Source organism: Gavia stellata, chromosome 20 (assembly GCF_030936135.1).
Source record: "Gavia stellata isolate bGavSte3 chromosome 20, bGavSte3.hap2, whole genome shotgun sequence".
Classification (NCBI taxonomy): domain Eukaryota; kingdom Metazoa; phylum Chordata; class Aves; order Gaviiformes; family Gaviidae; genus Gavia; species Gavia stellata.
In genome coordinates, this window is record NC_082613.1 from 9,545,821 (window position 1) to 9,667,716 (window position 121,896).

Below are 121,896 nucleotides of genomic sequence, written 5' to 3' on the forward strand. Positions count from 1 at the left end.
AGTTTCCACCCAGCATTGCATGTCACAGAGCAGAAGGGGGGTGGAAAAAGAGAAAAAAGAAAAAAAAAAAAAAGAAATAAAAAGAGTAGCTTTACTTTCTGCCCCCACGCTGGACCGACGCGAGGCGCAGGCTGGGCAGGCAGTGCCTATCCCCGCAGCTGGTCCCCCGAGAGCATCCCTGGCCCCAGCTCACCCACGCGTCCGGCTAGGTGAGGAGGGCTCACGTCCCCAGCTGCGGTCGCCCATGGTTTGACACCAACACTCTTGTTCCCTGGTTAACAGCCTGATTTCTGAGGTTGGTGAGAAGGGCCGGTGCTCTGCACCCCTGCACATCCCCGAGCTATGGAGGCGGGGTGCTGCTGCACCCATCTCGGTTCTAGGGTGGCAGGGGGGCTGCCCCGGCTGCGGCAGTGGGGTCGCTCCCCCCTGCCTGCCATGGGGCCACTCTCCAAACCCACTTTCTGCCTCTTCAGGAAAGCGGGAAAAGCGATCAATGGCTCCAGCCCTGTCTTTAGAAAGTGGATTAGGGCCAGTGAATAGGAACTGTCTCTCTAATGAAGTGCTATTACCAACAGGCTAATTGAGTAATGACATAATGCAGGCCCTTGAAGCTCTTTATAGCGGGCCATGACTCTGTGCCACGACACGCCGCCACTTCCTCGCCTTGCCCAGCTCTGCCTCCAGCGCATCGCCAGCAAAGGAGGCTTAATGTGCAGCACCGTCCTCCCCGGAGCAGCCACAGACAAAGTGTCGCCAGCATAACCCTGCGTGGAAAATGCGGAGGTGGAGGGGAACCCAGATTAATTAGCTCGGGAGACGCCAATCTCCTCGCATGTGAAATGTGAGCCTTTTTATTGAGAAAAGTAAAACAGGCCTCGCATTGCTTTCAGGGAGCCCAGTAAAACAGAAGGTGATCCATAAATATGTATGTTATGCTGGATTTAAAATACTTTCTGATGATTTTCTAGGCAGATCTCCAATAAGTTACAGCACAGCATTGCTATTGTAAAGCCGTCAGTGCAGGCTGGCAGCTCCTGCACTTCTTATTGTGGGGAGGACACGGGGCGCTGCTGTGCGTGCGCTTGTGTCCCTTGTGCCAAAGTGTTCATCCTCAGGTGAAGAAATTAAATATAACGGCTTTATGGCTTTCATTTTTAACCCACTGCCATTAACAGAGTGGGTTGTGAAGTGCTTGGGGCTCTGGCAAGGCTGTCTCTGCAGAGGGGCTCCGTGGCCGCTCTGGGCTGTTTGCTCAGTGTCACCCCTCTGCCTGCACCAGCCCCGGAACAGAGACCCGCTCCCACCCCACACGAGCTCGCACCCGCCAGGGGGGCAGTGGTGGCCCCCAAAGCTTTCCCCATCATTGGGACTGGCTGAGAGCAAAAGAGGAGAAACAACCATTTAACCCACAACGGCATTGGGCTTGTCCATCGCTCCGCGGTCTCCCAAACCCCCACAAGCGCAGCCGAGCGCTGCCTGCCCTCCCACCGGCCATGACATTTGTACAGGGGACGTAAGTAGTTGGGGGGTGAGACAGCCCCGGGAAGGCGTTTCTCAGCTCTGCGGGGGGAGCGGAGCTGCCCCGCGTGCTCGGGGCGAGGAGCTTGCGCTCGCTTCACCCGGGAGAAAGCCGGCCTCCGCCGGGAGGATTTACAGCCTGGATTTTGAGCCAGCAAGGCGCGCGCGTGCTTGTGTTGTTTTGGCAGGTGGCTGACGCTTTGCTGGGGCACGGCGCAGCCCTGGGGCGAGCATCGCCCCTCGGCAGGCTGGCACGGGGGCAGGCAGGGAGGGACTCGCAGGCTGCGTGGCTGGGGGGAGGCGATGCTTTCGGAAAGGCGAGCGCAGCCGGTGGCAAGCCCACAGTGATGATGCAAGCCAAACCACCTGCATCCACAGGGAGAAATCATCTTTATTTTAAGCCTCCAGCCTTGCATCCCTTCCCCAGATTTCCCTGTCTCCCTTTCTCCGCATTTGTCGTGCTCTTTGTCTCCATGGGAAGACTCGCACCTCCCCAGCCCCACGCTATCAGTTCATCATCCGATTAAAGATTAATTTGAGATTATTGCCCGTGTCAATAGCCCAGAGCCGGAAAAACAATAGCTACACCTGCAGCTTGTTTGTGAACCCTGCTCCTTATGGTGAGCTGTTAATGGACGGAGGCTTTCACCAGGACTGCCTGTTGACAGGGGCTCGCTGAGCCTGCGCCGGCACCTGCTGCCCTTCTTGTCCAGCTGAGGATAGGATAAACGCACACATCTTCCAAGGCCTTCCATAGTCCCAGGTATCTGGAGTGGAAAAGCCGTGGGCTGGTGTCTCCGCTCTCCCCACGAGCCGTCCCGGCTTCTGCCGTGAAGCTCCGGTCATTCCCTTCCCCAAATCAGAAACAGCCGACCAGCGACTGACTTTAATAATGGGCCTTTCCCTGGATCCTGCCTGGTTTCTGTTTGTTTATTCAGCTTTTTCTAGGTAAGGTAAGAGCCAAAAGAAGAATTAGGCAGCTACACTTTGTAGGGGCTGAGCTTTGGCTGCCTTCTCCCAGGGCTGCATGCTCAGATGCTGGAAACTCTCCTCCAGAGGCTGCGGGGGATCCGGGAGATCACGAAGAGAACATTTCTATCGGACAGTTTTGCAGTGACAGGGGAAGAAAGTGGAAATTTTTTTCCTTCCTACTGCCCTGGAGGTGGGGGGCGGCGTTTTGGGGGGCAGTGGCAGGGGCAGGGCTGTCCCCCACCCACTGCTGGCTCCCCACCTCTAGGTGATCTCTGCAGGGAGCCCCCAGCTCAGCTGAGCGTGAGATGAGCTCGTCGTGTTCCTTGTGTTTAAACACTTTCCAGCCCTTCTTCTTTTTCCCTCTTTCCTCTTCCCAGTGCCCAGATGCCCCATAGGGGCATTGCCAAGGACTTTGGGTGCAGAGCCGCCCAGGAGCTGCTATTTGCCCTCACTGCACCAGGGCCAGGTGTGCCTCATGCCTGTCCCCGGGAGAGATGGGGTCAGAAAGGGGTGAAAAAGGCAGTTCTGCCCCCAAATCACCAAGCAGAGGAAGCTTAGCCTTTGCAAAGGTGGCTGTAATCCACCCACTTCCCTTCTCGTTCCCTCTGGGAAGTTCCAGATGCCCGCAGAGACAGGATGATTTCAAACAGCGGCGTGGAAGCCTTGAAGTTCTTTTTAACCCGGTATCTCCACATGGGTCTGCCCCAGCTCTCTGCCCTGGGGGGTCCCATGGCAGGGTGGGTTTCCAAATACCCTTAATTCTGCATCGGGTCAGGGAGGGGGTAAAAAACTAGTCCTCTCTGGGAAGAAAAGGCACTTTGTGGTTTCCCTGGAGCCTTTGAAAGGGCTCCAGGAGCCGAGGGGACGTACGTGCTTGTTTAAAGGTCCTGTGGAGGTCCGTGGAAATTAAACGGCGGAGTTCAAACGCTCGACGCCATTGCCATGCCACCGCCCGGGGAGCGCGGCAGGCCGGAGCCGGCACAGCCCGCACCCCGGCACCACGGCCCCTGCCAGCGGGGCCCCCCCGCTACCTGCCGGGCGCTTGATTGAATCCCGGCTTTTACGAGCGCTGACACCGTAATCTGTTACAGATGGTCACACAAGGTGGTCACCAAATGGTTCCTCCCGTTAATCGCCGGCTGACCCCCCCTCCGCCACCCCCACCGCCAAAACTGCAGCCTGTGCTACCTGGATGAAACAGCTGGGCTGCGGGCAGTAGCTTTACGGTGTGTTTAGTTCCTGTGGCATTAAAACAGAGAGGGGGAAAAAACTGATGAGGTTTTGCCATGAACCCTCTGGCTTCACGGAGCAGCACTCGCCGCCTGGGTGAGCGCAGGGGACCAAGGGCAGGGGACCATGGCACTGCTGCCAGCTGCCCTTGCTGCCAGGGATGCTGTCCTGGCCGGGGTTCCTTCCAAAAATGAAATGAAAAAGCAATTGCAACTCATCCTCAGGCCACCTCCTGGGTGTAATTCTCCATCAGAGAGTCCAAAAGGTGTACGGGGGCAGAGAAAAGACAGAAGAGGAGCGATCTGGGCCACATCCATCACCCTGTGATGGGACAGCAGCTGGTCCAGACCTGGGCATAACCTGGGGAGGTCAGAGGCACTGCCCCAAGCTGCAGGACAGCGTCTGAGCAGCCGTGGGTCCCGGGACACAGGGTGCTCCCACCCGAGCAGCCGCAGGGTGCAGGGTGCTCGAGCAGGGCAGGGAAGGGAGCAGATGCAGCAGCAGCCCAAGTGCCAGTGGGCTGCTCTTTTGTGATTCAGAACAGGCAGCATTTCTTTTTTCCAGTGTTTTAAGGCTGCATTTGTGTTTGAATGCCAGCGGGATTTGTCAGCCGAGCCTAGGCTGTCCTCCACCCGTTTTATACCTTCTCTCTAAAAGCCTTGCGTCCCAGCCAGGCTCTGGACAAAGCCAGGAACACAACTGAGAGCAAGAAAGATTGCTAAGGAGGAGGTTTCTCACAACTCTCATCGCCTGCCTAACCAATATTAATCGAAGCCCATTGAGAGGGAGCTGGCAGGGTTCCCCAGTGGGTGCCAGTGCAGGGACGAAGTAACAGCCTGAACGACATGGGGAAGGGTCCCCATCCGAATGACTGACAGCCGTGAGACGCGTGGATGGGGGTAAGGCACAGCCTGTGCGGTCGGGTTGGATACACGCTGCAGGGCCCTAACGCTAAGCAGCAACCGAGGGCTTTTGCACGTCAGAGCGGCAAACCCAACACCGACCTGGGCCGGCGGGACAGCCTGCGCCGCCCCAGCGAGCGGGGCTCGGCGGGCTTCTGCTCCCTGCTTACCCACTGCTCGACACTCCTTTCCAGCTCCTGCAGGTGGTCCGTTCTCAGAATTGGTCTTTTTTTAACTATTTAGCTGCTTTTGCGGCTCCGGGATTTTATGGATGGAAAGCTGAAAGTAATTAGTGCCCCTCCCCCGCTTCCTGTTGGGAAAAGGAAGAAAAAAGCACACACAAGAGCAAACCCAAAACTTCCTGCCCTGCTTAATAATCAAGTAATGAGTCCAACTCGGCTGGGAAAGTCGGTTTATACTGGGCGAGCTCTTAATTAAAGAAGGGCCGAGCAGCAGCTCTGCTCCCTTTTACAGCCACACACATCTTCCTGCTCCCTAACAGGCCCTGGGAGAGGCGCAGGCAGCCGGACGCCAGCGGGCTGGAGGGGGGACGAGTGCTGGGGGGGCACACGCTTTTATTCCCCGGTTGAAAACAGTGTTCTGGAGATGGCATTGAGGAAATACTGGGGGAGAAGGACAAAATCCCAGCCCCTGGGGGAGGCAGGCAGCAAGACCGGCTGCACTGTCCCTGAAGCACCCCAAATTCAGAGGTGTCTGGGAAGGTGCAAGGCAGGTGCTTTGGGGCATTGGGAGAGTTTCATGATGGAAATCCTAGAGGCAGGTACCTGGGGTATCCCGGAGCACCTGCCCCTTGGTCCCCTGTGGGCATGCAGGGGACAGCCCCACCTGCGCTTGCTGAAGGGCTCTGCGGTGACAACAGGATGTGTCACCTCCACTGCCACACCACCCACGTCGGGTCACCCACCCAGAGGCTTAGGTCACTGAGGTGCCTGGTGCTTTATCCTTCCCCAGGGAGGCTCCAGGGCCTGCCAAGAGCCGGAGGCAGCGGGGCAGTCCCCCGTGCTGTGGCATGGACCTGCTCCCCAGAGCGGGCTGAGGGACACAGCCGGGATACAGGTGCTCTGCAGGGAAGCCAGCACCCACCCGGGCAGGCTGGGAAGGACAGGGCAAGCTCTTGCACTTTCCCACATGGAGCCAGGGAGATCCACTGCACCCCCAGCAGCTCGGTCCCCCCCAGCCTCCATCACCGCGCAGCTGCCCCTTCCCCAGGACTTCGGCAGGAACTGACTCAGCCTGCCTCTTCCTCCCCCGAGAGGCAACTGCCCTACAGTCCCCCCTCTGAGTGCCACTTGCCATTCACCTGCAGCCAGAGGCAGGAGTGCAGGGTGGGAGCAGGAGAGCCGAGCTCAGCACCCCCACCCCGCCCAGCACCCCGGTCCCCGCAGCACAGGAGGGAGCCGAAGCACTCCCCCCACTGCTGCATATTCACCCTAAGCAGTCACAAAACCCTATTATAAATTAACCATTTTATTGAATATCAATAAACTGTATATAATTATATAAAAAGTTTCATCAGTACAAAATTGTGGCACAAAAATATAAATACCAGTGTACCTTTGAAATGTAAACATCCTCTTTGTAATGATTCCATGAAAACAATGTCCAAAGAAAGATGCATTCAGTAGGCACCTGTCAATACCCATAAATAGGGCTTTTGGCACACACCTGTCGATGGGCAGCCCTGGGACAGGCCACCATTGTATCGGCTGACAAGTGCCTGCTATTAGTCACAGTTCTCTTGAAAAGCAGTTGTTAAGAGTCATATTAACAGGTGCTTGAGTGCATAGCTGCTCTGTAAACAGGGTTGGTGTTTGAAATGGCTACCCATGCCTTTTATGGACACTGTTAATCTCGCAGGCATTGCAAATTGTCATTGTGCTGGGGAGAAGCAGCTGCTTCACAACTACTGGGATACTGTATTATTGCATAGTTACACCTTCTACAGGCGGTGTATATACACTCGGGGCAGGGGGGGTTAACATTTTGTCCTTCATTAAAAAAATATTGGTTCTTAAAAGTTACCAAGTGGTTACAGTAAAAAAAAAAAACCCATAAAAAACCCCAACCCCCCCAAGCTACATGGTCACAATGTTTGACACCAGCGGTGGGGCCAGGGTGCAGGTCCAACCCTGGAAGGTGCCGAGTGCCTCCGGCAAGCGGGGGCACCTGTGAGGGGCTGCGGCAGCAGCGGGTCGGGCTCAGGGCTGCGCACCCCGAGTTTCACACGCTCGCTTTGCCACCCACACTTTGCACCGGAGTCCAACCCTGCACCCTCAGACGCCGGGGCGGGAGAAGGATCAGGCCTTCGCATTGCACAGGAGGCACCAAGCGAGGAGTGTGAGGGTCTCGAGCGCCGGAGTAGCTGCGTCCGGCCCAGTGCACACTGCGATGGCGACGGAGGAAACTAACTCCTACAGAAACTAGTTATAATATAGGTATTTGCGTGGTGAGAGGCCTGGGGGAGCGCAGTCCTCAGCGAGAGCCGGAGCAGCCCGTCTCCTCATGCTTGTGGAGCAGTGACATACGGGAGAAAGTCCGGGAGCAGGTTTTGCATTGGTACTTCTTTACATCTGAATGGGTCTGCAGGTGGGCTCGGAGATTAGAGCGGTCAGCAAAGGCCCGGTTGCAGTGTGTACAGGAAAAGGGCTTTTCACCTATGGGACAAAGAGAAACGCTCCCAATTAACCAATGCATCAACACATGGGGAATATCAAAGAAGGAGCCATTCATTAGCCAAAGTTTGTGAAGAGCACAGTGAAAAGAAGTGCTGGCTGTTATTGTTCGGAGGGCAAGCCTGGCGAGGTATGTACAGCATTCACACCGGGGAAAGCCGGGGACTTGGGAATTTCCTACTCCCAGAAAAACCTCTCCTATGAACCATGGAAAATTAATGCTGGAAACATCTGCAAGCAGCAAGGCAGTTGCACATACAAACTAAGACACGATATTCATCTCCTGCCTGGAGCCAAGCGAACGGTTTGCGGAGAGGCAGGAAAGCCAAGCGCTATGTGTTAATTATATCATAGCAGGCAGCGGCTGAAAGGCGCCAGCGCCAGGGCGAGTATAGCTATTTCCTCCGCCGAGCCCCGCGCTCCCCCTTCTCCCGCCCGGCTCGCATTGAAAAGCCTGGCCAGGGCGAATTCCTCCCAGAAAGACTCTTTTGGAGGAAACAAATGCGTATGCTCAATTTGGAAAGCACAATTAAGTCTTCCCGGCTTCCTCCAGCCATCATCTTTAGTACGTTAAGAGGGTGTGAAATCAGTGCCAAGTAACAATTACACTATATCCCCGCAGCCCCACAAAGGATGCTCGGGAGATGCATTGTACGGGCGGCCGCGGTGGCGGGGTGGGCTGCAGCTGCGGCCCCCAGACCCTCACCAACAGGTGCGGGGGGTGGCCGGCCCCGCGCCCCCCGCACCTGCCCGCAGGCCTCGCCCAGCCGGGCTGCGGTGCGTGTCGGCAGCGGGCATGCTTTGAGCCGAGCTCATCGCTGCCGAGTTGGAGGCCACGGTGGTGGGCAGCTGGGTGGGGAGCCTGGCCGGGAGCCCCTGGTGTGGGCAGGGAGGGATGCTTTGGGCATGGCGGTGCGCAGGGAGGGAGTGCTCCAGCGGTCTCAGAGCCCCAGTTTATGAAATTGGGCCGAAGCGTGCGCCGACACACTGCGGCCAACGGGCTGGCTGGCGGGCCAGCACGGCACTAACAGCAGCGGCACGGATTTGCTAGCCAAGCCTTGACCTAGTGCTCAGTTCCAGCCAAGAGGATATTTAAAGGACATTTTAGAGAGATGTGCCAAGGGGGTTCGGGAAGCCCTTATCTTCCCAGATAACACCCGGTCTGCCAATTCGCTGGGGGCCACGGAGCTGGGAAGTGGGAGGCGATAAGGGAGGGAGAGAGGGAGAGGGGCGAGAGCCGGCGTTACCGGTGTGCGTCCGGATGTGGCCCTGCAGCAGCCAGGGCCGGGAGAAGGCCTTGCCACACATCTTGCAGACGCAGGGCAGCGTGTGGCTCCGGATGTGCATCTTGAGAGCCCCCAGGCTCACGTACTCCTTCTCGCAGTACTTGCAGCTGAAGGATTTCCTGGCCTGGGCGTCGCAGTGCAATTGCTTGTGCTTGGAGAGCCCGGCGAAGGTGGAGTAAGCCTTGGCACACTGGGCACAGCGGAAGCGCTCGGCGGCGGCGGGGGCCGAGGCCGGGCTGGGGGGCCCCGAGCTCTTGCCTTCATCCTCCTCGCTGGAGAGTGCCGTCAGGTCCAGGGCGGGGGCCGCGCCGCCCGCCGCCTCGCTGCCCGGGCCGCCCGGGAAGAGGCTGGAGAGCAGCCCCGCGTCCCACACCAGCGGCGGGTAGTAGGCGCCGGGGCCGAGCACCTCGGGCGGGGGGATGACGGGCAGCGGGCACGTCTCGTACAGCAGCGGGGCGGCCAGCACTGCGGGAGGCAGCAGCGCTCAGCGGGGGCCCGATGCTCCCCGTGGGAACGGGGGCGAGGGGGCCCCGACCCACCCCCGCGGGGCTCCGCACCCAGGGGAGCGGGGTGCCCAGCCCACCCCCGGGGCGCTCCGCACCACCCCCGGGGCAACGGGACCCGACCATCCCGCGGGAGCCCCACGCCCCACGGCGGAGCCGGAGGGGCAAAGCGACCCCAGCCCACCCCACGGGGGCCCAGAGCCCCAGCCGACCCTGGGGCAAAGGAGACCCCACCCCACGGGGGCTCAGCGCCTCTGTCCGCCCTGCTGTGAGGGATGGGGCGAAGGGGACCCCGCGCCCCTGCCCACCCCGTCACGGGGAGCTCCCCGCGCACCCGTGCCCACCCCATGGGGGAACCGCCGGCGCCTCCGCCCACCCCGGTGTACCACGGGGCGGCTCCACATCCCGGGACACGGGGGACCCCGCGCCCCGTCCCACCCGAGATGCACGAAATTAAAAAAAAAAGACTCCCGCACCCCTGCAAAAAGTCAGTCACCCGCCCGCTCCCGTGTGGAGACATAAGGAGATCCCGCACCCGTACCGGAGCCCCGCACCACCCCGCGGAGCGCCCCACGTGCGTGGCCCGTCCCGCCGCGCCCCGTCCACGCACCGGCCTGGCTCTCCAGCTCGCTGTAGTTGGGCTTCTTGCTGGCCGAGAAGTGCTTCTTCACCAGGAAGGAGCGCGGCATCTTGCAGCCCCGGTGCCGCCGCCCGCTGCGGGGCCGCCGCGCCGCCGCGCCCGCTAATATGGGCCCGGGGCCGGGGGGGCGGCGCGGGGGCGGGGAGGGCGGTGCGGGGCCGCCCCCGGGCCCCGGAGCCAATGGGCCGGGCGGGGCGGGGGCCCGGCAGGTGTCGGCCCCGCGGCCGCCGGGGGCTGAGCCGGGCCGTGGGGATTGCCCACGGGGCTCCGCTGCCGTGGGGCGGCCGCGCTGCCTGCCCGGGTGCCGGCGCAGGAACCTCAGCTCCCGCTCCCGCTCCCGCTCCCGCTCCTCGTTCTGATGACGACGACGATGAACGAGCCATTCCTGGCTTCCCTCCGCAGCGTCTCCCTGTGCCGCGCTCCCCCCGGGGAGCAGCCGATGCTCCGGAGGGAAGCAGGGCAAGGAGCCAAGCGACGGACCCGCGGCCTCTGTGCCGGGAGACCTGCAGCAGCGGGGCTGGAGGAAGGCGCTGTGTCGAGAGGGTGGTCCACGGGCCCCCCCCACGCGTGGCTGTCCTTGTCCCTGCCCCACAGCTGGGGACTGCGGTGCCGATTGGGACAAGCCTCCGCCGTGCCTTGCTGCTGTGAAGCACTGCTGGGACACAGCCCAGCGCGGGGACCATGCTTTGCCGCAGGTTATGAATCCTCTGAGAAGAGACAATGACTTGCGGAGGAGCGCACAGCCCTTGCTGACTGCCTCACCCAAGCAGGGGTCAGGAGCACCTGCCCGGACATGCTTCTCCCTTCCGCTGGGCAGGTTTCAGGCAGCGCAGCCTCCCCTAGCAAGCTGCCCTCTGCTTTTCTTCCCTCCTGCCTTCCCCTGACTCCTTCCCCACAGGCATGGCAGCGTGGGTCAAACAGCCCAGTGAGGCACACGCTCCCTTTGGCTTTCCGCTCCCCAGGGGACACGTGCCCACAGGAAGGTGCCCAGGCCTTGCTGGTGGGTGCTGGGGGAGTGGTGAGCAGAGCCGGAGTGGTCCCCCCAGCCTGGCAGTTAAAAAGCCCAGCCTGGGCTTCCAGCTTGCCCCATCCCTCTGGCTCACGTGGGGATTTCCCCCTAGGAAGGGCTCAGGGCACGGTTCCAGCCACCTGCTGCAGGAGCCACGCTCAGCTCCAGGCCAAGACAGCTGCTGGCAGCAGGCGGCTGCGGGAGGAGATGGAACGGGACCTGCTGGGAATGTCTCCTTGTTCCCGGTCAGTGCCCAGCCCTGCCACTTGAAAAAGGGCCCGTGGTGCCGGGCCACTCGTGACTCAGCCGTCACACACCGCTCCGCCAGCCCCCGCTGACCACACGTTACTGTTTAGCCACAACCCGCATGAAATGCAGAAGTGGGGAGCAAAGCTTTCCACTGGCAGGGCTGCAGTGCAGGGGGCTGAGCTCACTGTCAGTCTTTCCTCAGGGCAAGAACAGCTTGGAAAGCTTGTCCTGCCAGCCACAGGCAGTCCTGCAGAGAACAGATGCGTTTGCAAACTCTTCCCCTGCAGCCATGTGCTCTGGAGCGGGATCCATCCCTCCTTTGCTGCAGAATTGCCCATGGCTTTCAGCAGGTGTTTATCTGCACAACTCATCCCTGCATCAGCCTGAAGTTCAGGGGAAAATGTGCCTCTGAAGGCCTTGGGGGATGCAAATCACAGAAGCCAGGTCCACCCCATTTCTCACGGGTGTCCAGAAGTGCAGCACCCCACGGTGCAGGGGGTAGCAGCCCGGGTGCTGCCGCAGGTGCCTCCCCCGGCTCCTCGCCGGTGCCCCCCTGTGCTCCTCCACCTGCCGCGGATGTGGTTACGCTGCGGACACTTGTACGAGGAACCCAGCTAGGTGGTTTTCTTTCAAGAAGCAAAGCCTGCTCCTCTGTTCTTTCTGAAATGTTAATAATCAGATCTGTTCCAACCACTGCGCATGGAAAAAACTTGCATGTGCTAGAGGAAAAATCGAGATCAAAGGAGAGAGTGACCTGACCTGCCTGTGCCCGTGAGCCAGCAAGCTACGAGACAGAGAGCAGGAGACCAGAAGGGAGGGGAAGCTCTGCAATGATTCACGGGCTGAAAAAGGCAGTGGTTTCTGAGCCGTCCCGCTCTTCACCAGAGCACGGGGCTCTGGCAGCTGCCGAGCCCTGGGGTGGTCAGAGCAGCCCTGCCAGCAGCCCATGGCACAGCTCCAGTCCCAGACCCACATGGACCAGCCCAAGGAGCTCACAGGCACATGCTAACCATCTCCAGAGTGGCAAGTCTGCTGCAAATTTTTCTTTTTACCTTCTTTGGCCCCATGGCTACATGAAGTATCTCAAATACCCTGCTGCAGCAAAGCAAAGCTCCTGCTGCCAAGGGAGACTGTGATGGGGCGAAGGGAAGTTCTGGCCATGAGGTGTGAGGATGAGGTGTGCACCCTCACTGCAAGTCCGCAGAAGCTCCGTGAAACTCACCGCAGGCCCCTGAGCCCGGTGGAGGAGGATGAGGAGGACAGGGATGAGCCCAGGGCCGGGAGGTGCGAGCCCCGTTCTCTCCAAAATGCAAGACCTCCCTCTGCTGTCGGCGCACGCCGTGCCGGCCACCGCTCCAGCTGCTGCAGCGACCGGGGTGGGTTTATTCCCCCTACACTCAGGTTATGGAAGGGAACCTCATTTCATGGGGGTACTAAAACAGCTCCCAGAAGCTCCACTGTATTCTTTTTTTAAAGCCCAGCGTCTGAATACTAGGTGAAGACAGAACAAATGTGAGAAGAACTAGAAGAGAGACCCAAGCCTGTAGCAACGACACTTACTATCACTAAGCGCTGAGTATCTTCCGGAGTTTCGGGGAAGGAAAAGGAAGTTTTCATAGTGGTTTCAACAGTCCTCGTTTATATCACCTGGAGGATAATGTAGTTTACTCATAAAAATGAGTTGCTTTTGAAGAATGAAGTACAGACTGTGGTATGAAGCTCTGCATTAGAAGAACAAACAAAAACCCACCCCCAAAACAGGCAAATGCCCCACTGTAATTTTTATTATATTTAAACCAAAGAAAAGCTTTAGGATTGCAAGCACATCCTTCATTTTCTTTACTGTGACTTAACATAGCCTTGGTATTGCGTAAGAGGTTAATCCTTCTTATGCTGGTCTTACCAGTGACCGTCCAGTATAGCTGGCCAAAGGTCTCAAAGCAAATTTGCTGGGCCTTTGTCAATCAGGTGACATGAGGACCCAGAATATACCATTAATGATTTATTATAGATGGGATCCTTTGCAAGATCTCATCCCCCCAGCGTAAGGAGACCAGGGGCATTTATTGCTGTAATTCCAGATGAAGCGATGCCTTTGTGTTAGGCAATTAATGCTGACAACAATTCATCAGACCTATTAAGGCCAGTCTTTGACTGGAGACAGATTCATTTAAAAAAAATAGCTCAACTGCAAGCTTGTCTCCTCCTATTCTGTCCCTCTCCCTCTGCACTAATTGTCCTCCTAAGGCTGACTCCCTGTGCCAGACATGGGGAATTTCACAGATCCGAGGTGGCCCGATTGCATTATCACCAACAATGGGCACTTGGGATTTGCTGCAGCTACAAGATCAGCTGCTGATGAGGCGAGAGTAGCTCTGGCAGGGTACTTCACTCTTCTGCAGTAATGCTCCACTGGATTTAGAAGCCCAAACTACCTTGTTCTACATGTAATAAGGCTTTTTTTCATCACAAGTTCCTGTGCACAAATGAGATGAATCAAGGCTATACACAGAACACAAGCGCCTCTCAATAGAATGTCTTTTTAAATCAAGCAGCAAGTATCAGTAAGACATACAACAGTGCATGTAAACACGTTTGTATTTGTTAAGTTGATGAAGTCAGCAGCATAGAGACACAAAGCTCTTCAGCAGCTGGAGTAAGTGGAAGTCTATAGCTAGGTTTACCTCCAAGTGGTTCTATGGATGCTCATCACAGCGGGGAAAGGAGTGCTGTGAATTCCTTGTTACGGAGCTAGCAGGTGCCAGGACGTTGCTTCTTACTCATACCCTAATGTAATCAAAGTTAAAGTACAATTAGCATGCATTTTCCAGTCAATATTTTTGGTCTGTACCTTCTGTGAAATAATTCCCAAGTAATAATAAATTGATGCAAATCAAACTGAAGTTGTATAGTCAAGGAATGGGTCTGCACGGACAGTTAGGGTACAATCACTCAGCACCAGCAATTTCTGGCCAGTCATTGCTGCAAGCCAGCCTTCTCCTCCTCATTTGGAGCTACCTAAACTGAGGACAACACAAGGATGCAAACATCACAAACTTGACAGCCAGAGGAGTTAAAGCTATGGGGGCTGTAAAGATTTCAACAGAAAAGTCCTGCCGGACAGTCACGCTTTCTCCATTTAACAGGAAATTCCAGGGGGTGTTTTTCTACGGCTTATGGGAGTATTCACATACATGACTGCACCCCCACTATTCTGGCTGGCTCTAGCAGAACTTTCTCTGAACTCGATCTGAACTATTTTCCATAACCTGCGTGATCCACTGTTTGAAAGATTATTTATGAAGTTGCAACTAATCAGCACAAAATATTTAATGGAAGCCAAAAGTTGAAGTCTCTGCATTTCTCAGTGTCTGTTATGCTGCCTGCAGCATTACACAGCTGGCAAGAAGTGTGTTTGAAATGAAACATATGGACCACGGGGAAGAAATGACAAGTTGTGACACGAAGATAGGATTTTATAAATTAAATGGCCTTTATTTGTAACTTGTCTTCAAAAGTCAAAAACATGACAAAGTAATTGCTCGGAAGCTTGTAACTGCTCCTTAAATATTTTATCAGAATTGCATGGAAGTGCACTTAGAATAGTAGCAGAAATCTAGATTCTGGTCAATGGGTATCACCCATTGTTCTAGCCAGAACCCAGAAATCCCCATCCAACTGCTAATACATTGTAATCTCTTTGCAGATCAAGCATTAAAAATAACCAACCCCAAACACAGCACTTTTTCCCACAGTAACATGAGATTTCCCGCCCCCAAGTCTGAGCTTCCAGTCACCAAGCAGATACTGAAGGATAAGTCTATAATAGCCCACCCCCAGCTGGGGAAAACATACTAAAACCAAGTTCAACATGTTAGAGGTCTGGCTGGACACAAAGTTTAATTAAGAGGTTTTAGCTGGGGTGTGTTTCATTGTTTTAAGGGTAAGGCTATGTTGCAGTCTGCGATGATACAAAGTTTACTGGTCAAATAAATTAATTGGTCCTCAATTCTGTGGTGGTACAGGTCCACTGCTCCAATTAAACAAGCTCAAATTATACTAGACAACACTACTGTGATTTACAAGTTCTGGTCAGGTGTCTTAGATCATTAGATCTCAGCATCTTGACTGTGCAGTTAATGAAAACACTGAACTAAAAAGGAACCTCTATAGTAAAAGTGTAGACTTGGATATAGAGTATCCATTTCCCATGTACTGGAATTGTCATCCTTCTTTCTGGGTTATATTTTACTTTTTCTTTGAAAGCTATACCTGCATACTATACGTATAATATTATATGGAAAACAATCTAAGTACCTCTTCAGGTACTTTAGCAACATTTAAATGAAGAACAGGAATTCAAAATACCTGTTAAAATCTGTAATGCAGGAAGGTAGTGCTATGCAAGTGCTATGAACTATTGGTAAGTTTTGCTATCAGCTTGCCTTGAGAGATGGAAAAACTAGGAATATATATGAATATTTTAGTTTAAATGGAAAGCAGAGGTATTGAAAAAAAACATTCTGAATTCCCCTATCAGCATAAGGCTTAAAATCACAGTTTCAGAACCACCAATTTAATCATAAAGCCAGCAAATATGATTAATATTTGCTAAGATAGTTAAAAAATGATGCATTTTATCAAAGACAAACATTAAAGTTTATTTTCCAGGCTAGAAATTATGGTCAAAGTATGGAAGTAATAATCATGCACAGAACTAAAATATTTTGAACTAGTTGTTTACACAGGTGCAAAGATTTGCCAAGAAAGTTTGTAGTTTGAAGACTCATACTGAAGACATGTTTTCCATATAGTTGAGAGGCTGCATGTAAGAATTTAAACACCGGGAAACATTATGAAATCACAGGCATCATAGGTCACTTTAAATGAGAGCTGGTCTGACAATTACAGTTAGCACCTAGAGGTCTCACTAAAGGAAAACAGAGCTACAAATAAACCTCTCATATTATCATTCAAGATATGTAAATAAGATGGGGAAGAGATATTTATTAACTAGTTCAGGCCATTCCATTTGGAATGGTTTTATTTTTAGACAGTCAAATGAACACAACTGCAAAAGAAACCAAGAAATAGGCATAGGGAGAGGAAAACAGATTTGTCTCCTTCATGTTGACCTACAATTAAGCTTTGAGTGAAGCAAGTGAGAAAATTAGGCTGACAGGGTTGAATGGTATAGACCATGTTAACAAAAGACTGAGTGGTACAGAAATACCAAACCAGGATTTGAAACTGAGATAGGGATTAAAAAGTCTTCCATATTTCTGGATGCCTGAGTTCATCTTGGGACATACAGGGAGAAGTGCGAGGATGCTGGGCATTTCCCCCTCATGGAAGCTTGGTTTTACAGTTAATCTTCTAGTTGGTTCATTTATCCCGCAAAGAACGCATCAAAACCTGTGCCATCATATCATCTTCATCAGCATCATAATCCTATGAACAAAGGGTACAGAAATTCTTTTACTGCAACAGCCATGCTGGTTAATACAACACCAAATAAGAACAGAAAAAAAAGCTGTCTCTTCCTTTGACTTGCCAATAATCCAATTTCTCTCATGATACCACCTGCATGGATGAGATTTCACAGCAGTGGCTACGTAAAAAAGCTGGGTTTTAAGAGTCATCAGGCTGCATTCCAAGGGTGAGGAAACACATACCACAAAAGTATCATACGAAAAGCGATGTCGTCTTTGAAGGTGCTCCATGAAGTTAGCACTCCTGTAATTTGGATCTCCCCATGGCATTGAGGCACAAATTGGGCAAACCTTCAAGAAAAACCCCAAAAAAGCCAATTAAGCCCCAATGGTTAAGTGTTTTAACATTTACAGCAGGAAGGGCAGGACAGAGACAGCATGGAAGACTGAAGTTTGAGGTTTGTGACAATCACTATTCTATACACAAGTGAAGTCAATTAGTTTGCTGGGACATTTAATACAATAGCCTCAGATAACCCCAAATAATTTTAATTCAAGTCTTAGACCTCTGGACTGGAATGGCTTACCCCAAATAATTTTAATTCAAGTCTTAAACCTCTGGACTGGAATGGCTTACCCCAAATAATTTTAATTCAAGTCTTAAACCTCTGGACTGGAATGGCTTACTCTTCCCTCTACATTCTGAAAAATCAGAATGTGAGAATTGACTACAGCTGCTTGCTTTAGAAGATTTCAGCCTTTATTTCTCAGTAACAGAAAAGTTGCCTTGATCTCCTTTGCAAAGATCACTTCTCTCCAAGGAAAAAAAGGAACGTTTTTCTAAATTTTTTTTGAATTCCAAAAAACTTTACAGAAAAATGAAAGTTTCAATTTCAGTTCATGTTTTGCAATTCCTTTTATGAGAGGGAGTATCAGCAGATAAAGATTACTAGAATGATGCACTATTTTTTGCAACCATTTTTCCCCAATGGTATGTAGTATCTTCTTGCTGAAAACAGCAGAGGGGAAAATTAAATGCCTGACATTTTTTTGAGATGATATCTTATTAATTTTATGTTTGTTACTGTGTCTAATTAAGTTTGAATGTCTGCCATTTTTCAAATATGAAAGGAGGATGTGACCTAGCTGCAACAGGATTAGAGACTAATCACCTCCAGAGAACGTACTGAAAACCAACATCAAAATTATGTAAAAGTTAAATGCATGAACAGCATACCCACATTTGACTTTAACAGGATTAATTGTAAATATGTACTTAACTTCAGGAGTAAGTCTCTAATTCACTGTTTCAAAGGGATTTAAGACTAGACTTCATTGCAATTCTTGCACCAAGACTTTTTATTACCACTTGTTTTGCATCCATGCTGTGCAATGTTTTGCAGTGTTCAACTAGTCCTTCTTGATCAAAGTTTTTCTCGCTGCAATATGGGCAAGGAAAGGTAAACCGATTTGGGAAGTTCCTGGTTGAGGGGAGAAAAAGAGGTTATTTATCTTTGTAAGAAAGTTAAAAGTGAAAACTTTAGGATTCAATATTCAAAAGTTGTCTCACCAGCTTTTAAGAATACAAATAATTTAAAGCAATAGCCTTATTCTATACAATTAAGATAAGCTAATTTTAAGAATCAGCTTTTTAATTCCCAACAATAGCTTAAAGAATTCTTAATATCATCCATATTTACACAGAATGAGAGCTCTTATACAAATGTTATAAATGTCATTTACCATCTGTATTTTATTTTTTTTTAAAATGCACGGGGTACCACCCAGTATGCTACAAGGCAGATGAGCACACTGCAATCAATTCCGACTTCCCTTCAGTATAAGTTACTACAATCAAGAGACAGAAAGATTAAGTTTTTATTTAAAAAATAGCTACTTTTACTGAGTACCCTGATCTTTAAGATGTCTAGGGCATGGACTATGTAGAAAGCAGAATAGCTTGCCTGTGCACAGTCAGATGCAGGATTAAGGCTTAGTTTTTAACAATGTGAAAGGATTAAAACAATTAATACCCAAACTGAGCAAAGACGTTAAGTCTGATTTTAGTCCAAAATTCTACAGTTTGCATGAAATCCCATAATGCAGTTAAATTTTTTTAAAGATAAAAGGACTTTTCTCAGAAGAATCAAAATTGAGACTTTATAATGACCAATCAGTAACAGCCCTGGTCTTGTGACAAAAAGAGACAAGTATTTCCAGAGAAGAGCTAGTTACCTGGTGTTGTGAAGTGGTTCTTTAGTTACAGCTTTCACACCTTCCATTATATAATTCTGGTACTTTGAACAAGAAGCTGCATGGCTACGCATCTTTGAGAGATACATCTGTGCAGGCAACAATTGCATAGCAATGTTAATTTCAACTATTTGCAATTACTTCTACACTTTTAAGCAGAAGTAGTAAACATGTAAAATAAAGCTTTCTGCAGACGGTGTTAAAGCAGGAAAACCCAAACACTTCAGCTGGCGAGGCAGAAAGCTTTGAGATTACAGATTAGTTAACCTGTAACTTTGCTGCCTGTAATATTTTACAAATACAACACTGTTCAGGACAGCTCACTCTTTTCAACCTATACTGTAGTATAAAAAAAATGCTTCCTATAAAGCCAGTTCACCTGGTTACTGAGGAGAAGAGACAGTGTATGGAATATATTTTTTTTTTAGTACAGATCTTGGTGTAGATTGATTGCTAATTGTTCAATCCCACTAAAGAAAATTCAAATTTACAATAAGGAAATCTGTAATTCAAGGCACTACAGTTTTCTACCAGCTGTAATGAAGACAGAACAAAGACACTACCCAGAAATAAAAAGTGAAATTAATTGAACTGTTACCCCCGCCTTAGTGTGTCTAATTATCCTTTTCTTGTTGTTTTGCCATCTGCTGAGATATTTTCTTATACATTCAATTAACACTAAGAAGCCTGACTTTACAAAGAGAAAGGAAGTGACAGGAAGGATGCCACGTAGTTATTCAACATGCAGGACACTAACAAACAATAAGTCTATGGAATACAGCACCCATAAGACAACTTTGACTCGTAACTATTTCAAATGAAGCAAATGAATTTCTGTTTAAGAGCCAAAGTGATCACTGTCTAAAACCCACATCCACTGTTTCATTACAATGTTCCTTCCACAGGGACATGCTCACAAAAGCAACTTCAGAAACAATATTTTACAATAATTTTGAAGTCAGTATCTTTCATTTGAAATTCACTTCCTGAAGAGGTAACAATAAAAAACTGTGGAAAGAATATCAACATTTGGATGCTGCCTATACAAAATATCTTTAGTGCTTATCAGAACAAACACTTTGACCTGATTCTGCAGAAAGCTGAAGAACAAGCACCCCCCTCTAAGCAGCATGGCCAAGCAGGCACACCTCATGCACTTAATTTCCAAATACTTTCATACTTTTTTATTGCAGCCATTGCAAGTGGTTTCTGTCGTTTCAATTTGCTTTTCCAAGTCCAGAGCCCTACTACCAGGTGACAGGGTACTGCGGCAGACACCACAAACTGGCTTTTTCGGCTTAAGACATTCCTGCAGGCACGGAGTGCAAAAGCTAGGGTGGGAGAAAAACAGTAGGTGGTGAGAACAGCCCTCCTGGACACACAGCATAAACATCCAGAGCCCTTCCATGTCTTCTGCCCTAAGTGATAACTGAGTCTCAAGAAATGGTATCTAATAAAACAGCAGCCTGTTGACATTTGTGCATGAAGGGAAGAGTAGGGTTCTACTTCACTGTGCTCAGTGTTACTAGCTTTTGGACAGTGCTTTCTTTGCTCCCTCGGTTTCCACACCTTTCAGGAGAGAAAGCAATCGAAAGTAAAAGAATATTAGCTTTTTTCCCCTGCTGGTTTCGTTTTTTCTTCTCCTTTCACGGAAGCCCCAGGCCACCCATAAGACACTGCTGAAGAGCGGAGCTGCCTGCGGAGTCCCCTTGTCCTCAGGCAGCGCCGCTTGACCCCATCTCCCCCCGACGGGATCGCGCCCCACCCGCGCAGGCGGCGGCCTTGCCCATCCCGGCCCGCCTGGGCCCGCCCCGCTCCCGAAGGAGCGAAAGGGGAGGGCCAGGGACAACCGAGCCGCGGCTCCCTCCCGAGGCCTCACAGCCCCCAGCCGAGGAAGGCGCCTGCGGGCCCAGCCCCAGCTCCCCTCCCGCCGAGGGCTGGGAGGGCCCCAAACCGCCACCGCCACCTCAGGCCCCCACACCGCGCCGCCGGCAGCCGCTCACACATGTCCGCAGGGCACGCGCACCGGGCTCTCATACACCTCCAGGCACACGGGGCAGGTGAAGCGCGACAGGGGGTCGTGCCGCTGCTCCGGGGAGCCGGAGGAGCCACCGCCACCGGCCACCGCCATCTTCCCGCCGCCGCGCCCCGCCCTGCCAGCCAACCGGGGAGCGGCCCGTGCGCAGGCGCAGCACCGCCCCTATCGCCGAGACACCGCCCCCAGAGGCGTGGTCACGCTTGATGGGCGTGACACAGGCGCAGCCACCCCGCCCCCGGGGCGGCGCTCGGCGGGGAGAGCGGGCAGCGCTTCTGCACCGCGCGTGGGAAACGAGCGGTTTCAACAGCAGCCCAGCGCCACGGCGGAAAAGCCGTGGAGAGCGGCAGGAGGGTGGGTGTCTCACCGCGGGCTCGCAGCTACGCCGAGCCCGTGTTTCTGTCCGCTGTTGTTGGCTGTGCACGGGTGCGTGCATCGCCGAGCAGCGGGGTGCGATGGTGCTGCCTCCCTCCGTTACCTTTAAGGCTGTTCTGGCTCTGGAACAACCCGCGGCCTCTCAAGGGAAGGGCAGCACAGCTCTCCTCTGCTATTCCCGAGCCAGGGCAATACAAAAACCACTTTCAAAAGAACGATGATTGAACAATCGATCTTTGTTACAGTTAGCGTGCAAACACGTCCTACAGAAATTAAACAGCCGCTTCATTTCCTGGTTACAGTCCTTCTCTCCGCCTGGGGAAAGCCCCACGGGCCGGGCGGGAGGCTGTCCACGCGTTTTGCTCCCAGACTGCAGCGGACAGCAGCGCCTTCCCGGCTCCGGGGCCGAGACCAGCTCCGTCCGCCCGGCCCAGGCCCCGGCCTCCTGGCTGCGCACTGCCAGCGGCCTGCACCGCGCAGGAGCCACCCGAGTTTCACACCACCCAAACTCATCACCAGGCCCGAGCGCACACAGCACCTCCACGCTCTCCAACAGATCGGCCGAAGCCGCGCGCCTTACGTACGGGCCGCCCGGCAGCCCGGGCGAGGGGCGAGAGGGGCCCCGGGCGCTGCCCGCCCTGGCTGCCCTCACCCCGGGCCGACCCTGGCGGCCGTGGCCTGCGCCTCCTCCCCGCCGGCCCCATCGGCCTCCGCCTCTACCTCGGCCCCGCGTCCCGTCCCCGGGGAACCCCAGCCCGGGGAGGGCCCCCCGGCCGGGCAGGCCCCGCACCCCCTCAGCCCCGCGGGCTGGCGAGCCCGGAGGAGGCCGCCCCGCCCGCTCGCACCCCGCCCCGTGACGTCACGCGGCGGAAGTGCTCCCGATGACAGGCGGCTGTGCCCCGCCCCCCGACATCCACTTCCGGGTCGCCGCTGTCAGCCGCCCCCTCCCGCTGGCCGCTGCAGCCCCTGGGCCGGTGGCGGGAGGCTGAGCCGTGAGGGCGGGTGTGCCCCGCCGCTGGCTAGCCGGTAGCCCTTCTAGGGCAGTGGCCTCTACTGGGACGTCGTGGGGGCGAGCGAGGGGCCGAGGGGTCCGCATCCGGGTCACCGGGCGCTTCCGGCTGAGTGGCGGCGGGTCCCGGGCGGCAGGCGCGGCCCGGCGCGGAGCGGTGAGGGACGGGCCTGGCCCGCGGGGTGGGAAGCTCTGCCTGCCCGGGCTGCGGGCCCTCGGCGCAGTGCTGGCTGCTGAGGGGAGGGGGCGGCGGGTTTGCCGGGGGCGCGGGCGGCGGGGTGCGCTGCGGCGGCGGGGCGGCTGGCGCTGCGCCCTTTCACCGGCGAGAGGCCGGAGGAAGCCCCTGTGGGGCCGGCCGGCTCGGCCGTCAGCGAGTGCCGCTTAAGCCGGGGAGGCGAAGGCGGTGTCCTGGGGCCGTGTCTGCGGCTCCTCGCACCGGCCGGCCCCGTGCCGCTCTCCCGGCCGGGCCGGGCGTCTCTGCAACAAGTGTCTTCATGAGAACCAAGGAGCGAAACGGCTTCAAGCGGCTGTTTATTTGTGTGTTTTCCCCTCCTTCTCCCGCGTTTTCTGTTCTGAAATTCCTCAGCGATGCGGTGTGCTCTTCTGCTATTAAATAGCCTTTGTATTCGGGTTAATCTTCTTTTCAAGTGTTTGGTGAAAGCCTGGTCTCCTTAGCGTGGGTTAGGAGAAGGTTGTGCCTGTCCTGTGTTTCTTCCCTGTTGCTGTAAAGGTTTTTGCGTGACTGTGCCCTGCCAAGCAGTCCAGGGTAGGCAGAGTGGTTGGTTCCCTCAGCTGAGGTTTTAACCTGGGAGATGGATAGAAACGTTTTCTTGTCTCACCAGCAGAAACTAGGCTCAGATCAGAACTTATTATTCATGCATCTCCATGAAATCTTGAGTTTTCAGTCAATAATTTGCAGCAAAATGCCCTTGTTACCTTATCTGTTCTGTCAGCTAGGGCGTTTCTTAAAACTATGTTTATCTCTGCCTGCTCACATATTGAGGTTGTTATCGAGCCTTGTAACCATGGTTGTTAGCTGTTCGGAGCCTGCCTGGCGCAGGGTGGGCTGCCTGGGATGGGGATGTTTTGCTTCTGGAAGCTGTGCCTGTGGAGGAGCAGCTCTGCGAAGGGTTGCTGGCGTGTTTGGTTTGTCGCGTTTTGCCTTTCAGCTGAGTGAACTCTGCCTTATGTACAAACCGCAAGTCCGATCAAAATCAGAGCTGGCAGTGGCTTCGAGTGTCACAGTCCTTAGGGCCTTGATGAAGGACTTTCATTTGGGGACTTTCCTAATCCTGACGTCTCGTACGTGTAACCAAGCGCTTTTGTTTAGTAGTTATTAACAGTGGAGGTGGAAGAACTGTAATACTTAATCCAGCTCCTTGTCAGCACAGGATCGTTCTGTGCCCCGGGGGTGTATTACTGATGTGCCAGACCAAGATCTCTCTGAAATTCTCTGGTGGAGCTGCTCTTGCTAAGGGACAGACGTTCTGTTGTCTTTGTCCACAGACTTCATCTTGCACAACTTAAGGAGGGAAGATCTGGGGAGAGAGAAGGGTTTACTCCTGTCCCTTATGCTCAGATGTTAATTTAGAACTCCACATTTCCTGTGATTCACAGCTTGTCTCTTGACATCAGTGCAATTTCTGATTGTGGAAAGACCGAGAGCAGTGTGCCTTTGAGCAGAAATGGAACTGCTAGTTAACTTTTCCCACATGGTGTTGTCATTAAGTGCAGCCTTTCATCAAGTAATATTAACTGCTAGGCTGTTGATTTTTTTGTTTGTTTGTTTTCCTGGCCTCTTGGTTTGTGGGTTGTTTCTCCCCCCCGCCATGTATTTTGTGTTATGGCTCCTTTCATTCAGTTAATTTTGCTTTTAACGGTGATTTTCATTTTAACAGGAGTGTGTGGGGGCATTGATCAGTATTCTTACAGCTGCAATTAATATTGGGTGGAAAGTATTTTCTCAAGTGCTGTTTCAGACTGACTGTAACCGAAACAGTGCATTGATTTCCCCCGCCTCCCCTCCCTTTGGTTCGCAGTTGGGAAGTCCATAAGGGCTAGATTGTGTTTTCATTTAAAAAACAAAGCCTGTGGTCTGCTTTTTGATAACAAGTTCCTCAGGCAGCTGAGATGGAGTCTGTTGGCTTGTTAATTACCTTGGTTTTGGTAAAGTAGCATTAGGAAGCTGTTTTTGTCATCAGTTTTTTCTGTGTAGTGTGCGAGCTCAGTGAGGTGAAAACGTAGATTGGTACATACATAAAAGCAACTATCCCAGCAAACAAAAATCTACATGTTGTAAAACCAGAATGATTTTGGTCTGTTCTAATAAGGCAGCTAAAAATGGCAGGTGTAGTTTTTTTGCTGAAAAGATTACAATCTTCTTTGCAGCTGCCAGCATTCAGCTGAAACTTTGGCTGTACGTTGCAGTATTCAGGGGACCTTCTTCTCTGTAGGACGGCTGCAGAGCGCTCCCAGCACAGTGATGGCCTGGGTTTGCCATCAAGTGGAATGTGAGTGGCAGTCAAAAGCCTAGAAAATGTTAGAAATAGAAAGGGAAAGTTAATTAATGTGCTCAGTCTATGGGCAGTCCTGTGCCACTAGAGGAAAAAAAAAAGTAGATGCTTTCCGAAGTTGAGCAAAATGAAACTTCTCTGTGGGATTTTTTTAATCGATGCAGGGCAAAAAAACCACCCAAACCAGTGACTGATTAAAATAATGTTTGTGTAAGTTATTTGAACTGAAAGGGCAAAATAAAACGCAGAGAAGAGGCCCTAAAAACTCATGCTTCTCCTTTCAGTTTTTTGCTGTGAGTTACTTTTGCCTACACCAGCTTTATTGTATCAAACTCTCAGTGCCTTGCTCAATGTAGGTTTGTTGTGCTGTTTTTAGGCGGATAACTGGAAGAGGAGTAGAGAATGACAGTGAAAAGCAGGACAACAGCATTTCTGTAGACTATTGCACTTTTTCAGAAACCTGAAGAGGCTGTTCCATTTTATAGAATTCTGTGAAGCAGATAGATGCTGTGGACATCTGGGATTTATGCAACTGTGATGACTTGTCTTTGTTTTCAATTTTTATTCCAGAAGAGTTGCCATTACTGAAGATTCTTAATGCCAGATAATCAACCTACTGCTGAATAACCATGAAAGAGACGAGGTAGCTGCCCAAGTCTGAGATAAAAACTGATTTCAATGGATACAAAATATAAAGACGATTTATTTAGGAAGTATGTACAGTTCCATGAATGCAAACTGAATGCCTCTGACAACAAGCAGCGTCCTATTAATGATGAGTATTTGCGAGTGGCAGCGGCAGCCTTACTTTGCCTTCCCAAAATTGATCCCTTTTATAGATTCCGGTTGATAAAATTTTACGAGATGGCTGAAAACTCACTGAGATCTGTGAAATCCTCAAGTTTACATTCTCTCCATAATGCATTCAGCATGCTCGAGACAGTTGGAATCAATCTCTTTCTTTACCCCTGGAAAAAGGAGTTCAAAAATATTAAGGTAAGGCATTTTATGTGTGGCCATAGTGAGAACATGATTTCTTTTTCTTTCTTTTAAGACATTTCATGCATTTCCTTTAAAGACTTATTTTTTTCCACCTATTAGCATGATGTATATATTTGTCTATATACAGTTGGTAAACAGAAGCCGTAGGAAAGTTTCTATGTAAAATAAGTGAAGTTTGTGCTGGTGAGAGTATCCTGAGAGCAGAAGTACAAGTACTATCTGCATTTATAATGTAACTATAAAATAGAGGAAGAGCTTATTTAAGGTTTTTGTTCAGCCTACCCTGCTACAGTGTCTTAATTTCTACTTGGAGATGCTTTCACTAGGGTGAGCAGTCAAGTTGTGTTTAAGCTCACTCAAAGTTTGATTTTTTGTCTTGCAACAGCTAATAATGGAGCACAAGTACTAACAACCAATGCATGCTTTCAAGTGGATGCTTTGCTGAGGTTCCCACAAGTTATATGATAATGGTAAAGGAACTTCTCTGAAAGAATTGTTTCCAGAATATCTTTTATCTGCTTGTCAGTTCTCACTTCATGAAGTTTTGATTTTAATGTACTTTCAAATTATTTACCTATGCCAGGATCTCAGAGGGAAAAGTAGGAACTTGTATATTGCTTGGCTTGGGTGCTGGAAGTCAGATAGTGAGTTCTCTGCTGTTGATTTTTCTATTTTATCTTTTACCTGTTGTTATATGCTTATTCAAAACTGCTGCAGCGTTTCAGTAATGAATGCTGCAGGTGACTTACAAGAACAGTTTTGAGACTTGAAAGCTGGATAAAAACACTGCTGGTATGGGTCTCTAAGGTCATTTCCATGTTGTGTGCACTAGTGGTGGGTAATTTTGTTTGTTTTTCTTAAAAAGACACTATTTCACTATTTAGCAGAGAATTTGAACATTATTAGAACATTTGAGTTCTCTGTTTCCCCAAGGGAAACTACCTTTCTTCAAGATCTCTCCATAAATCTTCTTTATCATTACGCTTAAGTTCCGGCCTTTGAAATGTTGGCTGATCCATCGAGGATATCTCTTGATGCACTGCTGATATTGACTTTGGTTGTGCACTGTGGATCCAGTACCTGTTCTATGCAAAGATGTGATGGGCAGGCTGCTCTTGCCTGCAATCCAAAACAGTTTGAACTGGGTTAAGACCATACCTCAGGTATGCCAGATACTAAGGACATTTCAACTCGCACAAACTCATATCTTTGTTTTTGGGGCTTTTTTAGTGGAAGTTCTGGATCTAATATAAAATTAAATAAACAGACATTTGGAATTGCGTAGTAATAGTACACAAAAAAGTGCACACCTCAAGTATATTTAAAGCTGAATTGAAGAGGGCTTTGGTACTCCCGCAGTAATTCCAAGTTCCTGTTACCTCTAGCTAGCCCCTGTCCAGGGGCAATACATGAAATCTCTGCCTTTTTACCTTTCAAGGTAGACTTGTTTGTAAATGCAAACATGTCTGGTACGCATAAAAGTTAATGTCAGGGTATAGCATAGTGATTTAAATCAACAAGGAGGACATTATGCTAATCAGGATTTCAATGTGAATGAAAACTCTCCTACTTTGAATTTGCCTCATGCGGAACTTCCATCTGCTGAACAGGAGGGATGCAGAAATGGAGTTCATCTTGGCATGGGAGTTGCATATGTTCACTGTCGTTATTATTCTATTTAATTATATAGTATCTGTCACTGAATTATCTGAACATCTAGTCCACCACTGAATTTGTAACCTAGTTTTCCTTTTATTCCCCCCCCACCCCCCTTAGACCTACACTGGACCCTTTGTTTATTATGTAAAGTCTGCTCTAACTGAAGATGATGTAAGGCAGATTTTGAACTACATGGGCTATGTCCAAGAACTGGGAACAATGTATAAACTCAAAGAGCAGGTTGATGCCATTCAAGTGAAAATGGTTTCATTTGAACTCTTTTTGGCCAAAGTGGAATGTGAGCAGCTTCTTGAAATTCACTTGCAAGTGAAGGATAAAGGTTATTCAGAGATTGATGTCATAAATGAACGAAAAAATAGCAGTGAAGATGTTAGAGGCTGCTCAGAAGCCATGAAACGGCGTGCAGAGTGCAAAGAAAACTTAAACACTTCCATGGCACGAATGGTTCTCCAGAAATCAGCGAGTGAACGGGCCTCTAAAGATTATTTCAAGCCAAAGGTGAGCAAGCCTTCTAAATCAGTGGACACATACGATAATTATTGGGAAAGTAAGAAACCACCTTTGATGAGCTCGCTGAGTCTCAGGAAAGAACCAATTTTAGTTGATGCGGAAGATGACATTAAAGATGAAATTATCCGTCCATCACCCTCTCTTCTGACAGTGTCAAGCTCCCCACACGGGTGTTCAGATGAATTCTTGCCAACTTCATCTCATCACAATGGCATGCTAAGATCAAATGTCCCTTACAGCTCCTATTTTTCTGCTCAAGAGGACTTAGATTTATATACTGATCCCGATTCTAGAAGTATGTTAAATTTTAAAAGACAAGAAGCTATTAAGCCTGATGTATGGGTGTTAAAAAATGATGCCAACCCTGTTTACCACAAACGCACCCACCTAGCCAAAGAGACAGCTTCCCTCAAGTGCCAAAACTGTGGCGTACCTTGTGGCACTTCTGTTTGCCAAAAGTGTGACAATCTGTTCAACTCTAGGCAGGAATATCCAGCAGTGAAACAGAGCACCTATTCAATCAAACCACTTCCAAATGATGGCTTGTCTCCTGCGTCTGCTTTAAGGGAGAAATCTCAGTACACGTCACAGACTCAGAGTCAAGAGAGAGCTGCTCAATTCAGTTCAAAATCCAAACCTTCAGGCACCTCGCGCTGCGGCTTTTGTAACCGGTCTGGAGCTGCAAACACTTGCACGTTTTGCTCAAAAGTCTCATGTGACACTTGCCTCAATGCTTACTATTACGATCCTTGCTGTAGAAAAAGTGAGCTTCACAGATTCATGCCTAACAATCAGTTAAACTATAAATCGTCCCAGCTGTCCCATGTAGTTTATAGATAGACTTGATTAGTCTGTTTTGGAGGGGAAGGAAAGGGGGAGGGGAAAGGGCTATCCTAACTAATGTACTGACTCCACTGATAAGAAAATACACTGACCTCTTACAAAAATGACATGTCCAAATATTTGGAACCATGGTTCAGTGATCAGGTGCCAGTTCTTGATTTTTGTGGCTTCACAGATGCTGCAGATACATTAGATTTCATGCTGCTATAATTTAGGTAACTCCTAAATGATCATTACTTTCCAATTTAAATAGGGGAGAAGAGCACATTTTTCTTTAAAACTTGGCAGCTGTCGCATTTTAGAAAAGTGATGTTGCACCTTTCTATTACATTGCAGTCATCTCCTTGCCCAAATAAAACCATGCAAGGCTTGAAAATAAAATCTAAAAATTAAGATTCTCATTTTCTGTGAGTGGTGAAGCTACTGCCGGTTTTTGATAAAGTATGACTTTAAAATGTGCAAGAAATATGTGAATGGCTTGTTTTGCCAACAAGGACTATTTTTGAAGTGTGTCTGCATTTCTTGATCTCCAGAATGCAAACACCACAGCATCTCTTCCTTTCGTCTTTATGTTTCTTCGTTCTCCCCTTATCTCCCGGTTGTTTATCTCAAGCTTATATAATCTGAATCTGGACAATACGTGCTTTATTTTCTGGTGTTGCCAATATCATCCTACTGGTTTTTACTGTATGCTATTTTAAAAAGGTGAACCTGTATTCATGTCACTTAAATTATGCCTAGAGTGTTGTCCTTACAGATAAGTACTAATTTTCTTTACTTTCTGTTGCACATGTATTAAGTACTGTTCTTTGTACTGTAAATAGGTAATTTGGAAACAGTTTATTTTTAATAAATATTTAATATGTTGAGTTCTTAAAAGTGGTAAAATCATTATAACTATGAAGTCTCTCTGGGTTATTTGTTCAGGTGGCTTTTTGTTTTTCCTTGTACTGTATTTCATAGCTTATTATAGTCACTGTGGCAGACTAATGTTCTTGGCTCTGATCAGTTTTTGGTTTTTAATCTGACATTTTTTTCCCCTCTGATAAGGCTACCACTAGTCTAAGTGGAGTCTTGTCTAAGAATTGCAGGATTTTGGTTCTCAGTGCACGCTTTTCCTTTGTGGTTATGGAAATTGTAAGTATAAATGTTATGCTTGCTTCCAAATTCACTGCGAAGTCTGTAGTCTAGTCCAGCAAGTAAAGCACTGGCCTGGTTAAAAATCAGAGCTCATTTGTGACTCCTGTTAAAGTAAACCCATCAGTTATGGATGTGAATCAGATAATAATATTTATCTGTATTACTGTAGCACATAGGAACCCTAGCCGAGAACCAGGACTCTGTTGTGCTAGGCTCTGTACAGTTTGACCCCCAAACACTACCTGATTATGAATAGGCTTTAGTTTTTTTATTAAAAGGAAACCCACAAGAATCCTTCTAACTTCCTTATTCCAACTAGCTAGTTAGAACAAAGTATCAGGCAACCTAATCTGATGTGCAGAATTAAATGTGTTTAAAATATCTGTAAAGAACTCTAGCTGAGATGTAAACCATGTAGTCCACTTTGCACTAAAATTATTCACTTAGGGGTTTTTTAACACTGTTAGAGTCTAGGCTTCTAAACTTAAATGTCCATTGATCCCTGTGTGACAGAAACATGCATGAATGATTGTTTGTCTTACATTTTTTGGGTGGGGGGAGGGCTTGAGGTAGGTAGAGGGGGAAACTATATAGGCTAACGTTGTAAAATAGCTAAAATAATTTTAGCCATAAATGGGTGTCAGAAGTATTATGGAAATAAGATGAAACCTGAGTCTTACAGAGGGCTGAGAACAATAAGTTACTGTACAGTTTGCACTAAGAAACAAAGTGAATGGCGTGTGTTTAGCAATCAGGGAAATTCTGAATCAAGTGACTGCAACTGAACATAATGTATTAGGCAAGTATTGCCTTGCTGACCCTGAAGGTTGGGGTGAATATTGTTTAGGTGAATGATTTTAAGGTTTTCAAAATCTTGTATGTTTTTTTATAAATATATATATATATATATAAATATGACACAAATGTAGATACATTATGTATATAGTGAAGAATTTAAAAACGATTTTACTATTAAAATATAGTCTAAGGGTGGTTTTCATTTCGGTGGTTATTTTGTTTTTGTTCATCTTCTGAAGTGTCATGCCTGTTTGGCTGCTATACAGTGTATCTTCTAGTTCACTAGTTCAATTTCCATATGGCTACTCACACTACAGTGAATAACTAAAACTGTGATGCCACGTAATTTTTACGGTGAACATAGCAGGGACTATACTTGCTTTGAAAAAGAAAAGTCCTGTGTATATATGTCATGGAATACTGTAGTACAAAACTGTGTTGAATTGAAGTGATACCATGCTCTATTTTTGTGTATCTTACTGTATGAGGTTGCTGTGATTGATACAGTAAAATATATGCTAATTTAAAATGCAGGTGTTTTGCATCTGATTTGTTTAAATTAATTTATGTTTTGAAGGAATTTAAAAATAAAGAGGCCTTTAAGAAAAGGCTTAACTTTTCTTAAAGTTGAGTGCATGTAGCTGTCTGTTTCACAACTGCGTTTTGCATGCAGAAATGAGTTGGTGCGCAAAGGTAATCTTGGGGGCAAAATGGACAAGTGTGTATGTATTATGAGCCTCAGCTTTGTGAAATTTGATGTACTGCCTGCAGAATGCAGAGCTTTTTCAAAAACATTTATTTTCAAGTCTTAGCAGCATGACTCAGTTTGTTCCATAAGAGCATGTAAGCCAGTATGTCAGCAATCTGCAGCAGACTATCGCGGGGTAGAGAGCAGGTTTCATGTGCGATGTGAAGCTAACCTACCTTGATTTCCAGCCTTGACTCCTGATGTGATACGCACTTTTTCTAACTAGCTTCCTGATGTAAGCTGCATCTTGCAGAAGATGTGTTATACTACTGATGTACTTTTTTGGCACTTGAGTTAGGCCTTCTGGCTCCTTTTTCATCTTGCTAGCTCTGGAGCAGGATAATTTCTCAAGTTCCAAACTAAATTACTTTTTTCGTTTGGTCTTTGTGTTAAAGCACGTCAGGTGAATGCTTAAATGCCTGAAGTGCAGTTTCTACAGGTTCTCTAATCTTACAATCTGTTGAGGTTGTTGGAAGTATCGGGGGATGATTTTTAAAATCAGGCTCAAGGTGACTAAAATGTTCTTGCAGGAAATCTTATCTTACAATGCTGTGCTTCTTGTGCTGATGTATTTCTGGTGCATATAAAAACAAGACTTTATGCTGTCTTACTGTCTGACACTTGTGATTACAGATCTATATGTGTGTGTGATGTGTCTTTTGCTCTCAACAGAAGTTTAAAGGTTCAATACACTGTCAAGTAGTTTAGATTGGACAGTTTGAACCGACAGCTCCTTAAATTTATTTTTTCTGGAAGATGACTGTGGATTACAAGCATTTAGTGCATGTTGCTAATTATGCTGCAGAATCTTTTTAGGGGAAAAGATTCACCTTTCCAGTATTTGTTTAGAAACAGGAGCTAATCTGAGTATTGTGATAACTAATATGTTGCCAGAGTGACTGAGAGAAAAGCGGGAGGTGACTACAAGTTAAGGTAACATGTTGATGTACCTGTTTTGGCTCTAATTTAGTTACTTCTCTGAAATCAGTAGGAGTTAATTAGGCCTTTTAGCATGGCCATTATTGTGGTATCCAAGCAGCAACTGACTTGGGCTATAAATGTTCCTGACTGTTATTTGTGAAGGATGTTCCATGCTTCCTTCTAAAAATCATGAAATGTGGTTGTGTTTGTCTGAAGATTTTAAGTATGTAAATGTCTTTAGAGCCCTTGTATAAAATTAAGTAAAACTGGACATTGCAGTTACTTCTAATTACTTTTTTTTCTACAGTTGATCATATTCCCCTAGAAAATATTTTCTATAACTTGTCTTGTCAGTTTGAAAATGTAGGGGCAGGGAATAAGTAATTAAGTAGCTTTCTGGTTTTGTACTCCTACACCCCTGCTGTGAAAAAACAAACTCCGAGGGCAACCTTTTGCATTGAGCCACCATATGAAGATGAACAGACTAGTGCATCAGATCTACTTGCGCAGTGCATAGAGGAAGGCAAAAGGTTAAAGTATGTGATGCGGCAGCAGCTCTCGGCAGGCATGCCACATAATTGAAGCTCTTCCATCTGAGGAGAGGTGTAGGAGAGCCAGAGAGCAGCTGCTTTGTTTGACAGGCTTGCTGTACAGATTTCAATGTGCTAATGTGTGGAAAGCAAGGCTGTTCCCTACAGCATTGAAAGCTCTCTGCATTGAAAATGTCTTAGCATATTTTATACTGTGTAATGGGTCCTTGGTTCAGACCGGAATCTAGAGCCCTGCGACAAGGTAACCCGTGTAGCACTAGAGGCAGACAGTGTGCTGATGGGCAGTTGCCTGCAGCCAGGCTCTGTGCCAAAGTCAGGAAAAGCGATTGTAATACCAGGCTGTCCATGTAGAGCTGTGGGGATGATTGACCTGCAACCAGGAATTTACAGCACATAGCAGTGCCCAAAGTGGAGCAATCCTTATCATTGCTTATTTTCCTCCTCCTGCACTGCTTTTGCTGCTTTCACAGTGTGAGACAGGCTCTGGGGGCTCTGGCATTGCTATGAGTTGGTTTTTTTTGGGAACAGCTTCTTTGCTGCCCTCACCTGCAAAAGAAAGGATCTCATCTCCTTAGGAGTCCCTGCAAGCAGGGGAGGCACTGCCTTGCTCAGGGACAGTGGGGTGCTGCCAGTTGGTTTCTGTCATTTGGTAAGGCAGAGTTGCTCCAAGTTTTTTCAAATGCAGGCAAAATGCTTCCCCCATCTGGGCCATGCTGCCACAGATGCCTTCCCAGAGAGCTGGGTTTGCTGTTTCCTCACCCTGAGGTACAGCAGGGTCAGAGGCTATGATTACTGCTGGTCCACCACTACAATCAGCTGCCCCTACTCATGGTCCTCTTCCAGCTAGCAGCAGCGGGTCTGGCTTTCCACTGCGGCAGCAAAGGGGCTATGGAAATCTTCCTGACACCTAGTAGCTTCCTATGTTGCCTGTGCTTAAAGCTGGGCATGGACTTCAACTGAACTTGGAAAGGCTTTGTGCAGAAAAGAGGTGGGCAGGTGGAAATGTTCCAGATAAAATTAAAACAACCTGCTCTGATTTTTTTTTTTTTTTCCCCTCCCCTTAGCATCAAGAAGAAATATCTCTTCCAGCATTCAGAATCTGGGAGGCATTGAAGTCACGTTGCAGGGAACTTCAGATGGGGTTAGAGATTGTTTTAATTACTGCTATTTCATATTGATGGGATCCTTTCTTAGTGCTGCAGATCCTGAGTGAAAGTGGTGGTGGTCCTGGTACTTCTGTTCAGGCTGGGCTCTATCATAGCAGTTCCTGCTTTCAGATGAGGATGTGAAATACCTTCTGACTTGGGTAATACCACCCATTTGTTTTTCCTCTCTTATACTGGGCTTTTAGTTAATTCTGCATTGTGCAGTTCACTGCATTGAAGACAATGTCAAAGCTCCAAGTACCTTTAAGTAATGCAGGATCAGACCTGCAGCGTGTGGCTGACAACTTGCATGTGGCAGCTGCTTCTGCTGTTGTGGGTGTGGGGCTGTCATGTTTCCTGCTTTAGAAATCATTCTCATGATAGTCATACTGTTCTGAGATTTTTTTTCATCATCAACCTGCTTTAAAAAAAGAAAAAGAAAAATCAACCCACAACTGCTCATCAATTCCTTAGTGAAAAACGTTTCTTTCCCCCAAGTAAGTAAAAGCTGTTTTGTAGCTTTGTGTGCAGCATGCTCTAATTTAACTGCCTTACCTGAATTTTTCACAGACCAGCTTTCTAAAGCATGGCCAGTGCTAGTGAACTGTCTTCACCTAAGCAGCGATCTCTGCACGTCTCTCCGTCACTGCACATGTGTAAACTCTGCTCTGCACTTTACCTTCCAGTTAGGCAAGACTGAGCTTCTGTAGTGACTCAGTTGTGGATCCTTGCCAGAGGCATGTGTAAACCCCAAACCCTAATAAATGAACTGTTAATCAAAATAGATGCTACCAACCAGCAAGTCGAAAAAGGAACAGCCTGTTTACATGTCTTAGTGCTCTTATGCTAACTAGTATATTCATGGTGAACCTTCCCACAGGGCAGCTCTGTGGTGGAAAGGAGAGGCTTCTTCCTCTCCTGTGTGGTCTGCTGTGTGTGTCCCAGGAGCGGTGGGTGTGCGTGTGGTCCCACAGCGGGGCCACAGAAGCTGGTAGAATCTCACTGACTAATAACAAGAATCTGTGTGGTCCCTTAAAGGGTACAGAGGAACCCTGTTGGACACCCACGTTAGCACAGGGTCAGAGCATCTTCTGAAGAGCTGAGTCCTGGCATGAAGATTCCCTCTATGTTCCTAGGTGGAGCATGGCTGGGTGGAAATGCTGAACGCAACCCTGGGAAAGAACTGTGTAACTGTTCCTTGGCAGTTCCTGACACTGGAAGCCAGCAGACACCTGACAGCGCTTTGCCGGCTTGGTCGGGACGTGTAGGCGGGGTTGTCTAACTCTGAAGTGATGGGGTTTTTGTTTGGCTATGTTTTTTGGACATATTCTCCATTACAGCTAAGCATGCAGTGGAGCCTGTAATTACTGACATGGAGAGGGACGGTGGAAGGAATCGGCAGAGTGCCATTGATGGCTCTCTCCATGCCTGGCAGCACCAGTGCTTGGGTGTGCCCAAGGAGGAGGGTGGCTGTACAGATTTACTGGCCGCAGCTAGCACAGGTTGACGGGGTGGCAGAAGCAGAAGGGGACGAGGATGCCATCTGCCACATCACCTGTTCAAAACCTGTTTCCTCAGACTGCATTGCTGGGGTTAGCCATAAGCCTTTCTGTCTGGAGGGGTCAGCTCAGCACCGCTGTGAAACACCTCCTCAGGAACTCCATTTCCCTTGGAAAGAGCTGGTAGAGGTGGCTCATTCATCGGTTCTGGGATGTGCACTGAGGGGAGAATGCCATTTCCATCTCTTTTTGCTTTATGCTTGGTTCCTGGCCCTAAAATTGCAAACCTGTTCTAGCATCTTTTCACACAGTATTAAATGAGAAGATGTATTCTCATGGCTGCAACAAGCCTGTTTTATAAGCTGGCTTTGGGCCACCTCAGCAGAAATCAGTGGGCTGTATGCATATGCTCTGCCTCTCCTTTTTAGGGGAGAGTAGGGAGAGGGGCTTTATTCCCCACGCTCTGCCTCTCACTCCAGGAGAAGTAAAGCCCCTCTTAGGGCAGCTACTCTTACATCTTTTGCTGTGATTAAATTGTCTTATTCTCCAGACCTTAATGACAGAAGTTTCTCTGAGAGGTATTCCTAATGCCAGGAAGGGGAACGAGCATGCGTGTGCTTTTTCTAGTCTGCTTTGCTGCGAAGTCATGTGAAATGGCTATAGATGGCACTCTGGTATTGGTTACCGCTTGTGCCTAGCCATTTTTTCGTGCTGAGAGAGGACAGAGCATCGTGAGACTCTGTCTTGGGAGAGTAAGATCAATTTCTCCAGCTTCTGAGAGAAGATTTATGTATAGCTTCTGCAGCAAACACACGATGTGAGCAAGGCTGTAGTTAAGGGTAGGAATGGTAGAAATTAAGTTTAAGGAATAAGGCAGAACAGCGTCATATTATAGGAATACTGTTTCCTGCTACAGAGATTTTTATAGACAGTGCTTCCATGTAGATGGTCTGGCATTTTGGGTTTTGTGTTGATAAGGATTTAAGGAAACTTTGTACCTCATTTAAGGGGATGTTTTATTCAGCGTCTGCCCAGGCTTTCCATGCCCTAAGAACTGGTGCTGGAGGCTGTGGTGCCCCACAGTACCAAAGGGATGGGCTGCAGCCTGTGCTGCTCAGGGGTTTGGCTGTCCTGGTGCTGCTCCAGGACAGAACTGGGGAGGTGTTAGCTGAGCAGAGGATGCCGTTAGGCTCTGTCTCCCACTCCTAGGTCTCCAGTGGAGAATTTCAGCCTGAGAGCACAAAACGTCTTAATGTAAATCAGTAATAGAAACAAGATTTAGAATGGGTGAGTCCTTGAGGGTAGAAGGGGGGGTTTGCTCTGTGTGTGGCCCTTGTTCTACTGGGGAGGGTCTTAAATCTTTGGAGTTTGTTCAAACTTGAAAGGTGCTTTATGTGCACAGTCAGTCTCAGGGATCCCTTTCTTTCCCTTTCTTATTCCTGCATTTCGATATTCAGGTAGAGAAGCACTGATGCATTTGAAATGCATCCTCTACTCCACAGATCACTGCCAGGCTCTGTGAAAAGTCTGCCATGTCTAGGTTTTCAAAACTGCCGTTTGCTCGGACTCTTCTAGGGACTTCTGCCTGTTTCAGGAATCAAAGTCTGATTCAGTTTCCATTGTGACTCGTAAAGTCTTGGACTATTTAGAGGCATATCAAAAATTAAAAGAATCTCTTCTGGCAGCATCGAAGCCTGTGGTGTTTGAATCTTTAGTATGAAGATTTCTCCTCCTTCAAGAATAGTTCATTTTAATGCTGTGAAATAGAGCATGATAACCATGCTGCTGTATATACTACAGTGAGCATTATGTGCTGCTTAATAAAATGATGCTCCTGTCCAAGATCTTGTTTCATAATGAAAGAAGGAAGGTGCAGTGTTCGGATACTAGTAACTCACACCTAAAACTTCTGGCACAAATCTGTCTTTAGTGTAGTTCTACTGCCTACAGCTGGAGTTAAATTCTTTCTTCCTGGTTCAGTGCTCACTGCTTAAAATACAGCCTGTTAAATGTTGCAATGGTCTAGATACCTTTGGAACCTAGTGTCTGTCTGGTCTTGCTCTGCAGGGAATTTGGTAAGCAGAAGCAGGGCTGAGACACGAAGACGTGGCGTGTAGCCATTGTTCTATTTGGGTTTAGCTGCAATACAATGGAAAGCTGAGGAAGAAAACCTGTTTTCCGTAAAGCCATTTTTGAGATGTGTTAAAACACTGTGAGGTTTATAAACACGATTTGGGGGAAAGAAAGATGAGAGATCCTAGAAGCAACATGTAGCTGCAGAAGTGCAAAACCTATGGGACTGCCACCAAGAGCTCTACCTGCTAGGAATGATCAAACCCAAATGTTGCTTGTTGTAGTACAAGCCTAGGGTGTAATCACTGTATTTTGCTTCTTGGCTGTTCCTGAGTTTGTAGTCTCAGGGCAGGTTGTGGGCATCTTCTGGTACTTTTCAGTGCTTGATTTAAAAATCCTCTTTTTCCTTTCATTGTACTTCTTACTTCTTTTCAACAGGCTCAAAGCCTGTTGGCAAAATGACTTTTACTGAGCTCAAGTAGGATGCTCACATGTCTTGAGAGTGAATGTAGGTTTGACACTGATTTGATTCTGCTTTTTCTGCTTGCAGCTTACCACTCACGCTCTCCAATGAAGGACTTTATTTCCTCAGTCAAATACTTTCCATATGACTAGATAATAGCTGGAGGCAGTGATTTTTCTGTCTGGCACTGTGGATTTTCTGTTCAGAAATTGTATGGCCATCTGAAAAGTAGTCTTAAAAACAAGCACCGTGTTTGTTCAGAGCGACAGGATAAAATGGAGTGATGGGGTATTTTTATTTCCACAGCACTTAAAATTTGTCTTTTTTTTCCTCAACAAAGCTTGAAGTCACAGGGAGGCTCATTCATTGTCAGCAGACACCTTCCCTGTCAAACTGAAAGTCATGTCCCAGTTTCTCCATTTGTACGCCCTGGAACGTGGTGCTTGTGAAAAGCACCAGCTCAGCTGCTGGGGATGTCCAGATTTCACCTACCTCCCTGATGGGCTGTAGCTGAGGAGTTTTTCCATGAGGCACTAACATCGTGACACCCAGCAGCTTTGCCCCAGAAGCAGCTTCCTGAAGGGGAGCCTGATTTCCAGTTCTGTTCAGTCAACAGCTCTCCCATCGCCAGCTAACAAAGAGATTTTTAAGTGGGTTTGTGATTAGGGAAAATTGTCTGCTAGAAACTTGATTGAGATGCCAAAGTAGCTTATGCACCAGTCACCGAGGCACTGTCTTTTAATCACGACTGACACAGTTTTATATTGAAAACAAAGCCTGGCACCATAATCTTTGTGCTGGTTTCATGCTAGTGGAGGACCACTGATTACAATGTGGTTAAACCTGACCTGTACAGCAGGGAGAGGAGCTGAGGGTACAAAATTAATACTAGATAAACCACAGGTGTGAAAGGCTCATTAAAAACTATCAAGCCATGGAATAAAGAAATGTGGGAAAGAAATCACAGCAGTGCCAAAGAGCGGTATCAGTAGGAAGATAAGGGGAGAAAGTTATTGGCCTGACAGTCCTTCAGAGAGGAGGAGGAAAAAATTGGTTTAAAATTTAGCCTGATAACAAAATGGTATCTAATGACTCTACATGCAAAAGTGACTTTTCCTTGAAATACTAGTTTTATATTCTAATGCAAAAAAGCTAGGTAGTAGCAAAGAAAGTTGATAGATTTCAAAGGGAATATTAATTAGGAACAATTTGAAAGTTCAGCCAAAGATCTATTTAAATTGGTGCATTTCTAATGGAAATTAATCTGCCATGTGTTTTCCTAAAATAAAATAACTTGATAAGATACTAAGTCTGCATGTGTTCAAAGTAGACTTTGAACATTAGAAAAGAATAAAACAAAAATTAAAGGAATTCACTCCAGAGTGTGAAATGGCTGGTCTACGCTGCTGCCTGGCATGGGGCTGGGTGGCCCCGAGGGCTCGGTGTGCAGGGCTGCTCTCAAGGCTAGGAGGTAGCGACCTTTCAGTTCTTGTGGGAGGAGCAGGTAGGGCTGAGAAGAACACAAGTATGTGGCTTTCAAAGAAGAGAGGAGATGGTATTTGGGGCATCTGTGTGTGATATGGGGCTGGGAGGGAAGGAGATTGAACAATAACCAGTTTTCTGGTTATGTGTTTGCCTCTCTCTTGGATTTCATGTTGCAACCCTTTGTCAGGCGCTATATATTGTTCCTTTGGTGTTGCTTAGAGCTGTGTTTGATTTATGCAAGTTGAGAATTTAGTCCATAATTCCTAAAATGAAGCCTTATTCACCACTACAGAGGTTATATTTCTTGTCAAGTCATTTCACACATGTGGAGCTTTTTACAAAGCCACAGATCTCCGTGCACTTCCATTTGCCTATGTTGGAACGTGCTTGATTTGTCATATGGCCATGTGGTGTTTGCAAACTGGAGCATGATATACAGCATCCTTGTGCAACTGAGACCCATGCTCCCTTGGTGACCTCTGGAAGAGCTGAAAGTGTTGAGAAAATCAGCCTTTGGAGTTGTTAATGAAGCAGAGAGCCTTGCAGAATAGTTTAGTGAAACGACAGACCTAAGAGGATTTTAAAATACTAAATTTTTCCTTTCCTGGACCAAACCCAAATTCTTGGCAACAATGCACCTTAATGCCAGTAGGATTCTGCTCCTGTGCGTGCGTGTGTTGAAGGCCATGAGGCATGCACTGGTCTGCCAGTGCTGGGTGCACCAGTTCCACTTTGCAATGCAAATGTGAGACATGGTGAATGTTAATGGATCTGTCTGCACACTTGCAGACATTTTGCAGAAAACAAGACTTACAGGTCTAATGTTCTCAATGTATCATAGGAGCCTAAAAGCGTGCCAGTCTTTTCAGTTTTGTTGGGAAAAGCAGGCAGGTACGTGGCATAAAGGAGACAGCACAGTCAAGGGACACAAGGAATGGCTGAGCTAGTAAGCGCTCTTTGATCTCAGCACATCTGTTCCCTTTGAGATAACTTCATGAAACACGTAGACCCTTTGCACCATCCCCACAGCGCAGCCATTATCATCGCTATGAAATAGCCATGAGCTGGAAGAGTTTCCTCTGTACTGATGTTTAAAGGTGACTGTCAGGTATCCCCCGTTGTGACCGGGATAGTTACAGTCTCTGAGGATGGTTCTTTGCTGGTCTGAGTGCTACTTACATTTGGGTTTTATGCCCTTTGCTTTCCAGGCTTTTGTCTGATCCTAGGAAAATAACCCCAAGGCATGTGCTAACCCTTGACTCCAGCATCAGAGCCTGCTCCAGGACCTTCAGCTTGTTGCTCCGCAGATGTTTGCCTGGCTCCCCCCTGCTTCGGTCTCTTCACTAAAGTTTGACTGCTGAGAAACTATGGCAAGGGGTGAGATGAGCTCTTCATGGCAGGGGACGGTGGACAGGGAGCACCCTGGTTACTGTGCCGGCTGTTTCCTCCTGCCCATGCTGACACCGGGTGGGATCCAGACCCCAGAGCTCCCAGGGATGCTTTGTAGTATCCTGCCCAGGGCTGCGGAGCTGAACAGGGCTGATTTAGAGAGAGCCTGGGAGGGGATCTTGACAGTTAAGGGTTAAACTCTGGCCAGCTGGCCTTTAAGTAGCAGGCAGCATTCAAAGCACATCGGACAAGTGGGATGTGAGAAGCCAGAATCTGCAGGCACTGGGAATTGTGGGTGGCATGGAAAAGCCAAATACAAGAACAGAAACATATATTTTAATATATATTTCCATTACAGTCACAAGAACAAATTGTGAGGGAGGGAAGTACATCTTAAGAGCAACATATGTGTTATCTCATGCCTTCATCTAGGTATACAAGCATGGGATTAATGTCTAGTTAACATAAAGCTGAAAGTTTGGTGTACAGATGGTAGGAAGTTGGGCAACAGCATGTGTAGCTTGTAGCATAGATCTGTCTTAAACGAATGCCATCACCTAGCATTGTTTCTCACAAAATGTTACTCTTCAAATCCGTCCCTAACCCACTTGCAAAGATGCTGAGCTGCCTCTTCAGCACAGGCGTACTCAGGAAATTATAGGCAAGTGAGTCTGACCTCAGTCAGGCTGGGTAAGAATTTAATGACGATAAAATGAGATGAGAACACAAAGCAGTGGGAGAAATACGAGTTGATAAAAATTAGCCAGTGTGGCTAAATCTTGTCAGACAAATGTAGTGGGGTTTGTCCTCCCCCTTTTAAGGGGCCGATGCAGTGAGCAGAGCTGCACACAGGAAGCAGCGGACACAGACATCTGTAAGACACTTGACACAGCAAGGCACAACAGACTGATGGGTAGGATTAGTAGGAACAAAATGTGCCTGGGAGATACCAAAGGAGAAAATGTGACTGGCATGCCGAAAAACCTGTTGCATGCAGATTTCAGAGCTGTGCACAGACAGGCAATAAGCAGAATCTCATACCATACTGTGTGTGAAATAAATACGATTAATGCTGTTTGCAGGTGGGAAAACAGAGGCCCAGTGAGATGACGTGATTCACCAAAAGGGAGAGCAACGGAACTGGAAGTAATGCTTTCCAGATTAATTTCAGTAGTATGATGTACTGTGACTGTTTTGGTACATCCCTGCTCTAGCCAAATAATGGTGGGGTACTGAGAGAGGGGATGAGGCTTTACAGAGAACCTCACTCTATGTTCAGGCAATTTTGCTTCAAAATTTTCTTCTGTGGTGATTTTCTTTGTCTTTATGAATCTGGCCAAGCCTATCTTGAATGAGAACTTATCTTTCAATCTGCTGTTATTGAGGTCAAATGTTAGGAGCATGCTTTTAGGGAAATATCTTTGACCTTGTTGATCATGTTGTAGCTCTGTCTTTTCTAAAGCTTAGGACACTGTCTGCTTTATGAACGCAACTGAAGTAAGCGCTTTTATTCTCTGCTCTCTGTTTGCTCTCTAAAATTAAATGCTCTTGTGGTCTGAGTGGAAGCCAAGTGTGGTAGTATGCAACACTTCAGCTGCAGCTGGCTGGCTTGGAGTCCTCTCAACTGGTCTTCACAAATTTTCTGCCAAGTGGGGACAATAATGCTTTGCTAAGACGCCCTGCTCATGCATGGCAGTGGAGCTGGGAAGTGACTTACAAAGTATCTGCTGTGTTTCGTCCCTTTGAGCCTCTCTGTAACGGGCATAAAACAACCACTTGAGCAGAATCCAAAGCCCTCTCTTCAGTTCCACGCTTTTTGTTTAGTGGATCAATTCTGTGTTTTCCATTGTATTTAAAATTAATCTACTTGTAGATCCCTGTTTTTAGCTGAAATAATCCCCAAGTTGTCCTTCATGGGTTCTGCTCCTTCACAAATGATCCTCTTAACTCATCACTGCTTATTTTTATAGATCTTTCCTTATAATATGCTTGATAAGTCTGCGAGATATTGGTCTATCACTTACTGGAGACTATAAATTTCTTTCAAAATCTTTGTGTTGACTGTCCTGAATGAATTTTGCCTGGCAGCTGCTGATATTCCTTTAAAATTTCCTGTGGCAAACCTGACTAAAACATCACTGTGCCAGTAGCTTTAGGGTTTCGTATTCCTGGGCCAGTCATGGACTGCAGGCAAGTCATGTCAGCGTTATCCATCCTGTTGAGTGCTTACCAGTAAATGGGTTTAATAGTAGGGTTTTCACAAGGGGTTAAATACCAGCTCTGTCAGTGAAAGGTTTTATCTCTAATCTAAGGAAGCACAAGTGAGGATTTGTACTGACCTAACTCTTCATCTCTGCTATGGCCACCAAAGCTTTGTATCACCCCAAGAGCTGCAAAAGGTGCAATGTCAGTGTTGCATGATGGAGGTAACAAGGCAGATTTTCAGTCACTTGCCTGAAGTTACAGAACAGTTCGGTAGCAGAGCTTGGGGCTGTTCCTGCGGATGTGTGTAGCGAGGTCTGTAGCTTGCCGTGCAATGGGCAGGACAATACAAAGGCTGAAAGGAGGTGGCTGGGAGAAGTGTCTTTGGGAAGAGGAGTTCCTAACACAGGCTGAGGAATGCTGGAGAAAGAGTTTATCCAATAGTTCTGTGAAAATTACAAATGTTAGCGGGAACCTGATGGAGTGCAACCTCTGACTCTGAGAATTATGAGGGAAATCAATGTCAAGACAATGTTTTCTGTGCTTGTATATCTTCAGAAATGAAGGCTCCACCTTGGCTTTGGCTGAGAGTTTGGCTTTGGCTGGTGGGCAGTGTTGCCCACCATCTGATTTCTGTGGACTTCTGTGCTTTGAAAAATAAACAACTTTTTACTACCCTTTGAGACAGGATGTTTTAAGGATACAATTTGTCTAGAGACTGGAAGAGGCATCTAGGAGCAGGGTCTTCCAGAGGTCTGAGCCAGCCGTCTCGCAGTGGGGAGGTCATTAGCCCACTGTCAGCCGCATTTTTTTTTGTGTTTGATCAGTACAGGCATTTACTTTGGTTGCACCACAGGAACAGTATGTGAGTAGGTAAATAATTGTTTAGAACAGCTTGTTTAGTCTCACATGGCCTTTTTTGCTCATACAAAGTGCCGACAAAGGAGCAAGTCCTCCTAAGGGTTCCTGTGTCCTTCAGCTCTCACCTGAAGCTTCTCTGTTAGCTCGAACAGATTTGGGCTGCAGTTATGCTGATGGCTGTGTACGGAAAACATCAAACAAGGGCAGAATTGAATCCCTAGCAAGGATGTTGTGCAAGATTCACCCTTTGGTTCTGATACTGCGCAGCATTGTGCTCTATACGTGACTGGCAAAGTGGGTAAGCGTGCCCACCTGCACATCAAGACCTTTCTACCCCACCTGTGGCCGTTTGGTTGCTGCCCCTCACACTCAAAACAGAGCTGTCTCTTAGGGAACTCCTCTTCCTCCAGCCGCTAGCGCTGGCCTGCACGGTGGAGATAGTGTTTGCATCTGGTACTGAGCCTTTTGCTGCCTGCAGATATCCTCAGTATCAGACACAGCTGTTTGGACAGTTCTCTGAGTCATTAATCCAGGCGAGTATTGAGATAGTTTCCACCCAATTGTCTCTGTGCTCCCTTCTCCCGTGAATACATCCATGGACTAATTTTTCATTTGACTGAAGTACGAGGCTCCTTTCAGCTCCCTGACAACGCAGGACGCAGCAGCATTTGGCTTGGGCAGTGCAGCGCAGCTGGCTGACTCGTATTCCTCGTGACCACCCCTGTCCCGGTGGTGAGACCCTTTCATGGGGCTGTGCTATTTCTAGTCGCTCTCAGATTTGTGACCATGTCCCCTTTCACACAGGAGTTTGAATTTCCGTCTCCTGCTGATGTGCTGTAGTGGCCTGCCTGGGCTGTGGGCTGCTGCTCATGTTCGCTCTGTCTCCCCAAGCCTCCTGCTTCACAGGTGAGCAACTGTGGGGCATAACAGCTCCAATTCCTCCTCTCCATCCCATTACCCTGCTGCTGACCTGCTTGGGAGATGATGGAAACAACTCATGTCTGAAACACCGTGAAGGGCAAGGCCACCGCCAGAGTCTCCATCTTCCCCGAGCAACACAAAGTGATTATTCAAGCCTCTCTCTCATGAATAGTTTTGATGATATGTTTTTTGAGCACAATATCCTCAGAGCTGTTTTGCCACTTGAGCCCTGAATCCCTGCTCCCTGTCACTTTATTTTTGCCTCTCCTGGCTTGATTATTGATGAGAGCAATTTGCAGTACATGCCGCTTTATTCAGCAGGAATAAACTAGGTGTACAAAAGAGAAAAGTATTCCCATCCTCTTTGTAGGAGATTGAGCAATGTGCTTCCAAATCTCTGCACACATGTACTGTCATTGATTCATGTTTCTGCGGACAACTCTGTCATCTGCATACAAACGACTGTGGTTCTTCCAGGCTTTGCTACGCCTCAGGCTGCAGCTGGGCTTCATGTTCATGCTATGGAACATGTTCCCAATCTGTATCTGTCACTGCTACTTAATGAAACAGCTAAACATTTCTTCTCTTGCAGGCTCCTCTAATGGTTCGATTTTAATTTGTGTGTTGCTGACTGATTTTCTGTTTAGGCTATAATAAATAAAAATTAAACATTCAGAAGAGATCTCTAGCTAGTGATGTCAACACATTTTGCAAATTTAAATTATGCCTCACAACATCCCTGCAATCTGCTTTCTTCTGAGAGGGAAACTGAGGCAACCAGAGGTAACCAAGGAAACTGAGAGTCCTAATGCTGGAAGCAAATCTGTTGCTGCCAGCACAGGGTCACTGGTCATGGCCCAGTTAACATCTCTGTGTGCCTGCCAGGGGCTGGTCTGAGTTACCAAGGGCATCAACTGAAAGCTCTGACAAATCTAGTTGTGATGATCTAAGGCAATCCCATCCATGACTGCCTGCTCCCTTCCTCTGCCGGACACGAATGTCACTGCAGCAGAGACTGCAGGAAGCAGCGTGCTCCTGTACGTCAGCCCCTCCGGTCTGAGCCTCATGTTTCGCTATGAACCACCTTTTAGCTGAAACACCCGACTTTGCAGAGAAATGGTTCAACTGTGGTAGAATTTCTTCTTTCTTGGCTTTGCGCTGAGGGTCTTCTCATTTGAGAGGTTTCTGTAAGACTTTGTTCCTAGAAGTCATTGGAATGGAAATGAAATGTTTCACTGGACATTTAGATGTACCTCTGCTGCTGTGGGATGTGCAAGTGGTGCGCATGTGCAGTTATCTACTCCTGACATCAATGTTCAGTGTGTTAAAACAATGTTAGTGTTCAAACTCAAGAATTTTATGCTAAAGGGGAATGATATTTTCATGTGCTGCTCAATACCTGAGTTTCTAACATTCTTGGATGTTAGTAAGTGTTATACTTGAATAAGTGCTGTCTCCTTACAGTTTTCTAATAGAAATACCTGTCTCTCTTTAAGACTGAAATGTGTGATTGGAAGAGTTGTATGGGTTTAAGTTCAAGGTGTAGGCTGCACCTTTCATTGCCGGTAAAGGTCACTCATGTAAGAAGGAATAGCTATTTGTAAGCAACATTATCTGCCAGTAATACAAGTTTCATGGACATTTTGCCTGAGTAATTACCTGTGTTGGTACTGTATTCAGTACTGCCATTGCCAGAGACCTTTAAAATGGTGTAACCATGTCTGTTTTCATAAAAAGGAAGAGGAACACCGTGGCTTAAGACTGAGGGCAGAAGATTGTGATTTGAGACTCAGCTTGAGCCAAGGAGATCATTAGGGATTAATTAAATGCCATTACTAATGAGGAACAGGCCACTTAAAAAATTCCTCAGACCCTGGAAGTCTGTGGATTTCAGGATAGTCTCAGTCTCATGATTGACTGCAACAATGTAGAGTCTGTTCTGCCTCTTAGTCCATCAGTGCTTTTATCAGTGATGGAAGGGCTCACAGAGGATACTGGATAACCTCATCTATTTTAAAATGAAATGTTTGTACCACCAAAGCACTAAAATCCAATAAATTAACAAATGACCTCCCAGCTTTAGTGCTGTAAAAATCCTAAATGGAAATCTGAACTTCATCAGCCCTTCATCTGAACCCCATCAGTGTCCCAACAGTTTGGGAACGTAGGAGGTCTGTGCGATAAAACTGGTACTTGCTGCCACGGTGATGGATCAGTAACAAGGAAAAGCCTAATAGCATTTTTATATAGCTGAAGCAGCTTGTGGGTGCCTGTAGCACATCCCCAGAGCTTTCTGTTCAAAAGGCAGAAGCCAAAATCTCAGCCTTGGTCATTAAAGCAACCATCACAGACTGGAAGGGCTGCTTGATTCAATCTCTGAGCAGCACAGCTGTCTGGCCAGAGCTCACTCTCAAACCTGTCACCAGTGCCAACACAACCATCTTGCCATGGGGCGCAGGCTGGTTTGGCTGCCGAACGGCAGATGTTCACGCTCACCACCAGCATCGACCCAATGAGCCGACTGGGGCCTCCTGAACCCGGGCCGAATTCCAGGCTGAGGTTGGAGAATTGCTGCAAGTTGCTCACTGAAAATGGCAAGGGTGAGGCCCTAGGGATGCTTGGTGGTGATGTAACTCAGGTCCGGTTGAAGGCATCATCTCTGCGTGACAGTGACTCCATTGTACTTTGCTTACATGGCCTTTGATGGAGGAAGAGCAAGATATGAATAAGGGTATAAAAATCTGAGCTTTAGGGGCAAGGTGCACAGTTCATGCTGCCTTCTTAGGAACCCTGGTTTAGTCAGACCTGTCTGTGGTCATGGCAGGTGGTCTAGACTTTTGTGTTATTGAGGATATTAATGGCTAATTAAAAATTCTTTAGTTAGATTAGTACCAGATGTTTCACAAAGCACTGTTATAAACATCTGTCCAGCTGCCTTAGCAAAATCCAGTTTGATAATGCAGAGACCTACTGGTCTTCAGTTTGAGAAAATATGCTCAACAAAGTTTTCATTTTTAGATCAAGTTTATGTAAATATTTAAAGATTTATTGGGTTGATAGGACTTTACAATAACTCCAGAAGCACTCTTCTACTTCATGAATACAAGTAGCATCTTTTTATACACAGCAGCAGCCTCTGAAGATAGATGACAGCTCTCGGTTTGATCGTCAATTACGTGTTTATACTCTGTTTGACAGATAATTTTTTTATGGTGATTTACTCTTCCTCATAATTAGATGTAGCAATTAGAATATCTTATATATTATGCTGGCATTTTCCTCTAATGATGCTGTAGCTGGATGGTCTCTCAGACACCTGTTTACAGCAGAGCGGGCATGGGAATTAACTCTCCACCACACCAATCTGTTTGTTTCTTCTTTTTTTCCCCGTTGAATCAATTTTAGTCTCCTGGTATTGGGGAACTTCCACTGTTTTCCCAGGATATTTCCTATCCCCAGTTGATGTTTATTTGTCTTATCTTTATCTAAGTTACTTCCTTACAGATCTGGTCAGCTGGCTTGCTATCTTTTGCTGGGCAGCAGCATCCCTCTTCCTTTGTCTCAGAAAACAGATGCTCTGCCATGTCCCTTTGGTACCCCGAGGAATGCTTTTTCATTTCACCATCAATGCAAAAAATGGCCAGAGATGGAAGAAATGTACAGAGAACTGAGCACCTGGCAACATTGGCAGCACTGTCCACGGCCGTGTATCCTCTTGTCCTTGGCCTCTTAAAAACAGCTTTCCCTGCTCTCTATCGCAAAGCACGTACTGCAGTAAGGATGAGAGTTCCCAGGCAGAGATTGCTGCTGGGGCAGTATTTGGCCTCAGGGTTGATATGCAGAAGAGAGGCATGGCTGTGTGTCTATTTTCCATGTACAGTTATTACACAAGTAAATTGACTGTAAACACACATCTCCATAATGAATGCTTGTGTGTCAAAATGCCCAGTTTGCATGGAAAAGGTTGTAGTATTTGCACATGCAAACCAGGTGCACAATTATGTAGTTTAAATGACTGAATGCACTGGTACGCTTACAAATTCTTGCAGTCAGTGTCTTCTATCACAGGGGCAGAACCACAGGAAAGGAAGTCCAAATGCAGCCAGACTAGTAGTTCCCGAAGTCTCATCTCCTTCGTATCATCTCCAATGCTATCAGAGTTGTGCTGCCAGCATTTTAATGGAATGCTCCCAGGAAGGGGTCCTGTATCTGGTGGCGAGCTGGTAGTTTCTAAAAGGCAGAGGGATACGAGTTTTAGGTTACTTCCCACCATCTGGACTTCAGAAATGCTAAGCTGAGGCTGGGCAAAGACGCAGCGCTGCAAAGCACCTCTGATGGGTAGCAGCTGGGCTGCACTGTCCCTTCTTCACCTGGTGCAAAAGTGATACTCGCATCCGCGCCAGGCCAGCTGGGGAGCAGGGGAGCCAGCCCCACGGGGGGAGAGCGGCGTGCCGAGGAAGCAGTGACCTGCCCTGAAAGGCTGAAAGCCTGAGCAAGCAGCAGTGAATATAATGTTTCATTGGTGCAGCTGCAAAACAAGGCAACTTCTGTAGATTTTCTTGCTGTGTGTAGAGCTGGTTGAAAGCTTTAGGAGGTGAGACGTGTTCTTTGTCTATAACATGACTTATTAGGTTCCTCTGGACAGGCAAATGTAGCATGTGCACACAGGTGTGTGCACGAGCCTGTGCCTTTCCTTCCCCTACCAGCTTCCCTTGCCTGAAGGAGAACCCAGATACCCATTTTGAAGAGCCATAGTAGCTTGATTTCGTTTGTTTCTATTTTCAAGTTCTTCACAAGAAAAAGAGCCCATAAGCTTTATTTCAAAGGAGAGGTCCTACCAGCTGCTGCAATGTCCTCCTGGCTCACTGGTGAGCAGGGGAGTTCCCCTGCCACTGTGCTCACTGCCATTCCCCTCAGTTTTCTGCAATTATGCTGCAAATTCTGCAACACATGCTTAAAAACCTAAATGTTTAATTACATGGAAAGGTTTCTTTGATTTGGTTAGCAGAGACTTACAAAAGCATCTAGGGAAAGTAACTTCCCACAGGAAGCTGTTCTTGACAGAACAGGATTAAACAGGCATTTAGAGACTTAAACCCTGGTCTCTTTTTGAGGCGTAGACCAGCAGACCAACAGGATCTGCTGTACAAAGCCACCTCAGCTGGTGCAAATGGGCTCCAGTGGGTAAGGAGCAAAACCAAGTACTTACAGTCTCGCAATTGAACACAGACAGTGTAGATGTCTTCAGGATGTGACCAAAGAGGAATCAAAAACTTCTGGTTAGCCTTTGCCTGTGGCCCGTGGGGCAGAGAGGGAGAGACAGAGAAAAACGAAACAGGATTACAGTCCCAATGCTATGGTTAATGTTTGTGTTGAAAGGGGCACAGGGCTCTCTGAGTTGCCTGCCTAATCACAGGCTGTGACCTGCTTGGTGAGTCCTCCCCACTGTAGACTCTCCCGGCTGGCAGCCAGAAATATGAAGTCTGGGACAGGTGACATTGTGTAGGTTGGACATACCTCTTCTGTTGTCTTTGTAATGCTGCCAGCGTCCTGTGGTCATTTTCTGTTGATTGGGCTCTTGTTCCTTTGGGGAACTGATAGCTTGAATATTCATTCTTTCTGGTTGTTTTTTGAGGGGGAGAGGGAGGAAGAAGGGAGAGCTTAAAAAACAAAATTAGATGCTTGAGATAGCAAAGGCTATACCAAAATCTCTAGGATTCACAGCAAAGAACATGCTTCAGGTCAGTTTGGATTTCTAGAAATCAGCCTGTTGGTTAACTCCCAGTTCAAAAGTGCTCCTATAAATACTCGCTTGGTGCCTTGACCGTTGCCGTAAAAAAGCAATGTTGAAAGATTGTGGTAGACCTGGTAAGCGCAGCTCACCACGTGCTTAGGCTTTAAGAAAAAAGCTGTTCCATGAGCAGCAGACCTTATGAAGTCTGGTTTCCTGCAGGTTTGTTTTTCTGTTCCATCGCCTCTGTAACCCCCAGCTCCTTCATCTCTCTCGAGAAATCTCTTGCAGACAAGAAGGGAGGCAGCAAGCAGGGGTCTGTGGGTGCTGCTTGATCAGCTGCCTGTCCATGGCATCTCCGCTGAGCTTTCTCACCTTCTCAGCCAGCTCCTTTGGGTCTTTCCCCACTGCACAAACCAAGTGGGAACTAAATTATCTCAAAGACTTCAATTCCCCTTCCAAATCTGGGTGAGAACGGCTGATGAATGAAGTGCTGTTGGGGAGGAGTGGTGTTGCTGAGGAAAGACAGACTGAGATGGAGGTCTGTTTCCCAAGGAAACTACACTAAAAGAATAATGCAATTGTGCAAACATACCCATAAAGTTTAGTAACTATTTGCAGTCCCTGTGTACAGCGCAGTGTGGAGTGGAAAGTGCTGCTGCTCCTGTTTGAGCTTGTGACTCTGCTGAGGACTCTCTGTGTCCCTCGGCATGCCACTGAATGTCATGCCTCAGGTCCATCCCAGGTGAAAGGGAGAGAATGGGGCACGTTCCCTGATGGGTGTCGGGCTCTTTGGGTTAACTCTGGCCATGTGGAGGGGACTGCACAACGGGGCCTCAAACTTGGCTGAGGCCTTTGTGTTTCTGGAACACAAACAACAACTAACTTTCGGTTTATAATAATCTCAGTATGTATCTATTTACATAGCTGTTTAGTCCATAAGTGTTTCTCATGAAGGCTTTTTCCAAAGCACGTAGAGTACGTAAGGCTATTGCTGTGTTATTGCTATGCATTTCTTCAGCTTCAGGGTTCCTTTCTGAAGCAAATTTAAGTACCTGAATCCAAGCTGACCAGCAGTCCTGACAATATTTGGAGCTCTAAAAATGAGCACTAGGATTTTTGATATTGTTCCCATTTCTAACTGGCAACCAAGGGAAAGCTCTGGGTGTGGAGAGAACCAACAAAACGCATGGTTAAGTGGTGGTTGTGACTCGTGTTTTACCAAGCAGAGACAGGTCAAATGATTTGGGTGGAAAACAAAACCCAGCTCCGATTGGCAACAGGCTCAGCACAGCGATCCCCACCTCCTCGTCTCCTCTGTCACTCCGAGCATGTCCTTGGAGCACCTCACGGCGCAGCATGGGGCCGTGCCGGCTGGCCAGCCCGATCTTCAGGGAGAGGTGAGTGAACTGCCAGCCTGCCTCCCTTGGCGGGGGGATGATGGCGGAGGGGAAGGGAGAGAGCGCCGGGGGATGCTGAGGGCACGGGGCGCAGCGTTAAACTGCACTCCCCGTGCCTCAGTTTCCCTTGCTACGAAAATAGCGGCTCCGACACCAGGCAGTGGGGACGTGCGGCTGGGGAGGCGGGTGCCTGGGCTGAGTGCGGGGTGGGGAGCAGGGTGCCGGCGAAGGAGGGTGCCCGGGCCGAGCTGGCCGTGCCAGCCCCGCAGCACAAGAGCTGCCCCGGCTGTGGGGACGGCGTCCCTCGGCCTCCCCAGCCCGGGGGCCGAGCCCAGCGCTGCCGGCAGGGCCGGGTGCGGGCAGGGCCGGGTGCGGGCAGGGCAGGGCCGGGTGCGGGCAGGGCCGGGTGCGGGCAGGGCAGGGTGCGGGCAGGGCAGGGCCGGGTGCGGGCAGGGCAGGGCCGGGTGCGGGCAGGGCAGGGTGCGGGCAGGGCCCGGTGCGGGCAGGGCAGGGCAGGGTGCGGGCAGGGCAGGGTGCGGGCAGGGCCCGGGCAGGGCGCGGCGGGAGCGGAGCTGTCCGCGGCCGCCGGTGCTGAGCCGCGGAGGCAGCCGCCGCGCTCCCGCGGGCGCGGAACCTGCGCGCCCCCCCCCCCCCCCTTTTCCCCCCCCGCCGCCGCCCCGCGGAGCTGCCGGAGGAGCCCCGGCAAGTTTCTGGCGGCGGAGAGCGGAGCGGGCTGCGCCGGGGGGCTCCTCCGGCAAAGGTAAGGGGGGCCCGGCCGCGGGGGAGGCGCTGCCCCGAGCATCCCCGGGAGGGACACGGTGCCCCCGAGCATCCCCGGCCCCGGGTGTGGGGAGGACGTGGTCCCCGTGGGCGTCCCCAGGTGCGGGAGGGCAGGGAGCCCGGCCCCGCTAGCTGTGTGCCCGGGGCTGAGGGGGACACGCTCCCCGCGGGGGTGCTGGAGCACAGCACCGGGGCAGTGCGTGTCCCGGGCTGGGCATGGGGGACCGGCAGTGCCAGCCCCGGGTGCCACCTCTGCTCCCCGCCTGGGCAGCCTTGGGCACTGGTGCCTGTGAGTGACACATCTCACTGAGAGCTTTAGGGTGCGCGCGTGCATGGGCTTGCACCCTCTCTCAGAGAGGCTTGCAAGAGTCCTGGGTGGCTAACAGAGGGAGGCGGAAAGCGGACTTGTTTTGTCTGTAACTGATGGGATGGGCAGCCCTGGCACGGGAAAGCTCTGTAATCCACAAAGTGATTTCGGGTGGGGGACTGGGGGCTGCCTTCCTTACACTGCAATCTGTCCTTCGGATACTGAGCAATCACTGTGTTATGCTCTTTTGCTCTGCTAAGACTTTTCAAGGCTTGCTTTATTTGCTAGGCAGGCAGCAGTGTCTAAGCTTCCCCTGTGCTAGGAATTGCAGAAATCGATTCCTGCTATTTACAATTGAGACGGGAGGTCAGCTGAGTGTCCAGGCTCATCAGGTTTCCTCCTTCTCTCCAAGAAAGGCTCTGGCTTTGTGGCATGTTGGCTGAAGAAAAGCAACTGTCCAAGTCTGGAGAGGGAAAGGGCAAAACCAACAATCACACAAAATAAAATGTATGGTTTTTCAGATAGTCAGAGTGCACATGATCAGGCCAGTCCAGCCATGCGAGTGTCCTCCCAGGTGCCAGGTATGGACATGGGATGTAGGTTTAGGTGTGAGTCTTCCTGTGAACAGAAGAATAGGGTCTGGGATGCAGAATACGAGGGTTTCCTGGTAATGTATCTGTGGCAGCAGCTGCTTGGAAAACTTCATCTCATTTTGAAGTCTGATTAAATTGAGGGGAAAGGAGCTTTCACAGTCTGTCTCTTCTCAGAACAGAGTCTGAGCAATGGAGCTTAAATCAAATTCAACAGCAGCTTTGTATGCCCAAAGACTACGTGGCCAAGCAGGTTGATTTTAAAGGGCTGTGTTGTGCTGGCTGGGCAGCCCCCGATGGGACATTCTCATCTGAAGTCCCTCCCAGAGGAGTTACGGATTTAGTCTTGATTGAGCATAGTCATGTTGTTGAAATGCTTTTGAGTTGGAAGAGAACTTCAGCAGCTGTTTCTGTCAGAAATGAGTGTGAAAGTGTTCAGTACCTGCACTGCTGCTTCTGCAGCTTGTCACTCTCCACTAAACATGACAGCAGAGAGGAAGGCTTGTGAAGCTTCCCCCTCCTTCACACGCTCACCTGAGGGAGCATCTCAGAGAGAGGGAGGCCTTTGGGCAGGTTTCCAGCAGGCAAGCAGAACCAGAACAGGTTTGTGAATTGGCAGGGAAGCAGGTTACACACTATCTTGTTTCAATGAGGGTAAAGACCATGTAAGCACCTCCTGGGGCCAGGTGTGAAGAAGTCCAGCATCCCCCTCACAGAGGAGCTTGGACAAGTGTACCACCTTCTAATTCTTCTGGGGGTGAAAGGTTCTACAAGCCCCCAGTGACAGCAGCAGGGGAAAGTCTGAGATTTTTGCAGTAGTTTTTGTGCTGATCCTACTTTCACTTGCCTGTGCACTGTAAATAGCTACGGTAGGCTTACAGGATCTGGTTTATGATTTACTTTCAGACACAAAAACGGTAGCTCTCTATATTTCTGTAAAACTGGTTTATTGTCCGTGTGTCAATGACACCAGCATATCTATCTGTGCAAGAGATGCATTTTTATCATTCTCTGTATTACAATGTGAGATGCATGCTTTACAAATAGCTCAAGCACAGCCATAAAAATAAGGCCTGTCCCAAGTAATGTGTCAGAAATAGAAGTTCCTCTCCTCTGGATTATTACTTTTTGCCAGCTTGATCTCACAGGAGCTCACTTGTAGCTCCCCTGATATATTGCAGGATGGAGACCTGCCAGGGATCTGAAGGAAACAAAGTCCTGCAAGCTTTGCCAGTTCTCTCCTTCCTTTGCTGCGTGTGTGCATGCACGCTGAGGAGCAAGAACAATTCCTTCCAGACTGTTTATGCTGGGTCTTGCCCTGTCTCGTCACCAGTGCAGCTGTGTGACTACAGTCCCTTGTTTTTCCCAGGCTCCATGTTCTTAATACACGTATGCTTTGCTGAAGTATCTCAGATAGGCGGTGTGCACATGCTGTGTTCAGCATGTCTGCTTCCAAGGGCTCTTGGGGAAGAATGAAATATGGCCTATGAGAATTTCAGGAATGATTTGCTCAGCCCTAAAGGTTGTTTCCAATTAGGTTAATGAAGGACGTCATTCTCATGGCCAGAGTCACTTAGTCTGGTACAGGGAGGTATAAATCACCTGTCCCTGGACATGGACCCTCTTTACCCTCCAAAGAGCACAGGAGAGCAAGGGACATTCTTTTCACTGGGCTGTGAAGCATTTAGCATCCAGGGTGCTCCACGGAGGAGATGAACCAGCAGCCCCCTTCCACCACTGCCGCTATGTCCTCCTGCCCACTCATAGTAAAAGGGGGGCTGCCAGTCTCCAGCACCTCCACATCCTCCTCTCCTGCTGGATTCACTCTCCTCTGCACCAGCTTTGCTCCCAGGGCAAGTGACTCCCAGTCCCATTCCCGAGTGCCACTCTGCAGCCTGGGACGTCGCTGCAGCACTCTGGCCCCTCGGCTGGGTCTCTCCCAGCTTGCACCGTCGCAGGGCTCTCATCACCAGAAACCGTGCCTCCTTTCCTTGCAGTCTGTTGCATATAGGGATGGTCAGAGCAACAAGCAATGCTAAAGGCACTTGTATGGACAAGTGCTGTAACTCAGTGCCCCAGTGCTGTAACTGCCCGACAGTGCATGCATTTATCCCAAAGGCATAGGTTCGTATCTTAGTGCACATATCCAAAATGTGCACACAGGAGCTTTGCCCATTTTTTAATCTGTTTTTGCTTAAGGGGAAAGAGTCACTTTCTCAAGAAATTCTGAAGAGAAACTTAGAAGCTGATGAATATGTAGCAAAACCTCCTCCCTCCTTCCCTTTCCACATCCACAGTGTCATACTGTGGGTCTAATAACTTGGTGGTTTTCTAATAAATTTAACCTTAGCATCAATTAAAATGCTTTGGCACACAAGGAAGGGAGAGGTGGGCTCCTAAGGATATTCATCATAGAAAGCACATTGAGATTGGGTTTTTGTTAGCTGTGAAATTAAATACTCTGAAGCAGCTTTTCCACGCTGACAATTATGAATATGCATCAGAGTGGTGTTCTCACCCTGCCCTGCCTTCTCCTGCATGTGCTGGTGAGGAGGAAAGCCTATTTCCTCACAAACCTTTTAGAGGGTGGCCTGAAAAAGGGAGAAGTTGGACTCCAACTTTTTCTGCTTCCTTGTGATGAGAAATCTCATCAGAGAACTTTTCTGCCGTGTCCCATCAGTTCTGCCTGCTCCCTTCAGTTAAATCCTTAGATCCCCTAGCTGTCTTTCTTGCAGCCGGCTAACGGTCTTCTACTAAAGCCCAGATTTGCCACTGCTGCTTTTCCCTAAGATAAAATGACTCACAAGATTTTAAACAAAACCTGACCACAAGCCCCATTTATTTCGCTATTCTTTAGGAGTCACTGCGCAATATGGCGAGGATTTGAGGCTGGGGACTAGATTTGCACAGGGCTGGTGAAGAAAAGTTGGGAAATGTTTCCCTTTTTCCTTCTAGGGATTTCCAGCGCTTGCCTCCAGCAAGTCAGGATTGTCAGTGAAAACCTCAAGGGAGAACCTAAGTCTCCTCTGGGCAGTCAATAAAGGGAGAGATTCAGCTTGAACCCTGGGTGTGAAAGCACCTGGAGTGCTTGCAGGGGCCTCACATCGCAGGGTCAGTACCAGGTATCCAGGAACACCCTTTTATTGAAATGATTGCTCTCGTAAAGGGAGAAACCAGTCATCTCCCACCCTTGGAGCCGCTGCGCTCCCCTCCTAAATGATTTTGTAGTTTCTCTGCAATCAAGCAGGGTGTACTTGATGCTGAAAGCCTGGCTTGCTCTGGGGTGTAACCTCACAGGAGCGCAGCTGTTGGGCTGGTTTCTGCAGGCTGCCCTTGCAGAGGGAGCACGCCGAAGCCACAGGGCCTGGGGCTCCCCAGCTCCCAGAACAGGTACCGACAGTTTTGCTATCGCTTTAATATCTGCTGAAAGATGGGTCCAGCACAGACCGGGGCAAGGAGGCACAGCTTAAAGCTGCCTGGCGTCGCCTCAGAGGCTGGTGCCTCTGTCTGGGATGCATGGGCTCTGCTCAGGATTCCTGCTGATTCGATTCCCCAAGCTCCCAGGGAGCAAATGGGAAAGGCCACCCCAGCTGGACACCGGCACACCCCAGTGCGTCGGCCGGGCAGGCAGGGAGGAGCTTCCCAGAGCTGCAGGTGCCATCAGTCATGCTGAGGACACAGAGAGGGGACAGTCACCTTCAACAAAAACCTGTAAGTGAAAGCCTGTGAGCAGGTGGCGAGCCAAGCAACCGGAGTTACTCTGAGATGCTTTTTGTGTGGTGCAAGTGCAGAAAGATCAGGCAGTGAATTGCTTCCCTGGGTATCCAGCGCAGGTTGAGGAATGGTGTGCAGCTTCCCAGGTTAATATTAGGTGGGATAATTTCCTGCCTAAACGCTTTTCCCTCTAAGCAGAGCTCAGGGTGGATCTTGGCCCATTGCTGCTCAGACTCCAACCTTGCGTGCCCTGGTAATTATGCTGTGTAGACATTTATGAGGATGGCCAGGGAGTTTTCACTCTGCCCAGAGCAGCTAGAAAGCCCAAGTTATGGGATGGAGGTTACAGTGACTTCTCATAACCTTCTCATGAGTAGCATCTGCTGCCGTGGGGCAACGCTGACAGCGCTTGGTCCTCTGCATTGTGACCAGGCAAGATGAACAGGGAGGGGGTAGAAGGGGTGTAAAGCAAGCACCTTTTGAATTATGTTTGCTAAGAAAAGCAAATTGAGGCAGCAGAAGTATATCATGCAAATGAGGACATTCAAATGTGTTAGAGTGGTCCAAGGCTACCCCCGTGCCAAAGCAGAACTGAGAGAGCAACGTCCACCAGCCAGGAGAGCATACGGAAAAGCAGATCAGGGGTGTGAGCACCTGCAAAGTGTGTGCTGGGCTGGCAAGGAGTCCTCCGAGTCAGGTTGCTGCTCTGACAGCAATACTATATTGTTTAAAGTAGGAAGCCTCTAGGATGCAAATGTTAACATTTTCCTTACCAGGTAATTATGAAGAGAGATTGAATTTTTGAGACTGAACATCAAAACTGCAGGTACATAAATACAAGTAATGATGTATGAGAAGTTGCCACACTGTACTTGTACATACCGGTAACAAGACAGGGGACATTTGGTATGTTCAAGTAGCAAACAGCTGTGTGCCTGTCAGCCTGCCTGGGCAATCACACTGCTTGGCGCTTTTTCCCATAGGTGCTGGTGTATCAAAACCTAAGGGCTAGCAGCCTCTTCCAAGCCAGCAGATAATAGCCGCGGTTTAGTTTCTTGGTAAAGCACACACTGTTGTTAAATGTGCCTTGTTCTGCACAAGACATTGGAAAAATCCCAGGTGTGGTGGTCATTTCTCTGAAGTGAAAGATTGTACTAGGAAACCCAAACAGAAGTGGGTAGACGTCCTGGCTGTCCACGTTTGCCTTCACGATGTCCATGCAGTGCCACAGACCAGACTCGCCAGACCCAGGCAGGAGGATGGGGCGTTTCAAAACAGTACGGTACCTCTTTCTCATCGCCAAAAGCGAATAAATGAGTTGGGGAAGGAGGCAAGTGTGTCACACAGCTTCCTGAGAGCCTCTGTCTGTTTAGCAGGATGATGTAAATGGAGCGTAATTTAAAATCACATTTGCATCAAGCTGCCAAACCAATAACCTGGGCAAAACATATCTCAAGGATGTGGGAGTCTGCCAGCAGTACAAGAGCTTTGGCCATGTCTACTAGAGGGAGCAAGCCAAAACCTGGCTTGCAGTTGCTCCTTCTTCAGTCAGTGCATAATACCTCTTTCTGTGCAGCACACACTTGCTGGGACTGTTTTGCACAGACCAGTTCTCTTGCTTTCCACCGTCTCTGTTCATAAGGGGAACAGGAACCATCCAGAGAGTCCAGAAGTTCAACAGAGTGAATTGAGAACCTTGGATGACCACTGCAGCTCCCATTAACTAAATTAACCAGCATCCTGCCTGGCCTGCAGAGGCAACTCCATCATACTCATGGTATGTAGGCACCGACCATAAAAATATTTGATTGCTTAACATCAGATGCTTGAGATAGGCACACTGAAAAGTAGCAAGTGGGACTATGTGAGCTATAAACATCCCATAGGTTGTGTGCCCACCTAACCCAAGAAGGCCATGAAGTCGGCCAGAGGAACCATGGTCCGTCAGTATTTGGCTGTGTGGGTGAGTAACACAGAGAATGAAGAACTACTGGCAGGATCTCTTGGCTGTTTAACACCAATTAGTGTCTTAAAATACATTTACACTCAAAGCTAATTTACTCATTACTTCAAGTAATTAGCTCCATCTGTCTGAATGCAGCCTTGGGTGTGAGGCGGGCGTTCACCTGGGTACAGATAACCAGGGTAGTCACTGTGTTTGTGAAGTCCATGTCAGCAAAACTCATGGAAAGAAAGGCTCTGTCTCCCACGGCTCTTGGCCCATTCGATAGCTCCCGAGCCGCCTCACGGCTGTTATTGCTCAGGTAGGGATCTGTGCTGGGGATACTATTTTTATTCACCTTCTCCCCATAAGGCCAAATCTGTTCCCTGTTCCAGCTCGCAGCATGGCCCTATGAAGACTAGGCTATGGGGCAGGACTAAGCAGCCCATTGCCACTTGTGAAGGTTAAACCGTGCCCAGGCTGGCCCCAGCAGCCTTCCCCTCCCCAGCCCCTGCTCCCTGGCAGGCCACCCTTTTCGGTTCTCCTGCCGCGTGCAGGTAGGGACCTTGGGGAAGGAGACAGGAATGCTGTATGCATTAAACATCCCAGCAAGCAAGCTAACAGCTATCGAAACACATAATTAAACCATTATTTTCTCTCACCCCCTCTCTTTTTTTTTCTTCACCTGAACAAAATATTTTTCCATTTATTTGTTATCAGTGAAGGGAGTGAATATACTGAAACATGTCTGCTGTTCTGCTCTACTACCCTCTATTAACTTCCTAAGCACTTGGGAACCTTGGGCTCAGCTGCACGAAATAACAGGGAAACTAATTAGGCCAATAAAACTCAATGATTGAGTCAGGTACCCCGAGAAAGGGAATGACTTTTTACTACTACTTTTTTTTTGTGTTAATACATGTGTTCACCCTCAAGTTCTTCATTGCCTGCACTGCTGGCAGCACGGATCAGATTTAGTTACAGCTGAAGAAGGAAGGTCCCAGCCATGCGCAGTGATGATCGGGGTGACAATTCCTTTCTGTGCCCAGCTGTGGGGTCTCCTGGGCCAGAGTCTGATGAACAGCTTGTTGCAAGTCCCATTGTCTGCACAGGTCCTTCTCAGCTCATGCAGTACTCGTCTCACAGTAGAGGCAATTAATATGCCGCCGGGATGGCATGTGAACAGGTCTGGGCTGCATTGCAAGGGCAGTTTGGCCCAAGTCTCTCTGCTAATGTGGACACAGGGACAGGCAGAGGCACGTGAAGGACAGGGCAAGCTTGGAGGAGGTGGGGGACTGTGCAGAAGACAAGCCTCTAGCTCCAAGCAGCCGGTCCCTATGTCCAAACACGCAGCGCCTGCTGCAGTCAGCACATGGCCAAGACTTGCAAAGAAAATTTAGATACAAAGGCTAATCTAATCTAATCTAAGGCTAATCTAGATCTAATGCTAATCAGTAAAATCTGTAATTGAAAAAATGGTAATCAAGTGAGATTACCAGCCTGATCCTATTATCGGCCCCCTGCGCAGCCGGTTAGGTCAGTGCTGCACGCCGCGTTACCAGAGCCTCCTCCCACAGTGGCAGGGCCGGGAGGGTTGCACGCTGCTGGCTTGGTTGTGGCACCGTGCCGGGAGCGTGTTGCAGAGCTGTCCTCCCGGGGAACTGAGGAAGCCGAGCACTCCTTTATTAGCCAAAATTCACCCTCATTGTATTTGTATCTTGCTTTGCAGATGGGAAATGCATCCAATGCCTCAGTGTTCATCTCCACATTATCGGAGAGAGAAGACCTGATTTTTGGCACGCTCTATTTAGTCTTTGGTAAGGAAATATAGCCTGTTATACCTCTGTCTGTCCCTGCTGCGGGCAGCCCAGGTACCTGCCTGCTTGCCAGAGACATTCAGGCGCTTTGCAGTCACTGATGCATCCAGAAGCCTTCAGTCATTAGCAGAATAATCAAACTGGCCCTTCCCACGTTAGCCCTCTCCACATTACTCAAAAGGATGATCTGGCCAAAGCTTGGTGACTGCCTTCCCCTCTCAGGGGAACTGCAAGTACCAGTTACGTTTTTAAATATTTGGAAGGTTGAAGAACAACCTTTGAGGAACATGCCGTAACTGCAGCCACCCAATGTGAGATGAATAGGGTCTCATTGTTAGCGTTGCCAGCTTCACGACTATTGAAGGTGGTTTGGACCTCCATCTGGCCCTTGCTTTCAGCAGAAGATGCTGCTGAACGTCCTGTGATTTGGAGTTAGTGGCACCAGAAAGCCAGCAGGCAAAACTAAGGGGCTGGGACATGCTCTGAGGTGGCTTAGCCCGGGTTGGTGTGCGCCAGAAGCGAATGATGGGCAGAGAAAAGCCTTCCAATTTTCTGAGCCCCAAGCAAGTTTTCTCCCAAGTGCCAGGAGAGTTTTCATGCCTGCAAGCATGGGGAACCAAAAAGATGCTCGCACACAGGGCAGGGCTCACGCCACTGGGACTGCCAGCAGTCCTATAGGCACCTACAGCTCCTAGGAGTTAGTACAGCTAATAAAATGTACTTAGTACAGCTGTGAGACTAGCTCTGTGGGAAAAATGCCTCGTGAGGCTGGGAATAAGGACAAACATCTCAGTACTCTACCCTCCAGCAACTCCAAAGCCCTGGATTTGGCCAGGTCCTGCATGGGAATCCTGTTCCCAAGAGGAACTTCAGTGTTGGCTGTTCAGTGGCTTTGGAAGCTAGTTCTTACCATGATGTTTAATTTACAGCCTAATCCATAAGGGATAAACTCTCATCTTACCCAACCTGCCCCAAGAGCAGCAAAGATTCCCCTTCTGAGGACACCGAAACCTCTTTTCAATGAAAGAACAATTACATAATAAAAAAATTGTTATAAAATTTTAATCACCACTGTTGTTTTAAATACACTAATAGCAAACAAAGAGCCTTCTTTTGTTTAGTCTGGATTTTCCTTGATCTCCATAATGCCTCTCTTCTTGTTTATTTTGTTACCATGATATTGGACAGCACAGACTCACAGGAGTGACGTTGCCAGGGAGAAATTAAAAAGGCGAAGGGGCCCAGCTTCTTGGCCTCACATCAGAAGAGCAATCGCACACAGCTCCCGTTATTTATCTAGCTGGAAGGAAGTGCCTCCCTTGCTCCTTCCAGCTGGAAGAAGTGACTCTGGCCAGATCCTGCACCCGGAGCCCACTGCAGTCTCATCCCATCACTGCCCTCCTACCAAACGCCTCTGTAGGATCTCAGGAAGGGGAAGGGATCAAATTCAATGTAAAGCAGCTCCAGATGTGCTCACAGAGCTCTGCAGGTCCCGTGGGCTCCCCTGCTCAGCCCGCTCCGGAGAGGGAAGCCTGGAGCCCTTTCCACCCTCTGTAGACATCTCCGGTGTTTGCTTCCAAACATCTCAAGATGATCCTGGCTCCTTTCCCAGCTCTGTTACATACAGCACCGTTCCTCTGCCTTCTCCGCAGGCATCATGTCCCTCTCTGGGAACTCGCTGCTCCTGCTGGTGGCCTATCGGAAGAGGTCCATGCTGAAGCCTGCCGAGTTCTTCATTGTCAACCTCGCCATCAGTGACCTGAGCATGACGGTGACTCTCTTCCCCTTGGCCACCTCGTCCTTCTTTGCACACAGGTACCTTGTGGAAGCGGCCCTGAGCTGGTCGATGGCCCCGGGTACAGTTTGCAAACCTTGTCTTGAAATGGGAAGATCCCTGACAGGGGTCTGGAGTGACCCAAGGAGTCAGTCCGGTGGCACTGGGGCACTGTGTAACATCACAGACATCCATCCCACAGCAGGGTGGCTTGCTCTTCCCTGTCCCTCCGGTTTATCACACAGACTTGCCGTAACAGGGGTTTGGTGGTGGGTTTCCGAGCTGCCACCCGCATGGCACAGGCACCGCAGTGGTGTGCGCCAGCGTGGATCAGGGCAGCTCCCGCACCCGTGGCTCCATCTGTGCCTGTCACTGGGATGCTCAGGGAACAAATTAGGGGCAAGATCATGCCCACGTTTTCTTGGGCAATCAGGTGCTGGTATCCATGCAGCCTGTTGCAGCCGCTCCACGCATGGTCAGCTTTGCTCCTGTTGTGGGACCAGCAGCTGAGGCCCCACCGCCCGGAGAGCAGCTGGGAAACACCCAGCCTTCCTCCGGAGCAGGGACCACCGAGACAATTCCCATCCAGCCGCGTGGCCGGGGCTGTCAGCCAGCCGGCCCGGGCAGAGGGGAAGGGCTGGGTTTACCCGCAGGCTTTCCCTTGCAGGTGGCTGTTCAACCAGGCGGTGTGCACCCTCTACGCCTTCTGCGGGGTCTTGTTCGGGCTGTGCAGCCTCACCAGCCTGACGGTGCTCAGCACGGTTTGCTGCCTGAAGGTCTGTTACCCAACATATGGTAGGTGCCGGGATGCGTTATCTGATCTATACTTACACCCCTCTCTGTTAATATAACCCTTTTTCTTCCTTCTCTTACGGCCAGATCCACCTCTTCTGGGAAAGCTTTGCCTCAGGGCAGCCTATTCCCGCAGCAGACTCTGAAGGCTTTTATCACTTGTGTATTCACCCCCCTCCACTGCCGTGGGGCTATGGAGCCCCAGTACCCTGTGCCGTTGTGCCCATGCCCTGTGCAGACAACTCAGCCGTCCCTTGCGTCACTCTAGGGCTCAGGAGCATCGTCCAGGAAAGTGCCAAGGGGGTTGTCCATCCTCTGTAGAAAAGTCCCAGCTACCGTTTCACAGCAGGTTGCGGGGTTTTGAACGTCCATACACATACTTGAGCTTAGACCAGAGCAGACTCTGCATCTGGGAAGCCACAAGCTCTGGCAGTGCAAGGAAGAGCCGCTTTTCCTTGTCCCTGGTGGGAAAGCCATAGGCCAAAAGTATTTAATTCACCGAAATAATTAATACCAGAGGGCTGGGTCTGCAGTGTTGTAGCTCACTTCTGTAGCCCTATTTTCACCTGGACTTCCTCCACAGAGCTAATGTGAATGTTTGCAGCTCTAAGCTCGGGCACCAGCTCTTTGTAGAGGGCATGCACCGCAGAGAGCGCCTGAGGAGGCAAGGGGACCCAGGGATGTCCCCTACACATTTACAGCTCCTCCTATTTGGAGTTGCTTCTTAATTTCCTCAGCTCAGCTGCTAATCCTCCATCTAGCACGTATCTTCAGAAAAGACTTTGGATTAAAGACCAAAAATAGAAATAAAGTGGGAAAATCAAAGATAATATTTTGATGTGCAGACCAGCACCCCAAGCTGCATCCTCACCCCCTCTCCTGTGGCTCGCTGCCCGTCTGCCCCGAGCCTGTGCCTGTCGCCAACTGCCAATGTGCTTTGTCCGCAGCAGCTGACAGTGCTTCAAGGACGATGCTGGAGCAGAGTCACCTTGGTTATGTGCCAGCACAATGGCTCAGGAGATCACTAAAAAGGTGGAAGGAAAGATAAAGATAAAAGTTAGCTGTTAAAAGGTAGCCCAGGTACCGGTGGCTTTTCCCTGCGCAGGTTCTGCTCTCTAGATGAGCCAGCGCTTGGCAGCCTGGCACGTTGAGCTTATCTGCCCGTGACACCCCGGCCCATTTTCTGTGAGGAAATGGCTAATCTCAATGTGCTTTTAATTGCTTCATTTCAAAGCAAAATTTTACTGCTATGTGTGGCTGAAGATTTAGCACTTTATACTGAGCTCTTAGAAGATCAGGGAGTTTTAGATTTGATGGGGGATGGGACAAAAAGGAAAAAACCCACCTCCCCGAGTGCTTCAGTCTGCCAGAGAGGAAAAGGTCCTTCAAATGACAGTGTCTGGGATGGCTTTGAGCAGTCCTGGAGGCAGCTCTGCCTGCCTCCCTCCCTCCCAGCTGCCCGTGGGGCCGTGGGTGCAGCCGTATCCCCGTGGGGCCGTGGGTGCAGCGTCCTGCTCCAGGCCACCAGCAGCCACACAACCTCTCAACAACTCCTCCCAAAGCCGAGAGGGGCTGCACCGCTGATCCTGCCGCTTGCTGCCCAGATTGGGGCAAACCCTCACGTTTCTCTTGACTCCTTGCTCCGGCCGCCGTGCCCAAGGGGACAGGAGGATGCCCGTGTGTCCCAGGGCCTGGGGATGGGCACTGGCGTGGCTCTGCCCCCTCCGTGGCTGCGGTGCTGCCATGCTGTGTGCAGCAGCTCCTGCCCTGCCCGGGCGGCCCCGGCTGCGTCCCAGGGCAGTTGGCCTCATTCCCGCTGCCTGGAGGTGCGGGCAGCTCCAGGTCACAGCCTCTCTCTCCGCTCCCCCTCGCCGATGGGAAACTATCCTCACCCCGATCCCTCTGCCGCAGGCAACAAGTTCTCGCCCTGCCATGCTGGAGTGCTGCTGCTGTGCGTCTGGGCGTACGCCTTGATGTTTGCCACGGCCCCCTTGGCCGAGTGGGGCAGCTACGGCCCCGAGCCCTACGGGACAGCCTGCTGCATCACATGGAAAGCCTCAAGCTGGGAGGCCACGCTTTACATCCTCGCCCTCTTCATCTTCTGCTACCTTCTCCCCTGCCTCCTCATCCTCGTCTCCTACTCGCTGATCCTCTGGACGGTGCGGGTGTCCCGGAGAGCTGTCAGGCAGCACACATCCCCCCAGCGCAGAGCCCGCAGCGTGCACAGCCTGGTCGTGAAGGTAGGGGATGGCTCGGGGTGCTGTGGGGTCCCGGGGTGCCCCCTGCCCCAGCCCACTGTCCCATGGGCAGGTGAAGGTGGCAGAACCCCTTCTGCCAGGGTGTCTGCCGCTCCCAATGAATTCTCCAGGTGTTTGTATCAGTGTGGGTAATAACACATTTCTTGTTGAAAGCCATCAGGTGGAGGAGTTTTCATTTTAAATTACATTGGAAAAGATCATAAAGGAGCTTGCATGAGTCATTGTTCCCCAGACGACAAGCTAATACTATAATTTACCAAGGATATGTCAAAAAAAAAAAGTGGATACACTTTAAAAAAAAAAAAACAAACATGAAAGAAAACAGCTTGCAAGCCTGGCCACGAAGGAAACGTTCACGTCTTCTTAGAGGAGGGGGTTCTGAGCATGGCCCATTTCCAGAGCCTCTCAGTCGGTCTGCACGCCGGCACACAGATTGCTGGAGGGATTCTGAGCGCTGCCAAAAGGCTGTTGGAGTCCGATGCTGGCCTGGTCCCAGCCAGGTTGCTTCGTACCCATCTGACGCAGCGTGTTGAGGCAATTCCCGAGTTTCCCAGGTGGGACGGGGTGTGAGTCGCCTGAAGCAAGTGCAGGTTTATGTGCCCACACTGGGATGTGCTGAGTTGCTGCCCTGTTGTCTGACACCCCGATGCTCCAGTGCGATGGGTCCAGAAGGCTGAGCACCTTTCCCTGGGGACGTGACCGACTGCTCGGGGTCCTATTGCACATGGCTGAGTTTTGCGGGGGGCGGTGTCAGTATCCTGTGTGTGCCGCAGGAGGCTCACGGCACTGCCGTCTCCATCTCCTTCTCTTCCAGCTGAGCATTGCCGTGTGCCTGGGGTTTCTGGCTGCCTGGACCCCTTATGCCATCGTTGCCCTGTGGGCAGTCCTCGGTGATGCCAGCCAGGTGCCGGTGCTGGCCTTCGTGCTGTCGGCAGTCTTTGCCAAGTCCTCGACGCTCTACAACCCCCTTGTGTACCTGCTCTTCAAGCCCAACTTCCAGAAGTTCATCTCCAAGGACATGGTGCTCCTCCAGGCCATCCGCACCTTCCTCTGCTGCGGCTGCCCGCATGCCGCGCTCCAGCCCTTCCCATCTCCGGGCTTCCATGACCACCCTGGGGCTTGCAGAAACTGCAACGACACGTTTGAGTGTTTCAGTAACTACCCCAAGTGCTACAAACTACCCCAGGCACCCAGCAGCTCGCCCCGATGCGCTCCCCTGGCTATCCTGGCCGATGGAGCTGCTTGCCAGCCGGGGCTGAAGAGGACGGTGCAGGTGATGGTGCTTGTCACACGGAAAAGGTCGGGCCTGGGTGCTGCGAATGTGGCGGGGGAAGCCCTGCCATCGGATATCATGAAAGACCTTCTCTGAGCCCAGCCGTGCCCGGCTGTGTCCTACCAGTGCACTGGAAGACAAACCCAAACGCAACATTTCTCTCACCTACATATCTGATGGGTCCCCAGCATGTTCTGCAGATGAAGTGACATGGAAATTTAAGACCAACCTTGCCTCCCCCTCTGGTTTGGCTCTTGCAACTCTGAGCCTAGTCTTTGCACTTGCGAAAAAAAAAAAATTAGACCCCAGTGCCTGAAATCTGCCCAGGGTGCAAGTCCAGGGTGCAGTTTCTCCTGCAGCTTGCTCTCGGGGCCCTTGGCCTTTGTTTTTCCATCCTGGTGCTCTGATGACCAAGTAGGAACTTGGTTGTCTTAAGAAACTGTGCCTGGCAGGGAGGGCTGGGGGCCAGGAGGCCCCGAGAGGCATCCTACCTCCAGCGCCCGCTCCTGCAGCCCCCGCTGACCGTGTCCTTTCCCATCGGGGAGCGGGACCGTGCCGCTCAGCTACCTCACTTGGGATTATGAAACATCTTTATATACCTCTCAAGAGACTACTCTCTCCGCAGGGGGTTACCCCACTCCTTCGATTTGAACACAAACCCACCACCGTCCTATAGTTCGAAATGGGAGCTTGTCTTTAGCGTAAGGATTTGGGGTTAAAATAATCCCGGTGCGAGTAATAGCAGTCCCAGGTCATGCTCTCCAGGCAGGGAATGGCAAATGTGTGTGAGCACCATCCTGGAGACAGGGCTGTGGCCGCGGCTGGGAAGACGACGGGGCAGCTCACGCCGCCGGCACTGCTGCGCAGGGGAGCAGCTGCCTGGGCAACAGCATCCCGCGGCCTTGTAGTCGGCGTTTGGAGATCGGTGTGGGCAGTTCACCCATGGGAAGAGTCTGGGACAAAAAGGACCAAGAAGCTGTGAAAGGGCCTGATGCAGAGCCATCAGTAGGAAAGTCCCCAGGTTATCCGCTGTGGCAGGCGCAGGGCGGGCTCGCAGACGTCTCTCTCCAGCAGCATGCTGGCAGCCCTGCGGTGAAGCTCACCTGGGACTGAGCTCGGGGGCTCCCCGTCCCACCCCCAGCACCGAGCCGCTCGTGTGCCCTGCCTTGGGCACGGCGGGAGCTGGTTTTGCTTTGCAGGGGGTGAATAAGACGGCCAGGGTGCCGAAAGAGGTTGGTTATGCCCCAAAAAATTAAAAGATGCATCCAAGGTGATGAGAAGAGTCCGTAGCAGAGGCACCCAGCAAGGCACTTACTCGTGGGAGTGCTTTAACGTTGTCGCTGGTTAACGAACAAAACCACACCACAACCCATCACCAGAGCTGCAGCATTAAATCACGGATGTGCTAAATGGGAATAGTGACCTGTTTTCTGCACCGAGTGCTGGGAAACAGCCGCTGCCGCCGATGCCATCGCTGGCTGCACCCTGCCTGCCAGCCCTGCCTGCCAGCCGACCCTGAGCTCTCCCTCCTTCCTCCGCTCTCCAAATACAGATACTGCTATTTTTAGCAGTCCCTCCCAGAACCGCGATGTATCACTGCCTTTTCTTAGCACAGATACAGCAGCCTCCTCTCTTCCGAGGACACACAGCACTTCACAAAAGACCCGCTAGCTGCAGGGGCGTGCAGAAATACAGGGGGGCAGCTCTGCTCCCTCGGGGGCAGATGGCAAATGCCCACCACTGGTCATTTAAGCAACCCAGGCATTAAAATCAGGAGCTGGGCTTTTTGGGCTCAATGATGTGGCCCAGTTCCAGTGTAGGTGGCACCGGAGCCAGCGCAAGCTCTGTGGTGGGTGCATGCGTGCATGCAGAGGCACCCAGCGAGGCACCGGAGGGTGCTGGGCTGCGGGTGGTCCTCTCCCTGCTTTCTGTGTGTGCCATCATTACTGGCTGCTGCTGCACAGCTCTGATTAGCGCACGACAGCATGGCAGTCGTGGCATTTGCTTTTGTCCCTTGGTCATTTCCACTTAGCCGCTTCACCTAGCAGTTTCCTCGTGACAGGAGAGGGTCACCGATACCTCTGGGGTGCACTTGCATCCTCCCAGAATGGTTTTGCCCACGTGTGATACCTGCAGTGCAGGCAGTTGGGGCAGGGCCGGGTTTATGCACAAGAGGCAAGTAATAACTGAAAGGCTATGTGGGGAGCAACACTCCTCCCTTCGTCTCCTATTCCTGCTATGCAAAAAACCCCAAACCCAACCCAAAGATGTGCAATATTTGCAAAATGCTGCAAACAAACAAAGAAAAATCAGGGCAGCCAGTGAAGAGAGAGGACAAAGTTTCCAGCGTGGGTGCAGGTTTCTAGGAGGGCCAGTCACCGCCCGGCCCGGGGCACGGCTGCTCGGCCCCTTCCCACCCCACGGCTCGGGGCACTGCTCCCCGAGCCCCGTCCCAGGCGCCCCGGCACAGGAGGGAATCACAAGCGCTCGGTGTCTCTGCTGACTAGTCATCGTGTTCCAGACATTGTATGTTTTTAAAGTAAATCCACTCATGCAAAACTGGTGTTCGACTTGGTTCAGGTATATGTTGGCGGCCGCGCTCCGGGGTACATGGCAATACCGCTGCTGTGCCTGCTGCTGCGTGCGGCTGTGGGCGAGCGACGGCGGAGAGGGGGCACGGCCCCTCGGCCGGGGCATGGGGACTCGGGGCAAGCAAACCTCTCCTTCCCCAGCAGCCGAGCCGTCCTCCTGCCGGGGCGAAGCCGCGATGGTGTGGCCAGTGGCGATGGTGTGGCCTCGGCCGAGCCCCGCTGTGCCTGCTGCCCATCGCGCCATGGGGGGAGAGGAGCCTCCAGAAAGGTGGCCAAGGGCTGTTTCCCACCGCAGGACATGAACATGAAGGGCTGCTGCCATCTCCTGGGGGCTGTCAGGGCATGGCCACCCTGGGCTGGCCGGCGGGCCAAGGATGTGACCCGGGCCAGGCTGGGGCTTCGGGCTGCCACGGGCTCGGGGCGCAGCGTGGTCCAACCACCGATGCAGCATCAGGTCCCTGCCTTGCTTACCGGCCCCCCTGGCCTGCCACTTTGTCCCCTGCTAGCTAAAAAATACTGCAGTCCAGAAATCACATAAAGGAGACAGGAAAAAAAAAAACCATCTGCAAATCCCCCAGGTCCTTTATTACTCCGGGAAAACCCCGGATCAGCATCTTCATCTTCAGTTTGGTGTGAGAATGCGTAACATCGAGAGCGCGTAATACTGAGTATGCTTTGATCTACATTCATAGAGACACTCCTGCTGCTGGGGTTCAGGCAGTGGCACTGCAGCCACTTAGCAAAATCCAGATCGATTTAATTAACTCCATGCACGGTGGCCAGGCCACACAGCAGGTCCAGGGTCCCTCCCCGGCATGACCTGGTGCTGCCATAACCGGGGTACTCCTGCCTGCCAGGCTGGCCCGTCCCCTGGGGCATGGCACAGCTGGTGCCCATTTAATCAGTGTCCCCAGCTGGGAATGGTGCCATCAGCTGCCACCAATTACCTGAGGACAAGAGCCCCCCCTCCCTACAAGGGCAGCTCCTGGGATGGCTGCTGGTGGGGTGAGCTTGGGGCTGCGAGGAGGACGGTGGCTCTGCGCCTTGGGGCTGAGGTAGGGTCTGTGTGAGCTGCTGCGGTCGGGTGGGCTTTGGGAGGTGGTTGCTGAGATTCCTTTAGCTTTTGGAGCGGCTGGGGCCTGGTCCCCGGTTCTGAGCTGCGTGGGAAGGGGGGTTGGGGGCTGCAGTGCTGTGCCGCTGCTCCGGGAGAGCCTGGCCCTGGTATAGGGAATGCGCTGGGGCTGCCTTGGTTTGGGTTCGGTGCCTGGGCAGGTGTGCTACAGTCACTGCGTTTCCTGCTCCGTGCTGGCTGAGTGAGAGCACTTGTGCCTCTCATCAGTGATGACTTTATTTTCAAACAGTCATCATATTCCAAGTTCGATCAGCCTCTTGAGGTTGAAGATGCTGAGGTGAGTGCAGGCAGGTATGCTCCTTTGACCAGCCTGAGCCAGAAAACCTGCAGCAAGAAATTTTTCACCAGGAGAGAGATTCCTTCCCAAAGGCAAGCTGGCAGAGGCCAGTTACAACCGTAAGGTAGTTTCAAAAGGTAGTCAGCCCATTCTGGGATTATTTTCTGCCCAAATTGCCCATGATTTCACATCCATCAGTGTCATAAAATCACTTTGGTACTAACCTGATGGCATAGGGCAATAACCCCTGGGATTTCTGTGTTCTTCCACTGACGGTACTGTAGGGCTCTGAAATAATGCAGTTTGCTCACTGTGACTCCATTAATAACCTGCAAAGCAGCAGCATTTCCAGGACACCTTCTCCTTTGCTGCCATACCTTGAGAGGTAAGCAGGTGAGCAATGCACTCCTGCCCCTCTTGGGAGAGACCCAACCTGGCAGCGGTTTAAGCTTGAAAGAGAATTCAAGGGTGAACTAAAGCAGTGGGTGTGTGTCCTCACAGCCTTCCCGCTTGTCCTGGGAACACGGGCACGCTTCTCAAATCAGTGTTGTGTCCCACCAACCTCAGCTGCACACGGGGCTGGACGTTGGAGCAATGCAGCATCCTGCAGCTGTCTGTATGATAGCACCGGCAAAATGGGTGGTGTGTGACTTGAGCCTCTGTCTTAATTTGTCTTATGGCTTCATCCAAAAGCTGTCCCTTCCTGTGGTCTCCAGGGCCCAGCAGCAGTCTCTAGGGCCATGTTTCACAGTGGATGTGGCCAGCAAAATGTGATTTTTTACATAAATGAAGCTGAGAGCAGATGTCATTTTTCTGCCACTTCCCTCTCTGCTAAGGGTAGCAGCCGTTAGATTGTGTACAGATACGAACCTTTGGAAAAAATTTGCCCTTTGAGTTTAATATCTATTAACACTGGTTCTGTGAACTGGCTCTGCAAGGACTGCTTTGCCTCAAACGAGGTGACCAGTGCCTGCTGTGCTTCCCTCAGAGCTGCTCTGAGGCCGCAGGGACATGCTCTACCGTTCTGCTTGGTTTTCGGTTTGCTGTGGACAGAAAAACTTAGAACAACTGGAGGTGCCCGGTAGCCAGGGTGCCTCAACCCAAATGTCCCCAGGGCCCACCGTGAGCTGTGTTCCACCAAAATGGGGGATTGCTCAGGCTTCTGAGGGCACAACAGCACACTCCAAGGTGGCAGAGAAGCAGTGTATCCTAGGAAAGGAAAAATGGGGAATAAAGTGACCGTCAAGGAAAGTGAGCAAAATTATAAATGAATGTGAAAATCGATCATTGACACAACAGTAGAAGTTTCTTCCAGTGGTTCCAAACTATGGAGGTTAATGTGTAATCTGAGGGGAAAATGAAGTCTTAACTCCAGGTTGTGACAAGTGTGGTGGGTGCCTTCTGAAGTTTTAGTGCAGTTGCTTTTTAAATACCACTGCTGCCCCCCCCCCCTCCCCCCCCCAACATTCCTCTAGCTTAATTGCTTCAAAGTGATTTCATTACTTCTGGCTGTGGTGATTAATTGAAGGTATAAACCCCCCCCAGCTGGTGGCTCTCGGCCGTTGTGCTGCTGTTGGCCTCCTCACGAGCAGGACTGGGAGGCAGGACCAGCCTCCCCAGCAGCCTCTTGCTCTGACAGGTCTTGCACAAGCTCATCCAACTCCTGTTCAAATTTAAAGTGGGATGCAGTGTTGAGGATCCCATCAGCTCAAATCAGAGCTGCCCTCAACGCACACCACCAATCCAAGTAATGGCCAGCGACCCCTCACATCCAGACCCTTGGTACTGCCAGGATCAGCGGCTGCACAAAGCCGACGGTGTGTGTTCCCCGCTGGTGGCTGTGCTCTGGCTGTGCCGTCTCCCGTGGCCCTGTTCTTCTCGAAGGCTGGGTAGCCCTCAGCTACAGTCTGTGCCACTGACATTTAAATGCAGCCCCATGGGTGGAAACCTCCTCTCTGGGGTGGGTGACCTCACCTACAGGCTCCACAGCCGCTGGGAAAAGGCAAAGGGTGTTTAACAAGAAAAGCTTGGAGCCCTGGACTTGCTTCCCAAACGTTAAGCTCCTGAATGGCAGATAGCGGCTATTGCTTTTGGTCCTTTTATGGAAGCTTTTAGATTAGGCTGTAGAAACAGCCGGTAGGTGCTTTAATGTTTAAAATAATGTCTCTTGGTGTGGTTGAGTTAAAAATAACACCTTCATCATGATGAAACCAAGACAGGGAAAGCTGGAGGTGTTTGCTCGCATTTGGCTGGTGAGTCATGAGCAGGCTGGGGCCCGGATCTGGCTCTCCGGCACCCAGGGCACTGATGGGGCTCGAAGATGGTACAGGTTGTGCGTAAACCAGCCTCCATGGTAATGACCGCTTATCAGTGACTGCCATGCGGCTGTCTCGGTGCCCACAGACATGTCACTCGGGGGGGGCGGGAGTGGTGATGGCGTGTCTGCAGGGAGGACGCGCAGGAGCCCCATCGCATGCTCCGTCATGTCTTATGGGTGAGACCTGGGAGCTCTCCCTGGCTGAGCATCGGCTGGTCATTGTGTGGCAGCCCCCCCCCGGGAGGGGGTGGTTGGGCGCTGTCCCAAGCCCGGTGGCACGGCCGTACTCAGTGCAGCTGTCCCGATGGGGGATGCAAGGGAGCGGGACAGGCAGGGGCATCCCCTCACTGCCTGCTCTCCTCCCTGTCTGGCACAGGGGTTGCTGTCAGGCTGGCCAGTCTGACCACAGTTTTAGTAGCCCCAAATATCAAGCAGCTCAGAGGGCCGCTTGTTGGCATTGCAGAGGGGATCTTGATTAGTGGGGAAACTGAGGCACAGAGCGGGCCTGTGAGCTGGCAGTGATGACACAGCAGAGTGGGATTGCAGCCCCCTTGAGCAGTGGAGTGAAACCTGGTGAAAGCCCCTGTTGGTTTGGGGAATGGATGGGCTGGAAGAAGTGGAAAAGTAACTTCTGTGAGTCTCTGAGCTGCCAGGAGCTGTGCTCTGCGTTCCCCCTGCCTCTCCTTTGCATGGCTCTTTAGTTGTCAAGAGAAACAGCCACTGGGTTTGCTGTCTGGCAGAACTTCAGGGCACTGTAATTAGTAACATCTGCATTGCACTTCCTGGTGGTTCCATATTTGAGAGCAGAAAAAAATGAAGTTTACACTTGCACAAATTTGCAGATGACACCAAGTTAGGATGGGGCTGCTAGTACTTGTAGAAAGAAGATTAGAGTTTAATATTGGCCTGATAAAATAGGAAATGATCTAAAGTAGCTGCAAGGCAAGTCAGTAAGGAGACATAATTTTTCTTTTTTAAGCGTATTACTTTAAGTGAAGAAATCCAAACTGTGAAATGACTGTCACAGAAAAGTCAATGTATTGATAAATGAACATGAAAATTGGTGACTGCAATAATGGCAAAAACTTCTATTGGTTCCAAAATAAGGAAGTTGGTGCATATTTTGAGAGCGAACAAGCTGTCTTAATTCCAGGTTTTGACAAATGTAGCATTTTCTTAAGTTTTAGAATAGTTGCTTTTAATTTAAACCTTCCAAATTTTCTTCAATTTAATTGCTTCACAGTGATTTCATTAGTTCTAGCTATCTCAGTTAATTGCTTCAATTCAATGTGGAAGTTACTCCCAGCACAGGGCGCTCACGAGAAGCCGGCGCAGCAGCACTGACTGCCAGCAGAGGGCAGGAAACGATCAATTTGCCTTGATGGAAGTTACCAAAGGGCTGATCTATCGGTACTTACCTCTATTTATTTGCGGGTGACCTATTTCACCAGAGTAACAATAGAAATTAGAAGCAATTTTATATTTCAGCATGACTATGGCATAACACTAAGTCCAGTGTAATAGCGTCTAGATCAATGTATGCCTTCCAGTGACAAGTGAAGCTCCCAGAGACCTTCCAGCCAGCTCCTGGGCTTAAAATGTTCAAGTTGAGAAACCAAGACAGATGGGTAACTAAAATGTAATTAAGTCCACTGTTGTCTAGAAGGGTGAAGAAAAAGTCTGATTTTTACACAGTCCTCTCCTAAGGATAAAGCAAGCACAGATTGCTTTTTGGTCAACACCAGAAGCTGAATTCATGCCCCATTCAGACTCCCACCAGTGCGTGGTTTCAGCTCTGGGCGCAGCAGAGAGCACCTCTTTTGAGCTCACAGGGAGGGGGAAAAAATTGGAGAAGGGAGTCCTGTGTCCAGATGTGTTATTTTGAAAAACTGTTCAGACAACACAGGTTTAGGATTCTAAATACATTCTTGAACTTTTATTCCTCCCAGCAGGTAAGCAGTTGATTAAAAACCTTAGTAGCAAAACCAGACCAAAAATATAAGTCTCACACTTTTAGAAACAAATGTGCACTTGCATGTCAGATTTACATGCAGAACTACAATTCACACTTCAACAGTGAATATGCAAACAGCTAATGAGGAATTTGGGTTGGCAGTGAGAGCAAACTGCTGCATGTGTAACCATGGCAAACGTGCAACAAACGCTGCGTGTCTGTTTAAGTGTATGCAATTTTAAGCAAATGAACTAGGCCATGTAGAAAAAGTGAAATCATACTGCTGATTTTGAAACAGTGTAAGCAGAAGAGAAAAATCATATTAACAAACAGGACAGCTTAATGAAAGCTGTTTGGCACTTCCCAACTGAGGCTGCTTCAGCAATGTGCAATATTAACCCTTCTGTAGCTGGATTAGACTTTGTAGACTCTTCTTCCTCACGTACACATATAGTTCAGCAAGCGAATGATATGCAAAATGCTGCTTTTGCTTCCACTAGAACTTAAAAATTCCACTAGTGAATTCTGGAGTGTTAGGGACACTTTATGAATTAGGCAAAACAAAAGCTGCTGTTTTATAAGATTTGAAGCCAAAGTGCCAGCAAGGAGCAACTGCCAATTACAGAAACCCAACTGCAACTGGTTTTAGCCAAGGAAAAAAAACCACATTGAAACTAGAAATTCAAATGCAGTTCTGTACTGTGTCATACAATGCCCCAACCCCCCAAACCATGCTCTAATCAGTACTGTGGATTAGATACCTCATATTAAAAAAAACCCAAAACTATAAAATAGAATCAAGAATTTCTTAAATGACAAAACCAATGGTTTTCAGAGGTGCTTCCTTGTATGTGCAACATCTGCTTTCTGCCAAGGTATGCATCTTCTCTGGATTCATAATGTGCAAATCCCATAAATTATAGATTTATTCCAGTCAGATTTCCTTACTAGTGCTGAAACAAATTCACAGTATAAACTGTCAAGACTCTCCATGCTGTGAATGAATATAGATATATGTAAAAAAAAAAAAAGTAAAGTGCAATTCATTCTGTTTTGCAGAGTCATACAATGGCTCTGTACTTCAGCATATGTTTACAGCAGATTTCATAATAGGAAGAACCCCCCCCATTAAACAATGTCATCCTTTCATGGCAGATGTTTCTGCTTTTCGGTAGGCTGCATGAAATTTGCTATGCTGTAAAATCAGAACAAAAGGTTCTTCATTCAGTTCAGTGTCTGACACTTACAGGTTTCCATCACTGACTAGTAATATCAAGCACAGTAGATCTGTGGCTTTATACCTAAACATGTAGCACAAGACATGCCTGATATCAGAAAGTTCGTTCTTAGCTTTTGTGCAGTCAGACTCTTGATACTTAAATCCTCTTTCTAATGATAAACTCATTGCACTCCTGCCCCTGTCTGCTATAGCAGCTCTTGCTCATCATCTTCAGATCCTGAGGGTCCTTGTCGTACCTCTTCGTACCATTTGTTTGTGAGGGTTTTCATCTGTATGCGCCCGTGATGCAAGTCCTAAATGAAAGCAAACCAGAACAGTTTCTTAGCTACACCACTACTTGTGTGTTAGAGCAAAAGAGAAAGACTAGTTTAACACATTCCTTAAGAAATAATCCACTCCTGGTCTCTAAGCGTGCAAAGCAATCGTTTCCTACAAGAAAATGTTTATTGAGTGTTCAATCAGTAATTATTTCCACAGATGATATTTTTGATGACAGGTATTTTTACCTGTGTTTTCTCGACAGTCCTGCTCTGTGGGTTTCAACAATCCTAATGCTGCCTGGATGGCCTGGCTTTGAATCTTGCTCCTCTCTGTGTTCCCAGGGACAGTGGGAAGCTTGTGGCCTGCTTTGATGATTCACATACTTATTTTTCTAGCCTTTGGTTGCAATCTGGATGGCAGCCTGTGCTTTTGGCTACCAACTATGAATGAGATGCTCACTCTGGTTTCTTGATTCCTTTTTGGTTTTGCAAAAAATGCCTTCAGCTTTTGTGGGAAAGTGCTGAAAGTATTCTTTTGAAAAGAAAGGTACAAAACAAGAGGAAAAATAGTATGTTTGTAAGGAAGATGGAATATGCATACTTTACACAAAATTACCAACTCCACAGCAAAAATGCTTAATTTATGGCAAACTGGAAAAACGGTGAATTATACAGCCAAGGAGTCTCAGGTTTCTGAGGCGTGGTGTGAAAATGGCATAGTATTTACACCTCTCAGAGCCACTCAGCGTTAAGTTACATGTTCAGTCAGGTGTCATTTTTGCATTTACTGCTTCAAAGTCTTGGTCTCCCAGTGAAGAAGTCTTAAAAGTGAAGGCTGCAATTCTGGTGCATAGTTCCAAGATAAAAACCGCACTTTGCAGAAAAATCACAACTCCAGAATTCACAGGACTATGTACAATAAGAGGCAGCAACTTTGTGTGATAGCACTTTAAAAACTCTGCATGAATGGCAGCAGCTTTTTCTAGCAACAGTAGTAACTCCTGATACTCTTCATGGTACTCTGCAAGATTAAAGGTGAATTCAACAAATCTATACACCTTTTAAAGTTTAATTGAGGTAGCCCTGAGATGCTCATTTAATCTGACCTGCAATTTTACAGTGCAGCTTTTCATTACAGCTGCTCTACATATGCACAAGTAATGTATTAGATGGCTCACTGTTCCTAATGTAGAACTTGCATTGCTACACTATGAGCCTTGAATGGTACAGTGTGAAAATGACAACCAATTCTACCACAGTTTCTTTTCTTCAAGAGAACAAGACAGACTTACTTCTTGTGTGAGTCTTCTGGTGAAGAAAGGATTCAAATACTTGGCATCGAACCACATAAACCCTTTGAGGTCCTGGCGTTTTATGTACTGGGCTTCATATTCCTCCTCTGTGAGCTCTGATAAGTGTTCGGATTCTATGGTATTTCCCTAGAAAGATCACAAATATTGGAATAACCTGAGAAATGTGGCAGTCATCCCTTTAGCTTGCTTCAACCCCCTGTTTCTGTGCTCTCCTTTCTCACAACCAATTCCCATGCTGGAACAACACAGAAATTGTCACCCCAAGCCTACCAGGGCTTATGGCTGTATGAACCTGTCCAGCTGTTGATTCACAGAGCCAGTTAGCTTCCCTTTTCATGCTGAAAGGTAAAAGACCTCAAATGTTCCATGTTTTGTATTGTTACTATTGCTGAGAACAGATTTCTAGTGTGCAGGTTTTCCCTTGTGAGCTAGACAATTATTTTAACCAGCAAGCAACACTAATGTCATTGTCTCACTGATAACAAGCCCTGTACCAGAGCACACCCTATCCCTGTGCTCTTCCCGTATACACCTCCCTATGTGGACTCAGTAAGACAACTCTGAAGACTGCAAGCTTTTTGAAACCTCACGCCAAGAGGAGCTGTTCTTCAGATCCTACAGAACAATACCCTGCATGTATTGTTCAACGGTTTGGGGAAAAACAGGGAAATGCTCTGGGATACTTTATGTACTCCAGCCCTTGCACGTGAAGTTTCAGACTGGCTGTTAGTTTTCTTCAGTATTCTTGCTTAGCCAGAAATTGCTTTAAAATAAAACCCAGTCAGAGGGGTGCCGTTGTTACCACCTTCTCATAGCCTTTGCTTTGACTTTTTCAAAATAATTTCCATCTGCCTTTTATGATTAATTCATGACTCACACTGTACTAGCTACTTTCCCTCTGTATATGACTCAATCCTGTATCATCTGCTTTATGATTTTGCAGGAGTTACTTTAATTTGCATGGATCAATTTATAATTAGATTGCATTAAGAGACTATTTCTCCTCCCTTTGTCCAGTTATTTTGTGTAAACACTAACCAAGCTCTGTCTTCGGGATATTTAAAAGTTGTATTACTTGGCTTTTTCCTACCACCTTGGCTTTTTCCATTGCTTTCATTTTACTTTTTAGTACAAAACAATGTACTAGTCTTGGAAAATGTAAAAATTAAAAAATAAAAATCAGTGATCCTCTGAATAAAACACCCAAACAAACCATCTTCTCTGTCTTGCTAAGATTAATGTCCTTCTTGTTCCTCTTGCGTGCTTTGGAGTCCTCAATGTCAATCAGTCTGATGAGGGGCATGGTTCCTCCTCCCAGCAGCAAAATCGTGAACAGTACTATGATGATTGTTGTTGTCCCAATGAGCTGCCGCTTCTCTATTGGTTCCAAGCCCAAATGAAGGCTGAGGGCATAGGGAATTGCACCACGTAAACCTGATCAGAGAGAACAGTAAATCAATGAAGAGTGAATCAACAGCTACATTGGCTCTTAGCACCCTGCTAACTCAACGGGAATTCTCAATCTTTAAAAGATTTTCACAATCCTGTACCATGTCCATTTATTTATCATTTGGTTATTCCCTAAAATGAATCTGAGCTCTTCAGACACTGCTGTTCAAACTGTGAAGTTGCTAGACCTAGAAACAAAAGTAGACTCTGCAGAAAAGCTTTAGTGGGGATCACCACTGCATACTCCTCTAGCACAAAGTGGAAAGAGAATGTATCCTATTGCACTTGGGTTTGAAAACAGTGCAAATGTTCAGCTGAGTTTTGCTCCACAGATGGAAAACCAGTTCTTCCCAGAGTAGTCCACACAATGAAAAAGATGAAACATTTTTTCCAGTTCTCCATACTTTGAGCTTTAACTTACCGCTAAACCACATGATAAACATCATTTTGGGGGTGATTTTATGATCACGGAAGAAGTTGAGTAGGTAGGAAAGTGGGAAAATATTCACTGCTCTACCAAAGAGAACAAGTACCTGAAAAACAGAAATAAAAGCAAAAGACCATTTGATGTGTTACATTCACGCAGGCCCCAGTTGCATCTGGTTTGTACAGGGTAAGGTGAACACGCTCTTTTCACTCACAAGTCTTGCAACTAGGTGTGCTGCTAAACTAACAAAAAGAAATCTCTCGGCATAGGTCAATGTGGAATTTAACTTTTCAAACATTTTGTCTGCTTAACTGAAACTAAACCAGATTTGTCACTGACAGAGACCAGACACTACTTTACTTATAATAAATAAATGAAACCCAAGAGGCATTCCAGGGAGACCAAGAATTACTTTGGGTAAAAGTTCTCCTCAGTTCAGCTCCTTTAATCATTCCCCTGACGCAGCAGCTAAGAAGGCAGTAAGATATTTCTATTGTCTCCCCATGGACCAGCTCCTCAGAGAAAAAGGCCAGAAGCCAAACAAATAGCATGTAATCTGGTTCTTCAACACCTCCCTGGGTATGGTTGTAAAATATACCACACATTGAAGCAACATTTTCAGAGGGGAAAAAAAAAGTACTATTGATTTAATGGCAGACAATTAACAAATACAGTGAAAACTTTAACTCAGAAAAGCAAAGGTTTTCACAATGGCATTGCTTTTAAGCTCTACCACGAACAGACCTTGATAAAGTAAATATCTTAGAATTAGTCAGCAGGATCCTTGGAGGGCTGTGCTGTTTTCCTTTATGAATCACCCCAAAATTACGCAATTTGCGTTGTGCCTGTGAGGGCACTGCTACATAGAAGGAAGTGTCACACCTTAGATATATATTAGATAAGGAAGTTGGGTGTAATGCAGTGAGAGCAGTTCCCCATGCTGATATCACTATCTGTAAATTGTAGATAACAATTCTTCCCTTGAACCATGGATTAAAATATGCTAGTATACATTGCTGTACATGACTAGAAATGGATTCACATTTCCCTCTTTTGACTCCACAAAAGAACATACTTTTTGTGCCTGTATTAAACAATTATAATAGCAATAGATGTAGGTAACCCCCATGTTAAACATAATTCAAAGTGCCACTACATAAAGCTACACTGAAATACAGAATGAAAGAAAAAGAATTAAGAATGGAGTCAAAGAATGAATATACATTGGAGAAGGTTTGAGTAAGGACTTCATCTGAAGAAGGTGAGCTCACAGTGAAGAAGTGATGTATGGATTAAATTGGTTTGTGTAAACAAACTGTAATGATATATGAGAGAGAAAGACTCAAAAGCTGTAGTCCCAGAAAGATGAAACGGAGCCAAGTTTGATACTAGTTTGCACTGTAGTTTCTACAAACTGCATTCACACAAATTGTTCCTATGAAGCTAAAGATATGTAAAAACTCAGAATTGTTTTCTGGTAAAATAACTTCTGGAATAAAGTGGCATGTATAATCATCTCAATATCTTTTGAGATTTCTTTTATTTTAATAAATCTAATAGGGTCAAAACAAGCAAGGTTCTTTTCTTTGTTTTTAATAATCTTGTACAGAAGAGCTTCAAAATAACAGCAAACTGTTATTTTGAATAATACATATTCCTTAAAGAAGACTGATCTATTTGTACACCAAAGTGCTGAAACAAGAAGAATAATTTTGTGCTATTAGTGAGAGTTAACTTTGTGCAATATATAAAAATATAAAAGTATTTTCATAAAAACCTATAAAACATAACAAGTATTCCAAAATATTTTAACTGTAAGGTGTTTCCCCCCTCCCCAATACCAAAACCACATCTAAACAAGTATGGAAGAAAGTAAATACCTACTATGCACCAGATGACAAAGGACATTTCAAACTTGTGAGGAAAACTAAAAATTGACAGGCCAAGAAATGCAAACACACACGTTTCTGAAAAAGAAAAATCACATCTTAAATAAACATTTCTATAAAACCTTTCCTACACCTATTGTAAGTTACTACATACAGTACATAAAATAGTATTTCCTGACTTTTGAATGCACAAAATGGGCCCAAATGCCATTATGCAAAAGGCCAGAGTCTTCCACTCCTGCTGTCAGCGGACAGCACCTTAGTCTGTGTGTGTAGGCTTTTTTCAGCTGTAAATTACTAATGAGTATTAACAAAGCTAGCAAAACCTTGTTCTAAAGACTGAGGAATTTTTTACTTGAGGAATATAGGACACAAGCTACAGGAGCGACTACTAACAACTTCCGTAGCTTTGAATCAGATTCTATATAAAACTGAAACGTCAGGCACAATCTCATATATTACAAGTTGAACACTATTATAAAGTATTCAATTCATTGAATTCTTATAAACAGCAGCAGTTCATTACTTTCTTTGTAATAAAATACTGCACTGTATGATCTAACAACCTTTGTATATTCTAACAACCTCTAGAAATATGTTTGCAAATCTGAAATAGTACCACCACTGCACAATGACTACAGCACTCCAAACATTTTATTTCCACAGCACCAACCCATTACCACCAGAGAATCGCAGAGTCAAGATGTTTCGTCAGTTCACTGCTGTCCTAGCAAGGCAGGTTCCTTACCATAAAGGCAGTTAAAAACAGGATGGTTTTGGACAGACAGTAGCAAAATCTGAGTTACTGCAGCGTAAGACGCTGTTTGGTCATGCTTTGGGTACTGGCTACTTACATTTGCATGTTCAAAACATGCTGCAAACGGGTATGAAATTGCACGGTATCTTAAATAACTCCTTTACAGTGATTTGAATGAATACGTGCTTTTTTAGCATTTGTAATAGATAAAGACCAAACCCTGATGAGCTACTAGTGCTCAGTTAATGAGTGGTTAAGTTTAGTTTGCAGCAAGGCCACTCCCTGACCATGTTCCAAACGCATCTTCCTGCAAACAATACAGAACACAGTCATGCCATCCCCTAAAAAACAGGGATATATTTGTAACGCAGAAGCAAGTAATTTCTTTGAAAGTCTGGATCGTAAAAGGAAGTCGAAAGGCTATGGGACTCTAAGCTGCTTGTATTACTACTTCCAAAAACAACTTCTCAATTTGTGAAGCTATTGTTTTTGCCAGTAGCTTTTTATATCCAAAACCATTTTAAAAATACTGCTAAAAATCCATCTCCTAAACTAAAAATAGATCAGAGGAATATAGGAGTCAGATATCTCTATTCGGTTATCAATCTTGTGGCAAATCTTAGCAGGAGGCTGCAGGATGGGAGAGAGAGATTAACTGTATGTTTTATCCAGTATGGCAGGAAAGGTGACTTTTCACTGCCTTTCAGCCTCCACTATTAGGAACTGTTCTCTTCAAGACATGTATGGCTGACACACAAATGGCTAGAAGAAAATTTCAGGCAAATAAAATTTTAAACTATTAATATTAGATATTAATACTAGGTAGGACCTACCACACATGAAAGCAACAGTTCTCAGAGTCTGCTGCATTAAAATCTGTGTAACCGGGGACAAGTTATGGTGTGTATAGTGAGACATCACAATGCCAGAGAAGAGGATTGCCATGATACCTGGGAATAAAAATGTGGCAGTCAACAGAAGAATAGCTTGCACTCTGCAAATACTTGTGTTTATAGCCCTTACTAACACAAAAGCTTATGAAGCGATAACTGGGGTTTCTATTACCATTTTTATTCATACTGGTCTCATTTTCACTGGTCATATTAAATACAAGCAGGTCCAGTATAGGTCACTTGCAAACTAGAATAAATCCCTGTTATGTCATACATTCCCTCATACAAGCGAGGGAAATAAAAAGCCAATTCTTGAGTGTTTTTCTTTCACTCTCCTAACAGGTAGAGAGGTGAGATCAAAAGAAAAGAAAAATAAAACCAGTTTGAGAATAGCAGGGCTAATGAACTGTATGATTCAGTTCTCCCAGAAAGTGTGTCATTCTTTCCTACCTGCTGATCAGCCAGGCCCAATCACTCCACCAGAAGCAGAATGAGACCAACAGGGCATGGGTATTAATCCACTCCAGTATGGTGCACCACATCCAATACCATAAAAAATTAAGAACAAATAGGACACACAGGTGCACCCCCAATTTTCTATCAATCTGAGAATCAGAAAAGCTATTGAGACTTGAGAATTCAGGGCAAAGATTACCTTTGTAGGAATCACAGAATCATTTAGGTTGGAAAAGATTTTTAAGATCATCGAGTCCCACCGTAAGGAAGGTACAGCCTGATATGTAGGGCCTGCAAGGAATGCTACTGTGCAGAATGTCCCTTGACTCCAGCAGAAAGGGTCACTAAATCACCTGCTGTAAGTTACTACAGTGATTAATCTCAGATATCAATTATGGGAAAAGCCACCATTATAGAGTTCATTTCCATTATATAGTTCAGTTGCCCTAATGACATGCATTGCTTGGACAGAGGTACAGCAACTGATATCACAGGCCAGAACAGCTAGCTCAGATTTCACTATATTTCACAAATCTTTGATTTGTGTTAGGGAATTTTTCCATCTACCTTGCTTCTCAGCTTTTGGTTATTTATAGGAAGCGTCTGAATTTCAACCTATTTTGCTAACTGCTCAAGACATATCACAGACACAGTCAGTTGTTCACTGTTCCTAGGGAGCTGAGTATCTTAAAGGAAGTTTGAAGCATTTCCATGGCTGCTGCATAGACTTAAACCTGCAAAGGATGTCATTTGAGATGATGGTTACGGTTGTGGAAAAATTTAGCAGTCCACTTGAAGAACAACTACAGTACTCCTTGTGAGGAAATAACTGACAAAATTGACAATATAACCCAGAAGAAATCAATTGCAATGCAGATCTCGAGAGGACAGGATGACATGTGGGAGTATGCCTGCTTTGCCCAAAACAAGGGAAGTTTAAAAGACTAGAAGTATTTGGCTGGAGCTACGTGCCCAGGACTGGCCCAGAAGAACACAACTGGAAGGATTAGAATAGCTGAGGTACAGACAAAAGAATCCTTTGTTTGAAACACAGAGGTGACCTGACTAAGGCCGTTCAATATTTTATATTAATAAGCAATATAAATCAGAGTAGAGAAATGAGACAGGAAGCTGATTGCCTTAAAAAACCACTTAAATAAGCAAAGGTCAGAGACATTGGGCATCCAGCAGAACCGGACCCTGTCTTTGTACTTGATTCTACGGAATGATGGAAGAAGTTCACCTGTAAGCCTCTTCTTCTGGCCTTCAGCAAAACCTCTACCAAGTATTCAGAGATATATACAACACTCAGTGGTCGCAGCTGATTTCCCCAATGGCACTGAAGGACAGGCAGAAAAAAGGCTACAGGGCAGCAGGCTGGACATTATCTAAGTTAGCTGACGTGGCTGAGATCTACAGCGTGCAGCTGAAATTTTAATTCTGTAAGAGGCAGAGGTAACTGGGGAGAATACTAGTATTTACGCTGGGTAACTAATGCTTATGAAAACTGCAATTACCTTTTCTATACTTCTGTAACATGAAGTAGAGAATAAGTGTTTCTTTAAATAAGTCGAAGTTAAATGAAAGAGCACAGGTTAAATGAGAAAACATGTAAAAAACCAGGAGCCCTCTTAGACACAAATAACACCTACCCTAAATTTATCGAAGAAACTTCCACATACTCATTTTGCTACTCACCTGAGAGTGAGATACCTTCTGCAAGTCCGTAAGGAAGGTAAGCAAAGATAATCATCATCCCAAACTCTAGGGAGGGTGTCTTCCTTAAATCAATATGCTTTAGTACGTTCACATGAAAACGTTATGGAAAAAGTAAATAAAAAAAATTCAAAGAAAAATTTAAATCTGTTTCATTACATTACAAAACAATGATTATGCTTAATGTAATTATCTATTGAATAGCTAATAAAGTCTACACATTGGCCTTTGACTCAAGTATGGAAAGATTAATAACTTCTTATGAGGAGTGTTTCTTATAGAAGCTACTGCTGGTAGAAGTCTATCGGAATGGACAGACCTAGAGACAGAAAAGATCTGCTACTGAGGTACTTATACAATACCAATAACAACATGCCAAATTTGTTTGTTTAGATCTAAAAGGGCCATTTCCCTACACGTTCAGTCTTTGAAATCTCTGCTCCAAAACTACTGCAGAAAATCCACAGAGAATCATTAAATAGTAAAGGCTTTTCTAAAAATATGAGAGAGTTATGAAACAGCAAATTAAAAGTAAAATAGCTCTCATTTATGTTTTAACAAAAATTATGTCCTTTTGATACTCCAGATACTTAAAACTTACTTTACATTTGTAGTCATAGACATGGAGATTTGTCAAGGGCCACAAGTTCTGCTTTGCATCTCATGCATGGTTCTGCAGCGCAGCTGCCAAGTACAAGTAGATTTTGCCTCAGACATCGTTATTTGCCACACTAAGCATGCAAGCAATCTCCTCTGTTCAGTCACTAGACTTCTAGTTAGTTTCAAATGGATATGACAGAGTTGCAGTAATATTAACAGTGAGAAATATTCCTTCAATCACATCCTTGCCTTAATGCTTAAAATACTCCACCTACCATCTTTGTTAAAATTCAGAGGATTAGATGCCTGTGACATGGAAGTTCACATTACTCCTGCGTCATGAACCAGGAACAACCTTCAACTATATTTATCTACTGGCAACTCATAAAAGGTGTCCTTTGCTGCATTGAAATTTTGCATGCTTAGTGTAAATCCAATACTTTGAGGCACAAATAACTCTAATAGGGCAAATAAGTTCTTTTCTCTTTGTCTTAGTATAATTTAAGTATCAGTGAAAGAAGTGTTGAACATCTGCCTCCCTCTTTTGTTGTGATGTATGGAATAATTTAAGAGTTCATGGAATCAGGCTAATGAACCAAGAGAGGAAATATGTCTATATTTAATCAAGCACTCTGTTCTTGTTATTTACAAACAAAGTGCTTAACAGTATGTCCCAGATGACATGAATAACTGTTGTACAAGCCTAGCACAAAAGATTACCTACAGTGAAGTCAGTGTTAACATTAAACAAGCTCTGAAAAATAACAAAGGTGTCTGACTTAGAACAAACATCCTTCCTTATCTCAGCAGAGAAGCTTCTGGGCTGTTTAGCAACCAATTCATGGAAGTGTAAGAGGCAAAAATGTAACTCAACGTAAATCCAAATAGAACAGTATCTGTATTCAACTGCCTGAATATGATACATAAAGACAAATGAGCTGGTCTGACTCAAAAGCCCTCAGGAAAAGCAGCTTTTTTTTTTTTCTTTTTAATTAACTGTTTTATGTATGTAAAAAAGGAGCCATATGCTTGTAAAAATGGATCAGTACTGAAATGGAATTAATGTATTTTGAATTTACAAAATAATTACCATATTTTATAACACTCCAATGCACGTAATATAAGCTACTATAAAGCATTTCAGACCTTAATTATGCTCATAAAAATTTGATGCAACTTTTTAATACACACCCATGCACACTAACATAAAAACAAAATGAGCATGAGAAAACCCTCAGCCAACAAAATAATGTCTAGTAAGAAATATCCCCTAAGGAATTCTGGAGAAGATGGGAAAGAAAAATACTATTAGAATGTTGAAGTTCACCAATTTATACATGCATATCATCAAAATTAAAAAAGGATATTAATGCAGAAATAAGACCAGTAAGTGTGCCAAGTGCTGCAGAGCCAAAGAACATCTTGAGAAAGTATCCCAGTGCCTGTAGAAAGGTTTGCCATCCACTTACATCTGACATATTTTCTCTTGTCAAACCTTCTGCTGTGCTAGATATAATTAAAAAATAAATAATTATAAATTCTAAGCCTGGATCCAAAAATACCAAACATCTTTTGAGAACAACAACAAAAAAGACTTCCATTTCTTTGTTGCTACCACTCTTAAAAGGCTTTTACTGTGATATATATAACAAGTGGAATGTCAAAAGATGTTAAATCAAGTCTTAGTGTAACCCCCAAAGGGAAACCTAATTCTGCTAAAAATCTGGAAATCCAGCATTGCTCTTCTCAATGGCGTAAATAGGCTATGATAATGCCCGGTATTACAAAACGATTTTCAAACTTTGAAAAGGAAAAGTAAACACATTTTGCAGTGGTAAAAACTCAGGGCATGAAAAAGAAAACAGACGGATCATGTGATCCTCAGAGAAGAATAAATGAACAGGAAGACCTCTCATCAAATATTTAGGTGTGGATGAGAGACAAGAAGGTCACTGAAGAAAAACAAAGAAGCTATTAGGAAGAAAGGGGAGAAATCTCTTTCAATTTCAGGAATGTATTTCATAGAATTCCATGCAAACAAGGCAAGGATTCTAACCAGTGTTCCTTCTGACTGCTGTTAGCCTTCATGGTCTTCCAAAAAAAGAACCACGACTGTACTAAAAGCAATTAGTTAATTGAAAAATGACTCTAACTTCACTACCTTCTTAGTATATCTATTCCTACACATTCATAGTCACATCTGTTGACTTCAGCAACAACTTGAAGATATATTTTTTTTTTTTTTTTTACTTCCAGCCCCAAAGAATTATCATGGGCAAAGGATAAGGATATTGGATGTTCTTCTTCCCTGTGATAGCCCCAACATAAATATAAAACTATTGTATGGATGTTGATGTATCCCCCCCACCCCCAGCTAAAGTGTGACTCTGGGTATAAGACAATGATACAGGAGACAGCTGCGTATTTGGCAAGGTAAATATCTTTGTGCAAGCCTGAAAGGACTTGGTTTTCTGTTGTCAGGACCCTCAGATGGAAAGAGGTCTGGTAAACGTATGGACTTAGAAAGCAATCAATTATTTGGGGTCAATGAGATGAGGCAGCCTATGCAGTTTATGTTACGGATTGCTTTTAACAAAGAAGAATCATACGAAATTCAGCTTTACACCAGAAATACATTATTTGTTCCAAATGGAGATGGAAGAATTACTGTATACCTGAATAACTAATTAACAGAAAATAACGTGGTTGCTGTTTCCATAATCACGTGTAGTTCAACATGTACACTTACTTGGTCAAGACAATAGAGACTGCATCATTGAGAATGCTTTCTCCAAAAACCAACATGTTAAGTACAGGATCCACATTGAGGGCATTGAAAATGGCAATAGTAGCCACAGGGTCAACTGCAGATATTAAAGAGCCGAATGCAAAACTGGGAGAACAGAAAACAAAAAAGAAAACTAGATGAAAGAAAAATATGGACCTAGTAAACTTGTATGAGCAACTAGCAACAAAGACATCAGGTGTTACAGTTTCTACACAGTGAAAAGTTACGCTCTCTTCCCATTCATAAGAACTTGAAGTGACAAAAGGGAAGTTTTTGTTTTTTATTTACTGATATACCAAAGACAAAAGTTGTTGTCCAGATGGAAAAGATGTTGGAGAAATACCTGTCTCCCAGCTCTCAACAACAGTATCAATGTCTTACTCCAACTAAGTAAGAAAAAATCAGAGGAATGGGAAACCAAACAACTTTACAGACACAGCCCAAACCATGTATCATACACGCATAGTGTTACCTGTTCATGAGTACTAGATAGGAACATTTAAAGGGAATTGCTAAAACTTCATTACTTTGGAATCCAAAGATAGGCAATGGGACTGCTCAGCTGTGTAAAGCCAAACACTGGAACCCAGTAAGGAAGATTTTTGCTGTTCATGCATGTTCTTCTTGTTATGTTTCTTGCTTGCCACCCAATTTATTTATGGATTTTAACAGAAAACTGCTGTATTTGCTATACAACAAACAGACAAAAATCCCAAATAAACCAGGAATGAACTTTATTTAATGGTAGGGTGGTGTACTCCTAAAAAACTTATTAGATCCTTTGCCAAGTTCTTGAAAAATCTACATTATTGATACTGAAAAACTCATTCTGTCTTTTAAGATGTTTGGACAAGGAAGTTATGCCCTTATCATATATACTAATGGTACCAACTAATTGAAGTTTCTGTATTTTAACTTTAAAGGTTGGTTAAAAAACCTGTCTAGAAAAATCACTGAGCACAGAATACTACTTGGAAATACGGGTGTAATAAATAGGGTTTAGAAGTGTTCAATCTATTTATTAGTTTTGTACACCATGTTGAATCTAAGCAATCTAAACAATAACCAGAAGAGCTGGCCAACGACAGTGCATTTCCCATATACAGTTATCTTGAAGAATGCTTCATTTCATATACTACTCCATTTCCCCAAGAGCTTACCTGTCTGTCATGTTGAGTTTATAAATTACATCAGCCTGAAAGAATACGTAAAACATAAAAAAAAAAAAAAAAAAAAAAAAATCACAATCAACTGTGTTTTTCTGCTGTTTTAAAAAATGAAACTATTCATCAAATCCTAAGTTAGTTATCATGAAAAAAACTCACAGCAGTGATGTTACCCAGTCTAGCACTGCCCTCCGACACTGATCTACTGCTACAATTCTGGTCACCCGAAATCAGGGAAGACCAGATGAAACTGGAACAGATAGAGGTAAGGAGAGTAACTAAAGCGTTCAAAGGAATGGAAATCTGAGAGGCAAAGAGGAAAGTATGGATTGTTTGGCCTACCAGAATGAAGTTTGAGAGAAAATATAATTATCTATGTCTATACCTAATCAACAGGGAAACACCAAAGCAGAGAAGGGAAGAAAATTATTGACATGATAAAAAACCAAGTAAGTTTAATACTGGAAATTAGAAGATGGCGCTAGAGAATACAGGTTTTGGAACAGCCTTCCGATAGGAAGATTGAGTAAATAAAAAAAAGTAAAACTCAACTCAAGTCTTAATTGCTTTTAACATGGAACATGCTGTATCTATAGAAGGGGTTATATAACATTACCTCTGTGATAGCAGAGACCTGGACTTTGTGACCCAGGAATTCACTTTCACTATGTTTGCCTGCTCTTGAAAAATGGACTTTCAAAGAGCAAGCCAGATAAGCTTAAGTGCTTCAAAGCGGTTATTCTTACCTGGCCCAGGAAATAAATTCCTCCACCTACAATGAAAGCTGATATTGCAGTGCCAAATACAGAAAACAGAGTGATGGAACCAATGTTCTGAAAAAAATTACCCTGGAATACAATAATAAAGTAAGTAAATTACTGAAAATTATCTAAGGGAAAACTCACGTTTGGGTTTGCATCTATATTATATTCTGATTCACAACTAGGTTTCCGATAATAAAGCTTCATTAATTAGGTTCAAGGTACCCCAGGACATACATCCACAGCATCTGCCGAAAGAGCCTGCTCTCTTGAGGACAACAGCAAAACCCTCTGATACCCAGGACAGGATGTTAGTCTGGTACCCTAACAACAAACCAATCCTCAGACAAACAGCTGGATATTCACCAGCACTTTGACACATCCCCACCTGACAGAACTGTAAATGAATTCATCTGTTGTAGACAGACCATGTGAAAAAGGCTTGTAAACTTCCCAGTTGCTAGTCCATTTCTTACGTTGTGATTTTGTATGAAAAAATCTTCAGTGTTGGTACCAATTCATAACATTACTATCGCCCAGTGCTCACTCTGTCTCCTGCAGTACAGCTCAAGTAGAAAGGCAGCACACAGGGAGGAGCAGAACCACTTCAACCAGGACTAGTGCTGTGAGAAATGTCCAAGGAAACACAGGCTCCCAGGCAAGGGGTGAAAACCCTTGTAAACATTTTCCTCCTCTTTAGCTATGGAGTGACCCCACCTTTCCCACTTCTGATCATACTCCTTCCCATTTTGCCTCCTTCACATCAGCCCTTGTACAGCTCTGATGAGGTAAGAAACCTCTCCAATCAAGGAAAACAACCTCTGTGCAGTACTTAACACCTTGGCAATATTCACTTAACAGTAACAAGCTACATTCCCTACATTCTGGGTTGAAGAGGCTTAAATTTTGCATTGTCAATTCCCCGATGATTAATATGATGGAATTTAATGCAAATATTCCAAACTTCATGAAGATAACTAAAAGCAGAATGTGTTCCAAACCAAACCTCAACATGTAAAATGACTGTCTGGCAGGGGCTAACCTTGTGCAATGAATATCCAGATTCAAATATAATAGGTGGAAGCAAAAGCAGAAAAAACATATTTGGACGAAACATTTCTTCTTCCTGCAAAACAAAAATTAAGTATAATTTCAAGGATATAATAATTATTGAAATAACATCAAATCTTCCAAAAGGGAAATTATTTAAAACAAAAAATGTTGGAAAATTAAAATGGCATTTATCTTTCTCCCTTCTTATAACAAAAGAAAAGACTGAAGAATAGTAAACTACTCCGGGGCTGCAACTTCTATTGGGTTTTTTTAATCCAATTATAGAAATCTAGGCATTACTTTTTTGAAATTACTGCCTCCAAATAAGCTGCACAGAAAACAGGTTATTTATGGCAAAAGAAAAGTCTTTCTGTTTCCACAAAACGTATTCCCATTTTATCTCACAGTGTCAAAATCTGTAAGGACTGTCAAGGAACGGGTGACCTCTTGAATATAATCTAGGTTAACTGTGACGAAGTACAGTTTCACTAGAAAACTCATCACCTGACAAGAAGAAATCAGATCAACATCTTAGTACACTTGCAAGTGAACAGGCTCAAGACATATGCTACTGTTAAGAATCTGAGGCTTGATTCTTCTTGGCAAATGTAATTTATGCCTATAATTTAATGGTACTACTCTGATGGTTCCTTTTTACCTTCAGAGTGATATAAATGAAACCTACCATGAAGTAAGATGTTATTTTTTGGTGACCTTACTCTTTGTTGCCTATCTCATCAGTTGGCTAACACTGCTTTATGGAGTTGTACCCCCAAACTGGCACCCTTCTTTTTTCTGCTGGCAGACTGACCACAAAAGGCAAATAAATCACAGCTGAATGTGCCTCTCTCTTTTTACCCACCAGGCTCCCTCCTGGTCCCCACAGTTCTGAATACAGCAGAATCTGTCACCTTTGTAAGCAACGATTAATTTGTTTAAATCCAGGTTAAACAGCTGAACAACTGTTCTGTTAAAACACCAGCTTTCAAAAAAGAAGTACTCATCTCTTTAAAGTTTCCTTTCTGCCTGTACCAGCGATAATAATCTTAAAGGATTTATGGGACTTAGAAAATAAAACTCATCCTTTACACTGAAATGCTCTAGTCCATTATTCTGCATGCACAATTCCATGTGTCGATAGCTAACACTACCTAGTTTCTGTCAATACTGTAACTGCGCTAGAACAAAAACCCCACATACCTGATTACACTGTTTAAAAGCCCCTGAAAGCAGAGCTGAACAAGGAGGAGAGAAATAATGAAAAGGAAGGACTGCATTTGTGCTGCACTGAAGCAGAGACAGGGAAAGTAAAACATGAAGACTGTAATTACCAGCCATGCTAGCCAGCAAGAATCACCAGCAAGTACAAGGTCCACTGAAGACTTAGTAAGGCATGATTGCAAGAAATTATATTACAAAGTTCTTAGGGCAGGGATATGATCCAAGATTTGCTTTGTACACAGATATAGCCTGCAGTTTAATATTCTATTTTTTTCCATACCAGATAAACAAAAATTCTCTAGTAAATTTAAAAACATTTAAAACCATTTTATAAAGTTCATAATAATTATTGATTAGAACATTTCACATCTGAAATTATGACAGCCTATGTTAAAACCTAAGCTTTGATACAGTGAAAGTAACTTAAGCAAATAATAATGTGATATCTGTGACCCTTTACCTTAGCTGATAACGTGAGCAACCAGATGCGGCATCCCCAGTGCCTCCCAAGATTTCACCAATCGTTACCAGAAATAAACTACGTAATTCATTAGCTATGATCAATATTTCCTGTGTTTATAGAATCAGTGCTCAAATCAGAGCATACTTTAAGCTTTCTTTTTTTCTCCCTGCATATGTGATCTTCTTCAGATTATTTTATTTAACCAGTAAGAAGCTATTTTAAAATGATGACTTTGTGGCTGTTTAACTGACTTTCAATTTTAAGTCAAATCCAGTTGACACAAATCAGGAATGAAAAAATGCTAACTAGCGCACCACCCACTGTTTCTAATAAGTAAATATGTAGAAATGAAATATCACAACATACTCTTGAACTATGTAATTGCTTAAATGAATGTACAGAGAATTAGTGTAGTTAGTTGACCAAAAAAAAGAAGTATAATCTGTAATTTAAAAGCTGCATCTGATTGAAAATCTATGCATTTTAATCTCTTTCAACTACAGAGGAAAAAAGTCTTCCTTTAGGGAAATAACTGCCAAGAAATATTAAGCTGCAAGCTAGGATTAAAATTCACTACTCAGACCAAGATTTTCAGCTTGCTAATATAAATCCTGTTTGAAACTGGCAATTCAAATCACTGTGATTTCAATCAGTTCACTGATCTAATCCTAATAAACTGTTTGATCCTATGAAAAAAAAAAAAAAATCACAATTTAAATACTGCAAGATTTTAAATTCCTGCTTTAGCAGGAATAGTGAAGAGTTCATTGCTTTGATAATGTGGATAAACTGCAGGAGGCAGTTCGGTTTAGACTTCACCTCTTGGAAATACTTCTGCCAGGATTCTCCCTCCCTGGGGAAGCCTCTGTAACTACACACACGCACAGATAAGACCTCATAGCATCACACACTAATTCAGGTTGGAGGGGACCTCTGGATGTGTCTGATTCAAGCCCCTGCTTAAAGCAGGGCCAACTCAAAGCTACTTCAGCTTCTCAAGGCTTTATCCAGCCAAGTTTTTAATATCTTTGTGGATGGAAATTCCCACAATCTCTCCAGTCACACGTTCCTATGTTTGGTTGCCATCACTGTTAGCATTTTCTTCCTAATATCTACGTCCGTAAAGCACCAGGCACCAGTACAAGGACAACCTTCTGCACAGCAGCTTTGCCTGTATTTTCTGCTGGAAATAAATCTCAAATCATGTTTCTATTCTCTCAGCCAGCGTGAAAAATGCTGCTGCTTCAGGCACACTGGTTTCAGCACCACAATTTGCTGCAGTTTTAAGTAAATAAAATAAGTAAATAACATGGCTTTTAGCGCAGCTATTCTGAAGTGCTCCTTTTTACCTCTGTGAAATCTATGTTAACACCTTCACGTAAAACACGTGGCTTTACAACCTATCAAAATACATTTTTTTTCTATGAAAACACCAACAAAATTAACTCCAAAAGGAGGAAGAGGACTAAATACAGTCAAAAAGTATACAAGACAAATAACTGAATTGCTATATTCTTTACTGTAACTGATCCCAAAGATGCCCAGTACCTTCTTCTACCATGTATCTAATAGGAACGGATTTGGTACTTTAAAAAGGATTACTCAGGGAAAAAAATATTGTGTAGAAAATGTTCAGCAGGATCGGGATATCAAATCGGTTGTATTATTATTAAAAAAAACCCAAACTTTGGCATCAAGTATAAGGTATGTAAGTTTTTGGAAATTACATATAAAGAAACTAGTATTACAAACAGTCTTATTTTAAACATTTAAGGATTGTTCTACAATTAAAAATTAATTGCTTCAAATATACCTTCCAGTTGGCCAGCTTTTGAGCCTCTATGATTTTTATAAAAGCTCCCATAAGGATACCTAGGAGAGAATGAGATAACATTTTGAAATAATCACAAAACACATCACTTTTTCCATTTACTTTTTTCCATTAAGTTTTAAAAGTGAAAACAAGGCAAAATATAAAGCAGCAAGTCTTTCATTCCTAAATCACAAAAACACAAAGTGGGTTTGGGTCCGATATATGACAGTTTCCAATACACTACGTAATTATATAGCTTCCCGACACAAAAGATTGTCACTTGGGTTATGCAAATACTGAACATGCATATTGAGAGTGCTGTGTTCATTGGTTCATAAAGGTAACAGGTTTAAACTACTGAAAAATGCTTCTCATCTAAGCTGCATTCAAACAAAATTCCATCTTGCTAAAGATTCAGGAAGTTATGAGTTAGAGATCTGTGTGATAGCAGAAAACCTCCATGTAACTTCAATGTTATTTGCAATGTTAACACAGCTTAAGTGAAATCCGTCTTCTCCACAGAAGTGAATTTTGTCTCAATGAAATCATAGCACTTACTGGCAATGAAGTAGGCAACAAATTCTGATCAGGGTGGAGACACTGTCAGAACTATTTCCCAAATGAATTACACATCTTTTAAGTCATGTAGAAATACTAATTTGAGTATAAAAGAATTTTACCAACGGTGCTGCAAACTCAATGGTTAAAGGGTATCATGCTCTTTCCTCCTATACATCTTCAAACAGATAAGACAGAAAACTCCAAACTAACAAGATTTCTTCTGGAAGTCATGAAGATAATTAATGAACTGTCACTAATTGCTTTCAAGGAGTTATGAGGAATTTGCCTTTAGTCAGATTCCAGATCTGTGTTTCTGCATAGTTGTGTTTTATTATTTACAGAATGGAGACTTCATAGTCAAACACTGGGATGTAGAAGTGAAATACACTGAATGAAAGGTAAAATGTGGCTGAGAAGCTTAAGTATGCTTTCCTGTAACTCATGTGTTTTTATTCTCTCATGCTGTAGCTATCAAAAGAGTCTTACAAATAGCATCACATGGATTACTCCTGATGGATGTGTCATACACACAAAGCCATGAGGCTTAAGCCTTCTTTCATACAAAAATATGTGCAGGCATTGGTCCCAGAGGATAGAAATAATTGTTGCATGAAATGGTTTATATGGAAAGGAAGAGCAAAACATTAATGAAGGAACATCAAAGGTCTCCTGTTCTTTGAAGAAGGACAGAATGCAGATACAGCCACTCACATGCCATATAAATACAGGTCTCAGTAATATCATTCTGGGATGGAAGCTGTGTCAGAAGCCAAGGACTAGAACATTTCTAATTTTTGCAGAGCAGCAACACAATCTTCAACTGGTACAAGCAGTACTTGTATCACCTAACAAGAGGTTTATGCGGGGAAAAAACAAACTACACAACCAGAGCCTATACATCTGAAGGCACAGACTTCAGGAAGTGTACTTCCTGAACAAACCTTCAGTATTTTATGAAGTAGTATTGAGAGCCCCCACATAAAACTATGATTAGAGGGGATTTAAAAGAAAAGAGAATGCCTTAATTCACTTCTGCTGAAGTTGAAGGGCTACAGGCAACTTTGTGAAACTGGACCCCTGTGAGTAGGCCAACCATGGCCTGTGGGCTACAAGCTGGGCATCCCTACCCTATGAGCTCAAGAGGCTTAAGTAAAAGGCTGGTCTCAATCTCTTTTTTAGAGGAAGAGCTAATCACAAGCTGACCCTAACAACAGTGTCACGGACTGACAAGGTCCTTTCATGGTATCCAAAGTTAAATGAACAACAATATAAATGTAAGGCAACAGCAGAGGTTAAGGGAAAAGGATGAGCCTGAATCATACAACTTACACCTTTATATAGCACAAGTTACTTCTAGCTGCATATTACACAGAACAGTACTACTAAACTAAGATTACGCTAAGCAAAGTCACGAAAGAGAGCTGCACAAAATAATGCATCACCAAGATGGTTTAATAGCAGCAGACTCGAACTCTGATGCTGGTTTTTAAAACTTGTCCCACACATCTTCACAAACTACTCTTCTTTTAGTACTAGATTAATGAATGCAGTTTTTGTTCAGCTGGTTCCATCTATTAAATCAGGTAGATTAGTTTTGTCAAGGGGCTAACTGGAAAGCTAAGTCTATAAGAGCTAATCTAAGCCTCATTCTTTGGAAAATGTTATAGGAATTTTCTTATTACAACCAACCTTTATTTTTCCTGAGAGCATGTTAAAACTCAGTAACAAATCATAGAGAAAAACTTTTCTGGCAACTGTTTTTACCAACGAAATTCCAGTAACTTTTAAGGATGAAGATCGAAGTCCAGCCTTAGAGAATGCACTCCCACCCTGTCCACAGGGAGAGTAACATGCCCTAGAAATTGTAAAATAGAAGCTTCTGAGCAGCTCAGACAATGGGAGGCAAAACAGTCCTGAAAAATCATACTTACCTTCTCTGCTGCCATTTTTATTAGCCTTCAATAACTGCCTGAGAACATTTGCTTAATTTACAAGTCAAAATAGGACACACCTCACTTCTGGCACTGCTAGCAAAACTGGATACTTGAAACTCAAGCTGTGCTTTTGCAGCTGTGTAGATCATTACCAGTAACAGAGGTTCACTGACCAGCAATTAGCTGGCAATTCCAGTGATTATACAGATGCCGTGTCCTGTCAACAGAGCTGACAGTAGTTTAAATATGACTGAGTCAATAAACGAAATAAATAAGGCTTAAGTGTCACAGGGCATCTATTAGCTGGGTAGCTACTGGGTATAACACTCTCTCGACTTAGTGGAATTGCATTTGCTGGTGTCATCTCACCTGGTTTGGGAGATAAGACTACAGCTATGCTGTGGTTCACACCGAAAACTAAACTATGCAAGTTTCCTATATGTCCTCTCTGTGAAAATACAGGAGATGAAATGCTGCTCTTTCTTACCCATCTTGAGTAGCAGTGACAGACTCAGCACAAAAACTTACCAGTTTCATGAACAAGCTTTTGTTGGGACTGACAGGAACACAGAACATACCAGCGCAGCTAAAATCCTTGTCCTGCTGCTGAGATGCCAAGAACAAGAAACAAAAAGAGAAGAATGTCTGTGCCTCTGCTGATCTCTGCAAAGCTCGGCAGGAGCAGTGACAGAAGCTTGCCTAACACCTCAGCTCAGCACTGCCCAGTAGTTGGCTTGGGGCAGAACACAAGGAATGATTGTGAAGAAAATCCAAAACTATGCCAGCAAGAGCAATCAATATACTGCTGCATTTTAAATTGGGGATTATGCTTAAATTTAGCTATTTAATAACAATGGTAACTAACCTGATTAGAAGCAAAATTAATACCTTTCACCTGGACTTTTGTGTACAAAGAGGAAGGATACTGAAGGGATAGTAATGTCCTTTTGAAACCTTTCAAGATACCGGAAGATATACTACACAAGACATCTCACCTGTCCACGGCAATAATGTAAGAAGGGAAGGAAAGAGAAGTGTGTAAATAGTGAATCAAACACTGCATGGTTTCTATGGGGATGACAAAGTAAGTCAGGATGATCTGCAGCAGCTCTGATCTTTCTATGTCATACTACGGTAGACAGAAGCATAAACGCACAGAAGTCTGATGGATGCTGCTCCTATAAATATGACATGTGCGTGCAATACCCAGGAAATCCATACCACCACTATGACAGATTTCTTACAGGTCTATTTTTTTTCAGCTGCGCAGAAATACCGAAACTCAAATAAGGCCTTGCAAGTGAACATCTCTTTAAGATTCAACACCTTCTAGTATGCTAGTAATGTGATGTGGTCTGCATCAAATAGAGTTACCTAAAAATTCAGGGCGTCATGCCTGCAGGAAAATGTTTTTCTTTCTGTTAAGTAACAGCTCTAAGATTTTCTCAGTCTAGCACCCAAGATGCAAGAAGATCCCTGCTTTCCAGAAAGCATAAGGTACTGACAAGCACCAGAAAGCTTACTTCCTCCCATTGAGAAATTGTGTGAAAATACAGTTAAGAAATATGAGAGGAGAAGCTACCAGCCAAAGCCCAGGAGAAAGTAAAGAATCTACCTGCTCAACAAGTATTACACTCCTCCACGCTACATCAGAATTACAGCTAAGCATCTTTCTCTTTTTGTTCTATTTTTAGAACAGCTGTCAGTGAAAGTGTCACTAGTAATAGAAGCAAAAATATCACAGATTCTTGTAAACAAGTTACAGAGACAGCTGAAAAACTGTTGCTGGGATTAGTTAGACCAGGTTCTTTAAACATTATGTTAGACAGTATGGAGAGAAAAATAATAAATGTACTGATTTCCTCCTCATTTACACATTTATAAATCAGGAGCAACAGCATACAAAGAAATGAAATTACCCTAACATAAAACTACAGGCTTAGGAATACTCCAAATTTAATTCAAATTAAGTAAGCACTTGATCTTCATTAAGGGTGGCATTCTTATAGCTCAAGTCATAGGAAGAGCTCTTGTCATGGTACTACAGGGATAGTTAAGTATCTGGCAGTCCAGGCAAGTTTTCAGGATACAATTACAGTCCCCAGCTAGATTAAAATCACATATACAGACAAAATTCTACCAAAATTAATACAAACACATGTACCACTTCAAACGGAAGGCCAGAGTCTTGCTGCCAGGGAGCGCTGCAGTATCTTGTCCTACAGTACAGATGCAAAAATAGAGGAAGCTGCCAAGTACTTAGGTGGTGACATCCCTATAGTGTCTATATGTGTCATTTTACTGAGCCAGTCTCTGCACATATGCTCATGTCTTGATTTCTTCCATGAATTTAATTCTATGAATTGGTTGTTTTCCTCACTGCATCCAGTTTGCTGCATCTTTCTAGTGACAGTTAACACACAACAGAGCATTATTTCAAGTACAGACTACTGAGAGTCCCTGAATTAACACAAATTCAGTATAAAAAGGTCATGGTTACTCACCTAAAGAAACAACAGCCACACTCTCTGGTAAAAAATGAAGTCGGTATCTTATCAGTAAATGCACCAATATGATGCAGATAGCTGTGAAGGAAAAAAAATAAATTGCAGATTTAGAAGTGTTAGAAAAGAATAAAACATACTTTTAAGTAGTATTTCTAAAATATACGCAGCAAAACTTCTCCTAATGATTTAGTAGAAATCCACTAATGCCAGTAACCAAATTTTAATTCTCACTCAAGTATGTAAATGGATCTACAAATGACAGAAAATAACTACGGCAAATTTTAGGACTTAAAATTATTTTCTAAAAATACCAGTATTGCTACTTTTAGAGCCTGATTCAGCTTAGAAGAAAACTTTCTCTGAGCAGTAGCTGTAAAAAATGTCAGTTATACAGAATACACTGTTTTAATAAAGGTTTTGGTAAACATTTCATATTTTTGAAATAAAATAGAGATGTTCACATGGCCTCAATTAAAATTTCAAAGTTACACACACTTTCGCACCCAAGTTCCTCTGAGCAGATGGGCTTTACCCAAATGCATAATCACAGAATCAGAAAAATTACATTGGAAGGGATCTCTTGAGGTCATCTAGTCCAACTTCCTGCTCAAAGCAGGGCTAACTTCAAAGAAGGTTGCCCAGGGCCTTGTCCAGTCAAGTTTGAAAATCCCTGAAGTTAAAGAAGTCACACACTCTCTCACAACCCCAGTTCCAGTCCTTAAGCCTCATGGTGAAGAATTTTCTTTTTCTCTCCAATCCACATTTCTGTTGTTGCAAGTTGTGACTGGTGCTTCTTGTTCTTTTGCACCCCTCCGAAGAGTCTGGCTCCATAGCCTCTGTAACTTGCATTCAGTGGGGCTATGAGACTGCAGAATAGGTAACTGTTCAAATATCCAGGTTCTCATAACAAGCATCAGCCAAATCCTTATCCAAATCAGCAAGAGACATTTACTGCTGAGCATTGCTAAAAGTTGCACCACTAAGGGGAAAGGAGCAGTGTAGAAAAACACAGAACAGATTCAGCTTGAAGTTAAAAATGAAGGTTACAGTAATCCCATCACAGCCTCTATGCCAATGTAAAGGCAAATTACAAAGGATCTACAGCAGATCTGGGTACCATCCATGGATACAGTTAAAAGACACCTCTTGATTCTTTTAGAACTACTGCAGGCAGGAAACTTATCTATAAGAATCAAATAATCCTGGATTATTAAATCCCTAACAATTTTGATCTCAATATTCCCCACATTGAAAGTACCACAATTCTTCTCGCACCTTAATTTAGCTCAACAAAGGGTCAAAGAAACATCTGGCCTGCATGTCTGTAATACACGTATTTCGCTCTATTTGCTAACAAATCATTCTGCAGTGGCCTGGGATATAAGCAGTATTACTCCTTGTATTTTGTCAGAAAGCAACTGAAGCTCAAGCAAAGACAATAGCATTTTATGTACTGGAATCAAATCGTGGCCTGTTAATTACAGTAGAAACTGTTTTAAACTGTGTATTTGGCAAACCTCATCACAAGTGCAACGGGAAGCCTCATTCTCCGTACTCTGTTCCTTGTAAGAGTCTATGACTCTCACCCTATTTCAGCATGGGCAGCATAGTGCCAGGCCACACTACAACAGCACACATTTTGAACTCGGGAATGAACTAAGTTCTCAGAACTGCTCTTAGCGATTTGGTTTAACAGCTCCTTCTAGTTAACTAAAAACCAAGCAGCCACTTGCAGATGGTTCAGAAGAGCACTTTCAATTTACAGCCTGAAAAGGTACAAAATGGTCCACAAGTAATTCTGAGCACTAGCACGGTTTGCTGGATCACACCACCTGTGAACTACTGGGGTCTACAACATGATCTGTATTTACTATACAGTCTCACAAAAAAGAAGTACAAACCTCATAAACACAACTACCACCTTTTGTCGCCCTACTCTACAATACGGTGCTAAGGAGTGGGTATCACACTGATGCCTGCATTCTCCCACAGGTTATCTCGTACACCCAGTTGATACACAACATGGTGAGCATTTCATGGATGTGGACATGAATAGATGGATGGGCTTACAACCAAAGCAAGGACTCATGAAAAACAATAATATTTGCTCAATTACTGGCATGCAATTTGTTCAGGGCCAAAGCTGTGGGTTTGGAGTGATGCGCAGGGATTGTTCCATTCATGAAGACTGGCAGGGCTCCCTTCCCCACGTTTACCCCACTTCTAGTTCACCAATCTTTATGATATCGACCAATCAGTTCTCAAAACACTTGAGTTTAGAGTACAACACTTTAATGCAGTCTCAAAACGGTGTTTACTTTAAAATGTTGTACTAGAAACTGCAGCAGTTCAGAAGCTGACTAACAAGCAACTCTGACATTTGGCTGCCAGCTGCTAAACAGACGATGGGAGCAATAGCTTCATCATGTATCCCAAGCAAAGTTTTTATTCGCCTGTCAATCAGTACTATTGAGTTTCATATCAATTTCCTGCCTGTTAAATGTGAAAAATATGCATCCTGTAAAGACATCCAGGATTACTGTGTTTAAAGCATTCTATACTGCTCTTTGGGACAGATCCATAAAGGCATCTGGACATTACGGATTTCCAGCAAACTCTAAGGCAAGCACAAACATGCTTTCTATTTAGCAGATCTAATCACTAGCTCCTTTCTAACAGCTTTTGACTACTTTGCTTTGGCAATAAAACAAAAAGCAACCATCGCCTAACTCCCACCAGCATAAATATTATGGCAGCCTGGTATGTTCTTTAGCTGTTGGTCACCCATTCCTTGTGTAAGACTGCTCTGTTTGTATCTGGCAGCACATCATCTGCTCCAGGCACTTGCATGTATCAGGAATATAACAATCAGGCAAGAGGCTGGAAAAAGCAGTGTTCTGGACAGGCTAAAAGAACATGTGAGTGTCCCTTTAAGGAAGAGCACAGTAAAAGCATATAACGTAACAGAAGGGAATTCATGGATCACATGAACATGTCAGCATAGAGGTATGACTTTGAAAGTGAAGTGGTGTTTGAACAGATAAACAAGCCATAGAAATCTGGGATCAGAGACTAACTCATGCTATTTCAGGCACTTTAAATTTGGGGCTTGGCTTTGACACAACACAGCTCAGAATGGATCTGCTTCTGGGTCTACTCCAGTTCAGGACATTTTAAAGGCCATTTTACAGCTCATGACATCCAGGTTTAAGAGTATGGTATACACATTCATTTTTACCCTTCCCACGCTCTTAAATCAGAGATTATGAATGGGAATAACTATGAACAATAAGCTTTTATACTGGCTTTACTTTGTTCAGGGAACTCCCCTGTCCTGAGGGTGATGCTTTTAAGATCCATTAAGTTATCAGACTGGCATAAATAGGCTGGAACACAGCCAAAAAAATCATAGATCTGTTCTTAAGTCCTAGGAATGCAATTTTACCATGAATAGCCCTTTTAAAAGCCATGAGACACACATATTCAGAAATTTTATTTTAATCTTAGAAGTCTTCTGATCTACTGCATTTTGCTTTGGTCCTTCTTTTGTTTCTGTTCAAATTCTAGTATGCCATTGACCTCTGGGAAAACATTAACCCTCTTTGAAGACAAATAGATACTTTACAAATAAGCAGAAGCCTTCTACTTTTTGCTGCACTTAATAATAGTTATTTATAGCAGGCAAAGTTTTATTTTTTTTAAATCCAAATGATTTGCAGAAGTTGGCAGGGAGGTTGGAACTAGATGATCTTTAAGGTCCCTTCCAACCCAAACCATTCTATGATGCCATGAAGTTTCTGCGTTGCTCTCAGCTCCATACCTCTTCTTTTCTCCACTTGCTACTGGAAAGAATAACTACTTAGAAGACTAGGTGACCCGTCTGTCACAGAAAAGTCTCTCAGTATAGCTTGCTTTGGAGGAACCAAGCACATAAACACGCAAAGGAAAACAGACAAACCCTTAACTCTCCATGAAAGTTTTGTTATTGCTACAGTTTTGACTACAGCATTGCTCTAAGCAGATGGTGAGATAACAGCCCAGACTTACAGAAAAGTTGGGAGTGCATCTGCCATTCAAAATGCCTATATAGGTACAACAACGTTAATACAATTATGGCAATCTGCATGTTATTATCACACTCTTGTAGGAACGTAAGAAAGTAAGGAGAGCCAGAAAAATAGATACTGAACTTTTATACTTGTGCAAGTAAATCTGCCTGCCTTCTATTGGTTTATATAAAAAAATATCTGAAGGCAGTCCAGAAGTGCTAGAAGTAGTTAAATTGACATCTATCTAGTACACTGTCCTCAAAGACAGCTGCAAGCACCATGGAGTATTCTGACAATGTCTTTTTCATACGTGAACATGTCATGTGCTTGGTAAGGAAGGCGAAGACAATTAAACATGATGTTTGCACTTTGAGACCATGGTGAAGAGGTTTGCAATGGTCCTCAGCTTTCCACATGTTTGGGAGGTTCAGGCAGTTACATACCCAACTTTCTAAAACCCTGTGCCTGTAAAATATTCCACTTCATAGAAAGAAAACCATCATTCACCTAAAACAAGAAGGCTAAAAAAAATTGTCATGCCACTAGATTGCTCCTCTTGCTGTGCTTGGACTCCAGTCTGAACTGGAAGGATAGGTTTAGCAGGTGTAGGTACCACCAATTTGGTAGTAGCAGCCAGCGTAGTGTGGAGGGTAACATTGATGACTTCATGGGTGGCATTTGCAGACCTGTCACGATAATATAATATGTGATTATACCGGATGGGAGCAGTATGACAAAGACTTAGCCTACTAAAGACATGCACACATGAAACAACCACCAGATCATACTGAATTGATACTAGTGACCAACACGTTAAGGTTGCTCTTTAAAAGCGGTCTCTGATCACATACAAATACTGGAAGTTCAGATTCATGGACCTGATTATTGCCGAGTTCCTTCATGCACTGCAGACACCAAATATTCTGCACTGCAGCATGGGATGCAGGTGAAGGCCTGACAGAAGAATGAAGTAGCCCACTTAGCCTGTCGAGTCTAACAAACCCACTGTAGCAGACCAACGGCACCCGCAGGGACCGCGGGACTGCGCTTGCCAGCTCCTACAGCCCTCCCTGCCGCGCAGGGCCGCTTCAGAGCCGGCCTTCCCCTCCCGTGGGCAGGACACTCCTGGACCCCCTCCAGGGGCCCGCCCCGCAGCCCTCAGCCCAGTGGTAGGCCCGCGACACGGCAGGGTGCCCCGCAGCCCTCGGCCCCAGGCGCCGTGCTGAGCGGAGGGGCCGGCACCGCGGGGCTGGGGACACTGCCCCCCCGCAAGCCCCTGCTGAGGGGAAAGGCACTCCCGTCCGGCACACGGCAGCGAGGCCCTGCCCCGGAGGCGACGCTTTCCCACGGGCAAGGCCCGGGGCAGCGGGCCGACCCCTCCCGCCGCCCGCGGCCCGACCGCCACCACACTCACTCCGCCATCTTGTCGGCCGCCAGCTTAAACCTCCCACCGCGTTCCTGCGGGGCCGCCCCGCACGCAGTCACTTCCGGGACTCCTGGGCGACGCTCTAGCGGGCGCGTCCGCGATCTCTATGAAAAGATGGGGCGGGGTCGTGGGGGCGAGAGCGCGCATGCGTGCGCGGCGGCTGCCTGGAACCGGCGTTCTTCAAGCGGCAAGCGGGCGCGTGATAGGGGGGGGGTTTGTCACGTGAGAGTGGGGGCGGCTGCGCGCGCTGGGAAGCGAGCTGTCCTGCGTGGCGACGCCGCGTCGTCATGCGCTGGTGCTGTGGTGTGATGTCATCCTTCCGGCGCCGGCCAGCGGGGGTGGGCTGCACGCGGGGTCCAGCCTACGCTCTGCCCTCGCGGCGGCTCGCGCTGGGGCCAGGCCTTCAGCCGCCATCGCCCGGCAGCTCCTTGTCCCTCAGCCATCGCTGCCGGGCGCCATGGCCCTCAGCAGCTATTGCCCAGCAGCTCCTTGTCCCTCAGCCATCGCTGCCGGGCACCATGGCCCTCAGCAGCTATTGCCAGCAGCTCCTTGTCCCTCAGCCATCGCTGCCGGGCGCCATGGCCCTCAGCAGCTATTGCCAGCAGCTCCTTGTCCCTCAGCCATCGCTGCCGGGCGCCATGGCCCTCAGCAGCTATTGCCAGCAGCTCCTTGTCCCTCAGCCATCGCTGCTGGGCGCCACGGCCCTCAGCCATTGTTGCCTGGCATCACGGCCCTCAGCCACCATTGCCGAGCAGCTCCTTGTCCCTCAGCCATTGCTGCCTGGCGTTATGTCCCTTGGAGCCACCATCGCCCAGTGGCTCTTTGTCCCTCAGTTGCCATGGCCTTGCACCTTATCCTTCAGTTGCCATTGTCTGGTGGCTCCTTCTGCTTCAGCCACCATTGCCCCGCAGCTCCTTGTCCCTCAGTCATCGTTCCTTGGCAGCTCCTTATCCGACGCTGTTGCCTGGCTTCTTTTCCCGCAGCTGCCATCACCCAGCAGCTCCTTGTCCCTCCACAGTCATTGCCTGGTGGCTCCTTGTCCCTCAACTGCCACCACCCAAGCTCAAAAGTAACCCCTTGTGCTTAAACTTAGACTGAGGTCACGGTGGCACAGGGTTATTATTTCAGCGGCTGCACTGGAAACCTGGGTGTAACAACTGCAGAAGTGTGCCGAAGCATCACGTCAAAATACTCTGTGGTGCCTAAAAGTGGGAAATGGATCCTGACCTTTTAAATAAAAGACATGTTCAACCTGCAGCTCCCCTAACCCTTTCCTGCTGGCTGAGTAAACCTGAGTAAGCACACAGCTGATCCATGGGTGACTTTTCACTTCTCAACCACAGACTGAGAACGTAGCTTACAGCAAAAAGAAAGTGTCAAATTAGCATTTATCCAGTTACCATCAAGCGGAATCAGAAAGCCACTACCTCAAAATCAGTGTCAAAACGCTCTTGAATTAAAATACTGTTGAGTTGTCAGCCTTACCTGGTGTAAGTTTCAAATGCCGTCCTCTGGGACAGGCTGCTGCTTGGGTCTCTCAGCTCTCCCGTGCATCAGTTCTTACCTGAAAAATGGGGCTAATTAGCACCTCTGAGCTTACAAAGCCAGTCATGGACATCCATCCATCCAGTTTCTGAAAGTCTGAGATGCTGGGATGACAGGCATTGTGGAAACAAATAGTATAACAGCATCACATGCATTTCTGTCCATTTCTGTTTTTTCTTCCTCAGGAAAAAAAAAGGGGGTTGTACAAACAGACTTATTGGTTTGTCTGCCTCAGGTCGTTTTGAAGGCCTTTTAGAATATCAGCTGTGCACTTTAATCAAAATTAAATTGTAGATTCGTGGCACAGACACACTGACACTCGCAATCCATTTACATGACAGTGAAAGCCATTCAAACAGGTATGAACATGGGTGAGTTTTAAAAAACGGTGAGATGTGGGCAGCAGCTGTTTTTCCATTTGTGTCGCAGGCGGGGCAGAGCTGGAGAATGTCTGGTTTCCTGTAGTGAGTCTGAACCCACACCTCTCCTTTTCTTCCATCTTCTGATGTGATTTTGTGGTGACCTACTTAGATAGTCTTACTACAGTTGTAACCAAATATTTTTTTACACACTGGCTAATTTCCGATGATCTGCAGCTTGCTAATCGCCATCTGCTTTAACTCATTCTCTCCATCCTAATAGTGTTTGGAACAGTTTAAAGTGCATGACTTCAGCTTAGGCGCATGTGATGTGGCACACTTAAAGCTTACCGGTGCCAGTGAAAAATGAGGATGGCACTTTGCAGGGTGGTGCAAGCTGATTTCCAGAGGTGATGTGCACAACTTACTCCATTTGGAAACTGGGGGGGACTGCGGGCCTCCAACACATCAGAAGCTCAGGCACTTCTGCTCTTTGATCTCAGTTTTCACGATGCTTTGGAGTGGAGATTATGAACAACACTTCACCCATAAATAATGAAGCTTGATTCAGAATGTGTTACACTTAAGCTGATGAAACACAGGAAATTTTCTTGTGAATGCCTTCTTCCTTTTTTGAGCAAAAATTAAAATTCAAAGTTTGCCAAGCCTTGGCCAATTTTGGTATTTGTGAAGTGCTCCAAATGTGCTGTGTCAAAGCACCAGAGGGATATGGAGGGTTGCTTCAGTACGAACGGAGGCTGGTGCAGGTCAGTCTAGATGGCTGGAAGTAGCTGGTCTCTACAAGGTGAATTGTCAGCGTTTCCCTTGAGAACATCTCTAAAAAGAAATTGGTCTTCCGCAAATTTGCATGTTTTTAGCTCATAATAACTTTCGGGGTTTTCCTTTTGCTTTTCTGGGAAGCCCAGTGAAAATACAAGAAGTTAAATTGAAAGGGATTGAGGGAGAACGAGTGGAAATGTGGCAGAAAAGGACAGTGGGGGCCATGTGCGTCTCTCATCTGCGCAGTACGTTTCGTGCTCTAGGTCACACGACAGGAAGAAGCTCCCCTGCTGTGCAGCCCAGTCCTCCTCACCCGGACCTTATCCTGTCCACCTAGAAATCAGAGAAAAAATCGTTGAAAGCCACCTCTGGAGAGCTCTGGTCCAACTTGCTGCTCAAAGCAGGGCCAGCTTCAAAGTTAGAGGAGGTTGCTCAGGGCCTTTTCCAGAGAAATTTTGAAAATCTCTAAGGATGGAGAGTCCCCAGCTGCTCTGGAAGACCTGTCCCTGTGCTGCACCGCTCTCAGGGTGAAGAACTGTTGTGCAGTTGGAAGCCCTCTTGTTGCACTTTATAGCTCGTGCCTCTTTTGTTGTACAGCTCTGACAAGTCTGCTCCTCCTTGCTATAGCTCCCTTCCTCCATATCTTATAGCTGTGCCTATGCTGCTCTGGGTTAAAAGGAGTAGCTGCATCCATCTACAAGGGCAAAGTTTCTTAAAAGCAAATCAGCAAATGGTGGAAGATGTAGAGCCATTGCAGCAGTGTTGGTCAGTGAAAAGGGCATGGCTAGATTCCCATGTAATCTCCACCTGTTGCAATGGGCTCTTGGAGCTGTGACCAGAGCGATGTTCAATTCTGTACCAGGCTCATGCAGAATAAAGAAAATCTAAAAAATATCTTTCCTAGTCACTTGAGTTTTGCTTGGCATGAAGAGCAGGTCATCTGGCCTAAGAAAGAAGGCCAGAAATTTTAGCTGTTTTGCTTTTTCTTTGCTTTTTTTGGGGGGTTTTTTGGTTTTGGCCTTGGCCTCATTTTTTTTGATTGTTTTTGTTCCTTAAATCTTTCAACTGGCATGATCAGGAAACTCCACGCTTGTTTTGTTTTACTGGCCTTGTAGCTGTCATGTGCTTTTAATCATGAGAGATTGATGTAGAAAAGGGATGACTGCAGATGTAACTCTTCAGGATGTGGGCTGACCTTCTCCGCACTGTGCCTGCTGGCCCTGGCCAAAGGGGAACCACAGATGGGTGTTGGGGGGCATGGGAAGGGTTCAGGAAGGGAAGTGGAAGGAAGGAGGATTGAGCCAGGAAAAGTAGAGGCCTGGGAACCTAGAGAAACACAAACCCAGGACTGAACCTCACAAAAGCCAGGATCTGAGGGGGGAAAAAAAAAAAAAGGAAAAAGGTAGAAGGAGGACAAGGATCCCAGGAACCCCTGTAGGAGGGGGGAGCATCAGAGTGGCTGGAGGGATCAAGGGCTGCTGGGTCAAGTGACTGTGTGAGAACAGAAAGCCCAGGGTACCAGGAGGTGCAGTTGATCAGCCACTGTGAATTGTCACATTTCCACTGATACGAAGTGTCATCCCTCAGAGCAGCGCACTAAGGGTGAAGTAACCACAGGTGATATCAAATTATAACGTATAAAATGCTCTGTATGAAGAGATGGTGATTTTCATGTCTCATCTCTGACTCATCAGCAGGAAATACCACTGCTTGCTGGACCTGTTGTTGCCACTTGGAAGGGGTAAGTCAGACTTACTACCACTGAGATAACTGCTGAACCAAACACCAGGCTAGCATCGCTCTACAGATGGTTTTTCAAAGACTTGGTTGCAACAGAAAGTAATCATTTTGGCAGGAGGCCTTTCAGCCTGCTTCTCACTTGTGGTTTTCTGATGCACAGCTACTGAGCATCTGTTGATTAATGCGTGTGCTGAATGTTGCTTTTAATAGATCCCAGGAATTTCGCAGTTGTTTAAGCTCATCTAAGATGATGTGGCTGTAGGTAACATAGTGTTTAGTTTTAATTCTTAAATTATACAGAGCAGCCTAAATAGATAGCTATGTGGAACACTGAAGGCAGGCACAGATGAGTAAGTGACCAGCTGTAACCTTGTGCTGGAAACATAGGGGAAGGCAGTAATTTACAGGCACAGGACTTTGTTCTCTCTTACAAGTGGAGGCTGTGGCCTCTAAAGAGCAGGGGTGTGCCAGATTTACTCTAGGGAGTGGGTTTAGCAGTTATGGCAGTCTTTGGCCTTGGAGAGATCTGGGTTAGCTTTTTAGATTATCTATAAAAACTGTGATCTCAGGCGGGTTGAACAGTCACCCTTGATTCAAGTCCTTCTGAAACAGAGAGCACTGAACTTCTTCCTGCAGCGCTGGGTAGTTAGACAGTGGGAGGAAGCTGCCAGATGTAGGGAAGGTGGAAGTGCTCCACCTAGATTTATGGTAGAACTATCCTACAAGTATTTAAATATGCCAATCCCCTTCATAGCTTGGCTTTATAGTAAAAATAAAGTATTTTCTGGGGTGTGGAGAGGGGTTCAGCTCTAAGCTCACCTGAAGCCAGGTTCTGATTCTGTTATGGAATATGGTATGGGCCAAACCACAAGATGAGCCTGGGATTTCAAAGACATCAGGCAAAATCAGCAATATCAACAATACTGAAATCAGCAGTAGCCTTAAAATGTCAGTATCTGTAGGCTGTGTGTGAGCAGATGCCTACGGCTATGGTACTAGAGTGACAACAGGGCACTTACTGCTTACAAAAGGCCTACCTTTTAGGGGCTTCATCGTCCCCCAGGATCAACTCCATCACAGCTCCTGAAGATGTTGGCAGGCTGGGATGTGAATGTCGGGGAGCTGCATCAGCCTGAAAACAACCTCTGTGCAAAAAGATCATCTCCTGCTACTCCCTTCTCTTGATTTTCCTGCACTCCAGTATGAGACTGAGAAAGAGAGAACTGAGTGTACTTTAAAAGGAATGAATTATCTTTGTTATCAAACTCAGGGCATTTATTTATTATGCAGGCGAAGGTTAAGCATGCTGCTAAGAAGGTAGGGGAGGAGTCAGCCATGTAATTTGCTTGCTTTACTGCTTTTGGGCAGATGGGAAGGATTCTGTTAGGCTGACTGGTGAAATCCTGAAAATTGTTTTAAAACCTTCACTATATAGATCTGTTTTTATATCTTCTTAATGTGTCTTAGTATATATAGCATCTTATTCTCTCGTTCTCTAGATATATGCAATAGGCATATGCCTGTGTGCATACACACACTTATATGTATAAATATAAACAAATACATATAGAGACAAATTTCAGGCACGAATTCTCAGAAGATAATGTCTCTCCTGTTGCTTTGGTATTTGTTGTTTGAAACTATTGGATGCTTGGTTTGTTTGCTTTTCATTTCATGTTTTGTCTGTTTTTGACATGTTAAATCTGGAGTTTATCCAGGAGGAAGCAGTGACAGAGGGAAATGGCTGTAGTCAGTGCCCAGCAAGATGCACTGCTATAGCCAGTTGCCAGAGGTTGTGATCCACCTGAAATGCAAACAAATGGGATCAGGCCTTGGGAACAGGGACCCAAAGGGCAGCAGGAGGGAATATTCCCAAGGACACTGTCATGTCACCTGCTGGCACTGCTAGTCAAGTGGCTGAACACAGGAGCTGAGGAGACTGAACTCCTCCCTTGCCTTGGACATGGGGATGGTGTGAGGAGTACCTTGTTGAGAAGTGGCGGCTGACTTATCCAGCCCTGTGTGCCCTTCAGGGAAATGCAGCCCTCCTGATCCCAACCTCATTTCCCCATTTTTGGCACCGGATGCTTGTTCATGCTGGCTTGTGCCCTGCCACGCACCAACAACTGCTCTGCTGGGTAGGCAGACACAGAGGACAGTCCCCATCCACAGAGCTCGCCGGCTTCCCAACAGACAGGCTCTGCTGGGTGAATGGTTCAAACACTGTCAAGTGGGGACAGGAGGTGCTGCCCCAGAGATGGGACACAGAGGAATTGTCCTTCCTCAGTTTTGCTTTTAAACGGTGAATTTTTTTGCTCTGAGAACTCAGGCATTTTATGCGTTTCAGAGCTGGTGCTGTGCTTGTGCGCCATGACTCATCCGAGTCTGCTCTCGCAGCAGTGTGTGATGGGCCTTCTGTCTCAAGATGTGACTCTCCCCGTGTGAATGGGTTATGCTTAGTGACAGGCTTTGGCAGGAGGCAGTTGCTATTTTACAAATGCCTAAACTGAGGCACAGAGAGGCTGGAGAATTGGCCCTGAAATGGACAGCAAGTCAACGGGTGAGCTGGGAAGCAGATCTTGCAGGGTCCCCTGCCCTCTGAGCAGCGCTTTATCTTGAGACCCGCAAAGACCAGGGAAATCTGCTCCCACTTTTCCACCCTAATCTGCAAGTAAACAGGTTTCTGTTTGTTTACTGGCACAGACAGCTCTCACTAACACCACTTACTTATCTGATCTTTCTGGCCACTGCAGGCAACCAGCCACATGGCCTGACTGCACCACGAGCTGGAGCCCAGCATGATGCAGCTCCACGGTCGTGTCTTCTGTCAGACCCAGAGATGCGGCCACACTGCATCAGGCCAGCAGGTCCCTGGGTCTTTCCAGCAGTGGCCTCCAAATGCTTCTGTACACCCAGAAAATGAGGCAAGAGAAGGCAGTGATGACAAAGTACTGCCCTTTTCCATTTCTTCGTGAATGTCTTCCTCAAGTCAATCTAGTTTCTTCTTTAAAGGGCTGTTTGATGCTTAATTTCAAACAAGCATTGCAAGTTCAAGCCTCCCGCACCCTGCCATGGGTGTGATTTCTGGAGTCTATCTATATATTTGGTGCGTGTGTATCCATCCCAGAGTTTGATGGCACTTTGCATGTGTGCGTGTGTAGAGGGTATGACAGGGAAAGAAGATGCCAGCAATAGAAAGCATCATTTGTAAATTAAGAAAACCAAACAAAATAACCAAGAATGGAAAAATCAGTTATGATCAGGCTAGAATTAGAATTTAAAAAACCAACACCCCCCCTTCCCCTACAAAAAGCCAGCAGAGGCTGTAAGCAGACATCTCGAGAGACAAAGAGCAGGGCAAGCAGAGGCAGTCCTGCTCCCGATAGCCTCTCCAGCTACTCTTCAGTATATTGAAATCGTGGAAGCTTATAGTATCTGCACCTTCCTCTGGCAGCCAGTCCCCTGTTTGCATCGGGCTGTGAGCAGAGCCACCTCCTTTTCTCTTCTAGCGCTGGCTGCCACCAGCTTCCTTGGACGGAGGTCCATGCACTGGGGGGGACCAAGAGTGTTGTGTCCGCCTTTGCTCTCGGCGGCCAGGCGGCAGCTGCTTCCTGGACAGAAGCCATTCATCACCCGGGAGGTGAAACCCGAATACCGGCTGCAGGAAGCTTGGCCTTGCCTGTCCCCTGCTTTCCTCCTTCCCACTGCAGTCCTTCACTGCCTGCCCCTCCGCCGGGGCTTGTTTTTAATACTGAATACCTTTTTGTTGAGGGCAGTGTTTAGGTATTTGCTGGATTACAGTCTTGTTGGCATATAAATGAAAAGTTCTTCCTCCTTCCTTATTACAGACTGTCCTGAAAGCCCTTCTGTCACTGGGAATTAACAAATCTTTGTGACAACTCTGATAAACAGAGTGTTTTGTTAGCTGTATTACAGTTACGGGTACCAGCCCCAAATGAGTCCAAGTATCCGTTGTGCTGGTGAGAAGCATCTGCTGTGACATGTCTACAAACAAATGGCAATGGGAAAAGAGAACAACTGTACAAACAACTGCATTTCTCGCTCAGGGCGATAGCCTGGAGCTGCTGGGCACTCCCAGGACTTGTCGCCTCATGCTCACACGAGCAGCCTGCTCTTGAGCTGTCTCCAAAACCTGCCAGCCCTTGCAGGAGCCAATGCAGGGCCCTTCCAAGAAGGATGCCAGTCTTCTCTGCCCTTTGCCAGTAATGGGATGGCACGGCAAAGGCAGCTGGGACACAGGGAGGCACATGGGGTGGGCACTCCAAAGTGTGATTTAATGACAGTGCGCACACAGATTTCCCACCAGCTGGGTCTTCCCAGCCTCCAGCCTGCTTCTGCTCAGTAGCCCTGATGCAGCCAGAAAAGCAGAGATCTCTGCCCAGTGCTGTTTAGCAGATTGTTGGGAATCCAAGCAGTAGGATCTACATTTTTTAGGTACACTCCGTTACCCTGCCCGTGGTGCCTCTGCTGGGGGAGAGAATTTTCACAGCTGGAACGATGCAGGTATCCAGTTCAGATGTCGAGACATCCAGCAAAGTGATACCAGAGAGAAAAATAATAATCTGAATGTGCTGACTCCTGCTCTGCCTAGTAGGCTACGCTTCCTCTCATGTCGCCTTTCCATCAGAGGCAGCTGGTGGTGGTTTTTATGGGCATTCCTCTGAAGTGTCTCCCTAGAAGAATGTTCTGCTGCTTCTGTTATCTTTGTAATCCCTCGTCAGGACAGCAATTGCTTTGTTGATAAAACACAGCTCCTGTTCACACCTACTCCACAAATCACTTTTGACACACAACATGCAGGCCCTGTATCATAGAGCGGGGCATCCCTTCCATGGCTGTACGGCCTGTCTTGCCCTGGATAGAGCAACATTGCTCCTGCAGCCTGGAGCAAAGATAAGGGCAGAAGTACAGATTTAAGAGAGGTAAAGTGAAATAGCAACAATAACAAAGATTTAATGCTGGCAAGAGCGGTAACTATCTCATAGGACAGAGGGGATATATATAAAAAGAAATAGAAAGGTTGAATGGAAGGAAACCTATCTAGCTGTGGTGGGCTGGCAAGCCCCCATCCAGTTGCTCACTCCCCTCCAGTGGGATGGGGAAGAGCATCAGAAGGGCAAAAGGGAGAAAAAAATAGTGGGTCAAGATAAAGACAGTTTAATAAGTGAAGCAAAGCTGCACAAGCAAGCGAAGGAACATAAGGAATGCATTCACCACTTCCCATCAGCAGGCAGGTGTTTGGCCATTCCTAGGGAAGCGCATAGGGGTTCCTTGGAAAGACAAACACCACAACCCTGAGCATCCCCCCTTCCTCCTGTCCCTGAGCTTTTATTGCTGAGCACGACGTCCTGTGGCATGGAATATCCCCTTGGTCACTTGGAGTCAGCTGTCCTGGCTGTGTGCCCCCCCAGCTTCTCACCGCCCCAGCCTCCTCGCTGCGGGGGCAGAATGGGAAAAAGAAAAGGCCTTGACGCTGTGCCAGCCCTGCTCAGCAGCAGCTGAAACACTGGGGTGTTATCAACACTGGTTTAGTCACAGATCCAAAACACAGCACCCGACCAGCGCCTCTGAAGAAACTCCACTCCGCCCCAGCCAGACCCAGTCCAGCAGCGAAGCGCCCAGCAGCCGGCACCGCTGGAGGAGGAGAGCCTGGTGAAGAAAGAGCAGGAGCTGAGGGCAAGGGAAGTGTTTCCTTTCCTTGGCAAGGCCATTCTCCTTGAATCATCCTCTCTTTCCAAGAAGAGATCAGCTCTGGCAGCCTCCTTTCACCCTTCCAATGACTCTTCCAACAGATGCAGCCGCTCCTTCTCTCTGCCACATCCATCCAGCCATGGCACATGGATTGAAGTGGGTGCCTTGCCCATTGCCATAGTGCTGCTGCCCATGTCTCTCCCTGGCTGTGGGGTGAGATGAAGCTGTAACCCAGCAGCTCCCCTCTGCTCTGAAAGCCAAGGCAAAGCCCGAGAGTCATGCCTTCGGCTGATACTCACTCCAGTTAATTTCAAGGACACTGCCAGAAAAATGGTTGCATGGTCTCAGGGTTTCGACTGCAACATCTGACATCCCATCCCTCTGTCCCAGTGAAGCAGTACTGCCTCAAAGTGATCAGTGCTATTCTAAACCTAGAAATCTGCAGTGCTAGTGAAAATGTTAACAAAAAGCTGTTTGTTTAGTTTAAAATACCCTTACAAACTAAACAGCTCAAATCCAGGTTGTGTACAATGAACTGCACACTGTAAACTTTTTATTTTCTTGGTTTATCTGAGAAAACTATGCCCATGGCAAAGCCAAGCCTGGTGTGTTGTTGTAACTAGGCACCGTTCTTCGCAAACTCTCCTGCTAGCCCCAGTCAGCTGTTGTGAATAACTAATAGAGGTTGCATAAGATGAGAAACTCTGCAAACCTGGCTGAAACCAGCTGTCACGCTGGTAATGCAGGGAGTACCTCTCTTCCCTCTGAATCATGAGGTGGTGATTGTTTGGGGACACAGAGCAGTTAGGGCCAGCAGACCCATTAGGTCATCATGGCTGGCTACCTCTGTATCACAGGCCACGTCGTATCGTCTGTAAAAGCCTGTAATGAACCCTGTAGCTTGTGTTTCAGGAAGGCAGGATGCGTGGCTGACACATAAATTCCAGAGAATTATACTGCTTTAAGCGGGTGACATCAAGAAACAAAGAAACGATCACTTCCACTTTTGCTTTTACAAAATTCAGCCTGATTTCTAATTGAACATTTCTGGCTGCAGCTATGTTACGTAGCCACTCCGGTTGTTCATAACAAGCAAACACGAGTCCCGGTGTCTTGATTATATCCCAGTTTAGAAGACTGTATTCTGCTTTGCTGCAGTTTCCACCATTTCTGTACTCGCTGGCGATGCTCTGCCTTTCCTGCCCTGCCCTGTGTGTGGGGCCATTCTGCACTGTCAGCTGTAGACCCTGGCTTGGGCTTGGGCTGAGATCTTGAGCTCCCCGGAGGAAATACCAGAGCAGGCTCAGTCTGATTGTGGATCGCAGCCCCTGTTCCTGTTGTACACAGCACACATGCAGCCACATGTGCAGAACCAAACCAAACCCAAATTTGGCTGGCAGCACAAATGGCGCCGTGTCATGGTATCCAGGTTGGCGCAAACAACCCCGTCACACCAGAAACGTGGTGTCCATCAGGAAATGCTCTGCCTCTTTCAAGGTCCACCCTGACACGACTGCTGTCTTTCCCTGTGGGCGAACAGAACCGCTGCTGTCCTGTGTGGGGGACCAGGGCTGGTGCCTTTCTTTGTGGCTTTCCTGGGCAGATGGTTTGTACACACTCAGCAAATCCATCACGCTTGAAAGGTGCTGATCCATCACACACATGTATGCAGCTGCCCAGCACCTCCACAACAAATCTAATGCTTCCAGAAGGTGTTGGTCTTGCAGCACATTCATTGTCTGACGGACAGAAAAATGCTGTACTTTTTCTTCCCGATTTTTGCTGTGTGTGGCAGCACAGCTGGGGCTGCTGTACAGCGCTGCCAACCAGACTGCAAATCCTGGACTGCTGTAAATAACTCTTCTCTTCTCCCAAGATAAAACATCTAGGCTGAAAAAGAGCGTGTATCTGGGGAAATGCAGGCAGGCAGCAAGCTCGCCGAGGGGGATGGCTGCAGTTCCGAAATAAGTCGCTTCCAGGTGCCTTAGGATCCCTTGCACTGAGGGCATTAAATCAATACCTATTTCACTCTTATAAGCAGGGTCCTGCTTATGTCAACAGCTGATGCTTCAAAGCATTAAGTAATTATAAAAATGAACTGCCCTGTAGTGAGATATGCAATGGAGTAAAGATCTATTTAGACCAGATTGTCGTAACTGATGCTGTGTAAACCTCCAAGGCCACTCAAGAGATACTTTGCCCTTGAATTCTGTGGAGAAAGGACAAGGGATTTGTGCATGGCACCTCCTGGCCTTGTGTGAAGGTCATCAGTGATGACTCTGGTGAGTGTTTTCAAGAACCAGTACTGAGAAGACGGCGTGTGAGCGGTGGTGTGGGTGCTGCAATGCGCAGGTGTATGCCCTGCCCTTGGTGGCACATCAGCTTTTTGACACCATCCCGTATTGTTGAAATTGCTCATTTACTTTCTTCTGCTCAGCAAGTCAAGCCAATACCTTGGGAACCGGCAGTGCCGAGCCCTTGCCCTTGCTTTGCCCTGGACTTCTGCAGCAGTGTCGGCCGTAGAGCCATGAGTGCTGGGGGCCTGGGGCAGTCTGTGTTTATAGTTTGCAACCCCATATTCAGAGTCTTGCTGTTTTACCTGTTACCAATAATCCTACATTCAAACCAACTGGCCCCAAGTTTCACTTTCTGCTCCATGCTGGGGAATTTCTGGTTGTTAATTTTTCAGAGGCACACGGTGAAGCTGAGTAATGCAGGGAAGGAGCCTCAGACTGCCTGAGCGTGGAGGAAGTTCCACATTTGGCGTTCAAGCAAATGTATGCAAATAGCTTTTCCAAGGCATTCTCATCACCATCCACGTTGAAAGCAATTAAACCTCCCTCAGAGTGACACTTCCATGCAAAAAACATTATACAGCACGTCGCCAAACTTGAGCACAGCCAAATAAATCATTGGAGGCAACAATTCTGGGCTCTGAACTGTTGTTCTCCAGATGAGGTATAAATCAGCTGCAGCAGCAAGAGCAGCAGCTGTTTTTAGAGCTGGTGAAGGTCTCTTTAGCTTGACTTTGCCTTTTCTGCTCTCAGTCACGCTCACTCCTGCAGAGACTTCAGAATCAGATATTCATAGAGCGACAGCAGGAGTCCCACTGCAAACAGGAACAAAATCAAGCATGAAAGGAAATCATTAGGATTTCCTCAGAATAAAATAAATATAGTAAAGGCGCATAATTCTCCTTCGGGGAAAAATAAAGGCATACAGCACAAATGGTGCCAAAAGTAGGCAGTAATTAAGCCTGGAGGAGAGGGAGCCCGAAAGGGTGGCGTTGATGGTTCTAACAGATTGCTCTCACGGACTAAGCTGCTTCCTAAGCCTTGGTTCAGCACATGCCTAAGACCTGCTGAAGTTGGTGACTTTTAAGCAGGTATTTAAGTGCTGTGTAAAACCACAGGTTACAGGGAGCAGAAAGGGAACACGGCCGAAACGGGCGCCTCTCTCACCTGTCCCTGTCACCGATGTGCAGCCCGACATGCAGTGTGTCGATGTTACCCAGCTCGTGTCAGCACAACATCAGTGCTCTGCGCAGGAGGAAAACATCCACAATATGGTCCTGCCTGGTACCCACCACACCGCAGCTGGCAGCTCCCATGGAGCTGTGTGGTGGCCGTGACCAGGAGCTCTTCCCGCGGCTATGTTACAGCTCACCACAGCAAACATTTACCCAGGCTGCTTGGGGGGTGCTGTGGGAGCCGGCAGCATGCAGGCAAGCATGGGACAGCAGGGCCAGCTTTCCAGCCCTATCGTTTTCATGGGGACCTGGGTGACGTGGGGACCTGGAAAACAAGTGCCCAAGTTCCTGTTGGCTGTGGAGGGCAAAGCAAGCTTCCTCTCCCCTCATCAGACCGAGATGAACACGAGTCACTTTGTGCAATGTTCACTGTGCTGCTTCTGAGTGACAAACCCCAAAACAGAGCCTGACCTTGCTACAATTTTAAGAGAAATAAAAGGCTGCACATGTTTTAAGAAAGTCCTGCAAGCCCTTTCCTTGTACATCAAAGGGCAATGACTACAGAGGCAATGCCTGGGTGGTCAAGAGGTTCAGCTCTTTGCCTTTCTAATTAAATATTTATTCCAGTTAATCAAAATCCAAGCTGCGAAGAAGGTTAAGATGGCTGGAAGCCTTTATACTTTACTCCAGCAAAATATCCAAATATATTCTCAGAATTAATTAGGATTCAGCTGTGTGTCTGGAAGTACAAGGAAGCATCCAGAATGGAGCTGTTTCATAGGGTCACCTGGGTAGTTTGGCACTGGTCAGTGACTGAGTGGAAATGGATAAAATCCCTTGGTTGTAGCTATTGAAGGTAATAGGCTTTTTTTGCTGCACAGCAGAGGAATTCATATTCTGTGTTTGAAACACCATATTTAATATAGCTGTGGAAGGTTCTTATTCTCCATGCAACTGTCTTCCCCGGTTGGGAATCCAATTAAGCTGTTGGCCTTTGTGAGTTAATTTTGCCTTATGTAATTATGAGTTAATAGAAAGCAATTTCCTCTGAAATGTTCTTTTGTTCCTGGTTGTCCTTGTCCCCAGATTTCTGGAAGGCAGTCACATTTCTACATGGTGTGAAGTCCTGAAGTCTTTTTTACAGGTGGCTTCAGTAGAGGCAGAATTTCATCCCATGTCCTTTTACCTAGATTTACCCGACATCTTTGCAATCCCTCGCAGAGCAGAGAAGAGCAGGACTCTTCCAAACCATCCACAGACAAGGCTAGCCCCAGTGGAGAATTCCCTGGCATCCCCATCTTGACCTCCTGGTGTGCTGAAAATGGCCTGTTTATTTTCTGACTCTCAGACAGTTTGGGCTGTTTGGCAGTATTTTAGCCCAGCCATTGTCATAGCTTTTTGAGAGGGACTTTGTTAAGTGATATTTTAAAATCTGGATAAATTACTTACACTAAATTACACAACAATTTTATCTCTGTATGCTGAAGTTTCCTTCCTTGGGAAATTCTGGAAAGTACAGCTTGATGTATTCCCTCGATAGAATATTTAGATCTCAAAGGCATTTTATGAGTATTTGCGTAAGTCCACTTTGACTGGGATTGATCATCAGCCTTCAGAGGTGGGCTTACGCAAACAGAGGCAATGAAATCAATTGAATCTCTGCAAAGTGCCGTGACAAGTTTAATATTTTAGCCTATTTTTCTGATGACAGCCACCTTCCAAGTGAACATGGAGCTCTGCAAAATAATTTCTGTTGATATTGCCTCCTTTTGGGAGCTATGACACATCTGTTGACTGTGGTAGAATGAGCCATCCCTACGGTTAGGCACGTGTATGGGTGCTATTAAGATTAGAGCCCTAATAGCCTTGTTAGAAAGTGTAGTGGGTGGCATAATCTGAGAACTGGTCTGCAGCAATCCTGCTTGCAAGGAGCACCTTGCAGCATTCAGTGGAGTTTTCCCATCTTAATAAACAAATATCTGCCTTTGGTTTCCTTTCTGTTAATGCCAACACATCGATGTGAGATAAAATAGCAGCGCCCGTGGGTGGC

General features: G+C 46.6%; 5 protein-coding genes across 5 annotated transcripts; 2 read left to right on the forward strand and 3 right to left on the reverse strand.

The window, feature by feature from the left end:
* Window positions 1-6,772: 6,772 nt before the first annotated feature.
* On the reverse strand, window positions 6,773-9,793 carry SNAI1 (snail family transcriptional repressor 1). Its single transcript, XM_059827242.1, has 3 exons — window positions 9,715-9,793; window positions 8,563-9,066; window positions 6,773-7,297 (listed from the first exon to the last, which is right to left on the reverse strand). The coding sequence occupies exons 1-3, from the start codon at window positions 9,791-9,793 to the stop codon at window positions 7,116-7,118; spliced, it is 765 nt and encodes a 254-aa protein (XP_059683225.1). The 3' UTR covers window positions 6,773-7,115.
* Window positions 9,794-14,484: 4,691 nt separating this feature from the next.
* RNF114 (ring finger protein 114) lies at window positions 14,485-20,818 on the reverse strand. Its single transcript, XM_059827178.1, has 6 exons — window positions 20,691-20,818; window positions 19,868-20,018; window positions 18,670-18,776; window positions 17,801-17,915; window positions 16,678-16,785; window positions 14,485-16,453 (listed from the first exon to the last, which is right to left on the reverse strand). The coding sequence occupies exons 1-6, from the start codon at window positions 20,816-20,818 to the stop codon at window positions 16,388-16,390; spliced, it is 675 nt and encodes a 224-aa protein (XP_059683161.1). The 3' UTR covers window positions 14,485-16,387.
* A 4,400-nt stretch (window positions 20,819-25,218) lies between these two features.
* SPATA2 (spermatogenesis associated 2) lies at window positions 25,219-28,651 on the forward strand. The gene is made up of 2 exons (XM_009811376.2): window positions 25,219-25,615; window positions 27,398-28,651. Exons 1-2 carry the CDS (start codon window positions 25,298-25,300, stop codon window positions 28,649-28,651), a joined length of 1,572 nt encoding a protein of 523 aa, XP_009809678.1. The 5' UTR covers window positions 25,219-25,297.
* Window positions 28,652-61,043: 32,392 nt separating this feature from the next.
* Window positions 61,044-67,324, forward strand: LOC104254382 (opsin-5-like). The gene is made up of 5 exons (XM_059827417.1): window positions 61,044-61,131; window positions 62,784-62,946; window positions 63,573-63,700; window positions 65,609-65,937; window positions 66,770-67,324. Exons 1-5 carry the CDS (start codon window positions 61,044-61,046, stop codon window positions 67,322-67,324), a joined length of 1,263 nt encoding a protein of 420 aa, XP_059683400.1.
* An 8,134-nt stretch (window positions 67,325-75,458) lies between these two features.
* On the reverse strand, window positions 75,459-106,237 carry SLC9A8 (solute carrier family 9 member A8). Its single transcript, XM_059827112.1, has 16 exons — window positions 106,230-106,237; window positions 105,323-105,501; window positions 100,764-100,844; window positions 95,765-95,823; window positions 92,257-92,340; window positions 91,200-91,301; window positions 90,448-90,482; window positions 89,249-89,392; window positions 87,867-88,005; window positions 85,882-85,987; window positions 83,668-83,784; window positions 82,073-82,155; window positions 80,183-80,294; window positions 79,526-79,746; window positions 78,292-78,438; window positions 75,459-77,032 (listed from the first exon to the last, which is right to left on the reverse strand). The coding sequence occupies exons 1-16, from the start codon at window positions 106,235-106,237 to the stop codon at window positions 76,925-76,927; spliced, it is 1,725 nt and encodes a 574-aa protein (XP_059683095.1). The 3' UTR covers window positions 75,459-76,924.
* Window positions 106,238-121,896: the final 15,659 nt, after the last annotated feature.

Bases quoted from the DNA above. Each gene is read 5' to 3' on its own strand.
- SLC9A8 (XM_059827112.1), bottom strand. The intron at 100,845-105,322 runs GTGAATGATGGT...TTTCCTTCACAG, and splicing joins TTTTAGCCTTCTTGTTTTAG to CTATCTGCATCATATTGGTG. The intron at 85,988-87,866 runs ATATCCTTTTTT...TTTCATGTGAAC, and splicing joins CTGGTCTTATTTCTGCATTA to GTACTAAAGCATATTGATTT.
- SPATA2 (XM_009811376.2), top strand. From the start codon at position 25,298: ATGGATACAAAATATAAAGACGATTTATTTAGGAAGTATGTACAGTTC. The intron at 25,616-27,397 runs GTAAGGCATTTT...CACCCCCCTTAG, and splicing joins AGGAGTTCAAAAATATTAAG to ACCTACACTGGACCCTTTGT.
- LOC104254382 (XM_059827417.1), top strand. From the start codon at position 61,044: ATGGGAAATGCATCCAATGCCTCAGTGTTCATCTCCACATTATCGGAG. The intron at 61,132-62,783 runs GTAAGGAAATAT...CCTTCTCCGCAG, and splicing joins CACGCTCTATTTAGTCTTTG to GCATCATGTCCCTCTCTGGG. The intron at 65,938-66,769 runs GTAGGGGATGGC...CTTCTCTTCCAG, and splicing joins TGCACAGCCTGGTCGTGAAG to CTGAGCATTGCCGTGTGCCT.
- RNF114 (XM_059827178.1), bottom strand. From the start codon at position 20,818: ATGGCGGTGGCCGGTGGCGGTGGCTCCTCCGGCTCCCCGGAGCAGCGG. The intron at 20,019-20,690 runs GTGAGCGGCTGC...CTCCCACCCTAG, and splicing joins CGCGTGCCCTGCGGACATGT to CTTTTGCACTCCGTGCCTGC. The intron at 18,777-19,867 runs GTATGAAAGTAT...TTGCCTGCACAG, and splicing joins GCAATGGCTGCAATAAAAAA to ATGTATCTCTCAAAGATGCG.
- SNAI1 (XM_059827242.1), bottom strand. From the start codon at position 9,793: ATGCCGCGCTCCTTCCTGGTGAAGAAGCACTTCTCGGCCAGCAAGAAG. The intron at 9,067-9,714 runs GTGCGTGGACGG...TGCCTCCCGCAG, and splicing joins CGAGCTGGAGAGCCAGGCCG to TGCTGGCCGCCCCGCTGCTG. The intron at 7,298-8,562 runs GTAACGCCGGCT...TTTGTCCCATAG, and splicing joins CCACATCCGGACGCACACCG to GTGAAAAGCCCTTTTCCTGT.